The sequence below is a fragment of the Mustelus asterias genome, chromosome 3 (genome assembly GCF_964213995.1).
Source record: "Mustelus asterias chromosome 3, sMusAst1.hap1.1, whole genome shotgun sequence".
NCBI lineage: Eukaryota > Metazoa > Chordata > Chondrichthyes > Carcharhiniformes > Triakidae > Mustelus > Mustelus asterias.
In genome coordinates, this window is record NC_135803.1 from 156,187,827 (window position 1) to 156,312,958 (window position 125,132).

Consider the following 125,132-nt stretch of genomic DNA (forward strand, 5'->3'; position numbering starts at 1 on the left):
TGGCACTCCCTCAGTACTGACCCTCTGACAGTGTGGCACTCCCTCAGTACTGACCCTCTGACAGTGCGGCACTCCCTCAGTACTGACCCTCTGACAGTGCGGCACTCCCTCAGTACTGACCCTCTGACAGTGTGGCACTCCCTCAGTACTGACCCTCTGACAGTGTGGCACTCCCTCAGTACTGACCCTCTGACAGTGCGGCACTCCCTCAGTACTGACCCTCTGACAGTGTGGCACTCCCTCAGTACTGACCCTCTGACAGTGTGGCACTCCCTCAGTACTCACTCTCTGACAGTATGGAGACAGGTAAGTAGGAGTTCTGTTCTGTTCTGAACAGAACTCCCACTGACCTGACGAAGGAGCAGTGCTCCGAAAGCTAGTGGCTTTTGCTACCAAATAAACCTGTTGGACTTTAACCTGATGTTGTGAGACTTCTTACTGAGGATTAATACCAGAGGTAGTGCAGCAAAAAGGTATGAAGCCAATTCTGAGTGGAGAACTCTGAGGCCTTAAAGGTGAAAATTATCAGGAGCTTGGGAAAAGGTAGTTTAGTTCGTAAACAGTACAGGAAGGTACATCTGGAACAGTATTTCAAGTTAATGTGTATTTCTCTTCGCTATAAGTCAGAAAATTGTGGGTTCAAGGCCCACCCCAAAGGAAAAGCGAGATTTGCATTTATATAGCACCTTTCACAACCCACAGGATGTCTCATAATGCTTTATAACCAATGAACAATTTTTGAACTATAGTCACTATCATAATATAGGAATTGAGGCAACCAATTTACACACAACATGCTCTCACTAATAGTAATTTGACAATGACCCGATCGTGTATTTTTGTGATGCTAATTAGGGATGAATGTTGGCCCGGGTACCAGGATCACCTCCCTGCTCTTTGAAATAGAGCCATGAGGTGCAGAGGGGGCTTGGAATTTAAACTTCTCAACTGAATGACAGCAACAATACTTTTCCCTGTATCCCGGTACATGTGAGAATAAAACAAATCAATCAGTCAATTTGCCTTTGATGTAGAAACACTCTCCCAAAGGTGAGAATTATAAATTTGGTGAACTGGGAGCTGATGAGGTTGATGAGGTTAGAGATGCTGAGTTGGAACCATTTAGAATATTGGGCTTCTGCCATGGTGTTATGAATGAGCTGGAGTTTATGGAAGATGGAGAAAGTGAAGCCAGCCAGGAGGGCGTTGGAGTAACCATTTCTGGAGGCGAGAAGAAGCATTGGGTGAGCGATTCATCATTGGAACAGGAAGAGGGCATTCAGCCACTCCAGAGTGTAGCACCAGCATTTAGATCCTGCCTGGTCGCTAATCTCCACCTACCCAGCTTGATTCTGTTACCCTTCATATTCTGGGGTTAACACAGGCACGGAGGTGGAACTTAGTAGCTATTTGTGACGTAAAGATCTGGGTTTGGATGCTTATCTGGTAATTGAAGAAGATGCTGAGATTATGAATGGTTTAGTCTAACCTGACTGGCTGAGATGGGATAGGGGGTCAGTGAGGAGGACATTGAGGTGGTGAGGTAAGATTAGGAGGTGGATGAAGACAATGGTTTCAGTCACCCCGATGTTTGGCTGGTAAAGTTCCGGGTTCGATTCCCGGCTCGGGTCACTGTCTGTGTGGAGTCTGCACGTTCTCCCCCGTGTCTGCGTGGGTTTCCTCCGGGTGCTCCGGTTTCCTCCCACAATCTGAAAGGCTTGCTGGGTGCATTGGCCCGAACAGGCGCTGGAGTGTGGTGACTAGGGGATTTTCACAGTAACTTCATTGCAGTGTTAATGTAAGCCTACTTGTGACTAATAAATAAACTTCAAATTTTACATTAAAAATTATGGCTCATTCCAAACCGGATGTTGGACAAGCAGCTGAGCCCGGCAGCTGGGGAGGAGAATTTGCTCTGACAGTAACCATCCAGTGAGACATTGCCAACAGCTTTAACATGGTAAAATGTCCAAAGATGCTGTACAAGTGAGTAATAAGACAACATTTGGCACTGAGCTGCATAAGGAAATATTGGGTAGGGGACCAAAATCTTGATCAAAGACAGGTTTCAAGGAAATTGTTAAAGGAGGAAAGTGAGGTAGAGAGGGAATTAGGGAGGGAATTCGAGATGTGGAGATGCCGGTGTTGGACTGGGGTAAACACAGTAAGAGTTTTAACGACACCAGGTTAAAGTCTAACAGGTTTATTTGGTAGCAAATGCCATTTGCGCTGCTCCTTCGTCAGATGGAGTGGATATCTGCTCTCAAACAGGGCACACAGAGCACAAAATCAAGTTACAGAATACTGATTCCCACACCTCCACTTCTTGCCTTCAAACAACCGCACAACCTCAAACAGACCATTGTCCGCAGCAAACTACCCAGCCTTCAGGAGAACAGTGACCACGACACCACACAACCCTGCCACAGACGTGCCGGATCGACATGGATGCCATCATCTCACGTGAGAACACCATCTACCAGGTACACGGTACCTACTCTTGCAACTCGGCCAACGTTGTCTACCTGATACGCTGCAGGAAAGGATGTCCCGAGGCATGGTACATTGGGGAAACCATGCAGACGCTATGACAATGGATGAATGAACACCGCTCGACAATCACCAGGCAAGGCTGTTCTCTTCCTGTGGAGGAGCACTTCAGCGGTCACAGACATTCGGCCTCTGATATTCGGGTAAGCATTCTCCAAGGCGACACGGTAGCACAGTGGTTAGCACTGCTGCTTCACAGCTCCAGGGACCTGGGTTCGATTCCTGGCTCGGGTCACTGTCTGTGCGGAGTTTGCACATTCTCTTCGTGTCTGCGTGGGTTTCCTCCGGGTGCTCCGGTTTCCTCCCACAGTCCAAAGATGTGCGGGTTAGGTTGATTGGCCATGATAAAATTGCCCCTTAGTGTCCTGAGATGCGCAGGTTAGAGGGATTAGTGGGTAAAATGTGTAGGGATATGGGGGTAGGGCCTGGGTGGGATTGTGGTCGGTGCAGACTCGATGGGCCGAATGGCCTCTTTCTGTACTGTAGGGTTTCTATGATTTCTATGAAGGCGGCCTTCACGACACACGACAGCGCAGAGTCGCTGAGCAGAAACTGATAGTCAAGTTCCGCACACATGAGGACGGCCTAAACCGGGATCTTGAGTTTATGTCACACTATCTGTAACCCCCACAGTTTGCCTCCTGGACTTGCAGAATCTCACTGGCTGTCCTGTCTGGAGACAGCACACATCTCTTTAAGTTAACCCTCCCTCCACTCACATTGTCTGTATCTTCAAGACTTGATTAGCTGTAAAGATTCACATTCTAATCAGTATTCTGTAACTTGATTTTGTGTCTCTGTGCCCTGTTTGAGAGCACATTTCCACTCCATCTGACGAAGGAGCAGTGCTCCGAAAGCTAATGGCACGGTAGCACAGTGGTTAGCACTGCTGCTTCACAGCTCCAGAGTCCCGGGTTCGATTCCCGGCTCGGGTCACTGTCTGTGTGGAGTTTGCACATTCTCCCCGTGTCTGCGTGGGGTTCCTCCGGGTGCTCCGGTTTCCTCCCACAGTCCAAAGATGTGCGGGTTAGGTTGATTGGCCAGGTTAAAATTGCCCCTGACATGCGTAGGTTAGAGGGGTTAGCGGGTAAATATGTGAGGGTAGGGCCTGGGTGGGATTGTGGTCGGTGCAGACTCGATGGGCCGAATGGCCTCCTTCTGCACTGTAGGGTTTCTATGTTTCTAATGGAATTTGCTACCAAATAAACCTGTTGGACTTTAACCTGGTGTTGTTAGAACTCTTACTGGGAATTCCAGAGCCAGAATTGGAGGCGTGCAGAGGTTTCAGGGGGCTGGCTGGATGAAGATAGGGATTGGGCCCCTCCAAAGGTTTCACTCAGCCGCCCACATCAATCCCAGTTACTCCTCGAGGTAACACCGCGGCCAGGCCACAAGAGGGCGCGCGAGCCCCAGTTGCCGTGGAAACTGGCTCCATGAATTCAGAGCTTGTAGTAGCGTCCTCCGCCGTGCCCGAGGGGTCCTGCAACATCTTTCAGAGACAAAATAAATTAAATATTCCCATTAAAGATAGCTAATGATTTGATTTAGCTAGCGGGAGCGACAAAATAGGGAGGTGTGTGTTTATCTATCAAAGACCCCTTCAGGCAAGAGCCGGGGAGTCTGCTAGGGAGGGGCGACTTGGGGGAGAGTGGCGCTTGCGCAGTCTCTCGGGGAGGTCGACGCGTGCGCAGAGGTTCGGTGAGGGCGGCGCTTGCGCAGTGGTTCGGTGAGGGCGGCGCTTGCGCAGTGGTTCGGTGAGGGCGGCGCTTGCGCAGTGGTTCGGTGAGGGCGGCGCTTGCGCAGTGGTTCGGTGAGGGCGGCGCTTGCGCAGTAATTGGGAGTTGGTCCCGGGCTGTGGCGCGCGCGGGGCGGACAGCAGGGCAGCTTCAGGAATCTTCTCCGTCGTCAAATCATTAATCGGCTCTACCCAGATAATTACTTGCGTTTTCTGGTGAATTAATGTTTTTCATGAGGTAAAAGTAGGTCAGTGGAGGTGGTTTATTTCTTCTCGTCAGTGTTGGAGGGGTAGCGTCGCTTCTCCCGGTCGCCCCCGCACCATGGCGCCCACCGGCTCCAGCGCCTCTCCCGAGGAGCTCAAGCAGCGGATCCAGCGCCTCATCGACTCGCACCATGTGTTGGTCTTCAGCAAAAGTTTCTGTCCGTTCTGTAAGAAGGTGAGTGCGGGGTGGCGGCCTGTGGGAGGGAAGGAAAGGGTTCAGTGTCTTCCCTGGGGCAGAGTGTGCTGAGTCACAATCCCTTAGTCTTTATTCCAGTTTCCAGTGGGAATTCCAGCCTGTGCTCTCAGAATGGAGGCTTCCTATGTAAACATGTCACGCTGCAAGTGCGCCTCCTGCTGCTCGGGGCTTTTGAATGGACCTACCTGCCTTCGAAGAGCTTCGAAAGCTTGTGTGGCTTTTGCTACCAAATAAACCTGTTGGACTTTAACCTGGTGTTGTTAAACTTCTTACTGTGCCTACCTGCCTACCCAGTCCAAAGATGTGCGGGCTAGGTTGATTGGCCATTCTAAATTGCCCCATAGTGTCCCGGGATGCATAGGTTAGAGGGATTGGTGGGTAAATATGTAGGGATATGGGGATAGAGCCTGGGTGGGATTGCGGTTGGTGCAGACTCGACGGGCCGAATGGTCTCTTTCTGCACTGTAGGATTCTATGATACCTCGCATTAAGTTGCTCTTTCTCTGTACCCTAGCTATGACTAACACTACATTCTGCACTCTCCCCTCTCCTTCTCCCCTATGTACCCAATGAACAGATTGCTTTGTATGTATTGTGTAAGAAATAATACTCTTCACTGAATGTCAGTACATGTGACAATAAATCAGATCAAATAAAATACAGTGCCAGTAACAGTGTAGTGCTCTCAGTTTGGCACTGGATGTGATGATTGAGATTGTGCTCAAGGTTTTGTAATAAGACTTCTAACTCCAAGTTAGAGGGATAGTAATTAGGATGGAAGTTAGGATGGTAATGTGTTGAATGTAGCAATTGGGAAAATGTCCTAGATAATTTCCTTGTTTTAATTACTTCAGAAAAAACCTCCTAAAATGTAAATTTGCAAATATGGTAACTCGTGTTGGCGCAGTGGAGGTAGGGTCACTGAATATTTTTAAGGCTGATTTAGGTATATTCTTGATTGACTGGGAGTTCAGAAGTCATGGGGGCAAGCAGGAAAATAGATTGAGGCTCATCAGCATGATCTTATCAAATGGGGGAGTGGACTCGAGGGGCTGAATGGCCTACTCCTTATTCATATGTTGAATTCATATTCAATTTTGTGCTATCAAACATCCATTATCTTGCCCAAGTATGTATCTGAATTTAGATTTTCAGGCTATGTGATTTTGCAGAACATCACAGCAAAGCTTAATTCTATTCTTCAGAATGCATACAATCCAGTCCCGGCTACAAAACATTCAAATGCCTTAAACGCATAATGGTGGAAGTGACGACTTTTCACGATCAAAGGTTAGCCTGCAACCCTGAACTGGTCCAAGCACACGCCAGGATTTGTTTTTAAAAAACTAGAGGGAAAAAGTTCAAAATTATTCAATGTGATAAACTTTATTAATCGCAAGTAAGGCTTACATTAACACTGCAATGAAGTTATTGTGAAATTCCCCTAGTCGCCACAGTCCAGCGCCTGTTTGGGTCAATGCACCCTAACCACGTCTTTCAGACTGTGGGAAGAAACCAGAGCACCTGGAGGAAACCCACACAGACACTGGGAGAATGTGCAGACTCCACACAGACAGTGACCCAAGCTGGGAATCAAACCCAGGTCCCTGGCGTTGTGAAGCTGCAGTGCTAACCACTGTGCCACCATATGTTTGTTCACAATGTATGAGATATATCTCATGGTACTGTTTGAAGTGCTGCTCCCTCAATGAACACGAGCAAAACAAATTAACTGGTCATTTATGTCAATCATTGTTTGTAGAATGTTGCAAATTGGCTATTGTGTTTGTCTACATATAGAGGTTGCACTTAAGTAATTCACTCAATGCAAGGATCATCTGACATCCTGATGGTGTGATAAGCTGCAGTGTTGATAAAGTTGTTATTTCTGCCTTATCCCCTTTTAACTGTTTGCTTTGTGTGTGGCACTTTGCAATACCCCGAGGCTATTCCCGGCTATTGAGAGTGCAGAATAGATCCACTAAAATAATGGTTGGAAAAGATTTCTCACAACAGGTTAAAGTCTAACAGGTTTATTTGGTAGCACAAGCTTTCGGAGCGCTGCTCCTTCATCAGGTGAGTGCCGCAAGCTCGTGCTACCAAATAAACCTGTTGGACTTTAACCTGGTGTTGAGAACTTTCTTACTGTGCCTATCCCAGTCCAATGCCGGCAACTCCTCATCTTGGAAAAGATATGTAATAGGAGCTTTTCACAACCACTGGATGTCCTTTGGAGCCATTGAAGCACTCTTAAATTATAGTCACTGTTATTATAAAAAAAGTTTGTTCATTAGTCACAAGTAATGCTGACATTAAAACTGCAATGAAGTTACTGTGAAATTCCGCAAGTCGCCACACTCCGGCGCCTGTTCGGGTCAATGCACCCTAACCAGCACGTCTTTCAGAATGTGGGAGGGAGACGGAGCACCTGGAGGAAACCCATGCAGACACGGGAAGAATGCGCAAACTCCACCCAGATAGTGACCCAAGCCGGGAATCGAACCAGCTGCCTGTGAGGCAGCAGTGCTAACCACTGCCAGCGTGCTGCCCTATGTAGAAACTTTTATCATGTAGGAAACATTATGTTTTAGTTATGAAACCAGAGAAATCTGTGCTCTTGATTACAATAAATTGGAAGAGCTAATCGGGGCACTTGATTATTGAAGCAAATTTTGATGATATGTGAGTGAGAACATAGAACAGTACAGCACAGAACAGGCCCTTCGGCCCACGATGTTGTGCCGAGCTTTATCTGAAACCAAGATCAAGCTATCCCACTCCCTATCATCCTGGTGTGCTCCATGTGCCTATCCAATAACCGCTTAAATGTTCCTAAAGTGTCTGACTCCACTATCACTGCAGGCAGTCCATTCCACACCCCAACCACTCTCTGCGTAAAGAACCTACCTCTGATATCCTTCCTATATCTCCCACCACGAACCCTATAGTTATGCCCCCTTGTAATAGCTCCATCCACCCGAGGAAATAGTCTTTGAACGTTCACTCTATCTATCCCCTTCATCATTTTATAAACCTCTATTACGTCTCCCCTCAGCCTCCTCCGCTCCAGAGAGAACAGCCCTAGCTCCCTCAACCTTTCCTCATAAGACCTACCCTCCAAACCAGGCAGCATCCTGGTAAATCTCCTCTGCACTCTTTCCAGCGCTTCCACATCCTTCTTATAGTGAGGTGACCAGAACTGCACACAATATTCCAAATGTGGTCTCACCAAGGTCCTGTACAGTTGCAGCATAACCCCACGGCTCTTAAACTCCAACCCCCTGTTAATAAAAGCTAACACACTATAGGCCTTCTTCACAGCTCTATGCACTTGAGTGGCAACCTTTAGAGATCTGTGGATATGGACCCCAAGATCTCTCTGTTCCTCCACAGTCTTCAGAACCCTACCTTTGACCCTGTAATCCACATTTAAATTAGTCCTACCAAAATGAATCACCTCACCTTTGAGTCTAACTGGAACACAAACATTTATCAAAACTAATGACTTAATGACTATCACCCCGTGGCTCTGACATCCACCATTATGAAATGCTTCAAAAGATTAGTCATGGCACAGTTTAACTCCAGCCTCCCAAATTGCCTGGCTCCACTGCAGTTCGCTTATCACCGCAACAGGTCCAAACAGAGGCCATCTCCCTTCTCCCAATTCGTATATTCCCTGGCCCTACACTCAGTAAGAAGTCTCACAACACCAGGTTAAAGTCCAACAGGTTTATTTGGTAGCAAATACCATAAGCTTTCGGAGCACTGCTCCTTCGTCAGATGGAGTGGATATCTGCTCTCAAACAGTGCACAGACACAGAAATCAAGTTACAGAATACTAATTAGAATGCAAATCTCTACAGCCAGCCAGGTCTTAAAGGAAGTTACAGAATACTACACTACACCTACACTCAACCATGGAACACCTGGATAACAAAGACACTTGTGTCAGACTCCTATTTATTGACTACAGCTCAGCCTTCGACACCATTATTCCTCAGTGGCCTGGGGCTCAGTCTAGTGACTGAATCCTAGACCTCCTAACCCACCGACCACAATCAGTAAGGATAGGCAATGATGCCACCTCTGCTGTTGTCTTCAACACTGGTACCCAACAAGACTGTGTCCTCAGCCCATTACTATACTCATACACCTATGACTGTGTGTCTAAGTTCCGCTCCAACTCAATTTTCAAGTTTGCTGATGACACCACCATAGTGGGTCTGATCTCAAATAATAAGACAGAGTACAGGAAAGAGAGAACGTGGTGAAATGGTGCAAAGACAATAATCTCTCCCTCAATGTCAACCAAACAAAGGAGCTAGTCATCGACTTCAGGAAGCGTAATGGAGAACATGCCCCTGCCTACATCGAGGATGAAGTAGAAATGGCTGAGAGCTTCACGTTTCTAGCTGTCAATGGATGAGAGGCTAGTTTGCATGATGGACTGGGCTACATTCACAACCTTTTGTAGTTTCTTGCGGTCTTGGGCAGAGCAGGTGCCATACCAAGCTGTTATACAACCAGAAAGAATGCTTTCTATGGTGCATCTGTGAAAGCTGTTGAGAGTCGTAGCTGACATGCCAAATTTCCTTGGTCTTCTGAGAAAGTAGAGGCATTGGTGGATAATCAACTGATTAGATCCAAGCTCTGTAATCCTGCCTCTTCTAGATATGAATGGTGGCAGACAATTCAACAATTAACTGGAGGAGGCTCCACAAATATCTCCATCCTTAATGTTGGGGGGGGTCAGCACATCACATCAGTGCAAAAGACAAGGCTGAATTGTTTGCAGCAATCTTCAGCCAGAAGTACTGAGTGAATGATCCTCTGAAGGAGCCCAGCATCATAGATGCCAGTCTTCAGCCAATTCGGAAAGAAGGCACTGGATACTGCAAGGCTGTGGGTTCTGACAACATTCTGTCAATAGTACTGAAGACCCATGCTCCAGAAATAGCTGCATCCTTAGTCAAGCTATTCTGGCATATATGCTACAATGTATGAAACTGTCCAAGTATATCCTGTACACAAAAAGCAACATAAATCCAACCTGGCCAATATATTCATCAGCAAAATGATGGAAGGGGTCATTAACAGTGATACCAGCAATAACCTATTCACTGATGCTCAGTTTGGGTTCTGCCGGGGTCACTCAGCTCCTAACCTCATTACAGCCTAGGTTTAAACATGGACAAAAGAGCTGAACTCCGGAAGTGAGGTAAGTGACTGTCTTTGATATCAAGGCAGCATTTGACTGAGTGTGGCATCAAGGAGCCCTCGCAAAACTGAAGTCAATTGGAATTTTGAGAAACGTTTTGCTGGTTGGAATCGTGCCTGGTATAAAGGAAGAAAGTTGTGGTTGGAGATCAATCATCTCCATTCCAGAACGTCACTGCAGGAGTTCCTTAGGGTAGTGTTCGAGGCCTAACCATCTTCAGCTGCTTCATCAAAGACATTCCTTCCCTCATAAAGTTAGGAGTGGGGATGTTCACTGATGATTGCATAATGTTCAGCACCATTCACAACTCCTCAAACGGAAGCAGTCCATGTCTAAATGAAACAAGACAGGGACAATATCCAGGCTAGGACTGATGAGTGACATGGAACTTTCATAGAAACATAAATAGCAGAAGGAGGCCATTTGGCCCTTTGAGCCTGCTCTGTCATTCATTACAATCATGGCTGATCATCCAACTCTATAGCCTCATCCTACTTTCTTCCCATTCGCCCCGAGTGCTATATCCAGCCGCCTTTTGAATAAATTCAATGCTTTGGCATCAACTACTTGTAATGAATTCCACAGGCTCACCACTTTTTGGGTGAAGAAATGTCTCCTCACCTCCGTCCTAAATGGTATACCCTCAATCCTCAGGCTGTGACCCCTGGTTCTGGACTCCCCCCACCATCGGGAATATTCTCCCTGCATCTACCCTGTCTAGTCCTGTTAGAATTTTATAAGTCTCTGAGATCCCCCCTTCATTCGTCTGAACTCCAGCGAAAACAATCCTAACCTAGTCAATCTCTCCATATATATCAGTCCTGCCATTCCTGGAATCAGCCTGGTCAACCTTCGCTGCATTCCCTCGAGCAATAACCTCCTTCCTCAGAAAAGGAGACCAAAACTGTGCGCAATACTCCAGGTGTGGCCTCGCCAAGGCCCTGCATAATTGCAACAACACATCCCTGCTCCTGTACTCAACCTCCTGCAATGAAGGCCAGCATGCCATTTGCCGCCTGCTGCACCTTCAGTGACTGGTGCACAAGGACACCCAGGTCCCGCTGCACACTCCCCTCTCCCAATTTACAGCCATTCAGGTAGTAATCTGCCGCCTTGTTTTTGCTTCCAAAGTGAATAACCTCACTTATCCAAATTATATTGCATCTGCCATTGATTAGCCCACTCACCCAACCTGTCCAGATCATTCTGAAGGATCTCTGCATCCTCGTCACAGTTCACCCTCCCACCCAACTTGGTATCATTTTGTGCACAAGTGCCAGGCAATGATCATCTCCAACAAGAGAATATCTAGCCAGCTCCCCCGATATTGAATGGGATTATCATTACTGAATCCCCCACTATCAACATCCTGGGGGTTGCCATTGATTAGAAACTCAACTGGACCAGCCATATGCTATGAGTACAAGAGCAGGTCAGGAGCTAGGAATTATTAACTCGCCTAACTCAAAGTCTGTCCACCATCTACAATACAGAAATCACGAGTGTGATGGAATCCTCTCCACTTGTGTGCTCCAGCAACACTCGAGCAGCTGAACACCATTCAGGACAAAGCAGCCTGCTTGATTGACATCCCTTTGACAAACATTCACTCCCTCCACCACTGTACAGTGGCACCATTAGGTACCATCTACAAGATGCACTTCTGAAACTCATCAAGCTTTCTTAGGCAGCAGCTCCTAAATCTTTTAAATATGAGGTCTCTTGCAGCTAGAAGGAAGAATAAAGAGAACAACAACACCTGCAAATTCCACTTCAGTGCCACTCACTATCCTGATTTGGAACCGTATCGTCATTCCTTCACTATCACTGGATCAGAATCCTGGAACTCCATTCCAGCAGCAGTTCAAGAAGGCAGCTCACCATCATGGGTGTACCTATACCACATGGGCGGCACGGTAGCACAGTGGTTAGCACTGCTGCTTCACAGCTCCAGGGTCCTGGGTTCGATTCCTGGCTCGGGTCACTGTCTGTGTGGAGTTTGCACATTCTCCTCGTGTCTGCGTGGGTTTCCTCCTGGGTGCTCCGGTTTCCTCCCACAGTCCAAAGATGTGCGGGTTAGGTTGATTGGCCAGGTTAAAAAAATTGCCCCTTAGAGTCCTGGGATGCGTAGGTTAGAGGGATTAGCAGGTAAAATATGTGGGGGTAGAGCCTGGGTGGGATTGTGGTCGGTGCAGACTTGATGGGCCGAATGGCCTCCTTCTGCACTGTAGGGTTTCTATGATTTCTATGAACTGCAGCAGTTCAAGAAGGCAGTGCACCACCGCCTTTTCAAGGGAATTAGGGGTTGGCTGTAAAATGCTGGCCTAGCCAGTGAGGCTAATGTCCCATGAAAGAATAAAAGACCCAATTTCCATTAAATGCTGACCACCAAATCATAAAATTTACGGCACGGAGATAGGCCCTTTGGCCCAAACTGGTCCATGCCGACTAAAATGCCCATCTAAAACTAACCCCATTTGCCTGCATTTGGCCCATATCCCTCTAAACTTTTCCTATCCACATATCATCTGTCCGAATGCCTTTTAATGTCTCTGCCTCAACCACTTCCTCCGGCAGCTCATTCCACCTATGTACCACCCTGCGTGTTTTTAAAAAAAACAGTAAAGTTGCTCCTCAAGTTTCCATTAATTTTTTCCCCTCTTAACTTAAACCTATGCTCTCTAGTTCTCAATTCCCCAACCCTGGGAAAAAGATTGCATTCACCCTATCTACGTGTCTCATGATCTTATACATTTCTAAGATCACCCCTCAATGTCCTACACTCCAAAGAAAAAAATACTAGCCTGTCCAATCTCCCTATAACTCAGTCCCCTGAGTCCTGGCAACATCCTTGTTAATCTGCTCTGCACACTCTCCAGTTTAATAACATCTTTCCTCTAGCAAGGTGACCAGAACTGAACACAATACTCCAGGTGCAGTCCTGTACAACTGCAACATAACTTCCCAACTTCTATATTCAATGCCCTGACTGATGAAGGCCAGCATGCCAAAAGCTGCCTTCGCTGCCTTATCTACCTACCTGTGACTCCACCTTTAGAGAACCATGCACCTGAACTCCAAGGGCCCTCTGTTTCACGATACTCCCTAAGATCCTACCATTCACCTTGAAAGTCCTGCCTTGATTTGACTTTGCAAAATGCAACACCTCGCACATCTGTATCAAACTCCATTTGCCATTTCTCGGCCCACTTCCCCAGCTGATCAAGATCCTGCTGCAATTTTTGATAACCTTCCTCACTGTCTACAATACCACCTATTTTAGTGCCATTTGCAAATTTACTGATCATGCCTTGTATGTTCTCATCCAAATCGTTGATCTCGATAACAAACAGCAATGGGCCCAGCACTGAACCCTGAGGCACACCACTAGTCACAGATCTCCAACCCGATAAGCATCCTTCCCCCATTACCCTCTGCTTTCTACCATCAGGTGCCTAAATCTTTCTAATAGAATCATTGGTGTAACCTGTTTCCTCAGCAACAAAAATACAGATGTAGCGATCAGCAGTTAACCACATAATTAAGATTTTAATTTAATAATTTCGAAGTAAAACTGGAATATGAAGGCCCTAGGATTTATTACTGTTCTATACTGACTTTGCCGATCTCAGCAGGGCATGACGTACACTAAACCTGGCCTCTTGTCTTTGGTCCGGAGTGAAAATAATTGTCCAGGGACCTCTGTCCTGACAGCTATTACTCCTGGAAAATGTAACTGTCAGGTGCTGGCAGCATCCACTTGGCTGCGATGCTGCCCAATGCAAAATGGACTGCCTTCATTTCTGCGATTGCACAAACAGACCTCTCAGGGTTGAGGTTCTGGAGCACTGCCTGTGGAAGCATATTCCAGCGAGAGTTCATACACTCAGGCTGGAAGAATAATATATAAACCCATCGTTTATCTAACTTTATTTGTGGTGTTGAGTGCAGTACTTTGTAGTACTTCAAACATGTGATGAATGTGGAAATCATAGTTTTTAGCAGTGGTTTCTTTTTGTAATGTGTTGTTTTGTTTTATATAGGTTAAAGAGCTGTTCAGTGCTATGGACGTTGATATTCATGTTGTGGAACTTGATTTACTAGGTAACATTCCGTAATATTTTATGTTTTGTCAGTAACTGTTTATCTTCTTTCACTCTAAGATACTATTTAATATTTAACATGCTGCCTGCTTGTTATCAGTGTACACTTGACCTTCCAAGTTAAAGGAAAAAGTGCAGAGTCATGCAGAGCAAGGGAAAAATATTCAAATTACAGTCCAAACTTGTTTTGCAAATGGCTATTATGACAACAGTCCATAATAGAGTTTTAGAAATGTTTGCTTTTCAGCATGGGACACCAAATAGCGATCAAGACTGGGAACCTTATTTAGTTTAAGGTGAAGTGTGCATGCGTTGCCTTGCTTTTGTTAAGCCAGTAGATACCAAATACTTTCTGATCTGAAGTGTCGAATTAAATTAGTTGCTCCCAAGCATAGATCTGAAATAACTTTACTGATCTAGTTTCCTTGTCAGCAAAGGCTGTATAGCATAGAACAAGATAACAAGCTGAGAATCATTGCTGCAGCAGAGGAGGCCATTTCCCTGCTTTTTCACCATTGCCCCACAATCCTTTCCCGCCATGTTTCTGTCCAGTTCTCTTTGAAAGGGTGATGGATGGAGATTCAGTCGTAACAGGCAGTGCAGTCCAAATCACACATTGCTAAGCTAAAAAAGTTTACCCATTTAAATTTGGGAAGATTTTGAGAAAGATCCTCTCATTAGAAATATTTGGTGGAATTCTCTCGTGGTCCCGCTGGCAGAGTTCAATGGAGCCGGGAATCAAAAAAATTGGTTTCACGCAACTTTCCCGTGGGCTCTTCTGCTGGTGCAGATTGGGAAACACGCTGGAGACCATAAGACATAGGAGCGGAAGTAAGGCCATTCGGCCCATCGAGTCCACTCCACCATTCAATCATGGTTGATTTCAACTCCATTTACCCGCTCTCTCCCCATAGCCCTTAATTCCTCGAGAAATCAAGAATTTATCAATTTCTGTCTTGAAGACGCTCAACGTCTCGGCCTCCACAGCCTTCTGTGGCAATGAATTCCACAGACCTACCACTCTCTGGCTGAAGAAATTTCTCCTCAGCTTGAAACTGATTTGCATCGTACTATTAGGATGCAGATGAAGACCCGACCGGAATCTTCCACCCACACCCGATTCACCACCACTCCTATCCATCTGAAACATTAAGTCTGTTTGTCTCCAAAATGTTGCAGCACCTGGATATATCCAGCATTTTTCATTTTTATCTTATAAAATCTTACAGTGCAGAAGACGGCCATTCGGCCCATTGAGTCTGCACTGACCACAATCCCACCCAGGCCCTATCCCCACAGCCCCATGCATTTACCCTAGCTAGTCCCCTTGACACTAAGGGGCAATTTAGCATGGCCAATCCACCTAATCCGCGTATCTTTGGACTGTGGGAGGAAACCAGAGCACCCGGAGGAAACCCACACAGACACGGGGAGAAAGTGCAAACTCCACACAGACAGTGATCCAAGCTGGGAATCAAACCCGGGTCCCTGGTGCTGAGAGACAGTAGTGCTAACCACTGGGCCACCATGCTGCCCTGTATGAAAAATTATTTTTTTAAAGCCAGAAATCAGATGTGAACTCTACCGTGCAGTCGACCTTTACACGGGTATATGGGCAATTCAGTTGTATTTCTCAATATCTCACTAATGACAGCTTGTCAAACAGGAGATGTGTTTAGAAAGAAAAAGTGCCTTTAAGTCATCCAGATGTCCCAAAACACTTTGCAGCTAATTACATACAGTTAAATAGTCACTGCTGTAATATTTTGATATTTGTGCACAGGAAGGCTCCACATGCAATGAGATAAAAGGTTCCATGAAAGAGAGTGGATAATTGGCAGACTAAATGAACCAAAAATTATTTCCTGTGATTGTTTAAACAATTTCAGACTGCATCCTTGATAACCACATGATGCTGTGTCGAGCAGGGAATTGCTTTCAAACAATTGAGCACCAGCCCAATACCTCAAATTTGAAAACTTGAGAATAGAAGGAGCAGCAGGCCTCTCAAGCATTTGCAGTCATTTAATAAATTCATGGCTGCTCTGAAGTGGCCTCAACTCCACTTTCCTGCCTGACCCCCATAACACTTGACTCCCTTGTCAATCAAAAATCTGTCTTAACTCCGCCTTAAATATATTTAATGACCGCTGAGGAAGAGAACGCTAAACACTAGTGACCTTCTGAGAGAGGAAGTTCCTCCTAATCTCCATTCTTAAATGGGAGATCCCATTAATTTAAATTTTGCCCTGCACCCAGTTCTAGGCTCCCCCATGTGAGGAAGCATCCCCACAGCATCGAACATTTTCAAAAAAATCACCCCTCATACTTCCAGACATCAATGAGTCAAGGCCCAACCTGCTCAATCTTTCCGAATAAGACAAAACCGTCATCCCAGGAATTAGCCTAATGAACCTCCTCTGATTGGCATCCAATACAAGTGTGTCCCTGCTTAAGTTGACCAAGACTCTACACGGTATTCCAGGTGTGGTTTCACTAGTGCACTGCATAGTTGTAGCAAGACTTCCCTACTTTTATACTCCATCCCTCTGTAATAAAGGCCAAGAACCTTTGCGTTCCTAGTTATATGCATGTGATTCATGTACAGGGACAACCAGATCCATCTGTATTGCAGCATTCTGCAATCTCCCCATTTAAATAATATTTTGCTTTTTTATTCTTCCTGCTAAAGTGGAAAATCTCATTTTCCCATGTTCACTCCATCTGTTGAAGTTTTGTCCATTCAATTAACCTATCTATATCCTTTTGCAGGCACCTTGTATGTCCCTCACAACTTGCTTTCGTACAATTGTAGACTATGTAGGCTCTTTGAAAGAGCTCTATAATTTAGCCCCATACTAAAATTTCCTCCATCTCTGGAAACTATTCCTCTAAGTAAATGTTCAATGCTGTTTTTGAATCTGCATCCACCACCCCTTCAGGTACTGTGTTCCAGATCTTAATCCTCTACGTGGAAACGTTTCTCATTTCCATCCAGTTCTCTTACCAGTATTTTAAATTATAATCTCTGGTTATTGGCCCGTTTGTCACAGGAAATAGTTTCCACTTTATCTTCCTCAATCAAAACCCCTCAATTTTTGAATATCTGTTATCTCTCTTTCTGTCCTGCTCCAAAAACAAAAGTTGCAGCTTTTCCAACCTTTCTACATAACTGAAGTCATGCATCTTTACTGGTAAACCTCTTGTATGTCCTCGAAGACCTTGACATGCTTCCTACAGTGTGGTGCTCAGTGTTGTAACCAATAATTTATGAAAGTTTAGCATGGGTTGTTTTTGTATTTGATGACCTGGTTTGCAAAGCCAAGTATCCCATAAGCTTCCATACCTTCCTTATTTTGCTGTCCTTAAAATAGTAAAATTTAAATTATATTGCCCCTCTCTTTCAAGATGCATCACTTCACAATTATCAATTAAATGTGTATGCACATTTCACCAGTCTACTTCCCCACTCTTTCTCAGACATGTGTTTGACTGCATCACTGATTGTAATATACATGGTTCCCCACACTATATATGATTCAAGTAAACACCAAGTCATTTTTATTTGGTGCACGTCAGTTTGTATAATCCTTTATCTACTTTTCCATTACCTGCGTTTAAAAAGCAGACTCTAGCCGCTTTTTAAATTCAGCTGCTGACCAAATTGGGGCGTTTCACCACAGCACGCTAACCTTGTGTACTACAAATCGAGATTGTAGAATGTGTTTGGCCATCTTGTTATCATGATACAAACTTGGAATTTTTTGCGTGTGGCTTTTTTTACAGAAGAGGGAAGTAATATGCAGAACGTGTTACATGAAATGACTGGCCAGAAGACTGTTCCCAGTGTATTTGTAAACAAAGCTCACTTGGGTGGATGTGACAAAACTGTACAGGTAATGGGGTTTTTGGTGAAAACTAATACACCCGACCGCTAATAAAATTCCATAAAGCCTTAAATTTGTAAAGGAAATAACTCTGCACTTGCCTAGCTCTGTTATGTATTTATTATTTCTGCTTTATTACTTATTATTTATGAATGTTTTCAGAAGCCGTGGTCTGAACTATGTTTGGCCTTGGGGTTCGTTTTAAATGGCTGTTTGAACTTTCTTGGTAAATGCGTGGTGATATAGACCAAGAAAGTTTGAGGCTGGATTCTCTTGTCTGTACTGAATTAACTAATAGCACCTGATGCTGTGTTTTGGGGTGTACAACTGAGCTCTGTACGGGGTAGGAAAAGCAAACAGCCAGCAGTTCTGCCTCCGATTGTTATGATGTGGAGATGCCGGCGTTGGACTGGGGTAAACACAGTAAGAAGTTTAACAACACCAGGTTAAAGTCCAACAGGTTTATTTGGTAGCAAAAGCCACACTTTTGCTACCAAATAAACCTGTTGGACTTTAACCTGGTGTTGTTAAACTCCTTACTCCGATTGTTAGCCAGAGGTGTTTATTGAAAGCTCAACACAAACTGCAGGAACAGCATCTCTTCCGGCTAGGCACGTTATGCCTTCTGGTCTCAACATCAAATTCGACACCCCCCCCCCCCCCCCCCCCCCCCCGCCCCTCCTGTCTGTCTGTCTGTCTCTCTCTCTCTCCCACCTTCTTCCTTTGGGGGAAAAAAGTCTGGGTCACGTACAAACAGACTCGAGAGCAGCTTCTTCCCTGCTGCTGTCAGACTTTTGAATGGACCTACCTCGCATTAAGTTGATCTTTCTCTACACCCTAGCTATGACTGTAACACTACATTCTGCACTCTCTCCTTTCCTTCTCTATGAACGGTATGCTTTGGCTATATAGCGTGCAAGAAACAGTACTTTTCACTGTTAATACATGTGACAATAAATCAAATCTTGCCCCCTATTTTAGCCCCCCTTTCTTCCTTTTCTCCACCTTTGTTTCCCATTCCAGTTTACCCTCTGATTTCTTATCTACCTTTTGGCCATTCACACCTTCTATTCTCTCTATGGACTGCCATTAGCACCTCTTAGCCTTTCCCCTTGTTTTTGTGGCTATGACTCATCTTTAATTCCCTCAACCTATAGTATAAATATCTCCCACTTTCTCTGCCTTTTAGCTTTGACACAAGGTCATCTGGACTCGAAACGTCAGCTCTTTTCTCTCCTTACAGATGCTGCCAGATCTGCCTGAGATTTCCCAGCATTTTCTCTTTTGGTCTTTATTGCAAAGTTACATGTTCTGACAAATGCTGCAGGATCTGATACGCCTGTGGTGCTCTTATCAATTTGTGTAGATTGCTGACGTAGACGGTGCTTACAGAATAAGTTAAGCCGGGAGGTTTCACATTACTTTATTTGACTTCCTCATTTCCCATTGTCCAAACATTTTGAAATTGGTAGGATTGAGGATGTAGTTAACACTTGCTTTGCTTTTCTGTTTAGGGAATGTCAATGGCTCGTTCGTGATGGAAATCCATAATGGAATAATCATAGCTGGTCTTTACTCCTTTTTATTGCCTCTTCCAGCTCGATCCTTGTACAACAGGAGAGGTGATGGGTTGGGCACCTGACGAGTAGGAACACTGCCCTTTTCTTTCCTTAACTCGTGGCACAAATGCTGATTTGTCATGTCTTGCTGTTGAGACTTAAATCTACAAATTGAGCATAAGTCAAAGGTTGAGCCTAGGATATTGAAAGCTGGTTTCTATATAGATTGACATCAGACAGAGATTTGTCCTTGGAGGTTACGTACTGTGATGGAAAAGTTACTGATGCACATGATCTTGATGATGTTTTTGATTGTAATGTTTGTTGTTGGTAGTTGGTCTGTTTTAGGACATAGTTCTGACTTGACTGTTTTTCTCTCTCTGGCAGAATGAAAGTGGGAAACATTAATTTCAATAATAAGTGCTTTCTGTTCTTGTGGAAGGAAAACAGCAAATTGTGAGCAATGGGAGGAGTAACTTTAGTGAAAATCCAAAAGGGGAAAGAAGCTAAAAGGTAATATTTAAATGGGTGGGAAATTGGTAATGAATGGAGCAATTAAAAGATAGAAGCAAAGAGAAGAAAGACACATCAGCAAAGGTTAGATGGGCTGGTTGCTTTGGGGTTCACTGATATTTTTTCCTAGGGTGTAGACAGATTGGGGCGGTGAAAGTTGTAATTGGGTGATGCTGTTTTTCTATTATCCAAATTGCACAACCACAAGATGGGTTAATGGAACAAAATACATTAAAGAAGTTTTAATCTTGCTGGGCATGACTTTGCTTTTCTCATTCTTGAGGCCTTGAAAGTAAAGGGGGTGGGGAGGAGAGAAAACACTTTATATAATGGGTGACATTGAGTACGCTGGCTGAGGAAAACTATTTTATCTCTGTTTATATTGACATTCCAAGGTTGTGATAACTGATCTCAATTTTTCAGAACTGAGATTGCGTTGCTTCCTTGCAATCCGCAAATTGGTTCTAATGCTGATATTGTTTGGCAACTTTATTGGCAGTGGTGGATCCTGCAGTTGAGCTCTGCTATTTCTGACTCGCTTTACATGTTATAGAGCAGTGGCATAACTTGTAAATGATGCATTTTGTATCTGCTTAAGTTTGAATAAAATATAGGGGAATTTCACAGTAACTTCATTGCAGTGTTAATATAAGCCTTGTGACTAATAAATTAACTTTAACTTCAACTTTAACTTTATTTTAGTTCCAAGCCTTGTATTTCTGGAAACAAAAATTGATTGTATTATCATATTACCATGAAAAATGGTAGCCAAGGTAGGTAGAGGGTACTTAATGCAATTATGCTTAAACCTGGGAAGAAGAGTCCACTTTAGTTTACTCCTGCAACCTATTACACAGCTATAACCCTTCTTAAAATGAAGTTAAATTTTAAAATGTGTTTTGTTGTTGTTTTATGATACACAATTTTGTCACTGTCCTCCGCAACTTGGTATCTTTCTGGTTTGAGGGAGAAAAGGCAGAGGTAACTTGATGAAAAATTTTAAAACAAATTGGCAGATGTCTGGGAAATAGTTTATTTTTCCCATTCCCTGAAGAGGGCAAAAAAAAAGACAATGCAGCATTTTGCGTTTGGCTGTCTATCAATCTGTAAGTGATTTGACAAAGGAGCACTATCTCCACTCCTGTGGTAAATTTGGGATTAATTAAAAATCCTGTCCCTATTATTGTTGGGGAAGCATAAGAAACAGAAGCAGCAGTAGGCTATTTGGCCCCTTTAGTGCTTTGCCATTCAATAAAATCATAGCTGATCTGATTGTGGCCTTAACTCCACTTTTTTTTCCCCCACAATCCTTGACTCCCTTATAGATTAGCCTTCACTACAAGAAACTACAGTTTCCCCCCCCACAGTCCAAAGATGTGCGGGTTAGGTAGATTGGCCATGCTAAATTGCCCTTAGTGTCAGGGGGACTAGCTAGGGTAAATGCATGGGGTTATGGGGATAGGGCCTGGGTGGGATTGTGGTTAGTGCAGACTCAATGGGCCAAATGGCCACCTCCTGCACTGTAGGATTTTATGATTCTAAGAAATCCCCCCCCCACCCACCCAAGACAAACCTATTATCCCAGAAATCAAACTAGTGAACAGCCCACTCCCCCACTGTGCAAGTATGATCTTTACATTTTTTTTATATCAGTCTGCCTCTGATTCTTTCCCTCTATTGTTTGATGATGTTGTAGTGGAGCTTTTAAGCAAATTAAACCATGTGAAACATGCTTCAGTAATTGTGTTTGTTCTGCAGGCTTATGAAGATGGCTTGTTGAAGAAGCTTTTGGAGGGAGGTGAACTGTATGATTATGATCTCATAGTTATAGGTGGTGGTTCTGGAGGACTTGCAGCTTCAAAGGTAATAGTGTACGCAGCTTGCTTTTATACAGATGGTGAAAGCAAATACTGGAAAATAGAACCAGATAGTACCTATCTAATGAATTATTATAATTAGAGTACATTACACGTGAAACTTGGCAGAGGCTGCTTCGTGTTCCAGCCCACGCTTTCCAATTGTTGTTGTACTTTATTTGAATTAAGAGTTTTTGAATTTATGCTACCTGATCTTGAGTTTGATTGTCCCTGATCACTCTTAAGTAGACTTTATGCATCTTGCAAATGGATGCACCCTTTTTGCACAGTGTACAGGCTGATAGTGATGAAAGATTCTTCTGAATTGTTGGCTTTTTCTTCATAGAGATTTGTTACCAAGCTTAATACCAGCATTTACTGACTCATTGTTTCAGATATACAGAATTTACAATATTTAGCTTTGCTGTAGGATCTTACCTGCCCATTTCAGCGTAGCTGGCCTCAGTTTAACATCTCACCCAAAAGTCTACATCTCCAACAGTGCAGTATTTCCTTAGTACTTGGTTCTGAGTGGGGTTTAAACTTGTCTGAGTGCTTAGTGCTACCACTGAACCAAGATGTATGACAGTATCATCAGAATACCAGATTGAAATGTATATTCTCGGCTGCTCATGCTAACAGCTGGCAGTTACTATTTTTAATTCTATATTTTTGACCAGCAAAGAAACCAATAGCCAGTCTTCCATCATAAAATTGTCTATTTCCACTCCGTGAAATTGCCTGTCTCTGTCTCTGTTCATTTGCAAAATCCTTCACCCATGCTTGTCTCCTCTAGATACAACTATTCAAATGTTCTCCTGGCCAGTTTCCCTCTTGCACTCTTCATTAATTTGAGCTCATCCAAAACTGCTGTATGTATCCTAGCTCTCGCCAAATTGTGCTTTCTGATCCACATTGGTTCCTGGCTTAGAAATACCTCAATTTTTTAAAAGGTCCCATCTTTGTTTTCAAATTGCTCCATTGTGTCACATCTCCCAATTCTATCCCCTTGTGCATTCCTGATTTTTTAAAAATTGGTTTATCATTGGTGACTGTGCCTTCAGCTACCTGTGCCCTAAGCTGCATAATTCCCTTCCTAAGATGCTTTACCTTCCTGCACCTCTGTCCTCCATTAATCTGGTTTTTGGACAGTTCCATTATCCTGTGAGGTTTGGCTATGTCAGCTTTTGTTATATCCTTGTAACGTGCTTTGGGACATTTTAGCACGTTAAAGGCACTATATACTTTCTACTTTAGTCACAGTATGTTGAAGCATGGCAAGGCTCTAAAAGCCATAAGAAATTGGAACTGTAGCCATTCAGCCCTTCGAGCCTGCTCCAACATTTAATAAAATCATGGCTGATCTAAACACTTTTCACTTTCCTGCATAACTTCTGTAACCCTTCATTCCCCTACTGGGGATTTAAAAACCTATCATCTCAGCCTTGAAAATATTCAAGGACCCGGCCTTCACAGCTTCCTGAGGTCAAGAATTCCAAGGATTCACCACATTTTGAGAGAAGAAATTCTTCCTCAAATTCACCTTAAATAAATATCCCGTTATTCTTTGGCTATGCGCTTGGTGCTACACTCTCCCATGACTGGAAACAGGGTGGCATGGTGGCAAGTGGTTAGCACTGTTGCCCCACAGCGCCAAGGATCCGGGTTCAATTCCAACCACAGGTGATTGTCTGTGTTGAGTTTGCACGTTCTCCCCGTGACTGCGTGGGTTTCTTCCAGGAGCTCCGGTTTCCTCTCACAGTCCAAAGATGTGAGTTAGGTTGTTTGACCATGGGAAATTGCCCCTCGGTATCAGGGGGATTATCAGGGTAAATGCATGGGGTTACTGGGATGGGGCCTCGGTAGGATTGTTGTTGGTGCAGGCTTGATGGGCCGAATGGCCTCCTGCAGTGTAGAGATTCTATGATTCCATGATCTTTGTAACATTTGTCCTGTCTAACTCCCTAAGAATCCCAAATGTTTCAATCGTATAATCTGTCTTCTGAACTCCAAGGAGTACAGACCCAACCTGTTTATACCTGGGATCATCCTAGTAAATCTCCTTTGCCTCCAATTATATATATTTCCTTAAAAACAGGCAGGCAATGATTAATGGTACCTTGAGAATGCCTTCTCAATAGTATGGTGAATTGTATGTTTGGATATCTTGTCTGGCTTGGAATATTAGTCATGATGTGGAGATGGGTGTGGCTTTTGCTACCAAATAAATCTGTTGGACTTTAACCTGGTGTTGTTAAACTTCTTACTTGGAATATTAGAACAGCAGTTAAGGATGCCACCCTGCACAATCTTTTTAAAATCAAGTGGTTCCTGTGCTTGTGTGTTCTAACAAGAGAATTCTAAAGATTCATGGAATAATAATATGGAACAAACGGGTTCATTGTGTGGGGAATAAAGAATCGGCTGCGGAATTAAATTTGCACTCTTCTTCAGTCTTCACAAAGGAAGACATGAATAATGCATCAGAAGTGCTGAGAGAAACATGTTTTAGTGAGGAGCTGGAGGATAGCTAATGTAAGCCCACTATTCAAAAAGGGAGATAGAGTGTAAACCGGGAACTATAGGCCAATGAGCCTAACGTCGATACTGGGGAAGTTGCTGGAGTCTATTATTAAGGATTTCATAACCCAGCATTTGGAAGGCAGTGGCATAATCAGATAAAGTCAGCATGGATTTACAAAAGGGAAATCGTGCTTGATTAATCTATTCAAATAGAAATACTAGAAACCCTACAGTACAGAAAGAGGCCATTCGGCCCATCGAGTCTGCACCGACCACAATCCCACCCAGGCCCTACCCCCATATCCCTACATATTTTACCTGCTAATCCCTCTAATCTATGCATCCCAGGACACTAAGTGGCAATTTTAGCATAGCCAATCAACCTAACTGCACATCTTTGGACTGTGGGAGGAAACCGAAGCACCCGGAGGAAACCCACGCAGACACGAGGAGAATGTGCAAACTCCACACAGACAGTGATTCAAGATGTAACTAGTAGAGTTGACCAAGGAGAACCAGTGAATGTGGTTTATATGAGCTGAACACCATATGTGAGGTGAGAGTGATTATCCTTGACACCAAGACAGCATTTCACTAAATGTAGCATCAAGCCGTCTGAGCATACCTAGAGTCAATGGGATTCAGGGGGAGAAATCTCCGCTGACTCCCCTCCAAGCCAGTCACCACAACATCTTGACTTCAAAATGTATTGCGATTTCTTCACTGCTGGGTCAAAATACCTTTAACTCCTTCCCTAACAGCACTGTTGGTGTACCTATGTCACGTGGACTGCATCAGTTCAAGAAGGCAATTAGGAGTGGGCAATATATGCTGAGTTCTCCACCAAAACTTGCATCCCAAGAATGAATTTTTAAAAAATAGAGATGGCCTTTCGAGATGGGGAATGGACTGGTACTATATAATCTCGTACAATATTGGATCAAATGTCTTGAGACAATTTTGCAAGAGTGAATAGCTTTTATTGGCGGCTTGCATAAAAAATAGTTTTCTGCCGAGGTGTATGGGGAGAAAAACAAATTCAATGCCAAAGTTTGTGAGTCACGTAGTACTGCCCTGAACCAGCTCCATTCACTTGGTGTAAGTAAAATATTTTGTTTGACAGTTACCAGCATTCTTTTTTATCTAACTGAAATGTCTTAAACTTGTAGATTTTATTGATAATAGACTCCAGCAACTTATTTAGCTTTTAACCCTATTCTCTGCCTGGCTATTGAGATTTTTTGACCTGGAAATTTAATGGAGGTTGTGTTGAATTTGACTGAATTGACTGTTGTATAGAATGGAATTATATTGGCTCATTTTTGGCTAAAAATAAATAAAATCTGTCATTACTGTTTACAGGAAGCTGCAAACCTTGGAAGAAAAGTCTTGGTGCTTGACTATGTTGTGCCGACACCTATGGGAGCTACATGGGGTAGGTTTTTTTTGCCTGTCCTGATTTGAGCTGTTTTTTTTGGAGACATTTCAACATGCATTTAGATATAATCACCAGTTACAGATAACTTTCACTACCTAACCAAGCTGTTCATTAGTCTTAAGATTCTCATTTTGCTGTATTTCCACACCTCAAACCTGGGTTTAGTCTTACTTAAAGCAGTGGCATTGAAATGTTCCCCATTGAATCCTACATGATTGTTTGTTTCACTCTGAGAATATAAGCATGGAATTCTTGTCATACAACTTTAACTCATCACAAAGTTTGATATTGATTTTTGATTGATATTGTTGGCAGGAATCATGGAAAGTGAGAAGAATCTGGATGTTTTGTACTCGAAACCTGTGGGGTTTTTTTTTGTTGTTGATTTTTGGGATGTGGGTGTCAGTGATGAGGCCAGAAGGGTGGCACGGTTGTTAGTACTGCTGCCTTGCAGCGCCAGGGACCCGGGTTCGATCCCGGCTTGGGTCACCGTCTGTGTGGAGTTTGCACGTTCTTCCCGTGTCTGCGTGGGTTTCCTCCCACAGTCTGAAAGACGTGCTGGTTAGGTGCATTGACCCGAACAGGTGCCAGAGTGTGGCAACTAGTGGAATTTCACAGTAACTTCATTGCAGTGTTAATGTAAGCCTCACATTAAAAAAAATATTGCCCAATTCTAATTGCCTTTGAGGTGTGGTGAACTGCAGTCCATTTGTAAGTACACCCACAATGCTGTTAGGAAAGGAGTTCTAGGAAGTGAAGAAATGGCAATATAGTTCCAAGCCAGGATGGTATGTGGAATGGAAGGAAATTTGCAGGTGGTGATGTTCCTTGCATATGCTGCCATCGTCCTTCTAGGTTGAGGTTATGGGTTTGGAAGGTGCTGCTGAAAGAGGCTTGGCAGTGTACCCTATGGATAGTGCGTTGTGCTGTCACTGTATGTTGGTGATGGAAGGAGTGACTGCTTAATGTGGTGGGCGGGGAACTGATCAAGCAGGCTTTTTTGTCCTGAATGATGTTGAACTTTTTGACTGTTAATCATCCAGGCAAGTGGAGATATTCCTTCAAACACCTCACTGTGCCTGGCAGATAATGATAGACTTTGGAGAGTAAGGATGTGATTTATTCACTGCTAAATTCTCAGTCTCTGTCCTGCATATTAGCCAGAGTATTTATGTGGCTGGCCAGTAATTTTCTGGTCAATGGTATGCATGTTCACGGGGATTCAGTTTTAATTTGAAAGAGGCTGTCGAAGATGGCTTTACAAGTTGTTGTGCGGTCGTTGAATGTCAAGGGGAAATAGTTAGTTTCTCTCGCTGGAGATGGTAATTTCCCAGTACTTGTTTAAATGTTACTTGCTACTCATCTGCCCAAGTCTAAATGTTGTCCAGTCTTGCTGCATGTGAGCATGGACTGCGTCAGTATTTGAGGAATTGTGAATGGTACTGATTATTTGCAATTATCAGTGAGCATCCCCACTTCTGACATTGTGATGGGAAGAGAGTTATTGAGTAGCTGAAGATCACCGGGATTAGGACACCAGCATGAGGAACTGTTCATCAATGTCGTGGAATTGAGATGATTGGCTTCCATGTTCACCATTGTCTTTCTTTTGTTCCAGGTTATGACTCCAACCAGTAGAGAGTTTACCCCTAATTCCCATTTACTTTAACTTTCCAGTCACTGTCAAATTCTGCCTTGATGTCCAGCGCAGTCACTCTCACCTCAGCACTTGAATTTGATTTGTTGCGATGCGGTCTGGAGTTGAATGACCTTGTCTTGCCTTTCATCTGTCCTTGTTCAGAGAGTTGGCCAGACAATGAGCAATCTTTCTCCACAGCCAGTCCCATATAGAGGCCATTCCATGTCCTGATATTATCCACCTATACCATCTTGGCTCTTCCTTGCACATGTTTTCCAGGTGTTTTGCTTTACATTACGTCTTTTTCTACTCCTGTTTGCATCATGTCCAAAATATGAGAGTTTCTTTGCTATCATTGCCTGAGACAAATTCCTCTTAACACCAGCTTCCTTGAGCACCCATTCGTTTGTCTGCTTGATTGTCCATGACACGACATAATATCCTCTGAGTCCTTTCATTTCAAATGCTCTCACTTGAGCCTCATCATTCATCTTCGTGGTTCAGCTTTCACAGCCATGTGTTGTCACCAACTAATGACCTTGGTAGAAGTAAACTGAGCTTCAGTGAGCAGGTTATTGCTAAGCAAGTGCCACTTGGTAGCATTATTGATGACTTCTTCCATCACTTTGCCCATGATGGAGAGTAGATGGATAGGACGTTAGTTGACCGGGTTGGATTAGTCCTGCCTTTTCTAGACAAGATCTGCATGGGCAATTTTCCACATTGCCAGGTTGATGCCAGTGTTGTACAGGAACAGCTTGCCTAGGGGCATGGGTATTCATGGAGTACAAGTCTTTGATATCCAGAATGCTGTCAGGTCCCGTAACCGTTGCAGTATCCAATGCATTCAGCCATTTCTTGATAAGACATGGAGTGAATCGAATTGGCTGAAGACTGGCATCTGTGATGCTGGGGACCTCAGGAGGAGGCCTAGATAGATCATTCACTTGGCATTTCCAGCTGAAGATTGGGGCAAATGTTTGTCTTTAGTCTTGTCTTTTTGCATGGACGTACCAGATTCTGCTGTCATGATTTGTGGAACTGCCTTTCTGGTTAGTTGTTTGATTGTCCACCACCATTGATGACTGGATGTGGCAGAACAGCACGCTTAGATCTGATCTGATCTGGTTAGTTCCATCATGCTGCTTCCACTGTTTAGCATGCACGTAGTCCTTTGTTGTAGTTTCACCAGGTTGACATGTTATTTTAGATTTGCCTTGTTCTGTTCCTGGTATGCACTCCTCATTGAACCAGTATTGACCTCTTGGCTTATCGTAATGATAGTATAAGTGGTATACTGAGCTACAAAGTTACAGATTTTGGTTGAACATGATTCTGTTGGTGATGGTCCATCGCACCTCCATAGATGCCCAGTTTGAACTGCTAGATTGGTTCTCATTTATTCCAGTTCGCACGGTGGTCAGAGGGAGGATATCCTCAGTATGAAGCCGGAACATTGTCTTCAGAAGGACTGGGTGGTGGTTGCTCCATCAGTATTGTCTTTGTCAGATGCACTTGTGGCAGATAGATTGAGGGTGATGTTGAAGTAGGTTTTTCCCTCTTGGTTCCCCCACACTTTCTGCTGACCAGTCTGGCAGGTATATTCTTCAGGACTGTCAGTAATGGTACGATTGAGCCACTCTTCATGATGGGCATTGAAGTATTGAACCCAGAGTATATGCTGTACCATACAGACCTGAACTATAGATTTCAGAAGATAATTATTTTATAAAAACATCTGTAATTGACTGTTTTAATCAGTTTCTCCTCCACCTTCTCTTATTGTTTTCAGGACTTGGAGGCACTTGTGTAAATGTTGGCTGCATTCCAAAGAAGCTGATGCATCAGGCTGCTATCCTGGGCCAGGGCCTCTCAGATTCTCGTAAATTTGGCTGGGAGTTTGGTGAGAAAGGTAAGACTTTGAGCTGTTTTGGAAGCTGGATTCTCCACATAATAGATTAGATGGATAATTAACACAACGGCGAGGAAAATAAATAGTTGGGACTGCTTTGTATGGTGGTAAAATTGAATGAAATGAATCTGTAACTGGGATGGCAGCAGACCAATCACCAACAGCTGTTGGATATGAAAATCCAACTGGCTCATTAATGACCTTCAGGGAAGGAAACCTGCTACCTCTGCCTGTTCTTCTGTGTGTGACTCCAATCCCAAAGTTGCTAGTTGACTCGGTAGCCTCTGAGTTAGCAACTTGATTGTAAAAGGGAGATGTGTAACAAAGATGACTGCATTGTCAACATTCAACAATTAAAAAATAATCAACTCTTCCTCCTCGACCTCCACGCAGCCATTGCTGATTTAGACTGAAGCAACATGAGCCGATCAGCTGCCAGTTGACGTTTGTCCTCCGCTCAGACAAATGGCCCGAATTGCCTTTACTTATCCTGATCTTGTGTCCCTTTATTTTCATTTACATCTTTTTGCCTATTCATACTGAACTTGACTGTCAATGCCCAAAAAAGATTCAGACGCCATGCTAGTTGTAGAGAGACGCATGGCGGTTAGAATTTGCTGCTATGTTTTTCCTGATTTACTTCATTTGGAATGTTAACTATTGAGAGATTTTCCAATAATGAAAGCCTTTGTTGTCAGCAATAAAGCTGAAGATTCTGTATGAAGCTGTTATAAATCTACATTATCAAAGGATTCTTGTTTTGTATGAATTAGTTGACCACAACTGGGGCAAGATGAAAGAAGCCATCCAGAATTACATTGGCTCTCTGAATTGGGGCTACAGGGTGGCATTACGGGACAAGAAAGTAACTTACAACAACAGCTACGCAGAGTTCGTGGAGCCATATAAGATAAAGGTATGTAATGACAAGCTTTTGTTTGTAATATTACTTTGGTTTTCTAGAATTACTGTTGTCTGTCACATTACCCTTGCCTCTCAAACAGCACTGTAATTTTTTGGAAAGCAGCGTGAATATTTTGGGCTTTAGAAGCTGGATTCTCCACATAATAGACGAGAGGATAATCAATACAGTGGGAAGGTACTTAAAATGGTTGGGTCCCTTTGTTTACAATTATGATCATCATGTGTCTTAACAGCAGGACAGATGTTTGATTCCAGTAAATTGGAAGATATGGAATTTGTTCAGGTGCTGAGATCGATTTACACATTACAATGATTGCACCCTGTTAAAGTGCATATGATTTTTCTTTTGTTATAATTAACGTAATGCATCTTCGAGATGAGAATACGTAGGACTGGTAAGATTTGCTGTTTCTCCTAAAGGATTTTGTTGCTGTTTTGTAGAATATTTGAGACATGTCTTTAAGATGTTGGGGTTGGACTGATGGATGGGTATGTTGCAAGGTTTTACAAAAGTGAATAGATTGTAGGTTGTTGATTTCTGCCTGAAAACCTTTCCATGTTAGTTTTGCTCTTTAAAAGTTGTTTTAATGCTGAGTTCCCCCAGGGGAATTCCTTAATCAACCAGAGACAACCTGCGTGGTTTAAATTGAGACAGAGCTTAGCAGTTAACCATCAGTCGTCAATTAACTGATACCTTCCCAATTGCAATACCTCTACCACTTGCCAGCCAATCAGCACTCTTTTCAAACTGTATAAACAGTTGTTCCCTTTACATTTGCTACTCTTGTGAATTGTCCTGATGAATAAAAGCTTCAACAACATGAATCTTTTTCCATTGACTGTACAGTGCTTTGGAACATGAGAAGTACAATTGTTTTCTTATCCAATCCAGTCACAGTTCAAAATTTGTCTGAACTCCAACTCTGAACAGCGGCGGAATTAACCTGTAATTGTAAGATGGAAGCTTGAGATTGTTTTATAGCAGTTGATGTATTGGGGGCAGCATGGTGGTTAAGACTACTGTTTCACAGTGTCAGGGACCCAGGTTCGATTCCGACATTGGGGACAGTCCGAGTGGAGTTTACGTGTCCTCCCCATGCCTGCGTGGGTTCCCTCCGGGTGCTCTGATTTCCTCCCATAGTCCAAAGATGTACAGGTTAGGTGGATTGGCCATGTAAATTGCCCTTAATGTCCAAAGATGTGTAGGTTAGTGGGATAATTGTGTGAGGTCATGGGGATAGAGCAGGGGGTGGGCCTAGGTAAATTGCTGTGTCAGAGATTTGGTGCAGACTGGAAGGACCGAAATGCCTTCTATGAAAAGCCAAGTGTTTGTGCTGTATGCAAGATTTTATTGCATCAGTAGCTGCCTTGTAACATGACCATTTTTCTGAAGTATTAATTCTAATTTGACACGGTACTCTCCTCTTGGAATTGGAAGTCATTCTGTTGGATATATGGCTAGATCATTTATCATTGTATGACAGCAAATCAAACGCCTGTAACTTTAAAAAGAGATTTGAATAATGCATGCTGGTCATTTAGAATGAAATATTCCATTCATTATTGTACCTGTCGAGTCAGCTCATTGAACTTATTCAAAGTGTTGGTATACAGATTCTATTGGGAAACAGAATTTGAGCATGTTCAAATTATTTTTTCTGTGATTATGGGAGTTTACAGCACAGAAGCAGTCTATTTGACTTCACTCTACCTCTGCTAGGTCAATCCAAAGCTGCTCCATTGTTTCTCCACAGTCTTGTGTCGTCTTCTGCTTCACATTTATCCATTTTTCCTTTTTAAAAAGATGTCATAAGCACTTCCTGTGGTAAAACATTCCATGTTCCAGCAAGTCCCTCGTTTGCAAAGAAATTAATTTTGATGTGTCTCATTTAAATAATTCTAAATTGATGATTCCCATCCGGGGGATAGTGTTTTCCTATTCATAGGGGCAGGAGTAGATCATTCAGCTAACCATACCTGCTTTGCCATTCAAACAGACCATGGCTGATCGTCTATCTCAACACTCTTTTACTCCACAATCCTCATATTCCTTGATGTCATTAGTAATTAGAATCTATCATTGTGGGGGTAGGGCCTGGGTGGGATTGTGGTCGGTGCGGACTCGATGGGCCGAGTGGCCTCCTTCTGCACTGTAGGGTTCTATGATTCTATGATTTTCTGTCTTGAACATGCTCGGTGATTATGCTTCCACAGTCCTCTGGACAGGGAATTGTCAACCTATGAGTGAGGAAATTCCTCCATATCTTATTCCTAAACCCCTAAGCCTGAGTCTGTGGCCCTGGTTGTAGACTCCTCAGCTAGGGGAAACATTCTATCCACATGTACCCTGTCACTCTTCAAAACTCTCAAGCATACAGGTTCAGTTTCCTCTATCTCCTCTCAGACAATCCTGCTATCACCGGGATTAGTCTAGTTAACCTCCTTACTCTCCCTTTACAGTAATTATATTCTTCCTTGGATAAGGAGACCAAAACTGTACGTAATATTCCAGGTGAGGTTTTACCAAGGCTGTGTACAATTGCAGCAAGACATCTTTACCCCTGTACTGAAATCCCCTTGCGATAAAGGCCAACGTACCATTTGCCCTCCTCATTGCTTGTTGCATCTGCATGCTAACTTTACTAACTGATGAGCAAAGAAACCCAGGTCCTTTCAACATCAACGCTTCCCAACCTATACTTAAATACTCTGTCTTTCTGTTTTTTCTACTGAAGTGGATAATTTCTCACATCTGCCATGTTCTTGCCCACTCACTTGCCTATCCAACTCCCCTTGAAGCCTCTTTGCATCATCCTCGCAACCTACATTCCCACCTGGTTTTGTCACCAGCAAATGTGGAAATATTGCATTTCGCCCCCACATCCAGATCACTTGTATAGATTGTGAGCCGCTGTGGCCCAGCACTGATCCACATGGTATTCCACTAGTAACAGCCTGCCATCCTGAGAATGACCTGTTTATTCCTACTCTGTTAACCAATTCTCAATCCATGCCAGCATATAACACCGAATCTTGTGTACTCTAATTTTGTTTACTAACTTCTTCTTGTATGGGACCTTATCAAAAAATGTCTGAAAATCCAAATACATCATGTCCCTGGTTCTCCATCCGTACTACAGCTAACATCCTCAAGAAACTTCCAAGAGGTTTGTTAAACATGATTTCCCTTTTATAAATCCACCTGTGTTCTGTTAGGATCCCAGACCAGAACCCCAAGGTATATTGTGAAGCCAGAAATTAGACTCCCAACAATTTTCCTAACTTGGCATGAATGTGAGGAGTTCATTTCCCTAAACTTCCCATTTCCTTGTTTATTTCTCCCTAAGAAGTAACCTCGCACTTGGATCGATTACATGTCTACCCAGTCGACTAATCATCGTCTTTCTGAACTTGTAAACCTCATTTACTGAGCTTCCTTTTTTGTCAGTAACCGCTTTCCAGAATCTGCTTCTTGAACTGAAATCAAAATCATTTACATGTACAGAGAATAAAGGAGGATCTGACAATGACTTATGGAGTGCTCCACTTCTGTGTCTCATTCAGCCAGTGCAATAATCATTTACTCAGACTTTGTTTTCTATCTGTCCTTCTAGATTCCCTTTTATACTGGTGCCTGAAATTTTCTATCAAGAAAATGCCTTCTGAAAATGCATATCTGATATACCTGCATCCCTTAATCCATTTAAATGCTAGTAAAACTATCAGTCATGACTTGCTTTTAACACAATGTTGCCAATTCTTAGTAGTGCATACATTGCGAATTGTTCACTAATTTTATTGCTGCCGGGTATTGATGCTGAAGCGCACGTTCCAGACGCAACAAAACTAGGATGTGTCAAGATCATTGTTCTGGCATTATATTTTACTGCATAAAGTCCTTGTGACAGCACCATAATGACGGATTAGGGTGTAATGGATGGGTATAGTGACAAACTGCACTAGTTATGGCAAGGCACTGCAGCAGTTCATGGATGTGGCTCACCACCATCACTTTGAGGGCAATTAGGAATGGGAAAAGAATGCTGGCTTTGCCTGCGAGGCGTGCATCCTATACATTAATGTAAAAACACAAGGCCCATCAACACACCTCTAGTCACTCTTGGTTAGATGGTGTGATGCATGCAATAAAGAAGGGACGAGAACTTGCAGTAGCAATAAGTTTCAGGGCTTCACAACAAGGAAATCATAGACAAGGAACAAAGTGCTGATAGAGCATTTAAGAGCTTTTCTTGTTAACTTTAACTTTGACATGAGTATATAGCAGGTTTCCCTTTTATACAGTACTTTTACTAATAGTTAATGGGGAAAAATATGCCCCTGGTTAGCTGGATTTTAATAGCATGATGGGACGGGAATAGATTAAATCCTCTTTGCTCAGTTTCTCTTGATGTCTTTATGATGCGCTATATAATTCCAAGTGAATTTTTCTGTATGCTGCTTTGAATTTGAGCAGTTTTGTGTATGGAAAGCCATGCTTTAAAAGGTTTTGTCTTTTTCCCACCCAAAGGCAACCAACAAGCGGGGTAAAGTGACCTTTCACTCAGGAGAAAAATTCATTATTGCAACAGGTGAAAGACCTCGTTACTTAAATATACCAGGAGATAAGGAATATTGCATTACCAGGTATGTTTCCTTCCTCAGCGGATGAGAACTTGCTGCTTTAGCATTCGTAGTTTCACCTGTATTTAAGATAGCTGTGAGGGCGGAGAGGATGACATTTTAAACTCATCATTTCATTGCTTCAAGTGACATGCCATCAGTGGACTTGACAACTTAGTGGGTAAAGGCACCAGCTGCTTTGTTGTAGAGCTGTAAAGAGTAAAGTCCCAGATTTGATATTGCATCTGTGCTGAGTGGTATGCTAAGGGAATATGAAAAGACACAGGCAGCTAACATAAAAGGGAATCCCAAAGTCTTCTATAAGCATATAAATAGTAAGTGGGTGGTAAAAGGAGTAGGAGAGCCAATTAGGGACCAAAAAGGGATTTACACATGGATGCAGAAGACATGGCTGAGGTATTAAATGAATTATTTGCACCTGTCTTTACCAAGGAAGAGGATGCTACCTAGGCCATGGTGAAAAAGGCACTAGGAGTGTTTACAATTGATGGAAGAGGAGGAATTGGGTAGGTGACTGTACTTAAAATTGATAAGACACCAGGACTGGATGAGATGCACCCAAGGATACTGAGGGAAGCGAAGTGGAAATTGCAGAGGCGCTGACCATAAGTTTTCAGTCTCCTTAGAGTCTGGGTAATTCCAGAGGATTGAAGAATTGCAAAGGTTACCCCACCTTGTTCAAAAAAGGGTAAAAGATCAGCCCAGCAGCTACAGGTCAATCAGTTTAACTTCTCTGGTGGGGAAACCTCTGGAAACGAGGTCAGGACAAAACTAATAGTCACTTGGAGAAATGCAGGTTAAAAAGCTAGCACAGATTTCTGTGGGGAAAATTGTGTTTAATTAACTGGCTGGAATTTTTTTGAAGAGTTCACAGATGAGGGCAATGCTGTTGATGTGGTGTACATTGACCTCCAAAAGGCGTTTGATAAAGTGCCACACAACAAACTTGAGAACAAAGTTATAGCTCATGGAATAAAGGGACAATAGCAACATGGATATGAAATTTGTCAAGTGACAGGAAACAGAATAGTGGCTAATGGGTATTTTTCATGCTGGAGGAAGGTTTGTAGTGGGGTTTCCCAGGACTCGATCTTTGCATTTCCTGATATCTATTAATGACCTAGACCTTGGTGTAGAAGGGATGATTTCAAAATTTACAAATGATTGGAAGCTTGGATGAATCCAGGGTGAGGTGGCCAATTGGATACAAAATTGGCTTGATGACAGAAAACAGAGGGTGGTTGTAGAGGGTTGTTTTTCAAACTGGAGGCCTGTGACCAACGGTGTGCCTCAGGAATTGGTGCTGGGTCCACTGTTATTTGTCATTTATATCAATGATTTGGATGAGAATTTAGGAGGCATGGTTAATAAGTTTGCAGATGACACCAAGATTGATGGCAGAGTAGACAGTGAAGAAGGTTATCTACGATTGCAAAGGGATCTTGATCAATTGGGCCAGTGGCTGATGAATGGCAGATGGAGTTTAATCTAGATAAATGCGAGGTTGATGCATTTTGGTCGATCGAACCAGGGCAGGACTTACTCTGTTAATGGTAGGGTGTTGGGGAGCGTTATATAACAGAGATCTAGGGGTACATGTTCATAGCTCCTTGAAAGTGGAGTCACAGGTGGACAGAGTGGTGAAGAAGGCATTCGGCATGCTTGGTTTCATTGGTCAGAACATTGAATACAGGAGTTGGGACGTCTTGTTGAAGTTGTGCAAGACATTGGTAAGGCCACACTTGGAATACTATGTACAGTTCTGGTCACCCTATTATAGAAAGAATGTTATTAAACTAGAGAGAGTGCAGAAAATATTTACTAGGATGCTACCAGGACTTGATGGATTGAGTTATAAGGAGAGGCTGAATAGACTGGGACTTTTTTCCCTGGAGTGTAGGAGGCTGAGGGGTGATCTTATGGAGGTCTATAAAATAATGAGGGGCATAGATGAGGTAGATAGTCAACATCTTTTCCCAAAGGTAGGGGAGTCTAAAACTAGAGGGCATAGGTTTTAAGGGGTGAGATACAAGAGGGTCAATTTTTTCAGAGGGTGGAGAGTGTCTGGAACAAGCTGCCAGAGGTAGTAGAGGTGGGCACAATTTTGTTTTTGAAAAGAATTTAGACAGTTACATGGGTAAGATGGGTATAGAGGGATATGGGCCAAATGCGAGCAATTGGGACTAGCTTAGTGGTTTTTAAAAAAGAGATGGCATGGGCACGTTGGGCCGAAGGGCCTGTTTCCATGCTGAAAACCTCTGACTCAAATGATGAACTGTGAAGAACTTCAAAGGGACATAGACCAGTTGGTGGAATGAGCGGACCAGGTGGCAGATGAAGTTGAATATGGAGAAAAGTGGATGGATTCATCTTGTTGGGAAGAATGTGGCGAGGTGACATAAGATAAAGGATAAAATTCAAAAGGGGGTGCATTGGTATAGGGAACCAATAGAGAGAGAATAGAACCAACCAGAATAAAGGCAAATTACTGCAGATGCTGGAATCTGAAACCAAAAGAGAAAATGCTGGAACATCTCAGCAGGTCTGGAAGCATCTGTAAGGAGAGAAAAGAGCTGATGTTTCAAGTCCAGCTGACCCTTTGTCACAAAGCTTTGAGAAAGGGTCATCTGGACTCGAAATGTCAGCTCTTTTCTCTCCTTACAGATGCTTCCAGACCTGCTGAGATTTTCCAGCATTTTCTCTTTTGGTTTTGAGTCAGGATGACCGGTTGACTTGTACAAAACTTGAGCAGTAAATGAAATGTTACTGTCTCTAATGGAATCATAAGGAGTACGTTCCGAATTTTCTTCTTGCCTTCACTTTCTCCACATAAGCGTTAATTTAAAGGTCTCAATTTGAAACAAGGTTGTACCCAGAGCAATCGCTACAAAGGATGAAGCTCATTAAGTTTGCCATTTTTTGGAACATAGGAATTAGGAGCAGAAGTAGACAAATTCAGTCCTTCGAGCCTGCTCCGCCATTCAATCAGATCGTGGCTGATCTCTCCCTGGTCTCAAATCCACCTCCCCACCTGTTCCCCATGTCCCCTTATTCTTTTTTTTATTAGATAGATATATATCTCCTTCATGAAGCAATTCAAGGATTCAGACTTCACCTTTTGATGGGGCAGCAATTTCCACAAATTCACCACCCTCTGCGCGAAGTAGTTCCTCCTCATCTCAGTTTTAAATCTACCACCTCTCAACCTATACCTGTGACCTTTTTTGAGTTTCTAACTGTGCTTCTCTGTCAGCTATTCTTAAAATCTTAAGTCTTGGTCTCAAGACAAGAACTGTAAAGCACTTTAAACAATTTTCAGCGAAACTTTTTAAAACTCACCTTTAAAAGCTTTTTCTCATGCCGCGTAACTGACTCTAATATGGAGCCACAATATGTGAACAGTGTCTGTTGAGTTGATTTGTTCCCTTCTTTTCCCAAAAAGTAATGAGCTGCAGGTGTGATCTTTGCCCTTTACCAGAGGGAAAGTATGTTCCTTTTTTATGAAGTCTACATTGAAAACTTACTAATGGGGAGGTATTGAATTATGATTGGAACAAAGGAAAGGGAAAATAATATATTGCTAAGTTAGTAAAGCCAAAAATTCTTGATTCTCATTTGCTTTTTTCATTTTGTTTCTTCAGTGATGATCTCTTCTCTCTGCCTTACTGCCCAAAGAAAACTCTGGTTGTGGGTGCTTCCTATGTGGCACTGGAATGTGCAGGGTTCCTTTGTAGCTTGGGATTGGATGTTACAGTGATGGTGCGCTCCATTCTTCTGCGTGGATTTGATCAGGAAATGGCAGAGAAAGTGGGAGCACATATGGAAACTCATGGGGTGAAGTTTCTGAAAAAATATGTGCCAACTAAGGTAATGAAGCATGTTTTCAGCTGCACAATTTGTATATTTTTCAGTTTTTAACTGTATAGGTACAAGGGTGGCTCTGAGACATTGGAATAGAGCAGTGCATTGCCCAGAGTGCCAGCTGGTGAAGGATAGAGCTAAGACGATCCTTACACACTATTTACTTACAGTTGCACATTGCATGCAACCATAATTTTGCGCTCTCTTTTCTAAAGGGGCTTGGTTATGTGCATCACCTGCATGTAAGTTAACATACATATGGGGGAGGCAGTGGCACAGTGGTATTGTTGCTGGACTAATAATCCAGAGGCCTAGGGTATAGCTCTGGGGACCTGGGTTCGAATCCCACCATGGCAGATGGTGAAATTTGAATAAAAATCTGGAATTAAAATGTCCTTCAGGGAAGGAAATCTATTGGTCCTTACCCGGTTTGGCCTACATGTGACTCCAGATCCACAGCAATGTAGTTGCTTATCATAGAAATCATAGAAACCCTACAGTGCAGAAGGAGGCCATTTGGCCCATCGAGTCTGCACCGACCACAATCCCACCCAGGCCCGACCCCATATCCCTACATATTTACCCACTAATCCCTCTAACCTACGCAGCTCAGAACTCTAAGGGGCAATTTAGCATGGCCAATCAACCTAACCCGCACATCTTTGGACTGTGGGAGGAAACCGGAGCACCCGGAGGAAACCCACGCAGACACGGGGAGAATGTGCAAACTCCACACAGACAGTGACCCAAGCCGGGAATCGAACCCAGGTCCCTGGAGCTGTTAAGTGTCCTCAGGAATGGGCAATAAATGCTGACCTAGCCAGCGATGCCCACATTCCATGAACAAATAAATAAAACATTTGAAGCTTATGAGCAGTCATTCTGTGTAAGGAAGGAGGAGAAGGGGCAGCAAAAGTCTAATTTGGCAAGTTCATTTAATATGTATCAGAGCAAATGTTAGTTCAACCTAATGGTTTTGTGCCAGAAGTCCTGACAATATTGGGAGCATTTGGGAAAGAAGGTCTGAAGCACTGGGATTGTTCAGTGATGTGAAATTGTGGACTGGAGGCTTGAGATTAGAGGGGCAACTAGAGGGTTTGAAGGAAGTCTGAAGAGAGATTCTTGGGCCCTGTTGATGAGGTGCTTTTGAATGAGACCAGAGGGTTGCAGTATTGGGATCGAGTAATTATGGAGGACGGACAGAGCATGATTTTTTTATAAACTGGTGGGGCATGGTGTAGGAAGATGGGGCATGTGTTACCATTGCCTTAAATTATCCATGATGTGGAGATGCCGGCGTTGGACTGGGGTAAACACAGTAAGAAGTTTAACAACACCAGGTTAAAGTCCAACAGGTTTATTTGGTAGCAAAAGCCACACAAGCTTTCGGAGCTGCAAGCCCCTTCTTCAGGTGAGTGGGAATTCTGTTCACAAACAGGACATATAAAGACACAAACTCAATTTACATGAATAATGGTTGGAATGCGAATACTTACAACTAATCAAGTCTTTAAGAAACAAAATAATGTGAGTGGAGAGAGCATCAAGACAGGCTAAAAAGATGTGTATTGTCTCCAGACAAGACAGCCAGTGAAACTCTGTGGGGGTTACAAATAGTGTGCCATGAACCCAATATCCCGGTTGAGGCCGTCCTCGTGTGTGCGGAACTTGGCTATCAGTTTCTGCTCAGCGACTCTGCGCCGTCGTGTGTCGCGAAGGCCGCCTTGGAGAGGTTCTGCAAGGCGGCCTTCGCGACACACGACGGCGCCGAGTCGCTGAGCAGAAACTGATAGCCAAGTTCCGCACACACGAGGACGGCCTCAACCGGGATATTGGGTTCATGGCACACTATTTGTAACCCCCACAGAGTTTCACTGGCTGTCTTGTCTGGAGACAATACACATCTTTTTAGCCTGTCTTGATGCTCTCTCCACTCACATTATTTTGTTTCTTAAAGACTTGATTAGTTGTAAGTATTCGCATTCCAACCATTATTCATGTAAATTGAGTTTGTGTCTTTATATGCTCTGTTTGTGAACAGAATTCCCACTTGCCTGAAGAAGGGGCTTGCAGCTCCGAAAGCTTGTGTGGCTTTTGCTACCAAATAAACCTGTTGGACTTTAACCTGATGTTGTTAAACTTCTTACTGTATTAAATTATCCATCCATGAGTCTACCCATCAGCCTTCTTAGCTGAGCATATAGTTCTATTGGATCATTAATTATCTTCCCTCCCCTCTCCACTGCCATTCCCCATTGCCAATTAATTCCCAAATTTACTGCTAAAAGTTAATTGGCAGGAATTAATAGACCAATAGCATTGGCATTTGATTGTAATTCATAAGTATTAGTGAATGTCAACTTTTCTAAATTTCTAGAAGCCATCAAATTAGTTTAAAGCTCTAATTTATTTCTCATGCATTTTCCAAGTTTATATATATCTTCCGTAAGCCTCAGATTTGTTCCCCAATTGTTTCTGTAGATTGAACAGCTGGAGGTTGGAACACCTGGAAGACTTAAAGTGACTGCAAAGTCCACAATAAGTACAGAGGTCATTGATGGTGAATACAACACTGTGAGTACAATGCCTTTTGCTACCCATCTGTCTTGATTGACAGGGTGTTGCAGAAACATAAGTATAAAATGGTACATGAGCAAAAGCAATTTATATCTTGAATATCAAAACACCGCTCCAACCTTCAACACTTCTGTATCTTTGTACATTGTAGTTGGCAAAATACCTTTGTATTTTTTTGTTCTGAGAGCACATATTTTCTGTTTGGAAGTTCCATGGACACAAGTAGCCAATACGTCAGCATTTTTCTCGTGAACCTATCCTGGGTATACCAGACTATCCAACTGTTGATCAGTTATTAACACATTTTACTTCCAGTTTCTTGACAAATTTGTTTCATTACATTTTTACTTGATTGAATTCTTAAATCAATGCGAACAGCATCACAATTTCCATTAAGGACCAGCATCCTTTTAGTTTGAAGGCTGAACCTTTCCAGCCTATCAGAATCGAGATGAATGTTGTGTTCGCGTGGTACAAACACAGGATAGCAGTGGGAAAAGTTTTTGTTTTTTACTTGCCATAGTTGAGGCTGCTGAGTTGAGTCATTTATGACCTGGTCCCCTTGGGATCAGCTAACTTCAAATCAACCAGTGATCAGCTGGAGAGAAAAGGGTGTCAGAGGGAAATAGGGATGCAGCACACAGGGTTTGCCTATCATTGTCAACACACACCTGTAGCTTGCAGCAGCAGCGCTGCTGCTGGTGTTAAATTTTAATTTCTGGATAGAATGTAAAAATAGCCTAGTTTTGAAGCCAGTCAATTGAATGTCCAAAATGGGGGCAGGATTAATGTAAGTTAAGAGAACTGTAGCTGCTTTTATTTAGTTAATTGCAAATCCAAATCCATTACATTTTTAAAAACTATCCATTCATGAGATGAGGGCATTGCTGACTAGGCCAGCATTGGTTGCCCGTCCCCAAACAAGACCATAAGATATAGTAACAGAATCAGGCCATTCGGCCCATCGAGTCTGCTCCGCCATTCGATCATAGCTGATATGATTCTCATTCCATTCCTCTGTCTTCTCCCCATAACCCTTGATACCGTTATTGATCAAGGATCTATCTATTTCTGTCTTAAAGACACTCAATGACCTGGCCTCCACAGCCCTCTGTGACAATGAATTCCACAGATTCACCACTCTCTGGCTGAAGAAATTCCTCCTCATCTCTGTTTTAAAGGAGCGTCCCTTCACTCTAAGGTTGTGCCCTCGAGCTCTAGTCTCTCCCACTAGTGGAAACATCCCCTCCACATCCACTCTATCTAGGCCTCTCAGTATTCTGTAACTTTCAAATAGATTCTCTCCCCCCCCCCCTCATCCTTCTAAACTCCATCGAGTATAAACCCAGACTCCTCAACCACTCCTCCTATGACAAACCCTTTATTCGTGGGATCATTCTTGCGAACCTCCCTTGGGCCTTCTCCAAGGCCAGCGCATTCTTCCTTGGATATGGGGCCCAACACTGCTGACGATATTCCAAATAGGGTCTGACCAGAGTCTTATACAGCCTCATTCCTGCTCTTGTTCTTGAAGTTGGTAGATTATTTCCGATCCATGAATAGCTATGGTAAGTTGGCAGTTCTCCCAGTGTGAATTTAGATTGGGAAGATGGAATGTGGCAGCTCTAATGCAAGGTTCAGAATTACTATTTGAATAGTGGTTTTATTTCGGATTGGAAAAGTAGTCTAAATTTCCAAATGAACCTGAATGAACGGTTAATTTATTTAAAAAAAAATCTTTGTTTGCCATTAATAGCTTCAAGAGGGTATGGGAAATTGCCTTTAATAATTACCAGGAAATGTGATACTGGATTTCCTCTTTAGGTGTTAATCGCTGTGGGACGTGACGCTTGCACCAAGCACATTGGCCTAGAAAAGATTGGCGTTCATCTAAATCAAAAGTAAGTTGTGTTTTTCACAAGATTAAAGTTTGCAGAAAAGTTCTTGAAATCATTTTGAGTCTGGTCTGCAAATATTGGAGCTGAATTGGGGGAAAAGCTGGAATTCAGCTGAAGGAATGAGGGGGTGGTTTGGTAGTTGTGGGGGGGAGGGGAGAAACATCCATAATTGCTTCCTTCAAATTGTCTGTTAAATATAAGTTTGCTTCTGAATGGCACAAGGTTGGCATGCATAAACATGGACCCAAAATGCTTTGGTACAGTTTTGTGCTGCATTATTTCCAAGCAATGGAGGTCAATCCTGTCTGTGCAACATAGAATCATAGAATCCCTACAGTGCAGAAGGAGACCATTCAGCCCATTGAGCCTGCGCCAGCAACAATCCCACCCAGGTCCTAACCCAACATATTTGCCTCTGGCACTAAGGGTCAATTTTTCATGACCAATCAACCTGACCCTCATCTTTGGAGTGGAGGAGGAAACCGGAGCGAGCACCTGGAAGAAACCCACGAATTGAACTTGGGTCCCTGGCGTTGAGAGACAGCAGTGCTAACCACTGCACCACCGAGCTGCCCTATTGATCCTATCAAGACTGAGTCTAGCAGGGGTGTGTCATTGCCCCCCCTCTCTCTCCATCTTCATGGCCACCATTCTTCACCCTTGTTAAGAACAAGCTTTCCAGTGGAGTAGATATAATTTGCAGGATGGACAAAACGCATTGCAACTTTGGCTGGTTGAAATCAACACTGAATCGCTCATGGAACTTCAGTATGTGGATGACATCGCCATCTCTGTTCTCTCAGAAGGGAATCTCCAAGCCATGCTTAACACCTTCCCGGAAGCACATCGAGGATTCATTCTCAACCTCGAGCAGACTCGAGTCCTTAAGCAACCCACTCCAGGACAATATCTGGTCTCTCCCTCCATCCAGAACAATGGAAAAACCCTCCCAAATATGGAACATTTCTATTGGGGAACCACCTCTCATCTGAAGCTGACATCAATGCGGAGATCCAACATCGTATCCAATCTGCGAATGCTGCCTTTAGATGCCTGTGGACAAGAGTCTTCAACCATGACATTTGTGCTGGCACCATCCTGTACAAGGCAATGGTCCTCCCAACTCTTCTATAGCTCAGAAACTTGGACTACGTACAGACGCCACCTCAAGACCCTGGAGAGGTACCATCAATGCTGTCCAAGACGGATTCTCCACATCAGATGGGAGGACAGGTGTACTAACGTCAACATCCTTGAAGGAGATGAGAGCACCAGCATCGAGGCCTTGATCATCCAAAACCAACTCTGCTGGGCCAGCCGTGTGCTTATGATGTCAGAATCCTGACTGCCAAAGCATATCTCCTTTGCGCAGTTCAAGGAAGGTTCCCAAACAAGAGGACAACAAAGAAAGTGCTTCAAAGACACCCTGAAGGCTTGCCTCAAGAAATACAGCATAGACACAACGCCTGGACACTCTGAACTCATGACCAATAACACAAAGTTTCTTAGGTGGACAATCGTATTCGTTGGTGATCAGCTTGTACAGTCTTACAATTTTACATTTATACAGAGCATTTTTATATAAAAGAAAAATTTACTTCAAATAGTGACTTGTATGTTATGAACAGGTACGGGGGAGTGAACTGTCTCCCCTGTATTTAGCCCTCCTTGTAAATGCCATATAAATCCAAATGTATTGATTTGATAAGGAGCCAATCAAACTTTGTTTTCTTGAATCAGAATAAGTTTTTTAGTTACTAAACCTGAAAAAAATAATAAGATGTGAAAGCACGCATGTGCGTGCGCACACATTTCAGAAGTTACTGAGCCTTGCGGCTGTTTGAAGTGCATCGTTTATTAAATGCTCCCAATGCACTGTTGGGACTCTCCAAAGTTCCTTGGGCAACACCGTCCAAACCCACGAGAAGGACAAAGGCAGCAGATGCCTGGGAACACAACCACTTCCCCTCCAAGTCGCTCACAATCCTGACTTGGAAATATATTGTAATTTCTTCACTGTCCAGGAACTCCCTAACTGCACTTTGGGTGTGCCTACACCTCAGACTGCAGCAATTCTAGAAGTGGAGATGCTGGCGTTGGACTGGGGTAAACACAGTAAGAAGTTTAACAACACCAGGTTAAAGTCCAACAGGTTTATTTGGCAGCAAAAGCCACACAGCCTTCGGAGCCTCAAGCCCCTTCAGACTCCACTCACCTGAAGAAGGGGCTTGGGGCTCCGAAAGCTTGTGTGGCTTTTGCTACCAAATAAACCTGTTGGACTTTAACCTGGTGGTGTTAAACTTCTTACTGCAATTCAAGAAGGCAGCTCACCACCACCTTCTCCAGGGCAATCTAGCAATGGGGAATAAATGCTGTCCTTGCCAGCGGCACCCACACACCCTGTATACAAATTTTTTAAAAGTTGAATTGAAGATCAGCTGCACTTGCTGGACACAACCATTGCTTCAGAGAAAGATTGAGATTTTTTACTGCTTCAGTTTTTCCAGATTAATTTGATGACCTATATTTCTGTCTGACTTGAAAGTTCTTTTAAACCCCCCCAATCTTTAACTTCAATTTTTGACTCATTGAAACCAACAGGAGATGGGATTATTTTGTCGTCCTTGGCGTTGAGTGTTTGTTGGGTGTGTCTGACTGGTTAGCAGTTCCCCTTGTCCTTGCTGCTGATTAAAATTCAGCACTTTGCATTTCCCTTTTTGAAGTCGATGGTGACACCCCACAGGTGTGAAATTCCATGCAGCTTGTTAGAGCAGGTCTGCAGTGCAATCCATATAGAAACTTCCCAGAAAAGTAGCCCCTTACAGTACCAGACACCTTTGGTCAGTGTTTTTCTTGATCAATATGTTTTTGGCTAGCTGACAAAATTATGGTTGTTATGAGAACAAGCAGATAGAGGTTTGTTTGCATACTGCAATGAGCCAAGTGATTGCTCTATAAACATTACTGAGAAAGTAATTGGTCACTTTTTAAAGTTTCCTCTGAAAGATATCCCTCCCACTGCAGTACATTGGGGGTTCTGCATTGTTGATGCGTCATAGAACCCTACAATGCAGATGGAGGCCATTCGGCCCATCGAGTCTGCACCGACCACAATCCCACCCAGATCCTATCCCTATAACCCCACACATTTACCTGAGCTAGTCCCCCTGACACGAAGGGGCAATTTAGCATGGCCAATCCACCTAACCCGCACATCTTTTGACTGTGGGAGGAAACTGGATCACCTGGAAAAAAACCCTCGCAGACACAGGGAGAATGTACAAACTGCACACAGACAGTGACCCAAGCCAGGAATCGAACCCGGGTCCCTGGTACTGTGAGGCAGCAGTGCTAAACACTGTGCCACCATATCGCCCGGATCATGTTCATGTCTGGACCGTGGGGTTGAACCCAGAATCTTCTAACTCTGAGTTATGAATGAAACCTGGCTGATGATTTTTGTACTTTAAAAAAAAAATCTGTACTCCTTTAGCTTGATCTTGGTTTCAGATAAAGCTCGGCACAACATCGTGGGCCGAAGGGCCTGTTCTGTGCTGTACTGTTCTATGTTCTATGTCCTTTACGCACCTGGCAGTACTTCACCCAAATGATCATCATCATTATTGTCAGTGATTTGCAGGATGTTTGAGGAGGAAGTGACAGATTATAGAATTGACCTGTCCTTTCCATGAAAGATAGCAACTAGAATTGAAAACTACTTCCGATAGGTCACTGCATTAATTGTGTTTTCCATCACCCTATCTCATACACACCTGGCTTTGGTGTCACGGCTGTAATCAAACTTAACTACTTAATTCTGAATTTTTGTTTCGAGAATTTGAAGTGTGAATATTCACTCTTTTACCTTGTGAATCAGTTGCATTTTCACTGTTCTGGGATTTCAGTAAAACATTTAGGCAGATGCCAAATTTCACAGCTAGATTTTTAAAATTTTATTCCCCATCATTTCAACCCATTTCCTTTATCTTGAACGTACATATTATATTGTGAAGTCTTCTAATTAGTAGTTAATCTGTGAAGTAAAATGGCAATATAAACAGTGACTTGTGCCAAAAAAGAGAGAAATTGTGGTGACCTTGAATTGCTTGTGACTAGATTTGGATTTCATTCGATAAATATATTTTTTGGCAGAGGTAGGATGACTTGGCAATTTTAAATTTGACTGCAGTCCAATTTCTTTGGGAAATGCGCAACAATAAAGCTGAAGTCAGTTGTTTGTGACACTTGCACTGAGATGTCTCTCTTCTGGTGTTTGAGCGGCTTCTGTTATAAAACAAGTCGCCCCTAAAGCTACTTGAGATTCCACGTGCCACTGTGGCTCAACAGGTGTATGTGTTCTGCTTAGTTGATCATTTCTGAAATCCTAGTCATGACACTGGCATTGCAGAAGGTTTACAAAGTTTTCATGCAATTTGTAACTTAGGAAATATGCCCAGAAATGCAACTCTACATTAGTGTCGTCAAATATGGCTATACTATATTTACTTTAATGAAAGAAAATTTGTCTGCACATGCGCATGTTATGAGACTGACCCTTTTGAAGATACTAAATTTGTCAGACTAAAAGTTGTTCAATTATATTTGACCTTTGAATGATGTATTGGATTTGATTTATTATTGTCACGTATTAGTATAGTGAAAAGTATTGTTTCTTATGCGCTATACAGACAAAGCATACTCTTCATAGAGAAGGAAAGGAGAGAGTGCAGAATGTCGTGTTACAGTCATAGCTAGGGTGTAGAGAAAGATCAACTTAATGCAAGGTAGGTCCATTCAGAAGTCTGATGGCAGTAGGGAAGAAGCTATTCTCGAGTCAGTTAGTACCTGACCTCAGACTTTTGTATCTTTTTCCTGATGGAAGAAGGTGGAAGAGAGAATGTCCGGGGTGCGTGGGGTCCTTAATTATGCTGGCTGCTTTGCCGTGGCAGCGGGAAGTGTAGACAGTCAATGGATGGGAAGCTGGTTTGTGTGATGGACACAGTGTTGTTGGAGCTGCACTCACCCAGGCATACGAAGCAGGAGCAGGCCCCTGGAGCCTTCTCGCCACTCAATGAGCTCATGGCTGATCTGATTGTAACCTCAACCCCACATTCTTGCCTACCCTCGATAACCTTCTGGCTACTTGTTAATCGAGAATTTATCTGTTTCTGCCTTAAAAATATTCAATGATTCTGCTTTCAATGCCTTTTGAGGAAGTGTTCCAGAGATTCGCAACCCACTTGAGAGAAAAATGGACAGCAGATTTCCTTCCCTAAAGAACATTAGTGAACCAGATGGGTTTTTATAACAGTTGATAGTTTCACGGCCGCCATTACTGAAACTAGCTTTATATTCCAGATTTATTAATTGAATTTAGATACACCAGCTTGCGTAGTGGGATTTGAGCCCATGTCCCCAGAGCATTAGCCTGGGCCTTTGGATTGCTAGTTCAGTGACATTACCACTACTTCACCATCTCCCCTAAAAATGAAAGATCACTCATTGCAAGGATTAGTTTCAAATCTGTAAATGAAGGTCTGATATTTGTAATAAGCCTCTGACCTGGAAATTAGTAAAATGGTAGGGTTTTTTTGTTGGGTGCGATGTCTCAATACTACATTTGGAGGCTGCTGTTGGTTTTCAAGTATCTAAGTCTGATTAGCTTAGAAATCAAGATTTTGTTGCAATAGTTTACTTTCGATATATTCTTAGAAATGGGAAAATCTTGGTGGATAATGAAGAAAGGAGCAATGTACCTTACATCTTCGCTGTAGGCGATGTCATTGATGGCAAACCAGAGCTCACACCCGTTGCTATTCAGGCTGGGAAGTTGCTAGCACGCAGGCTCTACGCAGGTTCTACTGTGAAGGTAAGATGTTGTCGTCTTAAACATAGAAATACTCCAACACTTTCCCATACCCCTTAATACCTTTAGAGTCTAGAAATCTTATCGATTTCCTCCTTGAATATATTCCGTGATTTGGCCTCCACAACCTTCTGTGGTAGAGACTTCCATAAGTTTGCCACTTGAGTGAAGAAATGTCTCATTGTAGCCCTAAATGGCCTACCCTGTATCCTGAGACTGTGACCCCTTGATCTAGATGCTCTAGCTAGGGGAAACAACATCCCTGCATGCCGTCTGTTCAGCCCTGTCAGAGCTTTACCATGTTTCAATTAGATCCCCTTTCATTCTTCTAAATTCTAGTGAAAGTTGGGCCCAATCTCCCCATATAAGACAATCCTACCAGCTCAGGAATCAGATTGGTGAACCTTTGCTTCATTCCCCCTATGGCAAGTATATTCATTCTTAGATAAGGAAACCAAAACTGCATGCAGTACTCTGGGTGTGGTCTCACCAAGGCCCTGTACAGCTGCAATAAAATGTCCCAGCTCCTGTACTCAAGTCCTCTTGTAGTGAAGGCCAACATACCATTTACCTTCCTAACCAATTGCTGTACTTGCATGTTTGCTTTCGGTGACTGGTGTACAGGACATCTAGTTCCTGTTGTATGTCAACATTCCCCAATCTATCAGCATTAAAATAATACTCTGCCATGCTGCTTCTCCATTCAAAGTGGATGACAATCCTCGTTATACTGCATCTGCCACATTTTTGCTCACTCACTTAACTTGTCTAAATCATCTTGAAGTCTGTTAATATATTTCCCCACCAAGTTTTGTGTCATCATCAAACTCGGAAATATTACATTTGGTTCCCTGATCCAAATCATTGATGTATATTGTGAATAGCTTAGACTTGAGCATTGATCTCTGAGGAAGCCACGAGTAACAGCCTGCCACTTCAAAGAAGACCCTACTATATTCCAATCTGTTTCCTATCTGTTAACCAATTTTCGGTCCGTGCCATTGTATTATTGTTGATTTGCCCAATTTATATATTGATTAAAGTCACTTATGATTACTGTAGCACAGCATACTGTTACATGCATCTCAAATTTCCTGTTTAATACCATCCCCTATCTTGCCACTTCTGTTTGGAGCCTATAGACAACTCCAACTAATGTTTTCCACTACTTGTTGCTTCTAAGTTCCACCCAAGATTAATTCTACACCTAGATTTTCTGAGCTACTATCCCCTCTCTCCACTGCCCTGATTTATTTCTTAACTAATAACACCACCCCATTTCCTTTCCCTTTTTGTCTGTCCTCCCTAAATATTGAATACCCTTGGATATGCAGTTCCCAACCATGTCTTTGTAATCATATCATACTTGTGTATACCAATTTGTGCTGTTAATTTGTGTACATTATTGTGAATGCTCTGTACATTCAGATACAGTGCCTTTAGTCTTGTCTGTTTAATATTTTTACACATTTTCTTTGTATCATGGCCCTATTTTCTGGCTAGCCCTTGTTTCCTCTGCCTTCCACTGTTGCTTTCTACTTTTCTGTCTTTCATTATCTTTGTGTTTCTCTCTTGTGTCTCCCCACTCAGGTTCCCATTCCCCCTGCTGCTGTAGTATAAACCCTCCCCATCAGCACCAGCAAATAGCCCTGCGAGGATATTGATCCTGGTCCTGCTAGAGTGCAGCTTGCACAAGTCCCATCTTTCCCACATAAGGAATAGGAGTAGGCCATTTGCTTCCTTGAATGACTCCTCCATTCAATAAGATCATGGCTCATCTAATTGTGGCATTAACTCCATTTTCCTGCCTGTCCTAAATAACCCTTGACTTGCTTGTTATGTGTACAATATCTGCATGCTTTGTGTGACTGTCCCAGTGGCTCATTTGGTAAAGGCAAATAAGCCAGAAGATCTCTGAATCAGTCTGATTATATCTGATTTCAGCAAGATCAGTTGTAAGAAGAAGGAGACCAATCATGGTTCTTGCTCCTGATCTGTTATCCAGTGATTCACGATTGGAAGTACCATTATTGGATCTTGGGTGATGTGGAGTGGCTCAGGCTGTGCTCAAGTAACTTGCCGATGTCCTGTCTTAGCTGACAAAGAATGACATTGGATAAGGCACCAGCGTTCCTGTGAAGCTACAGCTCCTGCTTCACTATGGCAGGCAGTGAAAATTGTCAGAAGTACTGTAGTCATATCCTGGGAGGTTTTTTGGCTACTTTTCTTTTACACAATGAAACCTTTGTCAGTTTGTTTTCCTTGTAATGAAGGTAGAAACCATTAGCAGTGTAACTTGTAATATGTTGCAATATTTGCCTTCAACTCACTAAAATAAGACTAAATAGAGGAAAGTACTGTCAATCCTGTTGATAGCAATTTATTTTTCAGTGTGACTATGTCAATGTGTGCACGACAGTTTTTACACCAATGGAATATGGATGTTGTGGACTATCTGAAGAAAATGCAATAGCACTTTATGGAGAAGAACATATAGAGGTAGGAACCTTTTTAGTGTTGAATTAAATGGGACTTTTTTTGTGTTGAGTGGATCTGTTGCCCTCATAAGAACCTTTGCTCCTGCTGGGTCAGTCAAAGAGTTTGTTTATTTTAAAACTCATCATTGGCAGACCCAAAATCAATGATTTGGATACAATTGCCTGCTGTTTAAGCTTCTTGCTGATTTAATCATTGGTGTTTGAACCTCCTTGGGGATGTGATTAATTGATCTTTAATTTCTTTATTCTTCCAACAGTTTGCTTGGCTTACTTCCAGATTTGGTAACTTGGTCATTTCTGGATCAGTGTTGACATTTTGACTGCTTATGAAAATAGTCAATTACTGGTGAAGGGATAATCACTCATTCTGTTACTGTGCAAAGTATTGGACATAAAAAGGACATAATTATCAAATAGAGCATCTTGTGCAGTAAATGTCAGTTGCTGTTGGAGTACCAAAGCAAGATGGCTGTGGAGGACTGGGTGTCTTAGTTGCATCATCCTAGTTGAAACTATGGATATAATCTGTTTAACCTAAGCTTGCTTTCAGCTGATCAAATCCTGGGAATGGAGATTAGAAGTTCAATAGACCAGTGGTGTGAATGTGACCAGTGGATATACTGTAATATATATCTCGCTATGTCCTATTTGTATAGAGCTTGTAGTGTTGTCATCTTCATGTGATGTGACATGTAGATCTGGAGGCCCGTTGCTGCTGTGATAATGTGTTCTGCTATTGTTACTGTTAAAGGAATGTCCGGTTAATTACTCTGACATTACTATTCAACAGAACATATCTTTTGATGGCCTATATAGACTGATTTGATTTATTATTGTCACATGTATTAGTATACAGTGAAAAGTATTGTTTCTTGCATGCTATGCAGACTAAGCATACCTTATATAGAGAAGGAAAGGAGAGAGTGCAGAATGTAGTGTTACAGTCATAGCTAGGGTGTAGAGAAAGATCAACTTAATACGAGGTAGGTCCATTCAAATGTCTGGTGGCAGACAATCAAGCACATGGTGTCCATTCAATTGGTCTTTGTTGTTGAGTTAGAGCAAGGTTCCTTCTGGTTGTCCAGTGACTCATCTTGAAAATTACATGTGGATGTAAACTGAAAGCAAGATGGTATTTGATAGTGATGCTTTCCAATGGTTAAATTGAGTCTTGTGGTCTGGATTTGCATGGAAAATGCTTCAAGAGGAGTGGAGCATTTTTGGATGGGATGGGTGGTGGCAGGGTGGGGTTGGAGAGATTTCCTGTAAAATGTTTCGAGCTCTAGTATGGTGTTGACTGGAATTTGTTCTGTTGACTACCTTGTTCTGAACTTAATTCATTCACACCAGAAACTGGAGTAGATAATGTATGAGGAGACCATTCTCCTTGAGTGGGTTGACAGTAATTATGCATGAGGGTTATTGTGTGAAAAGGAAGCAAATGAGCAATTCACTGAGTTTCTCCTGTCATCGATCAAGGTGCAGAATACTTTGTGACATGCTCATATTCATTACTTGGAATTCTCAAACTGCAGGAAGAAGCAGGTAACATTAGAGGTGAAAGTAATGGTATTTATGTTCGAACGGCTATGGAATAACAACTTGGTTCAGATTCCACCATTATATTTGCAATTTTGGTACCTTGTTTACCCCAACAAGGCTGGGGAGTGGATTGAATTTATTGCTGGGGCTGGAGACAATGGTTTTGGACTTCATAATATTTAACTGGAGGCAGAAATTACAACTCATCCAAGATTGGATGTCAAACAGTGTTTTGAGGATGCACAGGATTGGAAGAGTCAAGTGAGTTGGAGCTGGCTGTCATCAGCTTATGTGAAAGCTGACCTGCAAATAAAGTGAGAAGTGCAAGAGTTGATGCTCTGGAAAGTCCCTGGACACTGATACAAGGAGGGAATGGGAAAGCAATTCTTGAGATTAATTGGCCATGGCTGCACAGATAAAAATGGAACCGAGAAAGAGCAGTTCCAGTAGACAATGGAAGAGTAATGTTGAAGGATATTAGAGTGTCAGTTTGAGTACAGTGTTCTTTTTACTGGCATTGGTTGAGAGTTCTGAGTATGTGTAGGTTTTGGAGGGCTTTTCGGTCTGCAAGTGTTCTGCAAGCAAGACCTTGTTTTACAAGTGCTTCTGTTTTCATGGTCATTACTATTGTACTGAGTTACTGCTATTAAGTTTTGTTATTTTGTTATATAATGAAGATCCTTCTTTTAAACAACACATTCAACTATCTGTATTGTGGTTTCAAGTTACCACAGAGGACAATGGGGTTATTATTCCAAAGGCTGCAGAGTGGGCAAGGAGACAGAGTGTAACACAATTGTAGAGGATATAATTTTTTAACTTGGGCCAATTTCTTGCTGTGGCAGGAGCAGAAATCTGATTAGAGATTCAAACATAGAACTGAAAGTTGGCACTGATTTGAAAGGTAACAATATTTTCGATACAGTATGGTTCTTTGCAAGGACAGGAGTTTTACATCAACGGGGACGAAGTAGAAAGGGTCGAGAGCTTCAAGTTTTTAGGTGTCCAGATCACCAACAACCTGTCCTGGTCCCCCATGCTGACACTATAGTTAAGAAAGCTCACCAATGCCTTTACTTTCTCAGAAGACTAAGGAAATTTGGCATGTCAGCTACGACTCTCTCCAAGTTTTACAGATGCACCATAGAAAGCATTCTTTCTGGTTGTATCACAGCTTGGTATGGCTCCTGCTCTGCCCAAGACCACAAGAAACTACAAAAGGTCGTGAATGTAGCCCAATCCATCACGCAAACCAGCCTCCCATCCATTGACTCTGTCTACATTTCCCGCTGCCTCGGCAAAGCAGCCAGAATAATTAAGGACCCCACGCACCCCGGACATTCTCTCTTCTGTCGGGAAAAAGATACAAAAGTCTGAGGTCACGTATCAACCAACTTCCCTGCTGCTGCGAGACTCTTGAATGAACTTACCTTGCATTAAGTTGATCTTTCTGTACACCCTAGCTATGATTGTAATGTTACATTCTGCACTCTCTTGTTTCCTTCTCTATGAACTGAATGCTTTGTCTGTATAGCGTGCAAGAAACAATACTTTTCACTGTATACGAATACGTGAGACAAATCAAATCAAAAGTTTTTTGAAGACGGGGTTGAGTATGGTAATTTGGGAGGGGTGTTGGACATGACATGAGATGGAGCAGTTGCATTCGGATACATGGAGGTTACACTGGGCTGATCAATTTTGTCGAAATGCAGATAGGCATCTTATGAGCAAGATGAGATTTGAGAGGGCATGGGTGAAGATAAGAGTCTGGGATCAGGACTAGGTAAAATAGGCGTCAGCAGCTGAACAGACCTTGTTAGAAGCCTATAGGCTACTTGCTTTTGCGTGATGGTAAAGGGGGCAATGTGGAGAGGTTAGAGTCAGTAGCAAGAGAGTTTATGCAGAGGGCCAAAGTCGTCTTGTCCAGTGCTGAGCTGGAGGAAGCAGTTGTGGAAAACTATTTGAAGTGTGAGCATTCTGATGGGATGCAGCCAACCACTGGAAGTGGTGAAAAGAGGTAAAATGTTATCAAAATACATGTAGAAGCTAACTTTGTAGATTGTTACTGAGGACTATCTGGATATAATGGATAGAGTTAAAACGTGACTAGGTAAGTTCAGTGCATGTTTAGCCGCTGTGCAAGTTTGAAATATTGTCTTGTTCCAATTTTTGGTGAACTTTGTCACGGTTTGCTTTTGCAACATCTTTCAAGCTACTCAGCAACACCCAGGGGCAATTCACCACTTCATATTGCTGAACTCTAGGCTTGCAGGGAGCTATCTATATTTTTAAGGATGCCTAATGTTGCACTTTTTTTAAAAAGTAAATTATTTCTGGAGCCTTGAATGCTTGGTTTACTTTCTGGAGCTTTTGCTTTTGGTTGAATGTTTTTATTTTGAAATTTTGTGTTGAATATTCACATTATGAATTTCAGGTGTATCACAGCATGTTCTGGCCACTGGAGTGGACAATACCAGGGAGGAGTAAGAATGGCTGCTACGGCAAGGTGATTTGCGCAAAGCTGGATCATGTAAGTTTTTTTGTTTGTCAAATATTTTTTCCAGTGTGGCTGTATAATATTTACTTTAGACACTTGAAGTAGATTCTTTCCTGCTCAAATTGCATGAGTAGGTTCTGCAACTGTTTGTGATTTGAAGCAGAGCTTCACAAGAATATTTCAGGAGTTGGACTTAGAGTCATAGAGGTTTCCAGCATGGAAACAGAACCCAAATCTGCCCCTGCTCAGCAACTCCTCCACTCATCCCTTCCCTCGGGTTCTCTGCTCCTTTCCGTTATATGAGATATCCACTCCATCTGACGAAGGAGCAGTGCTCCGAAAGCTAATGGCATTTGCTACCAAATAAACCTGTTGGACTTTAACCTGGTGTTGTTAAAACTCTTACTGTGTTTACCCCAGTCCAACGCCGGCATCTCCACATCCTTTCTGTTATGACATGTTAACACCTTATTTGGAAATTCAGTGGGAGCTTTTTAAATACTTAACCCTCTTATCATTTCTCAGATCATAGGCCGCCAAAACAGTTTTGTATAATGGAATGCCTCTACCAGAGAAGATAAATATTTTTTTTGAAAGAGTCTTTGAGTTAAGTCAGGAGTGGAAATATTTAACTTTCATATTCCAGATAACAGGTTGCAACTTTGGATCTTCAGCTGAACTTTTGAAGATGCACTCATGGTTAATTGTAAGTACCAATTTTATCAGCAGACTTATTAAATTAACTTTCCTTCTGGTTCTAGTACAGAGTGGTGGGATTCCATGTGCTTGGTCCGAATGCTGGAGAAATCACTCAAGGTTTTGGTGCAGCAATGAAATGTGGTATGACCAAAGATCAACTGAACAGCGTCATTGGCATACACCCAACCTGTGCAGAGGTAAGGCTTGGATATTTGTCCGTTTTCATTCTCTATCATAACTCTTCTTCATTATTGTATTGCAAAAAAAGTACATTGGAAGTATCAGATCCCTTTGTGGCTTTTCTTGCACTTCACATTTTGTTTTTCCTTTTCTAGCTTGTGGTTTCTGGCAGTTTCTCCAAATTACTTTGACTGGTCTATTTGTTCTTTAAACCTAGGGGAGAAGCACTAGTTGAGTGTGACCTTCCTGTTAGCACTTGACATTGATATGCATCACTTTTTCTTCAACAGGAGAATCTGATAGCTATCAATCAGAGCCTGCTTTACCAGTTGAGTCCAAGTGTTCCCTATAACTACTTGGCACTAACTAAAGACTGACCATGTAAAATTCTAGTATAACATTCTGGTGTAAGGGTAGACAATGGTGCAGTGGTAATTCTGGCCTTGGGTGACTGTGTGGAGTTTGCACGTTCCCTCCCTGTGTCTGGGTGGGTTTCCTCTGCGTGCCCCGGTTTTCTCCCACGGTCCAAAGATTGGCCAAGCTAAATTGTACCTTCATTTCCAAAGGATGCATTGGTTTGGTGGGTTAGCCATGGTAAATGTGCGGGGATAGGACGTGGGCATGGACTTGGGCAAGATGCTCTTTCGGAGAGTTGGTGCCAATTCAATGGGCAGAATGGTCATCTTCTGCACTGTAGGGATTCTATGAAATTAAATCCAGAGACCTAGGGCAATGCTCTGGGCACTTGGGTTCAAATCCCACCACGGCAGGTGATACAATTTAAAGTCTCAGTAAAATATCTGGAACTAAAAATCTTAATGATGACCGTGAAACCATTGTCGATTGCTGTAAAACCCATCTGGTTCCGTAATGTCCACTGTGTTAATCCAGACCCACAGCAAGTCGTTGCCCTCAAATGGCTCAGCAAGCGACTCAGTTGTATTCAAGTGCTACAAATGGAGCAAAAATGAAATTGGACAGACCACCTGGCATTGATCTAGACACCAGAAGCAACAGTGGCAAACCCAGACTTGTTGACCCTGCAAAGTCCTCGTTACTAACATCTGGGTGCTTATGCCAAAATTGGGAGAACTGTCCGATGGACTACAAGCCTGACATAGTCGTACTGATGGAATCATACCTTACAGATAATGTCCCAGGCACTACCATCACCATTCCTGAGTATGGCCTGTCTCAATGGTGGGACAGACCCAGCAGAGGTGATGGCACAGTTGCGTACAGTCTGGAGGGAGTTGCCCTGGGAATCCTCAACATTGACTTTGGACCCCATAAAGTCTCATGGCAACAGCTTTAACATAGACATGGAAATCTCTTACTGGTTATCATGTATCATCCCCTGACAGCTGATGAATCAGTACTCCATGTTGAACACCACTTGGAGGAAGCACTGAGGGTGGCAAAGGCACAGAATGTACTCATAGGTGAGGGACTTCGATGTTCATCAGCAAGAGTGACTTGTTAGAACACCGCAGACCAAGCTGGCCGGGTCCCTAAGGACATAACTTCTAGACTGGGTCTGCGGCAGGTGGTGAGGGAACCAACGAGGGAAAAACATACTTGACCTCATCCTCACCAACTTGCCTGTTGCAGATGCACCTGTCCATGACAGTGTCAGTAGGAGTGACCACCACACAGCCCTTGTAGAGACAAACCCCTGTCTTTATGTTGCTGCCGTGCTAAATGGGATAGACTGTGGGCCATCGTCAGCAGTAGAACTGTACACAACCACAATCTGTAACCTCATGGTCTGGCATATCCCCCCACTCCACCGTTGCCACCTTAGTTCAATGTAGAGTGCAGCAGGGCATGGCAGGAGCAACACCAAGCATACCTAAAAATGTGGTGTCAATCTGGTGAAGCTACAGATCAGGAGCTCCTGTGTGCCAAGCCACATAAGCAGCAAATAATAGACAGAGCTCAGCGGTCCCACAACCATCGGATCAGATCTAAGCTCTGCAGTCCTGCCATGAATGGTGGTGGACAATTAAACAGCTCACTGGAGGAGGAGTCTCCATAAATATCCTCATCCTCAATGATGGAGGAGCCCAGCACATCAGTACAAAAGATGAGGCTGAAGCATTTGCAATAATCAGACAGAAGTGCCAAGTGGATGACCCCTCTTGACCTCCCTGGAAGTCCCCAGCATTGTAGATGTCAGTCTTCAGACAATTTGATTCACTCCACACGCTATCAAGAAACATCTGAAGGCACTAGATACTGCAAAGGCTATGTGCCCTGATATTCCAGCAATAGTACTGAAGACTTGTGCTCCAGAACTTGCTAAGCCCCTAACCAAGCTGTTCCAGTACAGCTACAGCACTGCCATTTACCCGGCGATGTGGAAAATTGCCCAGGTATGTCCCATACATAAGAAACAGAACAAATCCAACCAGACCAATTACCACCCCATCAGTCGTCTTGATCATCAATAAAATGATGGAAGGGGTCATCAACAGCGCTATCAAGTGGCACTTGCTCAGTAATAACCTGCTTACTGACACTCGGTTTGGGTTTCATTAGTTTCACTCGGCTCCTGATCTCATTACAACCTTGGTTCAAACATGGACAAAAGAGCTGAATGCTAAAGGTGAGAGTGACTGCCTTTGACATCAAGGCAACATTTGACTGAGTAAGTCATCAAAGAGCCCTAGCAAAACTGGAATCAATGGGAATTTGGGGGAAACCCTCTGCTGCTTGGAACCATACCTAGCACAAAGAAAGATAGTTGTTGGAAATCCGTCACCTCAGCTCCAGGATATCACTGCAGGAGTTTCTCAGAGTAGCATCCTATGCCCAACCATCTGCAGCTGCTTCATCAATGACTGTACTATCATAAGGTCAGAAGTGGGAGTTGTTCAGTACCATTCATGATTCCTCAGATACTGAAGTAAGCCATGTCCAAATGCAGCAAAACCTGGACCGCATTCAGGCTTGGACTGAAAAGTGACGAGCAACATTTGTGCCACACAAGTGCCAGGCAATGACCATCTCCAACAGGAGAGGATCCAAGAATTGCCCCTTGACATTCAATGGCACCATCCAGGACAAAGCTGCCTGCTTGATTGCTACCCCTTTCACAAATATTCAATCCCTCCACCCCTGACACCATGCCAGTCATGTGTACCATCTAGAAGTTGCACTGCAGGAACTCACCAAGATTCCTCAGACAACACCTTCTAAACCCACAACCGTTACCATCTAGAAAGACAAGAGCAGCAGATACCTGGGAATGCCACCCTCTGGAGGTTTCTCTCTCTCTCTCTCTCTCTCTCTCCCCCCCCCCTATCGCCGTTCCTTCACTGTCGTTGGGTCAAAAACCTGGAACTTTTTAACCCCCCCCTCTTCTCCCCAACAACACTGAGTGAACCTACACGGACTGCAGCGGTTCAGGAAGACGAGGGCAACTAGGGATGGGCAACAAATGCTGGTCCAGCCAGCAATGCTCACAACCCATAAATGAACTAATAAACAAAGTATGCTCAGCACTGCTATGTAGTTGTACTTCACTCGCCAAATCTTTGGAGAAACAATCCCCTGGTGTCTTGCTGATGTGTTTGTAGTGAAAGGGCAGGGTACATATTTTGGGTGTCATTTAATGAGGTTACAGAGCAGAGTTTGTAAGTAGGAATTTTTTTCAGGTAGTCACTTGAATTGGCGTGATGGATCATTTATCTTGTGTAATTAAAGTTATTCATAGAATCATAGAAACCGAGTTATTGATCTGTCTCCCTCCTCTTCTTGCAGTTAATTATTTTTTCTTCGTGTAGGTGTTCACCACTATGGATGTAACAAAACGATCAGGTGTGGATATTTCCAAGAAAGGAGGTTGCTGAGGTTAAACCCTGCTGTTGTAATGCTGCTGCTTTCTGCATGCACTTCCTCTGTTATGTGGTTGGCTGAACCTGCATCTGTCTCCACTCAGGTAAAACTAACAACCCACAGCAGGAATATTAAGTAAAATTCACCTTGAAACAACGAGTTGCGCAGTGCCTTGAGTTGCACTTCGTACCTGTCACAGCAGAGGATCATGGTGTGTGCATGGGGTATGCAGATCAACAGCGGGGGTAAACCTCAAGTTTGAACTTTGACCCAAACCTGCTTGAAAGGGCATTGCGAAAGATAGTGCCTCCTTGAAGTTTTGGCCTGGAACCTGATTTGAGGTGGGCCAAGACGGATGACTAACAAGCAAGGTCTGGAACTTCTACGTCCAATCAAAATGACTGCGCTTCCTTTTTGTGGTGAGGCTTTAGTCTTGTGGAACAGTTTGAAGTCTCACCGGATAATACTTTTTCTTGTTTCTTAAATGTGTGTTGGGCTGCTGATGGGGAGGTGCTGAGATGAATGTTTTTTCCTCTGTACAGTTTAGGTAACTAGCATCATTGTACTCGATGTTTATAAGTTTTAACAAAATCAAGAACTTGTCTGTAAAGGAACATGTCATGTTTGATTCATATTTAAACTCTGTACAATACCAATCTTGAGCCTTTTTCACCAAAAAAAGCAAATTGATTATGTTTCAGGAAGCATGGGCTTGAATGTTTTTCTGTTTCGACAGAGAACCTGCCTTGCGTGTAACCATCTATACTTTGCTATGCTCTCTTTTTTTTTAAACTTGGTAGTCTAAAAGGAGTAACCAACAACTGCTGGCCACACTTGTTAGTTGTGGGTGTTCTGTTTTTTTTAAAAGAAAATGAGTGGGAATCGGTGGATGTGTAAGCTGCCTTTTGCAGATACTTATAATTAAAATTGGGGTTTTTGTATTGGAATTGGGACTTTGAATAAAAGTGGATGTATTGAATGAATTTTTGTCTTGTACACCTCTGGATACTTAAATGAGAGCTGGACTGTTCGTCCAAAGTTGTTCAAAGCTGTTTATTTTTTAAGGGGTTCTAATGAGTAAGAAGTTTAGTACACTGCTGTACTTTCTTTCACATATCAGTTTTAAGTTAAATTGAAATGCTTTGTGTTTTCCAGCACCACAACCTGTTGCTTTAATTCCTCCCATTCTTAACCCTCTTCTTTTTAATTTGGAACACTTGCATACCAAGCTCAGTTTGGACACATGTAAGCATTTTGTGACATTGTGCAGTTTGTTTGAAGGTAACCATCAGTGCTTGCTCTTTAATTAGAATGTTTGTTTTTCATTAGTTTATCATTGGTGCCCACCTGAGTAGAACTTTCATGACATTTGATTGTATTCGGCCTCTGAGCAGCAGTAACTTAAACAATTCCATTGTGAACAAAGTTTGTTATCCAAAATGCATTTAATAAAAATAAAATCTGTATAGAATTCAAAACTGTGTGCAAGGAGTGTATTTCTGTTCAGGCAGAAGACTGGGCTGGTAGTGTCAAGTATTTGTGGCATTTGGCTGCTGCAGTTCAGTTATTGGAAAGTCGGACGTCATTGCTGCTGAAGTGCAAATTTGTGACCCATTTTCATTCATATAAGCTGGAATTTGATGCTGTCTATAAATGAAAATGAGCTGTAGATGTAAATATTCAGCCCATTGCCTTTGCCAGCCCTCCTTTTGTGAGAGCATTTTGCTAAAACCGGACCGTAATTCTTCATTCTTCACTACCGAAATACCGCAAAATTTATTTTGCATTCAGGAGTTGATAAAATGCTGAATTGACTCTTCTGAATGCAACTGAATATTGAATGGATTGTGCGCTGGAAGTTAACCTTGCTGAAGGGTTTTTGTGGTACAAGTGTGAAATGGTCCAAGGATCTTGGCTACTCTCCATTTTACTTCAATTAAATTCTACTTTAACCTAAGTTGCTCTCTTCCTTCTGATTTCACTGGGCTCCCTTCCCCATTGACATTCAAAATCTTCAGCTGTGAGTGCCAATTGTCTCACTCTTATCTTTCTGTCTTAACCAAATTGCTACATGTTTCATTCCATTCTCCACTCTCTTCACTACCGCCCAGTGATGTAAAATCCAGCTGTCATGGTTCTATTCTCTGGATGTCCACCCTTAAAATTCTCAACATTCACCTGTAACACAATGTAATATGGCACAGATGGAGACCATTTGGCCCATCAGGCCTGTGCTGACCCTTTGAAAGAGCGAACAAATTGGTCCTACCGTCCCCGTTGCCCTTAAAGTTTTCATTTTGAAGTATTTATTCACTTAAGTTTTTATCTGTTTCTTGTTTAGCCGCTGTGTTCCAGATCATATCTCCTGATCATATTAAAAAATGAGTTCGCCACCTTACCTCAGGTTTAATATAATTGGCAAGAGAACCAGTGACCTGTCGCTGGAACCTGCCAGTCACTGGAAGGTTTCTCCTTTTGTCTTTCTAAATCCCCTCCATAACTTTGCCTATTAAATCCCTCTTCGCTTTGTGTTCCCCTTACAGAAATTCTAGATTCTCAACATAACTGATGTCCCTTAGCCTAGGTGCCATTTTGTAAAGTCTCAAGTCATCCTGCAGAAGATACAGAGGACAGTTAAATGAAGAGTATAGAGAAATTTAGATAATTTCCCTTGGAGCAGAGAAGACATAGAATCCCTACAGTGCAGAAGGAGGCCATTCAGCCCATCGAGTCTGTACTGACAATCCCACCCAGACCCTATTCTTGTAATCCCACATAATCCCCCTCACACCAAGGGGCCAGACCTATACCTGTTCCCTGTAACCCCCAAGTATTTACCCCGTAATCCCCCTAACCTACACATCTTGGGGGAACTAAGCGGCAGAATCCACCTAACTTGCACATATTTGGAGTGTGGGAGGGAACAGGAGCACCCAGAGGAAACCCACGTAGACACTGGGAGAATGGAGTTTGCAGAGACAGTCACCCGAGGTCGGAATTGAACCCGGGTCCCTGGCGCTGAGAGGCAGCAGTGCTAACCACTGTGTCACTGTGCTGCCCACATCCAGGAAGTTCAAAAAAACTTACAAAAGAATAAGGAAGAAACAGTTCCTGATACCAAGAGCATGACCCTTCACTGTTGGGACAAAATCCTGAAGCTCCCTTTCTAACAACACTGTGGGTGTACGTACTGCCCAGGTCTTGCTGTATTTGGTCATGAACTGCTTCAGTATCTGAGGGGTCGCGAATGGTGCTGAACATTGTGCAATCATCAGCAAACATCCCCACTTATCTAAAAATGAAAGAAAGATCATTGATGAAGCAGCTGAAGATGGTTGGACCAGGACATTTCCCTGAGGAATTCCTGCAATGATGTCCTGGAGCTGAGATGACTGACTTCTAACAACCATCGTTCCTTGTGCTAGGTATGGCTTCCGAGCAGCAGAGGGTTTTCCCCCTGTTCCCATTGATTACAGCTTTGCTCGGGCTCCTTGATGCCTTATTTGGTCAAATCCTGCCTTGATGTCAAGAGCAGTCACTCTTACCTCACCTCTGACATTCAGATCTTTTGTCCATGTCTGTACCACGACTGTAATGAGATCAGGATCTGAGTGACCCTGGTGGAACCCAAACAGAGCATTGGTGAGCAGGTTATTGCTACCCAAGTGGTGCTCAATAGTGTTCTTGATAACCTGTTCCATCACTTGATTGAGAGTAGACTGATGGGGTGGTAATTGGCCAAAACACAGAAAATTACAGCACAGGGAACAGGCCCTTCGGCCCTCCAAGCCTGCACCGACCATGCTGTCCGACTTAACTAAAACCTTCTACCCTTCCGAGGACCATACCCCTCTATTCCCATCCTATTCATGTATTTGTCAAGATGCCCCTTAAAACTCACTATCATATCCGCTTCCACTACCCACCCTGGCAGCAAGTTCCAGGCACCCACCACCCTCTATGTAAAAAAAAAAACATTGCCTCGTACATTTCCTTTAAACCTTGCTCCTCTCATCTTAAACCTGTACCGCCTAGTAATTGACCTTGGGGGGGGGGGGGGGTGGGGGGAGAGAAAAAGCTTCTGACTATCCAATTGAATGTGTCCTGTTTGTGTACAGGACATACCTGGGCAATTTTCCACGTTGCCGGTTTGATGCCAGCGTTGTAGCTGTATGGAAACAGCCTGGCTAGGTGCACAAATCACCAGGACTATTGCTGGAATATTGTCAGGGCCCATAGCCTTTGCAGTATCCAGTACCGTCAGCCATTTCTTGATACTTGGAGTGAACCGAATTGGCTGAAGACTGACATCAGTGATGCTAGTGGCCTCTGGAGGACTATCCACTTGGCACTAATGGCTGTGGGTTGTAGAGAACACTTCCTCCTTAAAGGGGTGGCAGAACTGTGGGGGCAGAGTCATAGAGGTTTACAGCATGGAAACAGGCCCTTCGGCCCAACTTGTCCATGCCGCCCTTTTTTCAAAACCCCTAAGCTAATCCCAATTGCCCACATTTGGCCCATATCCCTCTATGCCCATCGTACCCATGTAACTAAATGCTTTTTAAAAGATAAAATTGTACCCGCCTCTGCTACTTCTGGCAGCTTGTTCCAGACACACACCACCCTCTGTGTGAAAAAATTGCCCCTCTGGACACTTGTATCTCTCCCCTCTCACCTTAAACCTATGCCCTCTAGTTTTAGACTCCCCGCCTTTGGGAAAAGATGATGACTATCTACCTTGTCTATGCCCCTCATTACCCTACAGACCTCCACAAGGTCACCCCTCAGCCTCCTACGCGCCAGAGAAAAAAAATCCCAGTCTATTCAGCCTCTCCCCATAACTCAACCCATCAAATCCCGGTAGCATCCTGATAAATCTTTTCTGCACTCCCTCCAGTTTAATAATATCCTTTCTATAATAGGGTGACCAGAATTGCACACAGTATTCCAAGTGTGGTCTTACCAATGTCTTGTACAACAAGACGTCCCAACTCCTGTATTCAATGTTCTGACCGATGAAACCAAACATGCCGAATGCCTTCTTCACCACTCTGTCCACATGTGACTCCACGTTCAAGAAGCTATGAACATGTACCCCTAGATCTCTTTGATCTGTAACTCTCCCTACCATTAACTGAGTAAGTCCTGCCCTGGTTCAATCTACCAAAATGCATCACCTCGCATTTATCTAAATTAAACTCCATCTGCCATTCGTCAGCCCACTGGTCCAATTGATCAAGATCCTGCTGCAATTGGAGATAACCTTCCTCACTGTCCACCATGCCACCAACCTTGGTGTCATCTGCAAACTTACTAACCATGCCCCCTAAATTCTCATCCAAATCGTTAATATAAATGACAAATAACAGTGGACCCAGCACTGATCCCTGAGGCCCACCACTGGTCACAGGCCTCCAGTTTGAAAAACAACTCTCTACAACCACCAGAAGCCAATTTTGTATCCAATTAGATAGCTCACCCCGGATCCCAAGTGATTTAACTTTATGCAACAACCTACCATGCGGTACCTTGTCAAAGCCCTTGCTAAAGTCCATGGAGACAACATCAACTGCACTGCCCTCGTCTACCTTCTTGGTTACCCCTTCAAAAAACCCAATTAAATTTGTGAGACATGATTTTCCACTCTCAAAGCCATGCTGACTGTCCCTAATCAGTCCTTGCATCTCTAAATGCCTGGAGATCCTGTCTCAAAATACCTTCCAACAATCTACCCACCACAGATGTGAGGCTAAATGGTCTTTGTTCCCAGGCTTTTCCCTGCAGCCCTTTTTTAAAAAAGGCACAACATTTGCCACTCTCCAATCTTCAGGCACCTCACCCGTGACTATCGATGATTAAAATATCTCGGCTAGGGGACCCGCAATTTCCTCCCTAGCCTCCCACAATGTCCTGGGATACACTTCATCAGGTCCTACAGATTTATCTACCTTGATGTGCTTTAAGACCTCCAGCACCACCACCTCTGTAATATGTACACTCCTCCAGAGTAATATGTAATATGTACACTCCTCCACAGGACACTGGAAGTCTGCAAAAGGATACAGATAATCTAAGTGAGTGGGCGACGGTCTGGCAGATGGAGTGCAATGTTGGTAAATGTGAGGTCATCCAGTTTGGTAGGAATAACAGCAAAATGGACTATTATTTAAATGGTAAAAAATTGCAGCATGCTGCTATGCAGAGGGACCTGGGTGTCCTTGTGCAGGAATCTCAAGGAGTTGGTTTGCAGGTGCAGCAGGTAATTAAGAAGGCAAATGGAATTTTGTCCTTCATTGCTGGAGGGATGGAGTTTAAAAACAGCGAGGTTATTTTGCAGCTTCATAAGATGCTGGTGAGGCCACACCTGGAGTACTGTGTACAGTCTTGGTCTCCCTACTTGAGAAAGGATACACTGGCACCGGAGGGGGTGCAGAGGAGATTCACCAGGTTGATTCCAGAGCTGAGAGGGTTGGCTTATGAGGAGAGACTGAGTAGACTGGGGCTACACTCACCAGAATTCAGAAGAATGAGGGGAGATCCTACAGAAACATATAAGATCATGAAGCGTCCTTGTGTGTATTTGAAGGTGTGATAGATTTCTGATCAGTAAGCAAATTAACTGATATGTGGAAAGAGCAGGAAAGTGGCCGAGAGGAATGTCGGATCAGCCATGATCTATTGAACGGAGGAGCAAGCTTAAGGGGTGAACAGCCTCCTCCTGTTTCTATTTCTTATGGTCTTATGATTTGCACAGATGTGCTGGGTTTCCCCCATCATTGAGGATGGGGATGTTTATAGTGCTGCCTCTTTTAGTGAATTGCTTAATTGTCCGTCACCATTTACGGCTGGATGTGGCAGGACTGCAGAGCTTAAATCTGATCCGGTTTTTTTGGAATTGTTTAGCTCTGTATATTGGTTGCTGTTTGGCACGCAAGTAGTCCTGTGCTGTAGCTTCACCTGGTTGACACATTTTTAGGTATACCTGTTCCTTTCCTGCCCTCCTGCACTCTTCATTGAACTTCATTGATCCCCTGGCTTGGTGGTAATGGTAGAGTGGGAGATATGGTAGGCTGTAAGGTGACACATTGTGGTTGTGATGATGTGGAGATGCCGGCGTTGGACTGGGGTGGGCACAGTAAGAAGTCTCTTAACACCAGGTTGAAGTCCAACAGGTTTATTTGGTGGTATGAGCTTTCGGAGCGCTGCTTCTTCTTCAGGTGAGTGGGGTGTTCACAAATAGGGCATATATAGACAAAGACTCAATTGCAAGATAATGGCTTGCCATGTCCCCCACTCTGCCATTACCACTAAGCCAGGAGATCAATGAAGTTCAATGAAGGGTGCAGGAGGCAGGGAAGGAACAGTAGCAGGTATACCTAAAAATGTGGTGTCAATCTGGTGAAGCTACAGCACAGGACTACTTGCACTCCAAACAGCTCTGATTGGAATGTGAGTCTTTACAGGTAATCAAGTCATCTGTAAAGACTCTCATTCCAACCATTATCTTGCAATTGAATCTCTGTCTATATATGCACTGTTTGTGAACCCAACTCTCCACTCACCTGATGAAGGAGCAGCGCTCCGAAAGCTCTTGATACCAAATAAACCTGTTGGATGTAACCTGGAGTTGTGAGACTTCTCATTGTGGTTGTGTACATTGTGGCTTCTGCTGATCATAGAATTCCTTCCGTGCAGAAGGAGGTCATTCAGCCCATTGAGTCTGCACCGACTCCCTGATAGAGCATCCCACTCTATCCATGTAACCCCACATATTTACCCTGCTAATCACCCTAATCTACACATCTTGGGACACTAAGGAAATTTAGCATAGCCAATCCACCTAACCTTTGCCTCACGGTTGCCCAGTTGCTAGATCTGTTCAATGTCTATCCCATTTAGCAAGGTGGAAGTGTATCCTCAATGTGAAGTCTTCTTCACTATAAGGAACCCTTCTTGCAAAGGGTTGTGAATCTGGAATTCACTACCCCAAAGTGCGGTGAATGCTGGGACAGAGAGTAAATTTAAGGAGGAGCTAGACAGATTTTTATCTGGTAATGGGTTGAAGGGTTATGGGGAAAAGGCAGGAATCTTCTGTTGGGAAAAAGATACAAAGTCTGAGGTCACGTACCAACCGACTCAAGAACGGCTTCTTCCCTGCTGCTGTCAGACCTTTGAATGGACTTCCCTTGCACTAAAGTGATCTTTTTCTACACCCTAGCTATGACTGTAACACTACATTCTGCAGTCTCTCCTTTCCTTTATATGCTTTGTCTGTATAGCGCACAAGAAACAATACTTTTCACTGTTAATACATGTGACAATAATAAATCAAATCAAAGAAGCATATCAGCCATAAACGAATGGGGGGGCAGACTCAATGGGCCGAATGGCCTAGTTCTGCTCCTATATATCTTATAAGGACTGGTTTTATCATTCCTATCAGCAGTGTCATGAACAGATGTATCTGCAGCAGACAGGTTGGTGAGAATTAGGTCAAGTATGTTTTTCTCTATTAGTTCCCCCTCCACCTGCCGCAGTCCCAGTCTAGCAACTATATCTTTTGGCACTTGGCTAGCTCAGTCCGTAGTGCTACTGAACTGCTCTTGCTAATGGACGTTGAAGTCCTTGACCCAGAGTATATTCTGTGCCCTTGCCACTCTCAGTGCTTCCAAGTACTGATTCACCAGCTGTGTGTTGGGGAGGGGATGAGGGTGTGGCAGTACATGGTAACCAGCAGGGAGTTTCCTTGTCTATGTTTGACCTGATGCTATGAGACCTCATGAGGTGCAGATTGGATGTTGACGACTCCCAGGGCAACTCCCTCCTGACTGTATATCACTGCCATCACCTCTGCTGTGTCTGTCCTGCCAGTGGATCAGGACATGCCCAGGGATGGAGATGCTAGTGTCTGTGACATTGTCAGGATCGTATCTGATCTTTATCCTCAGCTCCACGTTTCTGCCTGTTCCCCATATCCCTTGATTCCCCAAGTGACCGAATGTCTGTCTTAACCTTAAATATATTCAATGACAGAGCTTCTATAACATTGAGGTAGAGAATTCCAAATATTCACAACCTCTGAGTGAATAAATTTTGCATCTCAGTCCTGAGTCTATGCTGCTGTTTTCTTGGTTCCTCAACACAAGGAAACCCTGTCAAACCCATTCAGTATCTTGTATGTTTCAATGTTGATATCTGCTTTTTCTGAACTGTGGGAATTATCAGCCCCATTTGCTCTCATCCTCTCAGGAACCAATCTAGTGAATTTTTGCTGCTTCTAATGTAAGTATAACTTTAAATAGGGAGAACAAAACTGCTCAGAGTACTTGCAGACGTGGTCTCACTAAAGCCTGTAGAATTGTAGCACAACTTCTTTACTCTGTACTCCAGTCTCCATGCAATAAAGGCCAACATGCCATTTGCCTTTCTAATTGCTTGCTGTACCTTGTTTGAGTACACCCAAATCCCTCTGTACGTCAATGTTTCCAAGTTATAGGCCTTTCAAAAAATAATCAGCTCTCTATTCTTCCCAAAGTGAATAACTTCACACTTCCTAACATTATACTCCAACTGCCACCTTGTTGCCCATTCCCTTTGCTGCAGCCTGTTGTGTGTCTTCCTCAGAGCTTGCATTCCCTCTTTGTTTTGTAGTGTCAGCAAACTTAGATGCATTACTTTCTGGCTCTGGTCTAAGTCATTAATATTGAATGTAGCTGAACTCCACTAGTCACAGCCTGCCAACTTGGAAGTACCTTGTTTATTCCTACTCCATTTCCTATCTGTTTGCCAATCCTTCATTCATGCTAATAAATTACCCCCACAGCCTCCTGCTGTGTAATTCCATACACTTAGAATTCCAGAAGGCATTTGACAAAGTGCCATAAAGTAAGAGCTCATGGTGTAGGGTAACAGAGGATTGGTTAGCGAACAGGAAATGGGTACCAATGAGTCATTTTTGGATTGGCAAACGAACAAGTGGAGTGCTATAGGGCACTCAACTATTTACAATCCAAATCAATGAGTTGGATGAAGGGATCAGATGTAAATTTGCTGATTTAAAAAAAAAAATTCCTTCATGGAATGTGGGTATTGGCTGGGCTAGCATTTATTGCTCATCCCTAATTGCTTTTGGACTGACGGGCATTTCAGAGTATTATGTAGGCCAGGCAAGGATGGCAGGTTTCAGTCGTTTCATGGTCATCATTAGACTTTTCAAATTCCAGATTTTATTGAGTTCAAATTTCACCATCTGCTTTGGTGGGATTCGAATCCTGGTCCCAAGGGCATTAACCTGGGTCTCTGGATTGCCATTGCAATACCATTGTGCCACTGCCTCTCCATAAAGATGGGTTGGAAAGTTAAGTTGTGAAGTGGATGTAAGGGGCGGGATTTTACGACCTTGCTCGAGCGAGACCGTAAATTTCCACTCGAGGTCAATGGACATTGTCCATCCCTCACCCACTCCAATTCTGTGGTGGGTGAGGTGGTAGAATTCCGGCGCAGGTCTGTAAAGGGATATCGATAGGTTGAGTGGGCAAAGATTTGGCAGATGGCGTATCATGTGGTAAAATGTGAACTTGTTCCTTATAGCAGGAAGAATAGAAAAGCATTATATTTAAATGGAGAGAGATTGCAGGATTTGAGGTACAGAAAGATCTGATGCATGAATCGTAACAAAAATAGTATGCAGGTACACTGAGTGATTTGGAAGCAAATGGAATGTTGTTTATTGCAAGGGGAGTGGAATATAAAAGTTATTTTAAAAAAAGTAGGGATATTTTACTGCAGTTGCACAAGGATTGGTGAGACCACATTTGGAGTACAGTGTCTACATATTTAAGAAAGGATTATAATTGCATTAGAAGCAGTTCATTTGACTGATTCGTGGGATGAGGGACTTTTGAGGGAAGGTAGGACAAGTTAAGCCTGTATCCATTGGCGTTTAGAAAAATGAGTGGTGATCTGATCAAAACATAATTGGCTTGACAAAGTGGAAGAGAAAAGGCTGGAAAATCTCAGCAGGTCTGGCAGCATCTGTAAGGAGAGAAAAGAGCTGACGTTTCGAGTCCAGATGACTCTTTGTCAAAGCTAAAAGGCATAGAAAGTGGGAGATATTTATACTGCAGGGGGAGGGAATGAAAGGTGAGTCATAGCCACAGAAACCAGGGGAAAGGCTGCTATTGGCAGTCCATAGCGAGAATAAAGGGTGTGAATGGCCAAACGGCAGAGAAGTTGTGAGCTGAGTGAAACGCTGCTTTTCACTTGCACATCTTTCAATTTGGTCTATTGCATTCGCTGCTCCCAATGTGGTCTCTATATCGGAGAGACCAAGCGTAGACTGGGTGATTGCTTTGCTGAGCACCTTCGGTCTGTGCACAATTGGGACTCTGACCTCCCGGTTGTTTGCCATTTTAACACACGATCCTGCTCCCATGCCCACATGTCTGTCCTTGGCCTGCTGCGATGTTCCTGTGAAGCTCAACGCAAACTGGAGGAACAGCATCTCATCTTCCGGCTCGGCACTTTACGGCCTTCCGGCCTCAACATCGAATTCAACAACTTCAGATGTTTGGCTCTACCATCCCCCCCCCCCCCCCCGACCCCTTTGTTTCCATTCTATTTTATTTAATTTTTTAACTGTTCTCTGCCTTTTATTTTATTGTCTTTCTTCATTTTTCTTTCCCTCCCCAGTCTTTCCCCCTACTTCATCCCCTTCCCTTACCTTTTCTCCCCCCGCTTCCCCTTTTCTACATTCTACCTGAAGTGACCAGAATGGTTGACGAGGGAAGGGCCGTGGATGTCGTCTATATGGACTTTAGTAAAGCGTTTGACAAAGTCCCTCATGGTAGGCTGGTGAAAAAGGTTGGATCTCATGGGATAAAGGGGGAGGTGGCTAGATGGGTGGGGAACTGGCTTGGTCACAGAAGACAGAGGGTGGTAGTGGAAGGGTCTTTTTCCGGCTGGATGCCTGTGACTAGTGGTGTTCCGCAGGGCTCTGTATTGGGACCTCTGCTGTTTGTGATTTATATAAACGATCTGGAAGAAGGAGTAACTGGGGTGATCAGTAAGTTTGTGGACGACACAAAACTGGCAGGACTTGCAGATAGTGAGGAGCATTGTCAGAAGCTACAGAAGGATATAGATAGGCTGGAAATTTGGGCAAAGAAATGGCAGATGGAGTTCAATTCTGATAAATGCGAAGTGATGCATTTTGGTAGAAATACAATAAATGGCAGAACCATAAAGGGTGTAGATACGCAGAGGGACCTGGGTGTGCAAATCCACAGATCCTTGAAGGTGACGTCACAGGTGGAGAAGGTGGTGAAGAAGGCATATGGCATGCTTGCCTTTATAGGACGGGGCATAGAGTATAAAAGTTGGGGTCTGATGTTGCAGATGTATAGAACATTGGTTCGGCCGCATTTGGAATACTGCGTCCAGTTCTGGTCGCCACACTACCAGAAGGACGTGGAGGCTTTGGAGAGAGTACAGAGGAGGTTTACCAGGATGTTGCCTGGTATGGAGGGGCTTAGTTACGAGGAGAGATTGGGTAAACTGGGGTTGTTCTCACTGGAAAGACGGAGGATGAGGGGTGACCTAATAGAGGTGTATAAAATTATGAAAGGCATAGATAGGGTGAACAGTGGGAAGCTTTTTCCCAGGTCGGTGGTGACGTTCACGAGGGGTCATAGGTTCAAGGTGGGGGGGGTGGGGGGGGAGGTTTAACACGGATATCAGAAGGACGTATTTTACACAGAGGGTGGTGGGGCCTGGAATGCGCTGCCAGGCAAGGTGGTGGAGGCGGACACACTGGGAACGTTTAAGACTTATCTAGACAGCCATATGAACGGAGTGGGAATGGAGGGATACAAAAGAATGGTCTAGTTTGGACCAGGGAGCGGCGCGGGCTTGGAGGGCCGAAGGGCCTGTTCCTGTGCTGTTTTGTTCTTTGTTCTTTGTACCTCTGTCCCATCTGCTCCCCCCCCCCCCCCCCCCCACCACCCACTCAACATCTCCATCTGTTACAGCTTCTCTGCCGTTTGGCCATTCACACCCTTTATTCTCTCTCTGGGCTGCCATTCGCAGCCTTTCCCCTGGTTTCTGTGGCTATGACTCATCTTTCATTCCCTCCCCCTGCAGTATAAATATCTCCCACTTTCTCTGCCTTTTAGCTTTGACAAAGGGTCATCTGGACTCGAAACGTCAGCTCTTTTCTCTCCTTACAGATGCTGCCAGACCTGCTGAGATTTTCCAGCATTTTCTCTTTTGGTTTCAGATTCCAGCATCTGCAGTATTTTGCTTTTATTTTTTGAGAGTGGATGCTGAAATGATGTTTCTCCTTATGTGAGTGACCAGAACTGGGAGACACTTCAAAATAAGGAGTCTCCCATTTAAGACCGAGATGATTTTTTTTTCTGTTGAGGGTCCTTATTTTGTGGAACTCCCCCAGAGAGTGGCAGAGGAAGGGTCATTGGATACTTTTATTTAATGATGTGGAGATGCCGGCGTTGGACTGGGGTAAACACGGTAAGAAGTTTAACAACACCAGGTTAAAGTCCAACAGGTTTATTTGGTAGCAAAAGCCAGGTGGGGACAGGTGTGTCTTTTGCTACCAAATAAACGTGTTGGATTTTAACCTGGTGTTGTTAAACTTCTTACTGTACATTTTTTTAAGGCAGAGGTAGATTGATTTCCTCGATGGTCAAGAATCTTAGGATATTAGCTGGAGGCAGGGCTAGTCCCATTGAGGCCACAGGCTGGTGGGCAATGACCTTGTGGGATGGCGGAGTCGGCTCAAGGGGCCGAATAGCCTGCTAATCCGTATGTTCATACTGATCGTATCCCCGTCAACCACATGGGTAAGCTGTTATTGTGTTAATTGTTTTGTAAAGTGGTGGAATTTGCACACTCCGTCTCAGACTTGAGCTATTTCGGTGGACTGATACATACATATGACTATTAAAAGTAAAGATGTGGAGATGCCGGCGTTGCCGGGGTAAACACAGTAAGAAGTTTAACAACACCAGGTTAAAGTCCAACTGGTTTATTTGGTAGCAAAAGCCACACAAGCTTTCGGAGCTCTAAGCCCCTTCTTCAGGTGAGTGGGAATTCTGTTCACAAACAGAGCATATAAAGACACAGACTCAATTTACATGAATAATGGTTGGAATGCGAATACTTACAACGAATCAAGTCTTTAAGAAACAAAACAATGTGAGTGGAGAGAGCATCAAGACAGGCTAAAAAGATGTGTATTGTCTCCAGACAAGACAGCCAGTGAAACTCTGCAGGTCCACGCAACTGTGGGGGTTACAAATAGTGTGACATGAACCCAATATCCCGGTTGAGGCCGTCCTCGTGTGTGCGGAACTTGGCTATCAGTTTCTGCTCAGCGACACTGCGCTGTCGTGTGTCGCGAAGGCCGCCTTGGAGAACGCTTACCCGAATATCAGAGGCCGAATGCCCGTGACCGCTGAAGTGCTCCCCAACAGGAAGAGAACAGTCTTGCCTGGTGATTGTCGAGCGGTGTTCATTCATCCGTTGTCGCAGCGTCTGCATAGTTTCCCCAATGTACCATGCCTCGGGACATCCTTTCTTGCAGCGTATCAGGTAGACAACGTTGGCCGAATTGCAAGAGTATGTACCGTGTACCTGGCGGATGGTGTTCTCACGTGAGATGATGGCATCTGTGTCGATGATCTGGCATGTCTTGCAGAGGTTGCTGTGGCAGGGTTGTGTGGTGTCATGGTCACTGTTCTCCTGAAGGCTGGGTAGTTTGCTGCGGACAATGGCCTGTTTGAGGTTGTGCGGTTGTTTGAAGGCAAGAAGTGGGGGTATGGAGATGGCCTTGGCGAGATGTTCGTCTTCATCAATGACATGTTGAAGGCTCCGGAGGAGATGCCGTCGCTTCTCCGCTCCGGGGAGCATTGTCCAGTACTTCCCCGGTACATTGGGGAAACTATGCAGACGCTGCGACAACGGATGAATGAACACCGCTCGACAATCACCAGGCAAGACTGTTCTCTTCCTGTTGGGGAGCACTTCAGCGGTCACGGGCATTCGGCCTCTGATATTCGGGTAAGCGTTCTCCATGGCGGCCTTCACGACACACGACAGCGCAGAGTCGCTGAGCAGAAACTGATAGCCAAGTTCCGCACACACGAGGACAGCCTCAACCGGGATATTGGGTTCATGTCACACTATTTGTAACCCCCACAGTTGCGTGGACCTGCAGAGTTTCACTGGCTGTCTTGTCTGGAGACAATACACATCTTTTTAGCCTGTCTTGATGCTCTCTCCACTCACATTGTTTCGTTTCTTAAAGACTTGATTAGTTGTAAGTATTCGCATTCCAACCATTATTCATGTAAATTGAGTCTGTGTCTTTATAAGCTCTGTTTGTGAACAGAATTCCCACTCACCTGAAGAAGGGGCTAAGAGCTCCGAAAGCTTGTGTGGCTTTTGCTACCAAATAAACCTGTTGGACTTTAACCTGGTGTTGTTAAACTTCTTATTCTGTGACCAAGCCAGTTCTCCACCCATCTAGCCACCTCCCCCTTTATCCCATGAGATCCAACCTTTTTCACCAGCCTACCATGAGGGACTTTGTCAAACGCTTTACTAAAGTCCATATAGACGACATCCACGGCCCTTCCCTCGTCAACCATTCTGGTGACTACCAAATAAACCTGTTGGACTTTAACCTGGTGTTGTTAAACTTTTTACTGTATTAAAAGTAAATCCAGAGTTTTAACTTGCTCTCCCCTTCCTCCAAAGGAAGCTGGTCGCAGTTTCCCATTGAACTCTCATGTCAGACAAAGGGGAGGTTTCACACTGGGCTGTGACTGCATTAATGTCGGCAGGAGGTAATTGTCGCGCACAATGGTTGGCTGTCCCTTTAAGTGGCTGCAGTGTTTTGGTTCGAATGCTTTTTAAAAGCTTCTGTTCACGGGGAGTGATCGGGGAGAGAGCCCTGTCCCAGCGTCCAGGCTGCTATTGGCAGCGTTATGTGAGCGCTGGGAGATGTGTAAAGCGTTGGCAGTATAAACCCTGCTGGTCCGCCGTTTGCTGAAAACGTCTTCCTTTTTTTTAACACTTTCTAATTAAAGCCCGCACGAAGCTGTTGAAGAAGCTTCATCCCGGACAAGGAAACTTCTTGTTAAGGCAACGCCACGAGGTAAAGAGAATGCGATTAGTGACATGCCATGATATCTGGAGCAGTTTCAAACTCAAGCGGTCCTTCTAACCCAGTGCCGAGCCCTAACTTCAGCCACAGTGCAAACCTCTAACTTTAATCCTAATCACTAACCCCCCCCCCCCAACTTTGACTCCTAACTCTAAACCCCAAATACAAACCCCAATGTGAACCCTAATCCTCAAATTGATTCCCTGCCCCCAAATCTAGCCTTTTGAGTCCAGACCTTAACCACTGACCCTAACTCCAATGCCAACTCTGAAGCTGGATCTGAATCTGACACTGCAACCCTGAAATGAATTCTGACTCCAAGCCCCAATCCTAACTGTTCACACATCCACCCCAATCCCCAGACTGATTGGCATCCTTACAACTGTGAGAGACGATGGCTGTGCGGCCTCTGCACTTTGGTGAGATGAGATCACCACATCTTTTGATGGCGCAATGGGCAGATTCAAAGACTGGCCACAAATGAAGTTGTCCCTTGATGGTGGTGCAGGATGATCTCCACTAACACCCTGTTGGCAGGGCTGGTGTCTGCTCTGGAGCATTTGAAATTACATGTCGTGGTGCTGGAGAATTCCGTACCCAAGCAAACCCAAAACTCCTCCTCCGTTGTGACGTCTGCTGATTTAGGCCAATCACATTGTCGATGGTTGTTTTTATACTTTTCCAATTCAATCAAATCAAATCCAATTCAGAGTCTCAACAAGTTGAGACATTTCAGATCCAGGCTGACAAGACAGGACGGGAGACCAAAACCACCCTGTCCTGGGCCTGATCTACATGAGTCAAGCTGATTGGAGAAGGGGGAGGATCCTCCTCCAAGACTTGAGCTCATTTGCATCTTAGCCAAAAGGCCGAGATGCCGCTTTAAAAAATTGCTTCATATGAAATACATGAAGCCTCAGTGTAACCTAATGACCTCAACCAAGTGCAGGCGATCCATACTACACTTGATCTTAGCCAAAAGGCCGAGAAGCGTTCCAAACGGGAAAGGTTGAGTCAAGGGAAACCACTTGTATTAACCAATAGAACTTCAACCATTATCTCCCAGATGGATTCCTGGCAATATTATGAAGAGCTGCCTTGTAGGGTGCAGTAGAAGTTTATGAGAATGGTTCCAGGGGTGAGGGACTTCGGTTATGTGAATAGATTGGAGAAACTGGGGATCGTAGAATTGTGAGGTTCTGCACTTTGGAAGGAGGAATGGAGGCATAGACTATTTTCTAAATGGGGAAATGCTTAGGAAATCAGAAACACAAAGAGATTTGGGAGCCCTTGTTCAAGATTCTCTTAAGGTTAACGTGCAGGTTCAGTCGGCAGTTAGGAAGGCAAATGCAGTGTTAGCATTCATGTCGAGAGGGCTAGAATACAACAGCAGGGATGTACTTCTGAGGCACATAAATAGTAAAAGGATGATAAAAGGGACCAAAAATGAAATTTATACATCAAGGCAGAAGGCATAGCTGAGGTATTAACTGAATACTTTGCATCTGTCTTTACCAAGCTGCCTTACAGCGCCAGGGACCCGGGTTCGATTCCTGGCTTGAGTCACTGTCTGTGTGGAGTTTGCACATTCTCCCCGTGTCTGCATGGGTTTCCTCCGGGTGCTCCGGTTTCCTCCCACGGGCCAAAGATGTGCGGGTTAGGTGGATTGGCCATGGTAAAATTGCCCCTTAGTGTCATATAAATGCATGGGGTTATGGAGATAGGACCTGTGTGGGATTGTGGTCGGTGCAGACCCAATTGGCCGAATGACCTTCTTCTGCATTGTAGGATTCTATGCCAGGAGTAGACCATCCGGCCCTTCGAGCCTGCTCTGCTATTCATTTTGATCATGGCTCATCATCGAATTGAATATCCTGATCCCTCCTTTCCCCCCATATCCCTTGATCCCTTTAACCCCTAGAGCTATATCTAATTTCTTCTTGGAATCAGACGATGTTTTGTCCTCAACAATTCCGTGGTAATGGATTCCACACATTCACCACCCTCTGAGTGAAGAATTTTCTCCTCGCCTCAGTTGTAAAAGGTTTACCTCTTATCCTCAAACTATGTTCTGGACTCCCCCCTCTGTCTTCCTTGGTAAACATGATGTGGAACTGCCGGCGTTGGACTGGGGTAAGCACAGTAAGAAGTCTCACAACACCAGGTTAAAGCCCAACAGGTTTATTTGGTAACAAAAGCCACTAGCTTTCGGAGCGCTGCCCCTTCGTCAGGTAAGTGGGAGTTCTGTTCACAAATAGGGCATATAAAGACACAAACTCAATTTACAAAATAATGGTTGGAATGCGAGTCTTTACAGGTAATCAAGTCTTAAAGGTACAGACAATGTGAGTGGAGAGAGGGTTAAGCACAGGTTAAAGAGATGTGTATTGTCTCCAGCCAGGACAGTTAGTGAGATTTTGCAAGCCCAGGCAAGTCGTGGGGGTTACAGATAGTGTGACATGAACCCAAGATCCCAGTTGAGCCGTCCTCATGTGTGCGGAACTTGGCTATCAGTTTCTGCTCAGTGACTCTGCATTGTTGTGTGTCAAGGGAAAGCGGTAGATGTGGTTTATATGGATTTTAGCAAGGCATTCGATAAGGTCCCCCATGCAAGGCTTCTAGAAAAAGTAAGAGGGCATGGGATCCAAGGGGCTGCTGCCCTGTGGATCCAGAACTGGCTTGCCCAAAGGAGGCAGAGAGTGTGTATAGATGGGTCTTTTTCTAAATGGAGGTCGGTCACCAGTGGTGTGCCCCAGGGATCTGTTCTGGGACCCTTGCTGTTTGTCATTTTCATAAATGACCTGGATGAGGAAGTGGAGGGATGGGTTGGTAAGTTTGCCGACGACACGAAGGTTGGTGGGGTTGTGGATAGTCTGGAGGGATGTCAGAAGTTACAGAGGGACATAGATAGGATGCAAGACTGGGCGGAGAAGTGGCAGATGGACTTCAACCCAGATAAATGCGTAGTGGTCCATTTTGGCAGGTCAAATGGGATGAAGGAGTGACAATCTTAAGGGAAAGACTCTTAGTACTGTGGAGGATCAGAAGGACCTTGGGGTCCGGGTCCATAGGACTCTAAAATCGGCCCTGCAGGTGGAGGAGGTGGTTAAGAAGGCGTATGGTGTGCTGGCCTTTATCAATCAAGGGATTGAGTTTAGGAATCCGGGGATAATGATGCAGCTATATAAGACCCTCGTCAGACCCCACTTGGAGTACTGTGCTCAATTCTGGTTGCCTCATTACAGGAAGGATGTGGAAAAGATTGAAAGGGTGCAGAGGAGATTTACAAGGATGTTGTCTGGATTGAGTGGCATGCCTTATGAGGATAGGCTGAGGGAGCTCGGTCTTTTCTCCTTGGAGAGACGTAGGATGAGAGGAGACCTAATAGAGGTATATAAGATGTTGAGAGGCATAGATGGGGTGGACTCTCAAAGGCTTTTTCCCAGGGTGGAAATGGCTGCTACGAGAGGACACAGGTTCAAGGTGCTGGGGGGTAGGTACAGGGGAAATGTTAGGGGGAAGTTTTTCACACACAGGGTGGTGGGCGAGTGGAATCGGCTGCCGTCAGTGGTGGTGGAGGCAAACTCAATAGGGTCTTTTAAGAAACTCCTGGATGAGTACATGGGACTTAATAGGATGGAGGGTTATAGGTAGGCCTAAAAGGTAGGGATATGTTCGGCACAACTTGTGGGGCCGAAGGGCCTGTTTTGTGCTGTAGTTTTCTATGTTTCTATGAAGGCTGCCTTGGAGAACGCTTACCCGAAGATCAGAGGCCGAATGCCCGTGACCGCTGGAATGTTCCCCAACAGGAAGAGAACACTCTTGCCTGGTGATTGTCGAGCGGTGTGCAAACTACCCAGCCTTCAGGAGAACAGTGACCACGACACTACACAACCCTGCCACAGCAACCTCTGCAAGACATGCCGGATCATCGACACAGATGCCACCATCTCACGTGAGAACACCATCCACCAGGTACACGGTACATATTCTTGCAACTCGGCCAGCATTGTCTACCTGATACGCTGCAGAAAAGGATGTCCCGAGGCATGGTACATTGGGGAGACCATGCAGACGCTACGACAATGGATGAATGAACACCTCTCGACAATCACCAGGCAAGAGTGTTCTCTTCCTGTTGGGGAGCACTTCAGCGGTCACGGGCATTCGGCCTCTGATCTTCGGGTAAGCGTTCTCCAAGGTGGCCTTCACGACACATGACAACGCAGAGTCGCTGAGCAGAGACTGAAAGCCAAGTTCCGCACACATGAGGATGGCCTCAACTGGGATCTTGGGTTCATGTCACACTATCTGTAATCCCCACGATTTGCCTGGGCTTGCAAAATCTCACTAACTGTCCTGTCTGGAGACAATACACATCTCTTTAACCTGTGCTTAATGCTCTCTCCACTCACATTGTCTGTACCTTTAAGACTTGATTACCTGTAAAGACTCGCATTCCAACCATTATTTTGTAAATTGAGTTTGTGTCTTTATATGCCCTGTTTGTGAACAGAACTCCCACTTACCTGACGGAGGGGCAGCGCTCCGAAAGCTAGTGGCTTTTGCTACCAAATAAACCTGTTGGACTTTAACCTGGCGTTGTGAGACTTCTTCCTTGGTAAAAGTAGATGCAAAGTATTCAGTTAATACCTCAGCTATGCCTTCTGCCTTCATGTGTAAATCTCATTTCTGGTCCCTTATTGGGATCCTTTTATCACCCTTTTACTATTTATGTGTCTATAGAGGACCTTGGGATTCCCTTTCTGTTAGTTGCCAGTCTCATTTCATGCTCCCTCTTTGGTTCTCTTATTTGCTTTTTCACCGCCGCTCTGAACTGCTTATTCAGCCTGGTTCTCAATTGTATTTTCCACCTGAGATCTGACACAAACAGACTTTTTCTTTCTCTTAATTCCTATCTCTTTTGTCATTTAGGGTACTCTAGATTTGATTGCCATTCCTTTTCTTTTCGAGACAATATACTGTAGTGTGTCCAAACTGTCTCTTGTTTGAAGGTTGCTCAGTTACTATTTGGACTGTCAAACTTTGATTCCACTTTTATTTTCCCAGATCCATTCTTACCCCATTGAGGTTGGCTTTCCCCCAGTTAATTATTCTCCCTCTGGATTATTCTGTGTCCTTTTCCGTAGTCCGTTTAAACATCACGATATAATGATCACTGTTCCCTAAATGTTCTCCTGCTGGCACTTGATCAGCTTGACCCAGCAGGGATTGTTCTCCTCAGAGAAGATAAGTTGAGAAGAGATTTGTTAGAGGTGTTCAAAATTGTGAGGGTTTTGGAGAGATTAGAAAGAGACAAACTGCTCTCACCTCATTGGTAGATGGAGAACCAGAGGACACTGATTTAAGGTGAATGGCAGAAGGACCAAAGTTTGCCTGAGAATTTTTTTACGCAGTGAGTGATTAGGATTTGGAATACATTGCTTCAGAGTGTGGCAGAGTTGGAAGCGTTTTTGCTGGAGCCACATCTGCCTTCTCAGATGGATGTAATAGATCTCAAGACAATGGTACTTATCCTTGAACCAACCTCAAACAGAAATACATCTCAGCCGTGTTTGTGGGATCTTGCTGTGCACACTGGTGACCACACCTCGAAGGGCCTTTCTTTGTTGTGGGTGAAGTGCTTCGAGACTTCCTCAGGGTGCAACCGGCACTTTATATTTTCATGTTCCTGCTTTGATTCACAATCTATTCACTAATGAGGCAGCAGCTTTTCCTAAGCTCCAACACCAAGGAAGTGACTAAGAACGATATTAATGAACCCCCTGTGGGAATCCTCAAAGGTCAGCAAATTGCAGCCACACTTTTGTTGCCCTAACTCAACCCTTCCTGGAGGAGTGTGATGTCAGTGAATCCACCCTACAATGGAGCAAGAGAGCATCATTCCCTTTAACTTTGAGGTGCCAGATTGTGAGTGCCCAGGTGACAGGTTGGACTTAGGGAATCAGAGCAAGAAAAGACCCTGTGAGTCCTTGCACCTGCACCACCATCCAATGAAATCATGGTTAAACATCAACTCCCATTGTCCCGCCCTCTCCCCAGAACCCTTGATTTCCAACGCCGAATCTCATTGGTGTTGTGGAAATGAGCAAATCCGCACTCTTGCATCCAGTGGTGAGGACCAGAAGTTTGGTGGAAGTGAAGGGGAGGAAAGGGAACTTCACCCTAAACCTGTCTTTATTGCACAGCAGGGACAACCAGTACGAAGCAGTGAAGAGAGCGACCCGTCAGCTAAGCAGCACCAACAATCGCCTTTGAATCATCGTGTGTGTGTGTGTGTGTGTATACCTGAAGAAGGGGCTCAGAGCCTCGAAAGCTTGTGTGGCTTTTGCTACCAAATAAACCTGTTGGACTTTAACCTGGTGTTGTTAAACTTCTTACTGTGTTTACCCCAGTCCAACGCCGGCATCTCCACATCATGTATACCTGAGCCAGCCCTCTGTAGTGAGCAGTGGATAACTAATCTGCTGTTTGAAACATGCCTGTGGCAGGACGTAGGTGAGTGAAAATACAAAATGAATTGGATCATTCATGCTCAGGGACATTCGAGAAACGGTGCGGTGTAGTTTGGTCTCAGCCAGCAACACAAACTTGGATACCCAGGTTCCCTACATTACTTCAGAAATACTTCCCTGTTTGTGAAATGCTTGGGATCATCTTACGGCTGCGAAAGGCATGTGAAAAATCCACAATTTCCTGTTTCAATGAGGTGGAGTAGTTGAATTGAAAATTTCAATGCTGCTCCGAGTCCCAAATCACAGCCCTATCGCCTGAGAGGCACCAGTGGACATAGGAGTGGGGGAATGTCAGGGGGAGATTGTTGGGTGGGTAACTCCAGTAGTGGAAAGGTTGTTTCATCCCTTCCCTTTGCCCTTGGCTATTAGTGTCTGATGCCACTTGAGGTTAAAAACATTGGGCAGGTGATAACATTGGACAATCTCAATCTAGCTCTTTCTGGGAAGGACAGAACTAACCCTAATTCAAAATTAAATAGACCCAGAGGTAGGGCATAAGGTGACTGGGATGGCCAATCAAAATGTGGACTGAGTTACATTATTGTGTAGCGGGAGCGTTACTGTACTAATGTATCTAACCTGTGCTGGACCTGTCTTTGTAGTGTTTCATGGGATGGTGCATGGTTTCACTGGTTTCTACTTGTATTGTCTCCTGGCTAAATGAGGTTTCTATTATTCTACGAGTGACTTGGAGAGAATCAACAAAGGGAACAAAGAAAGTATAGCATAGGAATAGACCCTTAGACCTTCCAAGCCCGTGCTGATCATGTTGTCCTAACTAAAGTAAAGAAAAAACCTTCTGTCCTTACTCGATCCGTGTCCCTCTATTCCCTCGCTATTCATCTACCCATCCAGATGCCTCTTAAATGTTGCTAATGTGCCTGCTTCCACCACCTTCTCTGGCAGCGCGTTCCAGGCACCCACCACACTGTGTGAAAAACATCTCGCTTAAACTCACCCCCTCTCAACTTGAACCTTGTAATTGACACTTCCACCCTGGGAAAAAGCCTCTGACTATCCACCCTGTCTGTGCCTCTCATAATTTTGTAGACCTCTATCAGGTCTCCCCTCAGCCTCCGTCTTTCCAGTGAAAACAATCCTAGTTTATTCAACCCCTCCTCATAGCCAACACCCTCGAGACCAGGCAACATCCTGGTGAACCTTCTTTGCACTCTCTCCAAACCTTCCACATCCTTCTGGTAGTGTGGCGACCAGAACTGCACGCAATACTCCAAATATTCCAATCTTCTAGAAGTTTTTGAGGATGTGACCTCTAGAATATACAAGGGTGAATCAGTGGATGATGTGTATCTGGAGTCCAAAAGGCTTGTGACAAGGTCCTACACCAGAGATTAGTGAGCAAAATTAAAGCTCATGGTATCAGGGGTAATGTCTTGATGTGGATCGAGAACTGGTTGGCAGACAGGAAGCAGAGAGTGGAATAAATCTAACCCCGTGCTGTACCTGTCCTGGGAGTGTTTGATGGAGACAGTGTAGAGGGAGCTTTACTCTGTATCTAACCCCGTGCTGTACCTGTCCTGGGAGTGTTTGATGGGGGACAGTGTAGAGGGAGCTTTACTCTATCTAACCCCGTGCTGTACCTGTCCTGGGAGTGTTTGATGGGGACAGTGTAGAGGGAACATTACTCTGTATCTAACCCCGTGCTGTACCTGTCCTGGGAGTGTTTGATGGGGACAGTGTAGAGGGAGCTTTACTCTGTATCTAACCCCGTGCTGTACCTGTCCTGGGAGTGTTTGATGGGGACAGTGTAGAGGGAGCTTTACTCTGTATCTAACCCCATGCTGTATCTCTCCTGGGAGTGTTTGATGGGGACAGTGTAGAGGGAGCTTTACGCTGTATCTAACCCTGTGCAGTATCTGTCCTGGGAGTGTTTGATGGGGACAGTGTAGAGGGAGCTTTACTCTGTATCTAATCCCGTGCTGTACCTGTCCTGGGAGTGTTTGATGGGGGAACAGTGTAGAGGGAGCTTTACTCTGTATCGAACCCCGTGCTGTACCTGTCCTGGGAGTGTTTGATGGGGACAGTGTAGAGGGAGCTTTACTCTGTATCTAATCCCGTGCTGTACCTGTCCTGGGAGTGTTTGATGGGGGACATTGTAGAGGGGGCTTTACTCTGTCTCTTACCCCGTGCTGTACCTGTCCTGGGAGTGTTTGATGGGGACAGTGGATTTCCAAAATGGTAACTGACCGTATTTTGATAACTCCATTTCAAACTGCAGAAAAAAACTGTAGTAAAATTTTTATATCTTCTATCTTTTGTCTTAATGAAGGTTACAGAATATTCATAGTGAATCAGAAATCAGAATGCATTCTGACAATTACGATATTCCGCAAAAAGGATTTAGTGACAGTGACTTACCGGAAGGAACTTCCTCGTTTACAGCACCGCCTCCACACGTTGCCCAAGTCCTGAATTTCCATCCCGTTCTGACGTTGAACTTCGCTTTCCCCAGAAACCGGATAGATGTCTTTGGAGGTGAGAAGCCAGAACAGAATCATCTGGTCCAGGAAACCACATTGTTACCTCATCCGATAGCGGAAAGGACAGAAACACTGTCCAGTGTAGCGGGTGCTCTACTCTGTATCTAACCCCGTGCTGTACCTGTCCTGGGAGTGTTTGATGGGGACAGTGTAGAGGGAGCTTTACTCTGTATCTAACCCCGTGCTGTACCTGTCCTGGGAGTGTTTGATGGGGACAGTGTAGAGGGAGCTTCACTCTGTATCTAACCCCATGCTGTACCTGTCCTGGGAGTGTTTGATGGGGACAGTGTAGAGGGAGCTTTACTCTGTATCTAACCCCGTGCTGTACCTGTCCTGGGAGTGTTTGATGGGGACAGTGTAGAGGGAGCTTTACTCTGTATCTAACCCCGTGCTGTACCTGTCCTGGGAGTGTTTACTCACCTGGCGAAGGAGCAGCGCTCCGAAAGCTTGTGGCTTTTGCTACCAAATAAACCTGTTGGACTTTAACCTGGTGTTGTTAAACTTCTTACTGTGTTTACCCCAGTCCAACGCCGGCATCTACACATCGTATTTTATGGGGACAGTGTAGAGGGAGCTTTACTCTGTATCTAACCCCATGCTGTACCTGTCCTGGGAGTGTTTGATGCGGACAGTGTAGAGGGAGCTTTACTCTGTATCTAACCCCGTGCTGTACCTGTCCTGGGAATGTTTGATGGGGACAGTGTAGAGCGAGCTTTACTCTGTATCTAACCCCATGCTGTACCTTTCCTGGGAGTGTTTGATGGGGAACAGTGTAGAGGGAGCTTTACTGTGTATCTAACCCCATGCTGTACCTGTCCTGGAGTGTTTGATGGGGACAATGTAGAGGGAGCTTCACTCTGTATCTAACCCCATGCTGTACCTGTCCTGGGAATGTTTGATGGGGACAGTGCAGAGGGAGCTTTACTCTGTATCTAACCCCATGCTGTACCTGTCCTGGGAGTGTTTGATGGGGACAGTGTAGAGGGCGCTTTACTCTGTATCTGACCCTGTGCTGTACCTGTCCTGGGAATGTTTGATGGGGACAGTGTAGAGGGAGCTTTACTCTGTATCTAACCCCATGCTGTACCTGTCCTGGGAGTAATTGATGGGGGACAGTGTAGAGGGAGCTTTACTCTGTATCTAACTCCGTGCTGTACCTGTCCTGGGAATGTTTGATGGGGACAGTGTACAGGGAGCTTTACTCTGTATCTAACCCCGTGCTGTGCTTTTCCTGGGAGTGTTTGATGGGGACAGTGTAGAGGGAGCTTTACTCTGTATCTAACTCTGTGCTGTACCTATCCTGGGAGTGTTTGATGGGGACAGTGTAGAGGGAGCTTTACTCTGTATCTAACCCTGTGCTGTGCCTGTCCTGGGAGTGTTTGATGGGGACAGTGTAGAGGGAACTTTACTCTGTATCTAACCCCGTGCTGTACCATATCATCTGTCCACTAATGGACAGGCAGAGAGGCTAGTACAGTCATTGAAACAGGTCATTAAAGCATCAAAAGATGAAGCTTCGTTATCCAGGAGAGTGAACTTTCTCATGTCCTATCGGAACACTGCCCATGACAACACAACATTCACCGGCTGTGTTGTTCCTGAGGAGGAAACTGAGACTAAATTCGATTTACTCACACCACCTGACACAACAACAATAATAGAGCGACAACAAAGTTACTCACTACAGCCAAACATCGAAACTGAGGAGCTCTAATCACGAAGAAAGAGTTTTACCGAGAAACTACTCGGCAACTGAGAAGCGGGTCCTTGCAAACATTCCAGCTAAGACAGGTGGGATTTCTTAGAGAGTGGAACTCAATGGCGAGAGAATTTGGTGGAGACACACAGATCAATTCCTCGCTTCAAAGAGTGAATTAGAGGAGTCTGTATCTGAAAGGCTTACGTCAAACACCCCAGGTTATGAAATCCCTAAACCAAGGATTACTTCAAACCCGAGTTCAGATTCTTACTCTGGGAGAATGACCCACATCCCTGGAAGCTGACAACGAAGCAACTTCACGGGATGAAGTACCTGGAACTCGTGAGGAACAACCTATCCAGGATATTGAAGATAAGACTCCAGAACGTTGTATTTTACTAAAATGAAATCAATGTCCACCAACAGAACTCTTGTGTTAACTGTACACATGTATATTAGAATACTTGGGAATGTAACTTATGTTCATAGTGGGTAAGTGTTAATGTTTAATGTTTAAAATTCATTGTCATACTATTGAAATAAAGGGGGAGGGATGTTATATTTTGCAAACCAATGTATCTCTGTTTGATTAGTCATGTGAGTGTCCTGACATCATCAGAGACAGCTGCGGGTTTTCCCCTCTTCTATCCTGCACTGTAAGCAGGCAGCACCTGTCTGATAAAGCTTGACTAACTGGTTAAGTAACCCACCATGTGGCAGCCTTTTCATCCTTTTATCTTGCAGTACAAGTGAGCTGACCACATTAATATATAACACCTGGCAAAGTCAATGGGAATCGGGGGAGGATGGGTGGGGGGAAAGATCCACTGGTTGGAGTCATAGCTCGTGGTTGTGGTGATTGGAGGTCAATCGTGTCAGACCAGGACATCTCTGCAGGAGTTCCTCAGGGGAGTGTCCGAGGCCCAACCATCTTCAGCTGCTTCATCAATGACCTTCCCTCTACTGTAAGTTCAGAACTAGGGATGTTCGCTGATGACTGAGCACCATTCACAACTCCTCGGAGACTGAAGCAGCCTGTGTCCGTATGTGCAGCAAGACCCAAACAACATTCAAACACTTCCTCCACGATCATCCTCAACACCAGTGCCCCACAAAGCTGTGTCCCTTACTATACTTCTTATATACTTGTGACTGTGCAGCCAAATTTCACTTTAACTCCGTTTTTAAGTTTGTTGATGACACCACCGTAATGGGTCGGATCTCAAACAATAATGAGACAGAGTACAGGAATGAGATAGAGAATCTGGTGAACTGGTGCGGTGACAATAATCTCTCCCTCAATGTCAACAAAACAAAGGAGATAGTCATCGACTTCAGGAAGCATAAAGGAGAACATGTCCCTGTCTACATCAATGGGGATGAAGTGGAAATGGTTGAGAGCTTTGTGTTTCTAGCTTTCCAGATCACCAACAACCTGTCCTGGTCCCTCCACACTAATGCTATAGTTAAGAAAGCCCACCAATGCCTCTACTTTCTCAGGAGGATAAGGAAATTCTGCATGTCTGCTACGACTCTCACCAATTCTTACAGATGCACCATATAAAGCACCCTTTCTGGTTGTATCACAGCTTGGTATGGCTCCTGCTCTGCCCAAGACCGCAAGGAACTACAAAGGATTGTGAACTTGGCCCATCCATCACTCAAACCAGCCTCCCATCCATTGACTCTGTCTACACTTCCCGCTGCCTCAGCAAAAGCAGCCAGCATAATCAACCCAGGCACCCCGGACATTCTCTCTTCCACCTTCTTCCATCGGGAAAAAGATACAAAAGTCTGAGGTCACGTACCAACCGACTCAAGAACAGCTTCTTCCCTGCTGCTGTCAGACTTTTGAATGGACCTAGCTTGCATTTAGTTGATCTTTCTCTACACCCTGGGTGGGATTTTCCAGCCGCCTTCATCCCGAAACTGGAAATTCCCATCCGAGGTCAGTGCATCTTTCCATTGTCCACCCCTCGCCTGCTCTGATTCCTGTGGCAGGCGGAACGGGAAAATGTCCCCCCAGCTATGACTGTAACACTACATTCTGCACCCTCTCCTTTCCTTCTCTATGAACGGCATGCTTTGTCTGGTTAACAGTTGGCAGTTAGGAAGGCAAATGCAATGTTAGCATTCATGTCGAGAGGGCTAGAATACAGGAGCAGGGATGTACTTCTGAGGCTGTAATAGGCTCTGGTCAGACCCCATTTGGAGTATTGTGAACAGTTTTGAGCCTCATATCTAAGGAAGGATGTGCTGGCCTTGGAAAGGATCCAGAGGAGGTTCACAAGAATGATCTCTGGAATGAAGAGCTTGTTGTATGAGGAACGGTTGAGGACTCTGGGTCTGTACTCGTTAGAGTTTAGAAGGATGAGGGGGGATCTTATTGAAACTCACAGGATACTGTGAGGCCTGGATAGAGTGGACGTGGAGAGGTGTTTCCACTAGTAGGAAAAACTAGAACCAGAGGGCACAACCTCAGGCTAAAGGGACGATCTTTTAAAACAGAGATGAGGAGGAATTTCTTCAGCCAGAGAGTGGTGAATCTGTGGAACTCTTTGCCGCAGAAGGCTGTGGAGGCCGGGTCATTGAGTGTCTTTAAGACCGAGAGAGATAGGTTCTTGATTAATAAGGGGATCAGGGGTTATGGGGAAAAGGCAGGAGTTTGGGGATGAGAAAAATATCAGCCATGATTGAATGGCGGAGCAGACTCGATGGGCCGAGTGGCCTCATTCTGCTCCTATGTCTTATGGTCTTCTCAATGGTAACTAGTGATAGGCAATAAATGCTGGTCTAGCCATTGATGCCTGTTTCCTTTGAAAGAAGTTGGAGACATTGCGAGACCAGCAGGAGAGGCAAGGAATCTGAATTGGGAGCATGAGGAGGCTACTTGGCACCTCGAGCCTCCTCCACCATTCAATAAGATCATGGCTGATCTGATTATAACCTCAATCCCACATTCCTGCCCATCCTCAATAACCTTTCACCCTCAATAACCTTTCACTCTCAATAACCTTTCACCCCGATAACCTTTCACTCTCAATAATCTTTCACCCCCTTGTTAATCAAGAATATATCTAGCATTGCTTTTAAAATAATCAAAAGTATCTGCTTCCACTCTCTTCTGAGGAACTGTTCCAAAGACTCACATCACTCTGAGTGAAAAAAATTCACCTCTTCTCTGTCCCCTAAGTGGCACCTCATTTTTAACCAGTGACCTCTAGTTCTAGATACTTTGATTTGATTTATTATTGTCACATGTACCAGCATACAGTGAAAAGTATTGTTTCTTGCGCACTATACAGGCAAAGCATACCGTTCATAGAGAAGGAAAGGACAGGGTGCAGAATGTAGTGGTAAAGCATTGTTAGACAGTTTAACAGAAATAAGTACAGTTTCAAAGCATAGAACGAGAGTTAAAGATAGAATTAGAAGGAATGCTGGGCACAGCTTGCAAGAAGTCGCCTTGCTCCAGCGCCATTCTGCATAACCCTTCAACTCATTACTAATTAAAAATCTGTCTATCTCCTCCCTAAATTTACTTAATGTCCCAGCATTCACCCTCTGAGTGAAAAAAATGCCCCTCTGGACCCTTTTGTATCTCTCCCCTCTCACCTTAAACCTATGCCCTCTAGTTTTAGGCTTCCTTACCTTTGGGAAAAGATGTTGACTATCTACCTTGTCTATGCCCCTCATTATTTTGTAGACCTCGATAAGATCACCCCTAAGCCTTCTACACTCCAGGGAAAAAAGTCCCAGTCTATCCAACCTCCTTATAACTCACCAAATCCTGGCTGCATCCTGGTAAATCTTTTCTGCACTCTTTCTCGTTTAATAATATCCTTTCCATAATAGGGTGACCAGAACTGTACACAGTATTCCAAGTGTGGCCTTTCTAATGTTTTGTACAACTTCAACAAAATGTCCCAACTCCTGATTTAATATTCTGACCAATGAAACCAAGCATGCCAAATGCCTTCTTCACCACTCTGTCCACCTGTGACTCCACTTTTAAGGAGCTATGACCATGTACCTCTAGATCTCTTTGTTCTGTAACTCTCCCCAACGTCCTACCATTAACTGAGTAAGTCCTGCCCTGGTTCAATCTACCAAAATGCATCACCTCGCATTTGTCTAAATTAAACTCCATCTGCCATTCGTCAGCCCACTGGCCCAATTGATCAAGATCCCGTTGCAATCCTAGATAACCTTCTTCACTGTCCACTATGCCACCAATCTTGGTGTCATCTGCAAATTTACTAACCATGCCTCCTAAATTCTCATTCAAATCATTAATATAAATGACAAATAACAGTGGACCCAGCACTGATCCCTGAGACACACCGCTGGTCACAGGTCTCCAGTTTGAAAAACAACCCTCTACAATCATCCTCTATCTTCTATCATCAAGCCAATTTTGTATCCATTTAGCTACCTCACCCTGGATTCCGTGAGATTTAACCTTCTGCAACAACTTACCATGCGGTACCTGGTCAGAGGCCTTGTACTGCAAACTCAGTCTACTATTTTACTATCGATAAGCAGAAACACAGAAAAGGGTCTCTGCCCAGATTAGATACCTGGCCTCATCTACACTGTTTTTCTGGGAACTTCTGCACCATCACCCTCAAGACTGATTCATCTCTGTATGCCTGTCTCCTCTTGTGAAGTCAAAACCACTGGAAAAGTGAATTATACAGCATCGGTTATCAACCTGCCAGCCTCCCATGAAGGAGTACCTCATTTGGACTTTGATTCTGGACTCTGTACACACACAAAACAATATTTCTTTTCTCTGTAGTCTTTGCCTCATCAATCCTTCTTTTCTCTATCCCTCTTTTACTGTATGAATGCAAAAGAGACAATGTTGTGACCCCCCCTCATGCATTTGAAAGTGTGCAAATAAACTAACCCTTTAAGTTCATCCTATCTTTAGTTTGCTGTGGGATTATTCATTTAAAAAAAATTGGATTACACCAAAAGCTAGGGGTTGAGAAACAGGCCACCAGTTATGAAGAGGGAAGCAAATCAAAACACCTTTCTGTTTATGGACAAGTGATGGGAGGAGAAATCAGGGCCATTTTAAATAACCCTCCCTCCTGTCTGTAACAGAGGGCAGTGATTGGTTTATCATATATTGTAGGCTGACTATGGAAAAGAACAAAGTACAATCCAGAATTTAAAAAAATAACTGGGAGAAAGCCAATTTGAATGGGGTAAGAACGGATCTGAGCTGAATAAATTGGAGTCAAAGGTTAGCAGGAAGAGCAGTTGCTAATCAATGGGTTACCTTCGAAGAAGAGGTAATTCAGGCACAGTCAAGGTGTGCTCCCTCAAAAGGGAAAGGCGGGGCAAACAAATCCAGAGCTCCCTGGATGACAAAAGTGATAGAAATTCAGATGAAAAAGTGTGCATTTGACAGGTGTCAAGAAGAAAGTATAATTGAAAACCAGGCTGAATACTGAAGGTTTATAGGAGAGGAGAAGAAGCAGATTCCAGGATCAAGAAGGGAGAATGAAGAGACTGGCAGCCGACTTGAAAAGAAATCCCAAAGCCTTTTATAGTAAAAGGATGGTGAAATGAGGAGTGAGACCAAAAAGGGATTTACACATTGGAGCAGAGGACATAGCTGAGGTATTAAATAAATATTTTGCATCTCATCGAGAGTCAATGAGGTTTACAGCATGGAAACAGGCCTTTCGGCCCAACTTGTCCATGCTGTCCCTTTTTTAAAAACCCTGAAGCTAATCCCAATTGCCCGCATTTGGCCCATATCCCTCTATACCCATCTTACCCATGTAACTGTATAAACGCTTTTTAAAAGACAAAATTGTACCCACCTCTACTACTACCTCTGGCAGCTCGTTCCAGACACTCACCACCCTCTGTGAGAAAAAATCGCCCCTCTGGACACTTTTATATCTCTACCCTCTCATCTTAAACCTATGCCCTCTAGTTTTAGTCTCCCATACCTTTGGGAAAAGATATTAACTAACTGATCTATGCTCCTCATTATTTTATAGATCTCTATAAGATCACCCCTCAGCCTTCTACGCTCCAGAGAAAAAAGGCCCAGTCTATCCAGCCTCTCCTTATAACTCAATCCATCAAATCCCGGTAGCATCCTAGTAAATCTTTTCTACATTCTTTCTCGTTTAATAATATCCTTTCTATAATAGGGTGACCAGAACTGTACACAGTATTCCAAGTGTGGCCTTACCAATGTCTTGTACAACTTCAACAAGACGACCCAACTCCTGGTATTCAATGTTCTGATCAATGAAATCAAGCATGCTGAATGCCTTCTTCACCACTCTGTCCAACTGTGACTCCACTTTCAAGGAGATATGAACACGTACCCCGAGATCTCTTTGTTCTGTAATTCTCCCCAATGCCCTACCATTAACTGAGTAAGTCTTGCCCTGGTTCAATCTACCAAAATGCATCAGCTCACATTTATCGAAATTAAACTCCATCTGCCATTTGTCAGCCCACTGGCCCAATTGATCAAGATCCCATTGCAATCCGAGATAACCTTCTTCACTGTCCACTATGCCACCAATCTTGGTGTCATCTGCAAACTTACTAACCATGCCTCCTATATTCTCATCCAAATCATCAGTATAAATGACAAATAACAGTGGACCCAGCACTGATCCCTGAGGCACACCGCTGGTCACAGGCCTTCAGTTTGAAAAACAACCCCGTTCAACTCTGGCTTCTGTCATCAAGCCAATTTTGTATCCATTTAGCTACCTCACCTTGGATCCTGTGAAATTTAACCTTCTGCAATAACCTACCATGCGGTACCTTGTCAAAGGCCTTGCTAAAGTCCATGTAGACAACATCAACTGCACTGCCCTCATCTACCTTTTTGGTTACCCCTTCAAAAAACTCAATCAAATTTGTGAGACATGATTTTCCACCCACAAAACCGTGCTGACTGTCCCTAATCAGGCCTGTAGATCCTGTCTCTCAAAATACATTCCAACAACTTACCCACCACAGATGTGAGGCTCACTGGCCTGTAGTTCCCAGGCTTTTTCCTGCAACCTTTCTTAAACAAAGGCACAACATTTGCCACCCTCCAATCTTCAGGCACCTCACCTGTGGCTATCGATGATTCAAAAATCTCGGCTAGGGGACCCGCAATTTCCTCCCTAGCCTCTCACAATGTCCTGGGATATACTTCATCAGGTCCCGGGGATTTATCTACCTTGATGCGCTTTAAGTCTTCCAGCACCTCCTTCTCTGTTATATGTACACTCCTCAAAACATCACAATTTCTTTCCCCAAGTTCCCTAACATCCATGCTTTCCTCAACAGTAAATACTGATGAGAAATATTCATTTAGGATTTCACCCATCCCTTGTATATCCGCATATAGATGACCTTGCTGATCCTTCTTTACCAAAGAAGATGTTACCAAGGCCATGGTAAAGATGAGGTAATTCAGACACTAGATGGGTTTAAAATTGTATAGGAGAAGATATTAGATTGGTTATTTATACTTAAAGTTGATAACAACCAGATGGGATGTATCAAAGTATACTGAGGAAGTGAGATTGGAAATTGCAGAGGCACTGGCCATACTTTTTCAGTCTTTCTTAGCCACAGGATCGCAGAATTACAAATCTTTTGTTCAACAAAAGGTGTAAAAATAAGCCCAGCAGCCACACACCACTCAGGTTAACTTTGGTGGTGGGGAAACTTCTCGAAACAATAATTCTGGACAAAATCAACAGCCATGTGGACGAACATGGGATAATTAAAGAAAACCAGCATGGATTTCTTCAGGGAAAATCATTTTTGATTAACTTGCTGGAGCTTTTTGAAGAGGTATCAGAGAGGGTCAATGAGGGTAATGCAGTTGATGTGATGTGCATGGACTTCAAAGGGTGTTTGATACAGTGCCTTACAACAGACTTGTGAGCAAAGTTATAGCTCATGGAATCAAAGGTACAGTAACAACATGGATACAGAATTGGCCGAGTGACAGGAAACAGAGAGAAGTGGTTAATGGATGTCTTTTGTGCTTGAGGAAAGTTTGTAGTGGAGTCCCCCAGGGTTCAGTGTTGGGACACTTGCTTTTCCTGTTATATGTTAGTAACCTAGACCTTAATGTGCAGGGCACAATTTCAAAATTTGCAGATGATCCAAAACTTGGAGCCGTTGAAAACTGTGAGGAGGGCAGAATAGAACTTCAGAAGGACATAGACAAATTGGTGGAACGGGTAGACAGGTGGCAGATGAAGTTCAATGCAGAAAAATGTGAAGTGATTAATTTTGATAGGAATGACATGGAGAGGCACTATGAAACAGCGGGTACAATTTTTAAAGGGGATGGAGGAGCAGAGGGACCTGGGTGTATATCTACTAAGAGATTGTGGGAGTATTGGATTGCTGTTGCTGTGTCTTGTAAATAGTTACCTGTAAATAGTTTTTCTGTCTGTAAATAAATAGTTGTTGTTTTTATCCACTGGTGGTCACCCAGAGTTTTCCTTCCTACATTGTCGATGAGAAAAAACGCTACTCCATTGCAGAGGACAAGAGAGGAAGGCTTTTCCATTCTGATTCAAAGCAATTTCAGTACCCAACAGAGCATGCCATTTTTTGATAAGCTCCGAACCATCTGATGTAAATGAAGAAGATTGAGTACAACATGTCGAGTGTATGCATTGCTTTTTACAGCAAACAATATAGAGGGGAAAGAGAAGCAGGGGTTTATCTTCCTCTCAACTTTCAGCACCCAGATGTACAGTTCAGAAAGATGTTCGATCTACCCAGAGGCCCCTGATTCAAAATCATTTACTGAGCTTGTGGAGTTAGTCAGGAATCACTATCATCCAAAACCCTCTACCATTCTTCAGAGGTACAAATTTAATTTGATGGAGAGGGCCCCTGGAAAATCCATTGCAGGTTTTGTGGCCAGATTAAAGAAACTGGTAGAATATTGCAAGCTTGGAACATCACTGAATGATATGAACATAGAACATAGAACATTACAGCGCAGTACAGGCCCTTCGGCCCTTGATGTTGTGCTGACCTGTGAAACCAATCTAAAGCCCATCTAACCTACACTATTCCAATATCATCCATATGTTTATCCAATAACCATTTGAATGCCCTTAATATTGACGAGTCCACTACTGCTGCAGGCAGGGCATTCCACACCCTTACTACTCTCTGAGTAAAGAACCTACCTCTAACATCTGTCCTATATCTCTCACCCCTCAATTTAAAGCTATGTCCCCTCGTGTTAGCCATCACCATCCGAGGAAAAAGGCTCTCACTATCCACCCTATCTAATCCTCTGATCACCTTGTATGCCTCTATTAAGTCACCTCTTAACCTTCTCTCTAACGAAAACAACCTCAAGTCCCTCAGCCTTTCCTCATACGATCTTCCCACCATACCAGGCAACATCCTGGTAAATCTCCTCTGCACCCTTTCCAACGCTTCCACATCTTTCCTATATGCGGCGACCAGAACTGTACGCAATACTCCAAGTGCGGCCGCACCAGAGTTTTGTACAGTTGCAGCATGACCTCATGGCTCCGAAACCCAATCCCTCTACCAATAAAAGCTAACACACCATACGCCTTCTTAACAACCCTATCAACCTGGGTGCCAACTTTCAGGGATCTATGCACATGGACACCCAGATCCCTCTGTTCATCCACATTACCAAGTATCTTACCATTAGCCCAGTACTCTGTATTCCTGTTACTCCTTCCAGATGGTCAGAGATAGGCTAGTGTGCGGGATAAATAACACATTTATCCTAAAGAAATCGCTAGTGGAGTCAGAGCTTGACTTTAAAAAGGCTATGGAAAAAAGGCTACCTGAGCAGAATGGTGCAGTTTGCAGAGTGGCCCACACTTACTGTTCCTGTCAACAAATTGGACAAGACCATCCGCATTTGCGGGGATTACAAACTAACTCAATCGGCCAAATTGGACCGATGTCCCATACACAAGGTTAAGGATCTTCTTGCCAAACTAGCTGGCAGCCTGACATTTGCTAAACTGGATGAGTCATGCTGACTTACAATTTGAATTAGATGAGTCATTCTGATAGTTCCACAGGGATCAGCGCTGGGACCGCAGCTGTTTACAATAAATATGAATGACTTGCAGGAAGGAAGTGAATGTACTGGAGCTAAATTTGCAGATGACACAAAAATATGTGGAAAGGCAAATTGCAAGAGGGATACAGTTTACAAAGAGATATTGATAAGTTCAGTAAGTGCGTAAAAAGTTGCCAAAGGGAGTGTAATGTGGGAAAATGTGAAGTTGTTCATTTTGGAAGGGAGAACAAAAGAACAATATTATTGAAATGGGGAAAAACAGCATAAAGCTGCAACACAAAGGGACTTGGGGGGGTGGGGGGGACTTGTGCACGAAACACAGAAAGCTAGCACACAGGTACAGCAGGTAATCAGGAAGCTAATGGCATGTTGGCCCTTATTTCAAGGGGGTTGGAGTATGGGAGTCGGGAAGTCTTGCTGCAACTATACAAGGTACTGGTGAGACCACATCAGGAGCACTGGGAGCAATTTTGGTTCCCTTATTTAAGGAAATATATTATTTCACTAGTGGCAGTTCAGAGAAGGCTGATCCCCGGTATGGAGGGGATGTCTTGTGAGGAAAGGTTGGGACTCTACTCATTGGAATTTAGAGAATGTGAGGTGATCTCATTGAAACATATAGGATTCTTAAGGGGCTTGACAGGGTAAATGCTGAGAGGATGTTTCCCCTCATGGGAGAGTCTAGGACCAGAGGGGAGAGTCTCAGAATAAAGGGGCGCCAATTTAAGACTGAGATGAGGAGGAATTTCTTCTCTCAGAGGGTTGAGAGTCTTTGGAACTCCTTGCCACAGAGAGCTGAGAGTCCTTGTGTATATTTAAGGCTGAGGTAGATAGATTTTTGATCACTAAGGGAATCCAGGTATTAGGGGCTGGTACAATAATTTTCTTGCTGCATTTAACAACTATCGTTCCCCTCAAGTAGCCAAACAAAGTAACAGAATGATTCCAAGATGAACTTTCCTACAGCCAGTTAGAGGACCCTGAATGTCCATTCAGACCATTCAGAGTGAAAAATTCAGAAAATCAAAGGTAATTAAAATCTTAGCATCGATTACGAGTAATTAGCATATCCCAATAAAAGAGTAGGAGTTATCTCTATCCAATCATAGTTATGTTTACATTATGCATACATAAGGGTATAATGTCCACTTAAAACTTATGCATGTTATCTCGTCAAGAAATAACTATATCTCTGACCAATGGTATCTCAACCTTCCTTTCCATTGTTCCTTGTTTTAATGGGCAGATATGAACTGCAGCGTCACATCATTCGATTACATAGTCCTTGAGCGTTATCTGGGCTTACTTTAATCACAACCTGTTTGCACATAACTTTCCCTGTGCGACTGAGGTTCAGCTTGCAGCTTGTGATTTTTAAACTTGTGTGATTTCTAACCCTTTCACAAGGGTTATGGGGAAAGGGCAGGAAAGTGAACGTGAGGAATGTCGGATCAGCCATGATCCTATTGAATGGTGGAGCAGGCTTGAAGGGCCAAATGGCCTACTCCTGTTTCTATTTCTTACGGTCCTCTGGTTATGCGACTATCAAGGGCTTGTCCAAGCGTACCTGTTTATCATTTGGAGTATCTTTGGCGCACAATGGAAAATTTGTTACAGGGGTTACCCAGGGTTGCAGTTTATTCAGACAATGTGCTAATTACCGGTTCCACAGGAGAGAAGCACTCAGCCAATTTGGAGGAGGTATTAAAGAGGTTCACAAATGCTGGAATGCATTTGAGAAGAGAAAAGTGTATATTTCAGGCCAATAAGACAACCTATTTGGGTTACAAAGTAGACGCAAAAGGGCTGCACTCTTGGAAGAAAAAGTAAAGGCCATAAAGTAAACACCTTCCCCCAGGAATATGACAAAGCTGAAGTCCTTCTTGGTAAGGTGAACCATTACGGTAGATTCATCCCGAATTTGACCATTGTGTTAGTGCCCTTGTACACCTTACTGAAAATACACCAAAAGTGGGTTTGGAATTGCCTCAAAATGAGGCTTCAATCAGATGAAACAATAACTTCTATCAACAAGTCTACTGGCCCATTTTGACTCTAAAAAGAAGCTTGTCCTTACTTGTGACATGTCTCCATGTGGAATTGGAGCTGTACTTTATCACAGATTTAAGGATGGAGCGGAGAGACTGAAAGCTTTTCGGAGGCGGAGAGGGAGTACTTCCAAATTGAAAAAGAGGGCCAGCGGTCTTGTTCAGCATCAAGAAATTCTGTCAATATTTGTATGGGAAGCATTGCACAATAGTAACGGACCATAACCCATTACTGGGGTTATTTAAGGAAGATTGCCTCTGCCTGGGTACAACGCTGGGCTCATATTCTCAAATTTGGCGGCAAGGATGGAGTCAAGATCAGATATTCAAAAAAGAAATCATCACTCGTCAAAGCCGGAGAGAACATTTGAGGTGAATGACCCGGTTTTCGTAAGGATCTTTGGAAGTCATCGCGGCTGCGTCTCAGGAATCGTCGTAGCAAAGACTAGGCCAATATTGTACCAGGTGAGAACCCGGGATAAGATCCTGGGAAAACACTTTGACCAGGAAGTAAATAAGAGCCTCCACAAGAGCTGGAGCCCAAACATACCTGCCGTTACTGAACAAAGTATAGAGAGGATCAAACAGACCATTGTAAACACAGAGACAGTTGCCATGGGGCTGGAGGCGCAGTGACTGAGGATGTACTTGTACCAGGAGATGTAAATGGAGTGACTGGCCCTAACCCTAACCCTAGTGCCCGAGGAGAAACCCCAACCAGTGATACTTTGTCTCTCTCAACGTAAACTGAAGTCCCCGATAGGCTGGCTTATTGCTATCGATATCTTTTGGGAATAGGGGACCTGAAGGGGGATGAATGCCACGGCAAATCTCGGAGATCATGTGACTTTCTTGTCTGCGGTTTCGGCGAATCATAGAAACCCTACAGTGCAGAAGGAGGCCATTTGGCCCATCGAGTCTGCGCCGACCACAACCCCACCTAGATCCTATTCCCGTAACCCCACATATTTACCCTGCTAACCTACACATCCCAGGACACTAAGGGGTAATTTAGCATGGCCAATGTATCTAACCTGCACATCTTTGGACTGTGGGAGGAAACCGGAGCACCTGGAGGAAACCCAAGCAGACATGGGGTGAACGTACAAACTCCACACAGACAGTGACCCGAGCCGGGAATTGAACCCGGGTCCCTGGCGCTGTGAGGCAGCAGTGCTAACCACTGTGCTACCGTGCCACCTCTCAGAGACAAAGAGGCTTCCTCGTCCAATGGAATAGGAATGCACGTGGTTCAAGGGTGAGCATGGGCTTTAAGGCCACAGTTATTGCCTGGACTAGGAGATTGTGGGATGAATAGATTGCTGTTGCTGTCTCTTGTGAATAGTTACCTGTAAATTGCTTTTCTGTCTGTATGTAAATCATTGTTGTCTTTATTCACTGGTGGTCATCTGGAACTTTCTTTACCAAAACCTCCTTCATGCTTTAACAATTCTGTGATTCTTTTTTAAAATGTGGAGATGCCGGCGTTGGACTGGGCTAAACACAGTAGGAAGTCTCACAACACCAGGTTAAAGTCCAACAGGTTTATTTAGTAGCAAATACCATAAGCTTTCGGAGCACAGCTCCTTCGTCAGATGGGGTGGATATCTGTTCTCCAACAGTGCAAACAGACACAGAAATCAAGTTACAGAATACTAATTAGAATGCAAATCTCTACAGCCAGCCAGATCTTAAAGGTACAGATAATGTGGGTGGAGGGAGCATTCAACACAGGTTAAAGAGATGTGTACTGTCTCCAGACAGAACAGCTAGTGAGATTCTACAAGCCCAGGAGGCAAGCTGTGGAGGTTACTGATAATGTGACATAAATCCAACATCCCGGTTTAGGCCATCCTCATGTGTGCGGAACTTGGCTATCAGTTTCTGCTCAGCGACTCTGCGCTGTCGTGTGTTGTGAAGGCCGCCTTGGAGAACGCTTACCTGAAGATCCAAGGCTGAATGCCCGTGACTGCTGAAGTGCTCCCCCACTGGAAGAGAACAGTTTTGCCTGGTGATTGTCGAGCGGTGTTCATTCATCCATTGTCGTAGCGTCTGCGTGGTTTCCCCAATGTACCATGCCTCGGGACATCCTTTCCTGCAGCGTATCAGGTAGACAACGTTGGCCGAGTTGCAAGAGTAGGTACCGTGTACCTGGTAGATGGTGTTCTCACGTGAGATGATGGCATCCGTGTCGATGATCCAGCACGTCTTGCAGAGGTTGCTGTGGCAGGGTTGTGTGGCGTCGTGGTCACTGTTCTCCTGAAGGCTGGGTAGTTTGCTGCGGACAATGGTCTGTTTGAGGTTGCGTGGTTGTTTGAAGGCAAGAAGTGGGGGTGTGGGGAATGGCCTTGGCGAGATGTTCGTCTTCATCAATGACATGTTGAAGGCTCCGGAGGAGATGCCGTAGCTTCTCCGCTCCGGGGAAGTACTGGACGACGAAGGGTACTCTGTCCACCGTGTCCCATGTTTGTCTTTTGAGGAGGTCGGTGCGGTTTTTCGCTGTGGCGCGTCGGAACTGTTGATCGATGAGTCGAGTGCCATATCCTGTTCTTATGAGGGCATCTTTCAGCGTCTGGAGGTGTCTGTTGCGATCCTCCTCATCCGAGCAGATCCTGTGTATTCGGAGGGCTTGTCCGTAGGGGATGGCTTCTTTAACGTGTTTAGGGTGGAAGCTGGAGAAGTGGAGCATCATGAGGTTATCCGTGGGCTTGCGGTACAGTGAGGCGCTGAGGTGACCGTCCTTAATGGAGATGCGTGTGTCCAAGAATGCAACCGATTCCGGAGAGTAGTCCATGGTGAGTCTGATGGTGGGATGGAACTTGTTGATGTCATCATATAGTTGTTTCAGTGATTGCTCACCATGACTCCAAAGGAAGAAAATGTCATTGATGTATCTAGTGTATAGCATCGGTTGAAGGTCCTGGGCGGTGAAGAAGTCTTGTTCGAACCTGTGCATGAAGATGTTGGCATATTGAGGTGCGAATTTTGTCCCCATGGCTGTTCCGTGTGTCTGGATGAAGAACTGGTTGTTGAAGGTGAAGATATTGTGGTCCAGGATGAAGCGGATGAGTTGTAAAATTGCATCTGGAAACTGGCAGTTGACGGCATTGACGGCTGTGGGGGAGCACTTCAGCAGTCACGGGCATTCAGCCTTGGATCTTCAGGTAAGCGTTCTCCAAGGCGGCCTTCACAACACACGACAGCGCAGAGTTGCTGAGCAGAGACTGATAGCCAGGTTCCGCACACATGAGGACGGCCTAAACCGGGATGTTGGATTTATGTCACATTATCAGTAACCCCCACAGCTTGCCTCCTGGGCTTGTAGAATCTCACTAGCTGTTCTGTCTGGAGACAATACACATCTGTTTAACCTGTGTTGAATGCTCCCTCCACCCACATTATCTGTACCTTTAAGACCTGGCTGGCTGTAGAGATTTGCATTCTAATTAGTATTCTGTCACTTGATTTCTGTGTCTGTGCACTGTTGGAGAACAGAGACCACTCCATCTGACGAAGGAGCTGTGCTCCGAAAGCTTATGGTATTTGCTACCAAATAAACCTGTTGGACTTTAACCTGGTGATGTGAGACTTCTTACTATTCTTTTTTAAATACAGAGATTGTTAAGAATTGTGGGTTGGATTGAATAATAAAAAGTTATCATTTTCTTTTTTGGCGTTCCAGTTACTTACAACTCCAAATTACACAAACTGATCATTCTCGACAACCAGGGCTGTTTCAGCTGCTCTCTGGATCTGGGGGGTGGAGGTAAGCATGTCCATCAATAACCTTTAACTACACAAAACTTCCCCAATTTCCCCAGGGAGAGGAGCGAGGGAATACTGCACTGTTGGAGGTGCTGTCTTTTGGACGAGGTGTGAAGCAGAAGGTGCTGTTTGCCCTCCCAGATGAATGTACAAGATCCCAGAGCACTAATTCAAAGAGGAGCTTGTATGTTAGTTAAAGTTTATTTACTAGTCACAAGTAAGGCTTACATTAACACTGCAATGAAGTTACTGTGAAACTCCCCTAGTCGCCACAGTCCGGCGCCTGTTCGGGTCAATGCACCTAACCAGCAAATCTTTTGGAGTTTGGGAGGAAACCGGAGTACCCGGAGGAACCCACGCAGACACGGGGAGAACGTGCAGACTCCGCACAGACAGTGACCCAAGCCGGGAATCGAACTTGGGCCCCTGGAGCCATGAGGCAGCAGTGCTAACCACTGTGCCACTGTGCCAGAGCTCTGGCTAATCAACACCTTAAATAGATTATCTGGTCATTATCAAATTGACATTTGTGGGATCTTGCTGTGTACAAATTGGCTGCCGGGGTCCCTACATTACAGCAGTGACTGCACTTTGGAAGTTCCCCATTGGTTGTAAAGGGCTTGGGGGCATTTTGAGATTTGATAATCATCAAATCCCTACGGTGCGGAAGAAGGCCATTCAGTCCATCGAGCCTGCACCGACAACAATCCCACCCAGACCCTAACCCCGTAACCCCTGCAAGTCCCCCTGACACTAAGGGGCAATTTAGCATGGCCAATCCACCTAACCTGCACATCTTTGGACTGTGGGAGGAAACCGGAGCACTCGGAGGAAACCCACGCAGACACGGGGAGAACGTGCAAACTCCACACAGACAGTGACCCGAGTCGGGAATCGAACCCGGGTCCTTGGCGCTGTGAGGCAGCAGTGCTAACCACTGTGCCATTTAAGGACCAGTTCTTTTTGATTTTTAAAAAATGTGTGTCTGTCTCCTGGGTGGGAGATTGAACTGGAAAATCTGGTTAAGCAAAAATGTGGCAAAGGAACTTTAATCCATGTGGTTAAACTGTGTGTTCCTATTGTTTATCTGCAGGTAAAAGGGAAATGGAATTTCCGAAACATCAGTACAGCATTTTAAAACAGATTATCTACTGCAGCAAGTTCAACACCTACTTTGCCCTTGGGAAAGATTGCTCGCTGAAAGTACGATAGATCCTGAAGGGATTTCCAGAGCTTAGGGCCCAGGCAGCTGGAGGCCCAGTCACCAATGGTGGAGCGGCTGAAACTGGAGACACTTAAGATGCCAGAATTTGGAAAACGCAATGATCCTGGGGCTGTGGGAAGTTACAGAGATGGGGGGATTGGGGGGGAGGGGGGGGGGGGGGGGGGGGGAGGGGGGAGGAGGAGGGGGGAGACAGGACGAGTCATGGAGGGATTTGAAAACAAGGATGAGAATTTTAAAGTTGAGATATTGCCTGTCTGGGGGTCAGTGTATCATCAGCGCGTACAGGGGCGGCAGCACGGTGGTTAGCACTGCTGCCTCACAGCGCCAGGGACCCGGGTTCGATTCTGGCCTCGGGTCACTGTTTGTGTGGAGTTTGCATGTTCTCCCCGTGTCTGCGTGGGTTCCCTCTGGGTGCTCCGGTTTCCTCCCACAGTCCAAAGATGTGTGGGTTAGGTGGATTGGCCATGCTAAATTGACCCTTAGTGTCAGGAGGATTAGCAGGGTAAATACCTGTGGTTGTGGGGATAGGGCCTGGGTGGGATTGTTGGTGCAGACTCAATGGGCCGAGTGGCCTCCTTCTGCACTGTAGGAATTCTGTAATTCTATTCTGATGAATGGGACCTGGTGTAAGTAAGGACATTGGAAGTAGGGGTGGCACGGTGGCACAGTGGTTACCACTGCTGCCTCACAGCGCCAGGGACCCAGGTTCGATTCCCGGCTTGGGTCACTGTCTGTGTGGAGTTTGCACGTTCTCCCCGTGTCTGCGTGGGTTTCCTCCGGGTGCTCTGTTTTCCTCCCACAGTCTGAAAGATGTGCTGATTAGGGTGCATTGGCCATGCTAAATTCTCCCTTAGTGTACCCGAACAGGCGCTGGAGTATGGCGACTAGGGGATTTTCACAGTAACTTCATTGCAATGATAATGTAAGGCTACTTGTGACTCGTAAATAAACTTTACTTTCATAGAACATAGAACAGTACAGCACAGAACAGGCCCTTCGGCCCACGATGTTGTGCCGAGCTTTGTCTGAAACCCAGATCAAGCTATTTCCTCCCTATCATCCCGAAGTACTCCATGTGCCTATCCAATAGCTTCTTAAATGTTCCTAAAGTTTCTGACTCCACTATCCCTGCAGGCAGTCCATTCCACACCCCAACCACTCTCTGAGTAAAAAATTAACCTCGGACATCCTTCCTATATCTCCCACCATGAACCCTATAGTTATGCCCCCTAGTTACCACTCCATTCACCCGAGGAAATAGTCTTTGAACGTTCACTCTATCTATCCCCCTCATCATCTTATAAACCTAGATCATCTGAAGTTTATGGGGAGAGAGTGTTATTTAAGAAACTATTGAAGGCTGCAATGGGGTCTGAAAGGTCCAACCAGGTGGACAGTGGGAGTTGGGGACTGGATATTATTCTAATTAAAATCCCAGAGAAAACTGATACAAGGCATTAAAGAGTGTTGATTCCGCTTTCTTTGGATATTTTCTTATAAAAACATTGAAGATGGGGGAGGAAAGGTGGGAGGGAGAGTTCAGAGGTTATGTAATGGAGATTGAGATTGGGCCAGTGTTGATGGATTCTTACTGAACCCTTTGTTCCCAGGTGTACAACAAGGATTTCTGTGAGACATTTACTGTTCTCAGTTTGGACCTGAAGCTGGTGAAGTCGATAATTTTCAACCCAGAGAGTGACGAGCTTATCACGGGAGGAGTTGGAGGAGTTAAGGTAAACAAACCCCAGGACTTTCTGCTCCCTGTGTTCACCGCTCCACCCTTGGAGTCTTTCAGCAGCTGGAACAGGGAATCTCTCTCAGACGGATTACCTCACTAAGGAATGTATTGGAGCCTCCAACAGGGGTCAGCATGGATTTCTTAAGGAAAAATTGTGTTGAAGTAACCTGTTGGAGGTAACAGAGAGGGTGAATGAGGGTAGTGCTGTTGATGTGATGTACATGGACTGCTCGTCATTCGATACAGCGCCACACAACAGACTTGTGAGAAAAGTTATAGCTCGTGGAATAAAAAGGACAGTAACAACGTGGATACAAAACCAGTTTAGGGACAAGAAATAGCGAATAATAGTTAATTATTATTTTCGGGCTGGAGGAAGGTTTGTGGTGGTCTTCCCCAAGGGCTGGTTTTGGGATCTTTGCTTTCCCTGATATATATTAATAATCTAGATCTTGGTGTGCAGGGGACAGTTTCAAAGTTTGCAGATGACACAAAACTTGGAAGCATTGTAAACTGTGAGGACAGTGTAGATCTTCAAAAGGACAAAGAAAAAGAAAATTACAGCACAGGAACAGGCCCTTCAGCCCTCCAGGGAACATAGACAAGTTGGTGGAGTGGGCGGATAGGTGGCAGATGGAGTTCAATGTGAAGAAGTGTGAGGTGATGCATTTTGGTAGAAATGGAGAGACAATATAAAATAAGGGGTAAAATTCTTAAAAGGCGTGCAGGAGCAGAGGGAGCTGGCTGTGTATGTACATAGATTATTGAAGGTGGCAGGACAGGTGGAGAGAGCAGTTAATAAAGCATATAGTATTCTGGGCTTTATTAAGAGGCATAGTGTACAAGAGCAAGGAGGTTATGCTGAACTTGGACAAGACGCTAGTTAGACCTTAGCTAGAATATTGTGCACAGTTCTGTGCGCCTCACTATAGGAAGGATGTGAATACATTGGAGAGAGTGCAGAGAGGTTTACAAGAATGATTCCAGGGATGGGAAGTCTCAATGATGAGGATAGATTGGAAAGGTTGGGACTGTTCTCTTTGGAGGGAAAAAGGCTCAGAAGAGATTTGATTAAAATGTTCAAAATCATGAGGGATCTGGACAGATTGGCACCTCAACTGCAGAAACCAAAGCACTTTTCAAGGCCACCGGATATCACAGCAAATGTAGTTCTTTTTGGAGTTTAGTCACTGTTGTTATGTAGGAAACCTAGCTGCCAATGTTTCCACAGCAAGATCCCATAAAACAGCAATGTGACAATGACCAGATAATCTCCCTTCTGGTGCTGTTGATTGAGGGATAAATATTGGCCTCAGGACACCAAGGAGAACTCACCCACTCACCCAAGCAGGCCAATCAGCCTCGATTTAAGGTCTCCTTCTAAAGATGGCATCTCTGACACTGCAGCAGCCCCTCAGACTTAATACTTGGCCCCTGGAGTGGGATTTGAACCTGGAACCTTGTGACTGCGAGGCAAGACTCTGAGCTATGGCTGACACACACATTTTGTATTTTATCCCTTGGTTTATATTGAAATATGATGCTAAACCATACTGGGGCTGAAAGAGTGTCATTGTGAGGACAAGTGGCACAGTGGTTGGCGCTGCTGCCTCACAGCGCCAGGGACCCAGGTTGAATTCCAGCCTCGGTCACTGTCTGTGTGGAGTTTGCACGTTCTCCCCATGTCTGCATGGGTTTCCTCCGGGTGCTCCAGTTTCCTCCCACACTCCAAAGATGTGCAGGTTAGGTTAGTTGGCTATGCTAAATTGACTCTAGTGTCAGGGGATTAGTAGGGTAAATGTGTGGGTTATGGGAATAGGGCTTGGGTGGGATTGCGGTCGGTACAGATTTGATGGGCCGAATGACCTCCTTCTGTACTGTAGGGATTCTACGATTCTAAGTTGCAAAGGCTCAGCTTGTGTGTATGTGCGTGTGTGTGTGTGTGTGTGTGTGTGTGTGGGGGGGGGGGAAGGGACGGGGGGGGCGGGGGGGGGGGGGGGAGGGGGGGGAATGGATGGATGGCGCGAAGAGCCCAAAACAAGAGGAAATAATTTTAGGTTCGGGCCAAGCCATTCAGAGGTGATGTCAGGAAGCCTTCTTCACACAAATGCTTGTGGAAATCTGGAACTCTCTCCCGCACAAAGCGGTGTGTGCTCGGGGTCAGTAGAAAATTTCAAAACTGACATTGATAGACGTGTGTCAGGCAAGCTGGTCAAAGGTCACAGGGTGAAGGAGGGGGAATGGCTTCCAGATCTGCTGCAAATGAAATGAATGATGAAGCAGGCTCGATGGGCTGAATGATCTCCTCCTATTCCTGATTTCCAATCTCTGGGTCAGTAATGGGGCCTTGGCTAACGCGCTGGATTCATAGGTTCAAATCCCACCAGGGCAGCTGGTGGACTTTAAATTCAACTCAGAAAATCTGGAATTGAAATCTCGTCTCAGTAACAGCGACCATGAAATTACCATCAATTATTGTAAAATAAACCCATCTGGTTCCTTCAGGGAAGGAAATCTGCCGTCCTTACCCGGTCTGGCCTTCATGTGACTCCAGAGCCACAGCAATGTGGTTGACTCTTAACTGCCCTCTGAAATGGCCCAGTTCAAGGTCAGTTATGGGCAGCTAATGCTGCCCTTGCCAGTGAGGCCACATCCTGTGAAAGGTGTCCACCCAGCAGAGGGTCAGAATGAGGAAGCCTCCGACTGGGACTGTTCTAGTCAGTTATATCTCACTGACACGCCCTGCTATTCCACATCCCATCACTATCCGCATTGAGCTGCAAGGTGAGGACTGAATCTGTGGCCTCCATGGTCTCTAGGAGTCTGTGCAGCCCTGGGACACGGTGGCACAGTGGGTTAGCACTGCTGCCTCACAGCGCCAGGGATCCGGGTTCAATTCCTGGCTAGAGTCACTGTCTGTGCGGAGTTTGCACATTCTCCCTGTGTCTGTGTGAGTTTCCTCCCGGGTGCTCCGGTTTCCTCCCACAGTCTGGAAGACGTGCGGGTTAGGTGCATTGGCCATGCTAAATTCTCCATCAGTGTACCCGAACAGGTGCTGGAGTGTGGCGGAGGGGATTTTCACAGTAACTTCATTGCAGCGTTAATATAAGGAGACTTGTGACACTAATAATTTTTTTTAAAACTGGGCTGTGGTTCTACACACTGAGCACTGGGTCCTGACAGGTTGGGGTGGGAGGGCTATTGACATGGGGGAGGCAGTGGATGTTGGATTTATGGAGACCCTTGAATGAGGAGAATGCATCTTTAAAAATATCACTTTATTTTCCTTTTTCACAGTTTTGGAAATACAGAATGAACCTGAAGAGTAACTCCAAGGTGGTAGCCAAGTCCAACTATGAACTTTACCTGAGGTACCGCAAACATTTCAATTAAAAATATTGCATAATTGATCGAAGTCAGCGGAAGGTGGTATCCCTTCACCAGATTCCCTTTTATTTACAAGCTCTGTTTAAATTCATAGAGTGTTATAAGCTCTGAGCTAGCATCCGGAATGTCAGGAAACCGGACTCTCCCAGTTCTATTTACAACAAAGATTTCCTGACTGGGCAGCAAACACTGAGCTCAATCGGAGAGTGTATATTCTAAGAGGCCAATCTGATGGGCCTCAGTGAAGCCATTACAATAATATACATAGAACATAAATACAAGTCTTTAATCTTCTGAATGTTACAGTGATAATGCCATTAGATCCTGATTCTTACAATGCTGTTAATTCCTGAACTTTGCAGTAACAATGTTATTGGTGAATCGAGTTTCGCTTTCTGTGGATTGGACCAAGGCTTTCCCAGAGTGGCTTGATCCCTGTCCTACCGGTCACCAACTCCTCTTAAAAGTTTATTTATTAATGTCACAAGTAGGCTGACATTAACACTGCAATGAAGTTACTGTGAAAATCCCTAGGTGCCACACTCCGGCGCGTGTTCAGGTACACTGAGGGAGAATTTAGCACGGCCAGTGCACCCTAACCAGCACTGTCTTACGGACTGTGGGAGGAAACCGGAGCACCCGGAGGAAACCCACGCAGACACGGGGAGAACGTGCAGACTCCACACAGACAGTGACCCAAGCCGGGAATCGAACCCAGGTCCCTGGCGCTGTGAGGCAGCAGTGCTAACCACTGTGCCACCGTGCCACCGTACTCTGGATGCATACTTGGAGATTTTGTCACATGACCCCTGCCTCCAGCTGCCCCAGCCCCAGGCTCATTCCTGGGAATATTACCAGGGCTCATAAATAAGATCTGGATTCACTGGCGACTTGATGATTTTGGAAGGAGTTGATAGGGTAGAAAGAGAGAAAAGTTTCCTATTGGCGAGAAGCTTTAAAAAATTCAATGATGTGATGTGGACGTCACTGGCATTTAACTGCCCTCCATTTCAGAGGATATTTTCTTTTATTTGTTCATGGGATGTTGGTGTCGCTGGCTGGGCCAGCACTTATTTCCCATTCCTAATTCCCCATTGAGGGGGCAGTTAAGAGTTAACCACATTGCTATAGACCTGGAGTCACCGTTAGGCCAGACCGGGTAAGATGACACGTGACAGTTGATTTTACAACAATGGTTTCAGTTATTTCCAGATTTTGTTTATTGAATTTACCATGGTGGGATTTGAACCCGGGGCCCCTGGTCTTGCCTTGGGTCTCTGGATTGCTAGTCCAGTCCCAGTGGCACTGTGTCACTGCCTACCCAAGCCCAGAGCAAAATCAGATCCAGGCCATTCAGCAGAGAAGTTGGGAAACATTCCTTCACAGAAAGTGGGGAATTCTGTCCCATAAAAAACTCAATTCATAATTTAAAATTTGTGCCGGGCAAGGGTGTAAAATGGGATGGATGGAGTTAGGGAAGGTAGCTGCAAGCGGGGTGAGGAATGAGCAGGGGCCCCTGCCAACGTTTCACCGAGGGAAGAGGACTAAGGTGCAAAACACTGAGCCTAAAGCAATCCAGACTGAACAGAGGCCACACCGGCTAAAATCTGGACTGCCCAGGACAAAACCGGATGGATAAACACTCTAATTGTGGAGATGCCGGCGTTGGACTGGGGTGAACACAGTAAGAAGTCTCACAACACCAGGTTAAAGTCCAACAGGTTTATTAGGAATCACGAACTTTCACAGCACTGCTCCTTCATCAGGTGAGTGGAAAGGTAGGTTTCACAATCAGGGCATATATAGACAAAGACACAATTGCAAGATAATGGTTGGAATACGAGTCTTTACAGGTAATCAAGTCTTTACAGATACAGACAGTACAAGTGGAGAGGAGTCTGTACCCTGTAAAGACTAGATTACCTATAAAGACTTGCATTCCACCCATTATCTTGCAATTGTGTCTTTGTCTATATATGCCCTGTTTGTGAACCCAATTCTCCACTCACCTGATGAAGGAGCAGTGCTCTGAAAGCTCGTGATTCCAAATAAACCTGTTGGACTTTAACCTGGTGTTGTGAGACTACTTCCAGTTCCTTTAAAACACTCCTTAAAAGCTATCGATAATCAGCAATCTTTTGATCACCTCCCCTAATATCGGCTGACGTGACTCACTGTTGAATTTTTTGCTTTGTTTTATGCTGCTGTGAAGCAGTTAGCTGTTTTGGATGCACTGTTTAAATGCAGGTTGTTCTGGTGTGACTGAGGGCCCACTTTCTGTGTGTGTTTTATATTTTTCCAGGGCTGACTACCCTCACATGGGAGGAAACTGGGTGACCAAGGTGGAGTTGGATGTTGCCACTCAGCAGGTTTTCTGCTGCTCTGTGCAGGCCCTGTTTTGCTACGATACGGAGGGGAAGCTGCTATTGGAGATCCCAAACCCGCACAAGTGTTCGCCCACAGCCTGTATCTACTCCTCCCACACCAAGGCAATACTCACCTGCTCCACAGACTGCGAAAGTAAGGCTCAACCTTTTCCCATTCCAACTTACTGTTCCGTGATTGACTCCTTCTGTCTTGGACTCTGGGAGTGGGTTTTAGACAGATTGTATACAGACTCTGGGACCTGTTTAACACCCGTTTGTTAGAACTGCATTTGTAAAAGGAATTTTCTGAGGTGTCTCACTGGGGTGCCCTGTATTTATTTGCTCTCACTCAACCAAGATGTTGAGTTGCCGGCGTTGGACTGGGGTGGGCACAGTAAGTAGTCTCACAACACCAGGTTAAAGTCCAACAGGTTTATTTGATAGCACGAGCTTTCAGAGTGACTTGGGGTTGTGAGGGTTACAGATAGCGTGACATGAGTCCAAAAGCTCGTGCTATCAAATAAACCTGTTGGACTTTAACCAGGTGTTGTGAGACTACTTACCGTCACTCAACCAATACATAGACTTTGAAAGACAGTGTATAGTTAAAGAATGAATAGGAATTTATTTCCTAATGCTTGCATCAGGAGAAAGACACAGTCAGTGAGGGTTGACTGTCCTCCCTGAGCTAAGCTTGCAATTGTAAAATTGTAATACTGTTCTGAATATTTCAATATCCCGCCCAGCCTTGTCACTCAGACGGGAGGATCCAAATACAATATTACACATTATTACCTTAGCCAATAACGTTCCACCTGTCAACAGGAATAGGAGATCATTAGCTCATTGCCCCTGTATGTTCCTCTCCCGTTACCTAGGAAACCTAACCCACATCAATTCCGGTAACCAATGCCATAGCTATCTGTGAATTTTAATTGGTGAAAGGAGTCATTCTCTGCCCAAATCTTCATATCAGCTTGAGAGACTTCTCCAGCCTCGCTACCCATGAACAAATCCACTCCCTTACATACCAGGCCTATTAAACTTGGTTTCGTGTACCCAAAAACAGATAAGAGAAGCTGCCTTTCTGTGCTCCATTGTGTTAACAGAATTTGGTCTGTCTACCACCATGTTTCCCATCATGCTGCATTCAGAACCAAGTTGGCCAAGGCGCACAATACATATATATTGAAAATAAAGTTTAAGCTTATAATACTTGGTTAATTTGTGGTTATACAGTTTATAATACCTTTGCAGTTTATAATAACTTTGCATATTTTGTTCCAGGCACATTATGAATTCTCACTATAAATAAGGCACTTTATAATTACCTTAACCTAGTCTAATTATTATAGTAAAGCTAAAATGAAGGGCCTCATACTAAAAATTCTATACTACCCCCCTTCAGCACCAAAACAGGTTACAGAGGTAGGCACATAGATCCTGGGAATGATTCAAAAATTCCTGATGCTATGTTTATTTTCTGATGTCCTGTGATAGTCAGATTTCTCTTTTCCTGGAGAAATTTTGGCCATGGAAGAATTATTTCTCAGGATCTCAAAGCTATGAAATTCCCATGCTTTATTTTTTTAATTCTTCGGATGTGAGCATTTATTGTTGCGCCCCCACTCCCCCCCCGCCGCCCCACCCCCACCCCCACCCCAACCCTAAACAGGTGGTGAATTAGAGAGGGGCGATAAATGCTGGCCCAGCCAGTGATGGCTACATCCAGCCAACACATTTAAAAACACCTTTTCTTCAACAACTGAATGTGCCGTTCAGCCACTTCAGGAGGCAGCTAAGAGTCAAACCCATTGGGCATGGGACTGGATCCACATGTCAGACCAGGTCAGGTAAGGATGGATGGCAGATTTCCTTCCTGAAAGAACATCAGTGACTGGTTGTGTTTCCATGATATTCCGATAGCCTCATTGTCACTTTTATCGAGCGCAGTTGTTGATTTCCAGACATTTAAAGATTGGTACAAATTCTCAAACTCCCATTCTCGGGATTTATAACAAAGCCACCAGGATCTGTTGACCACTCCTCGCTGTTCTTGTTAGGGTCCAACACAGTTTTCCCCAAATATTTTTAAAACTACCAAACAAAAACATTGGAATAAAGTAAACAAGAAGGCCTCTCAATTTTGTTTAATGCTTCCTTTGACTTTTTTTTCACCTGGCATTTTGCTTATACACAGCTTAAATATAACTCTAACAAAAGGAAGCAGCTTAACTTTGAACAGTTGTAAGATTGTAAAAAAAAATGAAAGGAAACAACTCTAATTTCTATCTTATCACTATTTCAGTTCCAAATAAGCAACAGTGCTTTTAGACTCAAAAGCCACTTTAAATACAATTAGCATACTTGCTATAAATTGGGTGAACACCCTTAAAGCTTTCAGAGAGGTTTTGATTTTCAGAGCAGCATGCAGACTTCTGTTTTTGAGCACCCCCGGCCAGAAACTGAACAGAAAACTGTTTCTCTCAAACCTAGTTCCTCCCACTGACTACAGTATCACATGACCTGGTATAATTAAACAAAAACCCCAGCTTCCATTCCTTTAATCAAAAAAAAAACCCAGGGGAATTTTTCTTTTGTAAACAAGAATCCATTAGCCCTCTCCTAAGTAAACACGACATGGCTAAAATGAGTAATTATTCAGCTCTCCCAGCATCTGAGCTGTATTTCCACCAGACATACTGACTGTGTGTAAAAAAGACTAAATCTTAAAACATTCCCCTTAACCATAGAATATATCAATAGCATCGTAACATCACAGCCCACAGCAACGTGGTTGACTCTTAAACACCCTCTGAAAAAGCCTAACAGCCACTCAGTTCAAGGCAATTAGAGATGGGCCACAAATGTTGGCATTGCCAGCGATACCCACATTCCATGAAAGAATACATAATTGTGTAGCGTAATGTCAAACTCTGTTTGATAATGCTCTTGCAAAGTGCCTCGGGATGTTTTACTATATTAAAGGAGCTATATAAATGCAAGATGCTGCTGAGTTTTACTCTCAACATTCCGACAGTCAAGGTTTGGAGCAATAAAGGGATCCTCACCCACACGTTTACTGGACACACTCGGGCAGTCACAAAGCTTCTGGTCCACCCTGAAACCAGCTCCATCTTCATCTCCAGCTCAAAGGATGGTTCTGTCAAGTTCTGGTCACTGGACATCTTCAGCCAACTTCTGAGGTAAAGACCAACTTCTGTTCGGAGAAAGTGAAAGAAAAGTTCAATTTCTACAGAACTCCCCTCAGTACATCAGAACCAATAAATTACATTTGTGTAATGCAGTCACCAATGTAATGCAGCCAATTTGTACACAGGAAGATCCAAAAAACAAGAAACCAGCTAACCTGTTTGGGCCAACATGTCTCTGGCTCAGTGCAGTACTGAGGAAGTGCTGCCCAGTCAGATACACAAATGGATAAATCATTAAACCAAAGCTGTGTGTTCCCTCTCAACTGGGTGTAAAAGATCCTACCGGCACTTCCAAAGAAGAACAGGCTTCTCTCCCGTGTCCTGGCCAATATTTATTCCTCAACCAACATCACTAAGACAGGTTGTCTGCTCATTATCTCATTGTTGTTTGCAGGATCTTGCTATGCACAAGATGGCTGTTGCGTTTCCTACATCACCACAGTGGCTTCACTTCAAAAGTACTTCATTGGGTGCAAAATGTTTTCAGAAGTCCTGAGATTATGAATGCACCATGGAAATGTCTTTATTCCCGTCTCCCTCTTACAGAAACAAATTCCTGGTGAGGCCACACCTGGAGTACTGTGTACAGTTTTGGTCTCCTTACTTGAGAAAGGATATATTGGCACTGGAGGGAGTGCAGAGGAGATTCACTAGGTTGATTCTGGAGTTGAGAGGGTTGGCTTATGAGGAGAGACTGAGTAGACTGGGGCTATACTCATTGGAATTCAGAAGAATGAGGGGAGATCTTATAGAAATATATAAGATTATGAAGGGAATAGATAAGATAGAAGCAGGGAAGTTGTTTCCACTGGTGGGTGAAACTAGAACTAGGGGACATAGCCTCAAAATAAGGGGGAGCAGATTTAGGACTGAGTTGAGGAGGAACATCTTCACCCAAAGGGTTGTGAATCTGTGGAATTCCCTGCCCAGTGAAGCAGTTGAGGTTACCTCATTGAATGTTTTTAAGGCAAGGATAGATAAATTTTTGAACAGTAAAGGAATTAAGGGTTATGGTGAGCGGGCGGGTAAGTGGAGCTGAGTCCACAAAAAGATCAGCCATGATCTTATTGAATGGCGGGGCAGGCTCGAGGGGCCATATGGCCTACTCCTGCTCCTAGTTCTTATGTTCTTATGTAAATACATGGGGGAAATTAGAATGACTTGAAATACATTACAGAAGGATCTGGGGGTAGGTGTAATACAAGGGTCTGGCACATACAGGGTTAATGTGGGATTGAGTGTAGTCCGCCCACACATGATGTAAGAGAACATTTAAACTGTGCCTGGGGTCAGTCTAGTGATGTCAGAGCTGTGTGTATTAGCTCATGGAGTTAGCTCCGAGCATGAACCCTTTATTGTATATATGTACATTGTTCTTAATTAATACAGTTCATCTAATTAGGACTGCAAGGAATCAATTAAGACCAGCCAATGGTATCCAACACTCTATAACAGTCAATGTATTGGGATTGGGGCCTGGAGTCATTGTATTAGAAATCAGAGGTCAATGCATTGGGGTCAGGGGTCTGGGCATTGGGGTCAGTGCATTGGGTTCAGGGGTCAGAGCATTGGGTTCAGGGGTCAGTGTGTTGGGGTCAGGGGTCAGTATGTTGGGGTCAGGGAATGGGCTCTGGTAGAGTCTATGATTGGTAGTAACTCTGCCCTTTGTCCTTTTGGGATCCAGTCTGTTCCTATTTGAGGAGGGCATTGAGTGGATGGGACTGACAGAGACCAACCATCTGTACTGCTGCTCAAACAAACACTGCCAGAGCTACAGCTTCAACTACTTCACCCACTTCTGGAGCTACATCGGCAACTCCATCAGCCACATGAGCCTGGCGTCAGCGAAAGGGCGAACGACCAGAGTCACTGTGCTGCAGAAGGACAGCAGGTAGGAGGGAGGTGGCATCCCTGGCCAAGTACAGTTCTGTGTTGCCAGTGTCAGGCAGTGAGCACTGTTTACCTGTGCCATGTGTCCAAACTCCAGTGTCGCAAGCCTCGTGCCGTGCACCCAGTGTCCACTGTTATACCCAGTGTTAGACCCAGTGTTCAGAGTACCATGCCCAGTATCACACCCAGTGTCCAGAGTAAGACAACCAGTGTTACACCCAGTATCCAGTGCTTATATACCTAGTGTCACACCCAGTGTCCAGAGTAACATCCCAATGTCACACCCAGTGTCCAGAGTAACATCCCAGTGTTAGACCCAGTGTTCAGAGTAACATCCCAGTGTCACATCCAGTGTCCAGAGTAACATCCCAGTGTCACACCCAGTGTCTACAGTAACATCCCAGTGTCACACCCAGTGTTCAGAGTAACATCCCGGTGTCCAGAGTAACATCCCAGTGTCACACCCAGTGTCCAGAGTAACATCCCAGTGTCGCACCCGGTGTCCAGAATAACATCCCAGTATCACACCCAGTGTCCAGAGTAACACACCTTGTGTCACACCGTGTCCAGAGTAACATCCCAGTGTCACACCCAGTGTCCAGAGTAACACACCTTGTGTCACACCCAGTGTCCAGAGTGACATCCCATTGTCACACCCAGTGTCCAGAGTGACATCCAGTGTCCAGAGTAACACGCCTTGTGTCACACTCAGTGTCCAGAGTGACATCCAGTGTCACACCCAGTGTCCAGAGTAACATGGCCAGTGCTCTGTATCCAGTGGCTGTAATCTTGAACATTGGTTTTCTCTATCAGGGAGCTCCCTCCCAGCTGGGTATTTTTTGATTTGATGGTGAGTTTTGTCTCTTTTTAAATTGTGTCTGACCTCGTGGCCAATAAATTAAACAAAATGGGCCACCCTCTCCGTGACACCTTGTTATTCCCCCTCCGACTGTCTCCCCAGCTCTCTCTCGCACTCACTTTTTCCTGTAGCCTTTGGACATTAATGATTGCGCTGTCACTATCCTGAGCAGGAATCAGGGAATTCTACAGTTCAGAAATAATTAATTGGTTAAAGACACTTTTAGAAATGGGAGTTGTTGTTTCTGTTGCTGTAGAAATCTCCCTGTGTTTTCTGTGTTTTGACTCTAGTCTGCGGATCATGTCTCAGTCTCTGGGGACCAAACTTTCTGTGGTCCTCCCCCTGCCGACAGACACACCGGTGCAGCATATGACCAGCTACTCCTACCACAGGGCCTACAACCTGGTCTTCTTCCTGGTGGAGAACACAGAGATCTGGATCTACACCGTCAGGTAATGAACTGAAAGGCAGGGGGAGGGGGGATGCACCCAATCAGTGAGGGGTGGGGGGGTCGTACCAGCATTCATTGCACTGGACCAACGTCTCCCCATTGGGAGCAGGAATAGGCCATTCGGCCTCTCGAACCTGCTCCCCCATTCAGTAAGATAATTAAAGAACAAAGAAAAGCACCGCACAGGAACAGGCCCTTCGGCCCTCCAAGCCCGTGCCAATCATGATGCCCGAACTAAGCTAAAAAAAAACCTTCTGCCCTTTACTCGGGTCTGAAAGAACAAAGAAAATCTTCAACCTCAACTCCACTTCTCCGCCCCTTTCCCCCTCCTCATCTTCCTTCATTACCTTCAGTCCAAATATCCATTGCCCTCAGACTTGAATATTCTCAACGTCTGAACGTCACACCTTCTGATGTGGAAACGTGCAGGTTCACAGCCCTTGAGGTGAAGACGTATCTCCACCTTTCAGTCTGAAATGGTTGATCCCTTATCCTCACATTCTGATTCCGAATTTTGGACTCTTCAACTGGGTTGGGGGCGGGACAACCTCTCAGCATCGACCGTGTCAAACTCCTGCAGAATGTTATGTTTCAATGAGGTCACCTCTCATCCTCCCAAACTCTGGAGAATAGAGGCCCAGACTCCTCAATCTCTCTTCAGACGACCATTCCCAGGGATCAGTCTCTGGGGATCCTTTGTTGCACTCCCTCTATGGAAAGTATATGTGTGGGGTTATGGGAATAGGGCCTGGGTGTGACTGTGGTCGGTACAGACACGATGGGCCGAATGGCCTCCTTCTGTACTGTAGGGATTCTACGATTCTATTCTATGATATCCCTTCCTTCGGAAATGGGACTAAAAACAGGTGGCATGGTGGCACAGTGGTTCGCACCGCTGCCTCACAGCGCCAGGGACTAAGGTTCGATTCCCGGCTTGGGTCACTGACTGTGTGGAGTCTGCACGTTCTCCCCGTGTCTGCGTGGGTTTCCTCCGGGTGCTCCGGTTTCCTCCCACAGTCTGAAAGATGTGCTGGTTGGGTGCATTGGCCATGTTTAATTCTCCCTCAGTGTACCCGAACAGGTGCCGGAGTGTGGCAATTGGGGGATTTTCACAGTAACTTCATTGCAGTGTTAATGTAAGCCTTCTGTAACAAATAAATAAACTTTACTTTAACTTTTACTTTACTTTAAAACTGTACACAGTATGCCAGATTGAGACTCCCCCAAGCTTTATGTAACTCCAGCAAGACCTCCTCCTCACTTCTCTACTGCAGTCAAGATACCGTTTCCTTTCCTAATTACTTGCTGCACTCCTGTGTTAACGTTCTGTGATTTTTGTACAAGGACACCTGGATCCCTCTGAACACTAACATTTCTCAGTCTCTCATCTTTTGTTAAAATGTTCTGTTTTTCCATTCCCTCTATCAAAGTCTCCGATCTAAAGATTAATATCATCACGTTGCCTCTGTCCCACTGTGGGTTTCTAGATAAAATCAGTGTGCTGGCGTGAGGCTAAGGTCACACAGTCTGAGGCCAGGACCCAACCTCATTGGGCTGATGGTGAGTCAGCTGACCTCAGACAGACCATTTCTTTTTGGGGAATACATCTAACCTCAGGAGCACGAGGTGAGAGGTCACATGACACCAGGTGACACTTCACCTGATGAAGGAGCAGCGCTCCGGAAGCTTGTGATTTCAAATAAACCTGTTGGGCTGGTGTCGTATGACCTCACGTCTTGTCTGCCCCAGTCCAACACCGGCGTCTCCACATCAGGAACACTGAGGCCGGGAAGTAAACCAGATCAGGTCACGTGCTCTGCCTTACACTTTTACTTATTGCTAGGAAGTGGGTGTTTCTGGCCAGCCGACATCTTCACTGTCCATCCCTAACTCAGTGTTTCGAGGGTATGTCTTGTTTCTGTACTTTTTGGTTGTGTGTATGTCTTGTTTCATCATATATGGTGTGCGTGTGTGTACGTGTATGACTGTGTGTTTGTGTGTGTGTACATGTGTGTGTGTGCTGGTGCATGAATGTACATATGCAAGTGTGTGTTTGTGCATGTGTGTGCATGTTTGTGTGGGTGCACGTGTGGGTGTGCATGTGTGTGTTTGTGCATGTGTGGGGGTGTGTATGTGCGTGTGTGCATGCGTGTGTGTGTGTGTGCATGGTGCGTGTGTGTGTATGTGGGTGAGTGTATGTGTGTGTGTGTATGTGCACGTGTATGTATGCGGGTGAGTGTGTGTGTGTGCGTTGGTGTGTGTGTGTTTGTGTGTGCGCATGCATGTGTGTGGAAAGTAGGGATGGGGTGGTGACGCTACATTAGTAAATGCCTCATTTCTGCCTCTAGCCTCTCCTGACAGTCTCAATCTCCTATAGGACCGACCCAGCCTGCAGGTTGGCTGTGTGGCACATTCCGTACATACTGGAAAGTACAAATGGTAACCAACAGTTGGCCAAGACGTAAGTGAGCACTGAAAACCATTGCTTGGGGGAGTATAGAGAGCACAGGGAGAGTTCAGGGTGATTGACAGGGTTTGTTACAGAGCGGTGGAATTGCTGGGGTGGGGGAGGAGGCGGGGGTGGGGGTAGGTGGAATGTGGGTGTGGTGCTCAAATGGGAAAATTGAAGAGGTCAGAGTTTACAGTGACACTGATCTTATTAACAGAGAGATCCAGAAGCTTCTATTGAGGAGTGAGGGGTGATGGTGACCCTGTTCACTCTGCCACTGTGATCCATTGTCTGTTCTCTATTGTATTTACGCAGATCCATTCTTGAGGGAGGGTGTTTGTCTCCGTTTGACCCCAGCCTGTGGAAGTTGCCGATGTGCGAGTGTTGCTGCATTGCTTGTCTCTCTTCCTCCATCTACTTCACCTCTGTGGAAGGACTGGTTTGTGCCGACTGCAATGCGTTTCTCCTACTGGGCCTAGAGGTAAGGTGCAAGGTAGATAACACGAGGCCATTCAGCTCCTTTAGATCAGTACACAGGAGCATTGGGAGGCCATTCAGCCCCTCGAGGCCATTGCACAGGAATACAAGGAGGCCATTCAGCCCATCTACATCAGTACACAGGAGCATTGGGAGGCCATTCAGCCCCTCGAGGCCATTGTACAGGAACACAAGGAGGCCATTCAGCCCCTGTAGGTCAACCCACAGATACAAGGAGGCCATTTGGCCTCTCCAGGCTAGTACACAGGTAAATGAGACCCCTCCAAGGCCAGTGGCCCCTTGAGGCCAATACACAGGAACAGAAGGAGACCATTCAGCCCCTTAGATTCCATATCAATAAAAATCCACCCCAGTTTTGAAATTTCTAATTGACCTCCAGAATCCAAAGCTTTTTGGAGGAGAATGTTCCAGATTTCCACAAGTGCTTCCTGATGTCATTCCCGAATGGCCTGGCTCAGATTTTCAGGTTCTTTCCCCCTTGTCCTGGACTCCCCCACCCACCAGAGGAAATCTGAAATTAAAACAGAAAATTCTGGATAAACTCGGTGGGTCTGGCAGACTCTGTGGAGAGAAACAGAGTTAATGCTTGGAGTCTGCTTCTGAACCGCGCACACTTATTCCAGCTGGAAGCTGATGAGAGATCAATGTAAATGTGACTGAACTTGCAGCCTTTTATATCCAACCCTCTGGGGATTATGGCCAACATTTCATTTACCTATTTTGTTATTTTTTCTACCTGTCCATTATTATCTTGGGATTTCTGTACCCCGCTGGAGTGAACCACTCCCGTCAGAGCGGAGAGGCTAGCGGGTCCAGAGATTTCAGTCCCAGGCCCACGAATGGCATCTAAATTAGATTTAAATTAGTTTGTGAATACATTCAGCAGCTTTGAGCCGATTTCTGGTGCAGAGCTGACTGGGAGACGCGCAGAGGCTGTGACCCCCAACGGGGAGCTCGCGAATCGGCCCCTGCTGGAATCTCCCGGCCCAAGCAGCACAGTGGGATGGGAGAATCGCCCCCTCGATTTCAATTCCAGATTTATTAATTGAATTTAAATTCCATCAGCGACTGTGGTGGGATTTGAACCCCTGTCTCCAGGGCATGAGCCCGAGCTTCTTGATTCCTGCTTCAGCAACATCACCTTTATGCCACCGTCCGCCCCATGAATCACATCACATCCCCTCATTCTTCACTTCACACTTCTCTTGTGTTAAAGAGTATCTGTCACGTCTCTGTCCATTTCACCACACTCTGTCATTGCTGTGTGAAGCCAGTAACCGTCCCCCTCACTGCTTCACATTCACACATTCTGCAGACAGAATTGTGTTTGGTTTCCCCAAGCCCAGGTCATTCCTACACTTCAGAGAAGAGCAGTGATACTAACACACGCCCCGGGGAACATTGCTATACTGCGCCTGGCCGCTCTGCCCACTCCCCATCTACACCCACCCTCCACCCCCTCCTCATCTACACCCCCCCTCCATCCATCCCCCTTCATCCACCCCTCCACCCACCTCTCCACCCATTCCTCATTTACACCCCCCTCCATCCACCCCCACTCACCCCCTCTCCAACCCCCTCCACCCACCCCCCCCTCTCCCTCCCAACCCTTCTGCCCTGTGCGCCCCACTCCGTCCCTCCTGGCCTGCGTGCCCCACTCTGCCCCCTCCTGACCTGCGCTCCCCACTCCGCCCCCCCCCCCCCCTGGTCTGCGCACCCCACTCCGCCCCCCCCCCGGTCTGCGCACCCCACTCCGCCCCCCCTGGCCTGCGCGCCCCACTCCGCCCTGTCCTGGCCCGAGCTCCCCACTCTGCCCCCTCCTGGCCTGCGCTCCCCACTCCGCCCCCCCTGGCCTGCGCGCCCCACTCCGCCCTGTCCTGGCCCGAGCTCCCCACTCTGCCCCCTCCTGGCCTGCGCTCCCCACTCCGCCTCCCCCGGTCTGCGCTCCCCACTCCGCCTCCCCCGGTCTGCGCGCCCCACTCCGCCCAGCCCTGGCCTGCGCGCTGCCTCTCCATCGCACCCACCCCCTCAAGTCTGTAAAAAACGTTCTCCACTGCTCTCTGCTTTCAATCCTCCACCAGTTTAGTATTCTCACAGCAATTGCCCCTTTAATTCCATAGGTTTTATTCTTACAAATGCCTCAATATCAAACAGGTTATGTGTTTGTGTCCCTCAGGAAGGAGCAGTCTTTGTTGGGCCTTTTCCTGAGGGATCAGAGGGTGAATTTTGGCTGTTTCCCTTTGACAGGATGGGCGGATACTCTTCATGGACACCGAGGTGGCAAATTTAAAATACCACGAGATGCAAGCACACAAGAACCACGTGAGTATCCAGGCGACAGAGCCACTCCGGGTGAGGCCCAATGGACAGTTGCCAACTCTGGTCAAACCCAACCCTGGAGCTTTCATCACCTGACCCCCAGCTCGCCCACCATTGGTCACCTGACATGGCCATCCTGGCAAAGCCTCACCCATGCAATGCTGCCATTGGTTATCCAGCCTTGTGGTGGCCCCGCCTTCCTAATCCCAATTGGAAAACGAACCAACTTCAGTTCCCAGTTGGATGATTATTGACTCGAGTTAAGCAACCTCTTTCCCCAGTCTCCAGTATATTTATAATCAATAAACAGAATATTAGAAATAGTTTTATTTTAAGAATATAATTTTCAAAGGCGTGTAGGAATTTTATCTTGTTTTTGTTCAATTGTAGCTGTGTTCTTGAGAATAACTTTCAATTCCTTCAGACTCCTGAGCAAGCTGGCAGGGTGACAACCATTCTGTAGATTGTGGGATCTTGCTGTGCTTAGATTGACTGCTGTGTTTCCTACATTACAACAGTGACTGCACAGAAAAGATACAAGGCTGTAAAGTGCCTTGGGACATCCTGAGATTGGAAAAGGTTCAATAGAAATAATTTAAAGTAAATAAAGTTTATTTATTAGTCACAAGTAAGGCTTACATTAACACTGCAATGAAGTTACTGTGAAATTCCCCGAGTCGCCACACTCCGGCGCCTGTTCGGGTGCAACTGAGGGAGAATTTAGCACGGCTAATGCACCCTAACCCGCACATCTTTCAGATTGTGGAAGGAAACCGGAGCACCCGGAGGAAACCCACGCAGACACGGGGAGAACGTGCAGACTCCACACAGACAGTGGCCCAAGCCGGGAATCGAACCTGGGTCCCTGGCGCTGTGAGGCAGCAGTGTTAACCACTGAGCCACTGGTCCGGTGAGACCTGAGGCATTTCTAATGTCTCATTAAAGAGATGGCACCGCTGCCAATGCAGCACGCCCTCAATGCTGTTGTGGGAGCCTGTGCTTTGATTGGGTGTGTGAGTTTCTGGAGTGGGATTTGGAGGTGAGAGACGCAGAGCTGCCACTGAGGCAGGTTAATGAGAGCGCGTGAATTTGGGGTTTTACCTGAAGGGATGTGTTGCAGGTGATCCTATTAAAACACGACACAAATCACAATCAACTACTCAGCATGAGCCAGGAAACTTCAGGAAAACGTCTAAAGATCTGGAGCCTACCAAAATTACAACTACTCCACGAAGTGCCAATGCCGCAAGACATCATCACATTCTCAAGAATAGTAAGTGAAGCAGGTGGGGCCGGGGGGGGGGGGGGGGGGGGGGGGTCACCTAGTGAGAGGGGGAGACACTGACCCTTAACCTTTGGAATAATGTGGAGGGGGCCCAGTGTTACACTTCTCTCTCTCGGTGGGCCTGAAAATCTATTTAATTTCAGCTGGGATCCAAACACGGCTCCTGATTGGTTGTCATTGGAATATGGGAGCAGGACAGTTTG

General features: G+C 44.6%; 1 protein-coding gene and 1 non-coding gene across 2 annotated transcripts; one reads left to right on the forward strand and one right to left on the reverse strand.

The window, feature by feature from the left end:
- Positions 1–4,362: 4,362 nt before the first annotated feature.
- txnrd3 (thioredoxin reductase 3) lies at positions 4,363–62,377 on the forward strand. The gene is made up of 16 exons (XM_078209994.1): positions 4,363–4,724; positions 14,010–14,070; positions 17,856–17,965; positions 21,787–21,891; positions 25,770–25,842; positions 29,277–29,396; positions 30,170–30,312; positions 34,849–34,964; positions 38,603–38,828; positions 41,304–41,396; positions 43,224–43,300; positions 49,010–49,166; positions 51,555–51,662; positions 55,641–55,736; positions 56,465–56,599; positions 60,371–62,377. The coding sequence occupies exons 1-16, from the start codon at positions 4,608–4,610 to the stop codon at positions 60,434–60,436; spliced, it is 1,803 nt and encodes a 600-aa protein (XP_078066120.1). The 5' UTR covers positions 4,363–4,607; the 3' UTR covers positions 60,437–62,377.
- A 15,033-nt stretch (positions 62,378–77,410) lies between these two features.
- LOC144491945 (U2 spliceosomal RNA) lies at positions 77,411–77,603 on the reverse strand. Its single transcript, XR_013497523.1, has one exon. It is a non-coding gene; the product is annotated as a U2 spliceosomal RNA (small nuclear RNA).
- Between the last annotated feature and the right edge of the window lie 47,529 nt (positions 77,604–125,132).

Coding starts and splice junctions, on each gene's coding strand:
- txnrd3 (XM_078209994.1), top strand. CDS start 4,608: ATGGCGCCCACCGGCTCCAGCGCCTCTCCCGAGGAGCTCAAGCAGCGG. Junction 55,737..56,464: donor TTTGCGCAAAGCTGGATCAT/GTAAGTTTTTTT, acceptor TTCTGGTTCTAG/TACAGAGTGGTGGGATTCCA. Junction 56,600..60,370: donor TACACCCAACCTGTGCAGAG/GTAAGGCTTGGA, acceptor TTCTTCGTGTAG/GTGTTCACCACTATGGATGT.